The sequence below is a fragment of the Sciurus carolinensis genome, chromosome 1 (genome assembly GCF_902686445.1).
Source record: "Sciurus carolinensis chromosome 1, mSciCar1.2, whole genome shotgun sequence".
Lineage (NCBI taxonomy): Eukaryota > Metazoa > Chordata > Mammalia > Rodentia > Sciuridae > Sciurus > Sciurus carolinensis.
The window spans coordinates 161,088,380-161,190,887 of NC_062213.1; the positions used below are offsets into that span (position 1 = coordinate 161,088,380).

At 39.8% G+C, this 102,508-nt stretch overlaps 1 protein-coding gene, 1 long non-coding RNA gene and 1 pseudogene across 2 annotated transcripts; 2 read left to right on the top strand and 1 right to left on the bottom strand.

The window, feature by feature from the left end:
• The first annotated feature begins 2,887 nt into the window (after window positions 1-2,887).
• LOC124966859 (uncharacterized) lies at window positions 2,888-33,535 on the top strand. The gene is made up of 3 exons (XR_007105423.1): window positions 2,888-3,335; window positions 25,409-25,499; window positions 33,276-33,535. It is a non-coding gene; the product is annotated as an uncharacterized LOC124966859 (long non-coding RNA).
• A 16,062-nt stretch (window positions 33,536-49,597) lies between these two features.
• Window positions 49,598-92,595, top strand: LOC124966849 (cytochrome P450 2J2). The gene is made up of 9 exons (XM_047528609.1): window positions 49,598-49,883; window positions 57,869-58,031; window positions 61,046-61,195; window positions 61,601-61,761; window positions 66,178-66,354; window positions 68,153-68,294; window positions 71,260-71,447; window positions 75,142-75,280; window positions 91,957-92,595. The coding sequence occupies exons 1-9, from the start codon at window positions 49,674-49,676 to the stop codon at window positions 92,133-92,135; spliced, it is 1,509 nt and encodes a 502-aa protein (XP_047384565.1). The 5' UTR covers window positions 49,598-49,673; the 3' UTR covers window positions 92,136-92,595.
• On the bottom strand, window positions 72,448-74,661 carry LOC124966854 (ubiquitin-conjugating enzyme E2 C-like; annotated as a pseudogene).
• Window positions 92,596-102,508: the final 9,913 nt, after the last annotated feature.

A 102,508-nucleotide genomic window follows, 5' to 3' on the forward strand; every position in this document is an offset into this window, starting at 1 on the left:
TTAAAAGTCGACTGGAAAGTATAATCCTACCACAGGACCAGAGGACAGCCAGAACACTCATGAACAGAACACTGGGTTACAGCACTATAGGAATATGGCTCGTCCCAAGCCCTCCAGTGTCCACCTGTCACTCCTAAAAGAAAATCTGCATTCCTTACTGTGGCCTAAGATCTCTGCACCAGATGGCCTTGACTACTACTCAGGACCCACCCTGGCACTCTCTCCCTGGACTGCACTCTAGTCACAACCTCCTTGCTGTTTTTCTCACTTGCCAAATGTCGACTCCAAAGAGAACACTTTGCAGTGCTTTTTTGGAATGCTTCCTCCAAGTAAGTCCTTAGCGTGGCCTAATGCCTCTGTTTAAGACTCCATTCAGATACCACTTCCTCAAAGGGGCTGTCCCTGGGTAATGTGTCCCCTACACACACACACACACACACACACACACACACACCACTATCTACTTATTCTACATAATCATCTTTCATAGCAATTATCACTGCCCTGAAAACATTTTTCACATATTCATTTTTTACTTTTTCATTTGCTTTTTTCCTCCAGAACAAAGGTAATTTGTTATGGTGTCTTCTAATTCATCACTGCAGCCCCAGGGCTTAAAACAATGTCTTGCACAGAGGAGGGAGGCCTCAAAAAACATCTTTTGAGTGCATGATGGATGCTTCCCACACTTGTCTCCAGACCACAAGCCCCATCTGGACAGGTGTTAAGAGCTTGGTGAGCTTACACCTGAAGAACCAACCTGGACTCTGACAGTCACGAATGGTTTGACCTTCTTCACCTATGACCTGTTATCTCACCTGTACTCTCACACCAGGAAGGACAGCTGAGCAGGCTACAGGAGCGCTGTGCCTAGACCTTTTAGGTTTTCTATAAGTCTACACTCATTCCTCTCGACCCTCTGACTGCACAAACTTTGAGTTTCACTGTCCTCAAGGTGCTGAATATCTTTCCATGCTGTGTTCACTGTCTGCCTGAACCTCTCCCTAGGTGAACATTTGTTTGCTTATTCTACTGCATGAATGCACTTAATCATTTGTATGAAATGCCATGTTGTTTACATGTATCAAAATATCACCTACACCTAATAAAAGAATACAATTATGATTTGTCCATCAAAATAATGTTAATACAAATTTTAAATAAAATAAAATGTAAGTTAACACATAAATACTTTTTTAAAGCAGGAGGGACTGTGTCATGTTCACTATTATATTCCAAGTGCCTCTGTGCATTGGATACATCCTGATATACTGTCATGGCTCAGCAAATTTACTGGGTGAATGAATATACGAGGGAAGGGTAGGTCCCAGTTTATATTTGGTATATATATATATACATATATATATAGAGAGAGAGAATCTATATTCCTAATACATCTTGCAAGATACTGAGGACTCAGAAAATGACCTGTCTCCAGTCTAGAAGTGCACTTGATTCCCACTATCATTGCCTTCTCTGGTTCTGCCTGAGTCGCAGAGCAGCAGTCTCCCCGCTTCAAGAAGGATCTTCCTAATACCCCTCTCAGCTGTCCTCACTGCCTCCAACACCCGTTAGACTATGCCTGGTAACTTTACCTGGCATTCTGCATGTTGGCATCTGGATTCCCCACCCCTAACAAGTCCCATGCCTCCTCTTGAATCTGCCATTGCTAAGCACCAGCTGATGATTACCCAGACAGAAGCCATCTGCTGGTTATTAAGGAAAGTTAAATAAGCAAAGGAGCTCCAGGGAAGTTTAGGGGAAGAAAAAAAAAAAAAGCACCATATGCACAGAGAGTTGGCAATAGGTTTGTCCCTCTGACACAGGGTTCATTATGGTGATGGTAAGGCATGCTTCCTTCAGGATTACTCAGTTATTGGCTCATGAGAGGCCTTCTGAGAAAGCTTGTCTTCATGCTCCTGCCCCACAGAACTTCATTACACTCATTATTTCTGTCAGTACGTCACTACTATCAGCTGTCAGTACATCTGAGTCACAGATTCATTGGGGACCAGAGTGATCCTGGTTTAAAGTGTCAGTTCAATTCACACCATATACTATTTACTGAACATTGTGTTGGATAATCGATGGTGAGCAAAACAGTGTCCCTCTTTTTATGGTGATTATAATACAGTGGTCAAAGCCATAGTTTAGATGGCAGAAAAGGAAAGCAGAGAAGGAAATTCAATTCAGAGTGTTTCTCAGAGGGAAAGAAGGGTCAAAATCAAGAGTGTCAGAATCAACACTTAAAGGCTGAGCCAAAGCTTTGATAGTAAGCAAAAGGATCCAAGTTAGCTGGAAATGGAATGGGGAATAACAAGGTCAGGGGAAAAACCAGGAGGGTTCTTGATAACAAGATATGACTGAGACTCTGGGAACTTCCTTTTAATGAATTTACATTTCCTTGTGCTGAATAGTTTTTTTCAGGACCAAGGCAGGCTAGTTCATATGATTATTCATTAAGTATTTGTTAATTGACTACCATGCCCTAGATCTTACACTATGTGATCTGAGAGATAGAGACATAAAGATGACCAAAGCCCAGTAGGGTTCTTATAGTCAGATGTGAAAGATAAGGAGCAAAAGATACTTAGACACTCAAAGAAGGTTCTACTTTGTCTTGTTATGTTTGGGTTTGATTTGGTTTTCACGTTTTTGCTTTATTTTCATGTTAAGAGCCTTAAGAGAAATGCTTCAGAAGATTGAGTTGGAGGACTATTCATTTTGAGCTTACCTAATAGGAAAGATGGCACTTTCCTAGGCCTAGGAAGCCATGCAGAAGTTCGACACACAAACTTGTAGTCAGGGAAACATGAGCATAAACAAAGAAGAAGTGGCAAAGCAAGAGAGTGTAGTGGAAAGAACTCACCTGTGGCAACTGACTTGAACAGGGTCAGCTGTTGACCCTGCTACTTAGCAGCTGGACAAGCGACTTAGCCTCTCCACACCCTAGTTTTCTTGTTTGTGGTGATCATTTTCAAAAGCGGCCACCACAGTCGCTCCTGGACTCCTTACAAAGTGATGGTTCCATTCCCTCCTTCAAGAGAAGGAATCCAGCTTCCTCCTGCAGTTTGGGCTGGTCACTTACTTTGAGCAATAGAATGTGGCAGCGATGCTGTGCCAGTCCAGGCTCTTATGTTAGGAAGCCTCTCAGCTTTCACTTTTGCCCCCTAGGAAAACAGCTGCAGAGGGGAGACGCTCCAGCTGGACACCTCAGTGGTGGACAGCCCATGTGAACAGAGAGGCAGTTGGAGGAGAACTGAGGAGCGGCAGCAGCCAGCCAGCACCAAGGCTTCAGGAATCCAAGGAGACCTGCTTGGATCTCCCCACCTCAGGTGAGTCACAAGGTTGTACATCAAGTGAGATGAGCACTCTTGCTGAGCTCTACCCAAAGTCCCGGGAACAGTGAAATGACTGTTGTTTTAAACCACTATGTTTGGGGGGATATAGATACCAGCTACAGTTGGTGAATAGCCCAAGTATCAAGTTCATTCTATAAACTTCACTACCACAAGAGGTGGCAGAGTTGGTTAGTACAACAGAAAAACTCCATGTGTACTCCAGGTGTAAATGGCTTACATGTCCCTGGAAAGACTGGGGGAGCAAATGTCAGGGAAGCCAACACTGAACATAGTCTGGGAATGGACATGGGTTCTAAAGAGCTCACCGTGAGCTGACAAACCGAGAATATAGCAGCAGTATATAGCAGCAAAGCAAATGTTTTTGAGAGTTGCAGGGAAGCCTCTGAGAATTCTGCGTCTGCCCTTGCTTAGGGCTGCCGCTGACTGAGAACAGCGACCTCACCTGCTTTTCTTCCCAGATCTCCTCCTAATGCTGCTTATTGGCAAGTTGTAACTCAAAACCCTATGGAAAGGGGATCCTGAGAAATGGAATCCATGGCATCTTAGACTCCTTAGAGTTAGGGATACTGAGTTGGCAAGAGACCATTCGATCCAGGGTGCAATTTGTTAATTGTTAGAATCTTGATCTCTGACTTAAGTCTTTGAATGGCCCACACCCCTTCCCATCCCGGGGAAATCAAGTAAGATCAGATGTTAGAGAATAATAACAAAAATATTAAATATCCAAAACTGTCAGTGGAATATTTCCCTCCTTTCCACTTTAAAGTCATAGGGTAGACAAGAGCAGAGTGAACTGAGAGTCCTCAGTGACTGGGACCACTAAAAAGAAGGCTTCTGCAAAGGAAGAGCAAAACAGGTGTCCAGACACAGGACATCACAGCCTCAACTAGAACCTGCCCCTCTAGTGAGTGGGGGTGAGAGGGGCTTATTCCTGGTGGCACTGTGAGGGAGACTCAGTCGTGGCACATTGGCATTCACTTATTCACTCCACAAATATTGTTTTGCACTCCTACCATGAACTAGGAAGGTTGTCAAGGAGGTACAGTTTCTTTCCTCAAGACCAGTAGGAAATTGAGACAAATATACCAAAAATCCATAATACACTTAGAAAAATACAGTTGAAAGGAACATAAAGATGTCATCTAAGCCAGGGGTGGTGGCACACACCTGTAATCCCAGCAGTTCGGAAGGCTGAGGTAGGAGGAACGAGAGTTCAAAGCCAGTCTCAGCAAAAGTAAGGCACTAAGCAATTCAGTGAGACTCTGTCTCTAAATAAAATATGAAGTAGGGCTCAGTGATAGAGCACCCCTGGGTTCAATCCCCAGTTAAAAAAAAAAAAAAAAAAAAAAGATAAGATGATGTTATCTGAGCTATCTAAGCACCAAGTGAAGGCAGGTCCAGAGAGCCCAGCCCAGTGCAGAGCCACTGGACAAGACTTCTGCACCAGAGAGGCAGGAACAGAGATCCAGGCCCAGACCAGCCGGGCCCCAGCCCACTGTTTAGTGCCCCTGTGGTTGACCATCTGTCAACACGTGGAGGCACCTCTGCTCACTAGCAGGGAATATACCCTGGAGGCCACCATCCCTAGAGAGGCAGCATCCTTTTTGGGTCACTGCATTATGAAGTTCCTCCAAGACTTCAGGTTACTGAAGACCAGGAAGTGAGTTATTGGAAACCTGCAGGGGCACTAAAGTCTATAGGGTGGAAACTGCCATACCTCAGATTTGCACCCCTAGAGGGGTAGATACCTGAGTAATATGAGAAAACAAGGGAAGAAAGTATCCCAAACAAACCTAGATGCTATATCAATAAAATCCAATGACAGCATGGCAGAAGAAATGTCTGAAAGGGAATTCAGAATGTACATAATTAAAATGATCAGAGAAGCAAATGATGAGATGAGAGAGCAAATGCAGGCATTGAATGATCGCACCAATCAACAGTTAAAAAAGCAAATGAGGGAAGTAAAGGATCATTTCAATAAAGAGAGATTCTGAAAAAAAAACAAACAGAAATTTTTTAAATGAAGGAAACAATAAACCAAATTTAAAACTCCATAGAAAGCATAAGCAATAGGATAGAACACCTGGAAGACAGAACCTCAGACATTGAAGACAAAATATTTAATCTTGAAAACAAAATTGACCAAACAGAGAAGATGGTAAGAAATCATGAACAGAATCTCCAAGAATTATAGGATATCATGAAAAGAGCAAATTTAAGAATTATTGGGACTGAAGAAGGCACAGAGAAACAAACCAAAGGAATGAATAATCTATTCAATGAAAAAATCAGAAAATTTCCCAAATCTGAAGAATGACATGGAAAATCAAATACAAGAGGCTTATAGGATACCAAATGTACAAAATTACAACAGACTCACACCAAGTCACATTATAATGAAAATACCTAACATACAAAATAAAGATAGAATTTTAAAGACTGCGAGAGAAAATAATCAAATTATATTCAGGGGGAAACCAATACAGATATCAGCAGATTTCTCAACCCAGACCCTAAAAGCTAGAAGGAACTGGAACAGCATTTTTCAAGCTCTGAAAGAAAATGGATGTCAACCAAGAATCTTATATCCAGCAAAACTTACCTTCAGATTTGACGATGAAATAAAATCCTTCCATGATAAGCACCAACTGAGGAAACAATTGTTCTAGGGATCAGGGGTAAGATTTGGAAAACTTCAAGGACAAATAGCTTTTATAGTCATACTTTTGAAACGTGTCTAGAAATTCATAGCAGACACAGTTTGGAGACATCCATGCATCTTTCCATGTATCTGCTGAGGATAAAAATGGGGAAGAACATGGGGCTTCCAAGGACCCACAATTTATTCCATAGGCCCGAGATCAGTATGTCAGGAATAAAAACAATGGTGTTCAGAGACAGTGTGGAAGGTTGGTGGGGCCAGCCTTTGAAGACTTTTAAGAGTTTGGATTCTGTTCTTTAAGTAGTAGTTTCCAAAGTGGATTGGCATTTGCACCAAGAGTTGTACAAGACTCCCCAAAGGAATGCTAGAAAGTTTTTGATAATGATAGCATTGACACAACAGCCATTAAAATGAGTATGCAGATAAACTGAAAGTAGAACACAGTGCTGAACCACAAGCTTCAAAAATATGAAATACATCCAATCACTTTGCTTTCACCAAAAAAAAGAACCATTCATACATAAGGATTTTTAGACTATTAATAAAATTATTTAAATATTGTTCTATTTTTATCTTTTAATTGTTTTTGTATATGTGTAACATATATAATATATGGAAACACAGTTAACTAAATAAACCTATATTGTGAATGCATGCTGAAAAGTATCTTACCAATAGAAGTACACAATCAAAATATTTGAAGGTCATTCTGGCAAGTGATGAATAGCTGTCAGAGTTTTCATGTGAAGTAGTGGCCTATTGATACTGGTTTTTGAATACCCTATTCTATGATTGAATAATCAGAGAGAAAAGAACAGAAACAAGGAAGCCATTTCAGAGGAGGTTTCAGTAATCAATTTGGAAATATGTATGAGCAAACTGGTTGTTTTCAGTTGTTTAGAACTTTTGGGATAAAATGTAATTTTAGAATATTTGAAAGCAAGGGGTACCAGCTTCCTAGTACACATTTCTGTTGGCGTACACATTCCTGGGATTTTTAGTTTTCAAACCCTACACGTGCAAAGTCAAAGGAAGTATTGTATTTCTTTCCAAAATAACTCAGGCTCTTGGTAGTACAGACACAGGGTCACACAAAAGATTTTAATGGGTTTTCAAAGCTTATGGAGATTTCTTCAAAATATAAAAGGAGGCAAAAGGCATTCCAGACCATGAGATCATACATGCAGAAGCCCAAAGGATGAGCACACCTAGAGTGTACAGGAAGGAGTGATGCCCTTAGGACAGGAAGATAAGCAGCCCCAGATCACAAAGGACTAGGAATGCTGTGCTTTCTAAGGAATTTTTTACCTTATCCTGTATCCTTATCAGTTTAAACAATGAATGTTTTCCACAAACAAACAGCAGAACCAGGGTCTTGTCAGTGTTCATATGTCTGGGGACACAGTGGTTGGAAGGAAAAAAGCATACTTACTGTCTAGTTGGTTCTCCCAGCTGCTAAACAAGTTTTACCTCTGTAGTTGCAAATTATCACCACATGGGGGCGATCGCAACCCATCGCATCCCAGAAGCTCTTGGGCTCAAATCAGAACTTCAACTGATTTACACCTGAGCTGTCAATCACTGAACTGGATGCTGTTCTGTGTTTGTTGCCTATCTTTGGGAAAAAAATTTTTTTTCCCAGAGAATAATGGTGCTTTATGGTTTTCCACTAAATAGTCTTTGAGATTCCCCAGATCAACTTCTACTCTGTTCTTTTTTTTTTTTTTTTTTTTTAGTTTTTAAACTACACAGATGACATTATCCAAGAGTTGGCAGGGCAGCTACTGACAGACCTTGTAAACACCATTTCCTTTACAAAATTAAGCACACCATATAACTTAACCCCATGCCCTTCACTTTATAGATAAGAAAAATAAGCCCCAAGGAGGGGGCATGGCCAGAGAAAACCTAGTATAGTTGGGAAATAAAAGTATCTAGAGAGTTGGAACAGCATAGTGGCCAGGAAACTGACTGCTCAGTTAGAAACCTGTCTTCACCACTCAATTGATGAATAATTTGGGAGCAAGACCCTTCACACCTGTGCCTCAGTTTCCCATCTCACTTTTCCCAGGTTAAACTAGTTTCAAAAATGCATTCATAATGTGTCAAAGCTTGCCAGTAATCAATAAGAACCACAATCATTAGATATTATCATTATAATTATGAAGATTACATTTATATATTTAGAAATTGTTCTGGTGCTGATGTAAATATAAAGGTTATTTTGTTATGTGTAAACTATTCCATTTTACCTTAAGAAATCTAATCCTTTAATTATCTTTTTAAATATTTGACATACTTACCTTAGTGTCTCTTTCAGATTGTTCTAATTGTCCCCCCCACCACCACCCCCATGCTTCTCGGAGTGCAAATTTTCTTTCTTTTTTTAAATCCACTGACTCAAGCAATAAATATTCCCTGGTTTTACTATATGCTAATTATTGACAATATAGCAGTGAACCAGAGCAGAAACCCTGCCCTCATGGAGCTTACTCACTCGGGAGGAGCAGAGAAAGAAAGAAGGATCAGAATAAGTGGTATACTGAGTGGGAATTCCTGCTCTACAGGAAAAATGAAGCAGGAAGGGGAGGAGTTGAGGTTTACACAGGAGGACTGTGGAAATCCACTCTGAGACATAACTTCTGAGCAAAGAGCCAAAGGAGAGCAGGCAGTAAGTCATACAGATGTCTTGGGGTGGTGCTTTATAGGCACAGCAGACAGCAGGTGCAAAGGCCCCGAGTCAGGTGTAAGCCTGGCACACTGGAAGAGGGCAGCATGACTACAGGAGACTTAAAACGGGTGAGAGCACGGACAGGATCAGAGAGATTGCAAAAGGCTATGGGGGCCCTTCAGGACTGTGACTTTTAGTAAAAGAAGACAGGCCAGTAGGCAGCCGTCTAAGCAATGTATGGCATTATCTGATTTCGTTTCTAAGAACTACTCTGGCAGAGATGTGCATGAATGTTCACAGGGCAACCACAGAAGCAGGAAGACCTGGATTTTGCAACAATCCAGATGAGAGGCCAGAGGTGAGTTGTGAAAGTATGTCAGCTGTGGAGACTGTGAGAAGTGGCTGAACTTGCGATACATTTTGAAGGTAGACTCAACTAGATTTGATGATGTACATTTGAAGTGTGAGAAATAAAGGAAACAAGGATGAGTCACAAGTTTTTAGCCTGGGAAGTCAGAAGGATAGTCTTCTCACCTCTGGGATGTGGAAGACTGCAAGGAACAAGTTTGATAGGATTTTTATCATAATTGGCTAGACTGGATGATTCCCACATTTACAATGAAAATCAAAAATAAAAGAATAGCCAGGAAAATGTGAAACAAAGAAAAGGCAGGGAGTAGGGAGACTCAGGCTGAAATTTATTGAAGGTAATAAATAAAGCTTCTGAAATTTCAAAAATGTAGATCAATAGAACCATGAAAGGGCCCAAATAATCTTAATTTGGTAGATAGATAGATGATAGATAGATAGATAGATAGATAGATAGATAGATAGATAGATAGATAGACAGACAATAGGCAACAGAGAATTTTACTTTCTAATAAAGACTGCATTTCAGTTCAGTAGGAAGGTAGATTAGTTAGCAAATGGGATAGCCACCACATGGGGGGAAAATGAATAGATCTCTGTCTACTTCTTTCTCATAGAAAAATAAGCATCATATGGTCAAAACTATGAAAATAAATATTCAAGCAGAAAAGAATTCCAAGAAAATGTAGAGAAATTATATTATATTATTGGAATAGGGATATTATTTCTAAGCATGACACAAAGCTATGAACCATTGGGGAAACAAATTGAGAATTCTGACTACATTTTAAAACCAAATATTTCTACATGATAAAAATGCTATACTCAAAATCAGAAGACAAGGGGAAAGGTGGGAGAAATCCTAGCAATGTAAACTGCTATACAGATGCCACCTTCCCTTAATGTGTTAGCATGTGTGAATTGACAAGAATCAACTACCCTATAGAAAAAAAATCTGCATGAGAGACATGATTGTAGAAAAAAAGAAAAGCATGCAGCTTTTTAAAAAAGTTACAACATCGCTGTTGTGCTCTAAAATAATGTGATTAAAAATAGATAACAAAAAAAACTGAGATCAAGGCATTCAATTTTTCACCTGTTCAACTGGCAAATGGTCACAAGCTCGGAATCAGCGAGCGAGGGAACAGATGTCCTGGTGCACAGGTAGCAGGGACTCTTGGCAGGGAAATTGGGTCATATTTATCAGTACATAAATGAACGTGCCCTTCCACCTAAATGTTCTACTTTTATGAACTTGTTTTAAAGGCATACAAGAATTTTTGAAAAATGTAAATAAAACACCTCCTCTGGAACATTGTTGACAATATTGGACAACTAAACACGACATCAGTGCCCACTGGACGAGGTATTACCCGTGGTCATTTTCAAAATCAGAGCCAGGCTACACCCATTTAAATGATTGCTGAGACGTTTTACTTGTAGAAAATGGCTCGGTTTAGAACCATGGCTTTAGCAGGAAACCCCGTGTATCTTAAAAGAAAAACAACATAAGTCTGAACACAGCTGCAGCTCCCTTCTGAAGGAGTTCTCCTCGGCTGACATCTCTACAGCCCCTGTTCCCCCAGTGCAGCATCTGGCCCCTGAGCGGGGACTTCCATGCTGACAACTCCAACTGTCCTTTCTCTGGTCTTACCTGACTCCACAAATTCGACTCACCAGTTCCTCCCTCCTTCACAGAAATCTGCTCTCTTACGTTCTTTGTGATGCCAGAGTCTCCTTTTTTTTTTTTTTTTTAATCTCCTAAACCTTAAGAAGGAAAAAGGTCTTAGAACCTTTGTTGTACCATGTTTGCAGGCTCCTGGACTTTTCTTGCCTGACCAGTCATAGTATGTACTGGCCTAGATTTGCTAAAAACTGTCTGCTTCCTTGCTATGTTTTCAACCTGAGAACATATTTTCCAGGACTTAACCTTTCAACTGTTGGCTTCTGGGAACTATTTCTAACCTCTGCACAGCCCCAACCACTAGTCCTGTCCCTCTGTCCCTAACTTCTCATACTCAATCCATGCACTATAAAGCATGTTAGTCACCAGGGGCGGGAATCTCCGTCCTGTCAATACCTAGGAAGATCTCCCTCCTTATTTTCCATTTGGCTGCTCTTCATTTCAGGACTCTGGTTGGCTTTTTCTCCTCTTTTTTGACTTTATGGCAAGCAGGTTGTACCATGCTCTGAGTTCTGCCATGATGAAGAGAAGGGCTAGTTTTCAGACTGTGCCTAACCTAAGTCCCTACATTTTACAAAGCAGTAGTTTGCCATGATTACTTCATTTTGAAGTGCTGAGGCAGATTGACTCTACCCCTTGTTTGTACAAGTAAACAACTACCATCCGCCTAGCACAACCATAAGGCACAAACTGATAAATAAATCAATTGTACTAATAATAATGACACCTGTGAATTACTGAATTGAATCAGAAGCACATGGATACAAGGGTGTGTCAACCCCATGTGAGAAAAACCAGGCCCATAAGCTTATTAAACATATCAGATCTCGGAATGAAGCAACCTCCTCACCTGAGACCCATGAAAAGAGGAGCACACCAAGATTGGACAGGGCAGTCCAACCAACCCAATCTGATATAGGTTCTGGGTGTGTCACCATAACCAGTCACAAGGTCAGCAGGCAATGAACTCCCAACTCTGTCCCAGGTTTTAGCTCAGCTCTATCTCCCTGCTTGATGTGGCCTACTTAGAAACTGCCTGCAGTCCAGATTCTGGTCTAAAAAAATTCCATACTCTGACAGTTCTAAACCTGAACAGGTTCTTCAACTGGCTTATAATCCTATCTGACACCTACAGTTACTCTTTCTCAGCCTTTCTGTAAAAAAATATATATATATATATATACACACACACACACGCACACACACACGCACACACATACATGCAAAGTGTGATTGTGTGACTTGAGTGTTATGCATAGCAGTGGTTAAGATTGGAATAAGAGAACTTGAGATTGCTTAGTTTGTGACTACCAGGTGACCCACAATACTCACTGAATAGCAACTGATGAAAGTGATGTCACTTGTGAATTTGTTGTTACTCAATAAATTATGATACTGTGGAAAGACAGAAATGCGTTTGGTCCATGTTAAAGTCATAACTTGCCCAGGACAGGCTTCCAGGCTTTGGTATATCCAAGACTCCTTGGAATGACTTTATTCCTGTATGCATCCTCTTCTTAGGTGATAACCATTTCCCCAAACACCAAACAATAATGTTCACTTATCTGCTCAACATGTCCCCTCGGATAGCTATTATATCTAACAAACACATCAAACTTAACACGTCCAAAGGAAAGTATTTATTTTCCACCCAAACCTATTCTTCCTTCATTTTTTTCCCATTTTGACAAATAGCAGAAGCCAAGATTGAAACATGATTCAATTTTAATTAGTTGTTAAAGTTAAGTTTACTGTTCAGTTTCTGCATTTGTAAAATGTGATTCTAGTAGTGCCTACCTCAGGGTGTGGTTATGCAGACCGAGTTACCATGTGCCCAGCACAGAGTCAACTCTCAAAATATATAATCATCATTGCGATCATTTTTTATTTCTCTTTTCTCATTAACCAGCTTATTTCAATGACTCTACTTTAAATCCATCTGCTCTCCTTGGTCTTTATCATCACTGATCTAAGCCACTGTCATCTACCAGCCTGTCCACTATGAGGACCTCCTAACCAGTCTCCCTTACTTCCTCTCTTCCACCTATAATCCACAGTCTTCAAAGAAGACAGGGAAGATTAATGGGGGAAAAAAAGGATTATGACACTCTTAGATTTTTTTTAAAAAACAAAACTTGAGTGTTTTCTAATCAAACAGAATAAAACTCAAATTCAGACAAATACTGCATGGTCTTATGTGGAGTCTAAAAAAGGTTGATCTCACAAGAAATCAAGAGCATAACGGGGTCTACTAGAAGCTGGCAGGGCAGGGGAGAGGGAGGGAGGGGGAGAGGTTGATCAAAGGGTAATTAAGTGACAAATCAATATGCTTACCCTGATTTGAAAAATCCTTTGCCATACTGATCTCTGCCCGCCAGCCCCTGAACTTTACCCTGGTCCTCCCACACCCTCACCCTCTCTGCCTTGTCATGTGACCATGCCAAGATTCCTCCTGTTTTAGGTCTTCACACTATCTAATTCTTCCATGAGGAATTCTTCCCTCTTCCCTCAACTGTGATTAGCCTTTCAGGCTCCTTCTTAGCATTCAGATACAAATTACTGTTCCTGTTCAAGGAGACCCTCCTAAGCCACCAAACCTCAAGGGGACCACCAGTCAGTATCTCTTACATTACTCTATTTTTTTCTCAATAGTACTTAGGACTCTCTGATAGTTTTTTGTTTGTTCGTTTGCTTTTGGTACCAGGCATTGAACCCAGGGGTGCATAAGCACTGAGCCATATCCCCAGCCCTTTTTATTTTTCATTTTGAGACAGGGTCTGGCTGAGTTGCTGAGGGCCTCCCTAAATTGCTGAGACTGGCTTTGAACTCACGATCCACCTGCCTCAGACTTCCAAACCTCTGGGATTACAGGTGTGAGCCACCATGCCTGACTGATCATTTTTTAATAGCTGCCTCCAACCAGAGAGAATGTGTCACAAAAGCTGGGGCTTTGTCTCCTTCTCTGCTGTATCTCCAGCACCTAGAAGAGAGTTTGAGTGTTGCTCAGTAGGTGCTGGTGGGGCAACGAATGAATAAATCTCTTCTTACCAGCTACAGCCACACTGGCCCCACCAAACCAGGGCAAAGTCAAAAGAGCCTCAGCGCTTAGTCACAGGAACTGTAAGGAGTTCCTGCTGCAGCCCTTTTTATCTGAACAATATGGCAAAACACACCAAACACTGATGCCAGTCCTCCAGTGGCACCCACCCACCAGCCTGCTTTTCTGTTTTATCCATTTCTATTCTTGTTTTGTTTCTAGTCACTTCCAAATATTTTTCACATGTCACATGATATAATGTGGACATGTATACAGTGATGTGCTTATGTACATATTATATGTGTGTATAGTATTATGTTATATATGTGTATATTCATTAATTGATTTTCAAATGTTGTGGTCTTGCTTATTTAGGAGAAATTCCACTTGGTCATGATAAATAACTTTTTGCATATATTGTTGCATTAGGCCTGTTAATAGTTTTTGCATCTATATCCATGAAGGATATTGGTCTTGTGTTTCCCTTTCTTATGTCTTCTTCTATTATTGGTATTAGTGTAATGTTAGCACCATAGAGTAAGTTAGAAAAAGTCCCCTCTGTTCCTATTTTTTGGAAGAGAGTGTAGAGAATGGGTATATTTTCTTTAAACATTTGGTAGAATTCACCAATGAAAACATCTCAGCTTGGTGCTTCCTGTTTTGGCAGTTAATAATTATTGATTCAATTTCTTCAAAAAAATGAACCAGTTCATATTATCTATTTTTCCTTGTAAGTTTAGACAAATGATATCATTGAAAGGTTGTTCTATTTCATCCAAGATATCAAATTTATGGACATTGACCTGTTCATAATATATCTTTATTATTCCTATGACCATGGAATCGATAGAGGTGATCCTTCGATTCATTTATGGTATTAGTAATTTGTGTCTTCTCTCTTTTTCTTGATTATTCCAGCTAGAGGTCTATCAAAATTATCGATCTTTTCAAAGAGCCAGCTACTGACTTTGTTGATTTTCTCCACCACTTTCTATTTTCAGTTGCACTGTTTGCTACTCTAATTTTTATTATTTCTTTCTTCTACTAGGTTTTTTCTTCTTCTAGGTTTTTTGTTGCTCTCTCTTATTGCTCTATTTTCTCCTGAGAACTTATCAAATTGTGCATTATTAACTCTGTCAGTTTGTTGACAATCAATTGTCCTTCAATAACACTATTTTCAATAAGACTGGTGTGTCATATATAAATAGGAAAAGGGGGAAAGATTGCTTCATGACTGGCCCCCTGACTCTAAGTAGTTTTAAAATCACGTAAGACATTTGGGTGAGGATTTTTTCACATAGATATCCACATCACCAGGGAAATACCCTCCTCCATCCCCAGAAAGTGACAGTGTAAAGATCAACATTATAGTATAATTGGGACTAGTAAGTAAAATGGACAATCTAGACTAGATTCTCAGCTGTGAGTATCTTGGAGACAACAGGTGCTCTCAGAGGAACTTTAGAAAAATGGACTAATCCTGAATCTCGGAACTCCTGTCCTTGAGGCTTATTCACGCACCCTCAAAGGAGAACAGGGAATTATCTATTTTTGCTCACAACCGTGTCTCATTTGCCAGTCTAGGATCTATCACATCGTAGAAATATCTGTTGATTGAACCTCGATTCTAGCAATCACTTAACCAGATATCCACTGCAGTAGGCAGGCAAACACGTACTCATGACCTTTAGATACCCGCCTGCGTAGAGATATCTAAATGAGTCTTCCAGGTGCCTCATTGCAAGAAGGCGAGGAGTGCTTCTCCCTTCATGACTTCCATTCAGACTCTTCAAGGTTCAGTTAGATTTAATACTTGCTGACTTTTTAAAGGTGAAGGCACACAGTTGTTAAGTAATCCATCACAAGTTCAAAGCCAGTCTCAGCAACCTAGTGAGACCCTGTCTCAAAAAACAGAAAGAGATGTTGAACATTTTTTCATATGTTTGTTGAAAGATTGTATTTCTTCTTCTGTAAAGTGCCTGTTCAGTTCCTTAGCCCATTGATTGGGCTTCTTGTATTTTTGGTGTGAAGTTTTTTGAGTTCTTTATATATCCTAGAGATTAATGTTTTATATGAGATGCATGCTGTAAAGATTTTCTCCCAATCTGTATGCTCTCTCTTCATATTATTGATTGTTTCTTTTGCTGAGAAGAAGCTTTATAGTTTGAATCCATCCCATTCATTGATTCTTGATTTTACTTCTTGTGTTTTAGGGGTCTTGTTCAGGAAGTCACACCCTAGGCCAAGATGGTGAATATTTGGGCCTACTTTTTCTTCTAGTTGGCACAGGGTTTCTGTTCTAGTGTATAAGTCTTGGATTGAGTTTCGTGCAGGGTGAGAGATAGAGATTTAATTTTATTTTGTTACATGTGACTTTCCATTTTTTCCAGCACCAATTGTTGAATAGGCTGTCTTTCCTCCAGGGAATGTTTTTGGCACCTTTGTCTATTATGAAATAACTGTATTTGTGTGGGTTTGTCTCTGTGTCTTCTATTCTGCACCATTGGTCTATGTGTCTGTTCTGGTGCCAACACCATACTGTTTTTGTTACTATAGCTCTGTAGTATAGTTTAAGGTCTGGTATTGTGATGCCTTCTGCTTCACTTTTCTTGCTAAGCATTGCTTTGGTTATTCTGGATCCAATATTTTTCCAAATCAACATCATGATTGCTTTTTCTAGTTCTATGAAGAATGTCATTGGAATTCTAATAGGAATTGCATTAAATCTGCATAATGCTTTTTCTTCATAATGGTCATTTTGGCTATATTATTCTGACTTTCCAGGAGCATGGGAGATCTTTCCATCTTCTAAGATCTTTTTCAAATTCTTTAAAGAGTTCTGTAGTTTTCATTGTAGAGATCTTTCACCTCTTTTGTTAGATTGATTCCCAAGTTGTTGTTGTTTTTTTTTTTTTTTTCCTTGAGGCTATTGTGAATGGGGTAGTTTTCCTAATTTCTCTTTCAGTGGATTCATCACTGATGTATAGGAATGTGTTTGATTTGTGGATTTTGATTTTATATCCTGCTACTTTGCTGAATTCATTTGTTAGTTCTAGAAGTTTTCTGGTGAAACTTTTTGGATCTTCTAAATATAGAATCATGTCATTGGCAAATAGTGAGAGTTTGAGTTTTTCTTTATCTATTTGTATTTCTTTTGTTTTTTTTGTTTTTTTTTTTTTGTGGTGCTGGGGATTGAACTCGGGGCCTTAGTGCTTGCGAGGTGAGCACTCCACCAACTGAGCAATCTCCCCAGCCCCTATTTGTATTTCTTTAATTTCTTTTTTTTAATATTTATTGTTTAGTTGTAGGTGAACACAATACCTTTATTTTATTTTTATGTGGTGCTGAGGATCAAACCCAGGGCTTCACGTGTACTAGCAGAGCACTCTACCTCTGAATCACACCCCGGCCCATGTATCCCTTTAATTTCTTTCTTCTGTCTAATTGCTCTATTGCTCTGGGTAGAGTTTCAAGGATGATGTTGAATAAAATTGGTGAAAAAGGGCATCCTTACCTTGTACCAGTTTTTTTTTATTATTGTATACAAATGGGATACATGTTGTTTCTCTATTTGTACATGGAGCCAAGGCATACCATCTGTGTAATCATAAATTTACATAGGGCAATGATGTTTGATTCACTATTTCTTTCCCTTCCCCCCCCACCCCTCCCACCCCTCTTTTCCCTCTATACAGTCCTTCTTTCCTCCATTCTTACCACCCTCCTTATCCCTAACCCTAAACCTAACCCTAACCCTAACGCTAACCCCTCCCACCCCCCATTATATGTCCTCATCCGCTTATCAGCAAGATCATTCGTCCTTTAGTTTTTTGAGATTGGCTTATCTCACTTAGCATGATATTCTCCAATTTCATCCATTTGCCTGCAAATGCCATAATTTTATCATTCTTCATTGCAGAGTAATATTCCATTGTATATATATATATATATGCCACAGTTTCTTTATCCATTCATCAACAGAAGTGCATCTAGGTTGGTTCCACAATCTAGCTGTGGTGAATTGAGCAGCAATGAACATTTATGTGGCTGTATCTCTGTAGTATGATTTTAAGTCCTTTGGGTATAGACCAAGGAGTGAGATAGCTGGGTCAAATGGTGGTTCCATTCCAAGCTTTCTGAGGAATCTCCATACTGCTTTTCAGAGTGGCTGCACTAATTTGCAACCCCACCAGCAATGTATGAGTGTACCTTTTTCCCCACATCCTTACCAACACCTATTGTTGCTTGTGTTCTTGATAATTGCCATTCTAATTGGGGTGAGATGAAATCTTAGGGTAGTTTTGATTTGCATTTCTCTTATTACTAGAGATGTTGAACATTTTTTCATATATCTGTTGATTGCTTGTACATCTTCTTCTGTGAAGTGTCTGTTCATTTCCTTAGCCCATGTGTTGATTGGATTATTTGTATTCTTGGTGTACAGTTTTTTGAGTTCTTTTCTTGTACCAGTTTTTAGAGGGAATACTTTCAAATTGAAAAGTATTTAGAATTATGCTGGCCTTGGGTTTAGAATATATAGCTTTTACAATGTTGAGGTATGTTCCTACTACCCCTAGTTTTTCTAGTGTTTTAAACATGAAGGGATGCTATATTTTATCAAATGCTTTCTCTGCATCTACCGAGATTATCATGATTCTTTTTTAAAAATCTATTGATATATTGATAAATTACATTTATTGATTTCCATAAGTTGAACCAACCCTGCATCCCTGGGATGAACCCCACTTGAACATGGTGCACTCTTCTTATTATGTTTTTGTATGATTTGTCAGAATTTTATCAAGAATTCCTGCACCTGTGTTCACCAAGGATATTGGTCCAAAGTTTTCTTTCCTTGATGTGTCTGTCTGGTTTTGGTATCAGAGTGATATTAGCCTCATAGAATGAGTTTGGAAGGGTTTCCTCCTTTTATATTTCATGGAATACTTTGAGGAGTATTGGTGTTAATTCTGCTTTGAAGATCTTGTAGAACTTGGCTGAGAATCTATCTGGTCCTGGGCTTTTCTTAATTGGTAGGCTTTTGATGGTGCTTTCTATATCATTACTTAAAATTGATCTATTTAAATCATATATGACTTCCTGATTCAGTTTGTTTAGGTCATATGTCTCTAGAAATTTCTCAATGTCTTCAATATTTTCTATTTTATTGGAGTATAAATCTTTAAAATAGTTCTAATTATCTTCTGTATTTTATTCCTATCCATTGTGATATTTCCTTTTTCATCATGTGTTTTAGTCATTTGAGTTTTCTCTCTTTTTCTCTTCATTAGCATAGCTAGGGCTTTATCTATTTTATTTACTTTTTCAAAGAACCAACTTTTTGTTTTACCAATTTTTTCAATTGTTTCTTTGCTTTCAATTTTATTGATTTCAATTATTACTCTTTTGGTGTTGATTTGTTCTTCTTTTTCTAGGACTTTAAGATGTAAGGTTAGGTCATTTATATGTTGACTTTTTTCTTTTAATAAATGAGCTCAATGCAATGAACTTTCCTCTTAGTACTACCTTCATAGTGTCCCAGAGATTTTGATATGTTGTATCAGTATACTCATTTACTTCTAAGTATTTTTTAACTTCATCCTTGATTTCTTCTTCTATCCATTCATCATTCAAAAGTGTACTATTTAGTCTCCAGGTGTTACAGTAGCTTTTATTTTTTATTTTATCATTGATTTCTAATTTCATTCCATTATGGTAAGATAGAATGCAGGATATCATCTCCGTTTTTTGTCTGTTTGGCTGAGTTTTTTCGGTATTTATTAAGAGTTGTTTTGTGGCATAAGATATGATTTGTTTTAGAGAAGGATCAGTATGCTGCTAAGAAGAAAGTGTGTTTGCTCACTCATGGATGAAATATTCTATATATGTCTGTTAAGTCTAAATTATTGATTATATTATTTAGTTCTATAGTTCCTTTCTTTAGTTTTTGTTTGGAAGATCTGTCCAGTAGTAAAAGAGGTGTGTTAAAGTCACCCAGTATTATTGTGTTGTGTTGTATTTGATTCTTGAAATTGATAAAGAGAAGTGCAAATCAAAACTACTCTAAGATTTCATCTCACTCCAGTCAGAATGGCAATCGTCAAGAACACAGGCAACAATAAAAGTTGGTGAGGATGTGGGGGAAAAGGTACACTCATACACTGCTGGTGGGAATGCAAATTGGTAAAACCACTATGGAAATCAGTATGGAGATTCTTCAGAAAACTTGGAATGGAACCACCACCCAGCTATCCCACTCCTCAGTTTATACCCAAAGGACTTAAAATCAGCATACTACAGTGACACAGTCACACCATTGTTTTTAGCAGCTCAACTCACAATAGCTAAACTATGGAACCAACTTGGGTGCCTTCAATAGATGAATGCATAGAGAAAATATATTCGATGGATAACTGCTCAGAATTAAGAATAAAATTATGGCATTTGCTGGTAAGTGGATGGAGTTGGAGAATATCATGCTAAGTGAAATAAGTCAATCCCCAAAAAACAAAGACCAAATGTTTTCTCTGATATGTGGAAGCTAATTCACAATAGGAGGGAAAAGGGAGGAACAGAGTTACTTTGTATTAGGTAGAGGGGAGTGAAGGGAGGGGAAGGGGTTCAGGGGTTGGAAGGGTAGTAGAGTGAAACAGACATTATTACCTCATGTACATATAAGACTGCATGACTGATGTGATTCTATAGTGTGTGCAATGAGAAAAATGAGAAATTATACCCTGTTTATATATGATATATCAAAGTGTATAAATGCACTCTACTGTCATGTATAACTAATTAGAACAAATTTTTAAAAATTTTTAAAAGGGAAGGGAGGTGGGGACTGGGGATGTGACCCAGTTGTTAAGTACCCTGGGTTTTAATCCCCAGTACTCCCCTGAAAGTAGAATCTGGATAAGGAAAATGTGATATATATACACAATGGGATTTTATAGAAGATATAGATAAATACCCACATAAATACAGTTATCTCATACTAGACAAAGGCATCATAAACATACATTGAAGAAAAGATAGACTCTTCAACAAGTGGTGCTGGAAAATCTGGAAATCCATATTGTTATAGTTTGAATGTGAGGTGTCCCCAAAAAGCTCATATGTGAGACAATGCAAGAAGGTTCACAGGAGAAATGATTGAGTTGTAAGTCTTAACTCAATCAGTGATTTAATCCTCTGATAGGGATTAACTGAATGGTAATTGAAGTGGTAGGGTGTGCCTGGAGGAGTTGGGAATTGGGCGTGGCTTTGGTTATACATTTATATCTGGCCAGTGGAGTCTCTCTCTCTCTCTCTCTCTGCTTCCTGATCACCACTTAAGCTGCTTCCCTTTGCCACAGTCTTCCACCATATGTTCCTGTCTCACCTGGAGCCCTGAGGAATGGAACCAGTTGTCTATGGATTGAGACATCTGAAAACTGTGAGCCCTCAATAACTCTTCCTCCTCTAAAATTGTGCTGGTCTGGTCCTTTTAGTCACAGCAGCAAAAGAGCTGACTAAAACACATATGTAGTAAATGAAATTGAAACTCTGTCTCTCACCCTGCATGAAACTTAACTCAAAGTGGCTCAAGGACATAGGTATGAGACCAGAGACCCTGTGCTTCCTAGAAGAAAAAGTAGGCCCAACTCTCCATCAGGTTGACTTAAACTGACTTACCCAATAAGACTCCTAAAACATAAGAAGTTAAATCAAGAATCAATAAAAGGAATGGTGTCAAACTAAAAATCTTCTTCACTGCAAAGGAAAAAAATCAAGAAAGAACAGAGAGCCCACAGAATGGGAGAAAATTTTACCACCAGCACCTCACCATAAAGCATTAATCTCCAGGATATACAAAGAACTCAAAAAACTTAACACCATAAAAACAAATACCCCAATCAATAAATGGGCAAAGAAACTGAACAGGAATTTCATGGAAGAAATACAAATGGTCAAAAACTATATGAAAAAATGTTCAATATCTCTGGCAATTACAGAAATGCAAATTAAAACTACACTGAGATTCCATTTCACTCCAGTCAGAATGACAATTATCAAATATACAAGTAACAATAAATGTTGCCAGGGAGGTAGGGAGAAAGTTACTCTCATACATTGCTGGTGGGACTGCAAATTGGTGCAACCACTAGGGAAAGCAGTATGGAGATTACTCAAAAAACTTGAAATGAAACCACCATTTAACCCAGTTATCCCACTCCTTAGTCTATATGCAAAGGACTTAAAATCAGCATACTACAGTGATGAAGTCACATCAATGTTTATAGCAGCTCAATTCACAATTGCCAAGCTATGAAACCAACATAAGTATCCTTCAACAGATGAATGGATTAAAAAATGTGGTATATACGCAGTGGAATATTACTCAGTCATAAAGAAGAATGATAAATGGGTGATAAATGGATAAAACTGGAGAATATCATGCTAAGTGAAATAAGTCAGTCCCCAAAAACCCAAAGACCCAATATTTTCCTTGATATGTGGATGTTAACCCACAACAAGGAAGGGTGGGGAGGGGAAGAATGGAAGTCCATTGGATTAGACAAAAGATAATTAAAGGAACGGTGGGGAAGGGGAATAAGAAGGACAGCAGAATTAATCAGACATAACTCTCCTATCCTTGTATTTGAATACAGGACCCGGGTAACACCACATCATGTACAACCACAAGAATAGGATCTTAATTAGAATAAGCTATACTCCATGTATTTATAATATGCCAAAATACACTCTACTGTTATATATACCTAAAAGAACAAATAAAAATTTAAAATGAAATTTAAAAATGAAATTATGCCATTTTCTGGAAAAGGGATGGAACTTGAGAGCATCATATTAAGTTGAAATAAGCCAAATTCAGAAAGTCAAGCATTGTATGTTTCCTCTCATATGTGAAGCTAGAACGAATGAAGGGGGAAAGGTGGAGTCTCATGAAAATAGACGGGAAACCAGTAGAATAGAGGAAGGCAACCAGGGGGAGGTAGAGAGGGAAAGAGGAAATACTGGAAAACAAAAATGACCAAAATATATGGTTATATTATGTGCATGTACAAATATATAGCAATGAATCCCACTATTATGTACAAAAATAATGCACCAATAGAAAGGCACAAATAACAGAAAAAAAGAAAAAGAAAAGAAATAGAATCCAAGGGTGATTCTATGAGCAAGGTCAGAGGTTTAATGCCTGTTTATAAACCCCTGACCAGGAGATAAGAGACCAAGAAGGAACATAATAAACTGGGTGGTGTTCAAAGGCCAGCTAGTGCCCAAGTAATCCTGCCCTTCACCCTCCTGAGAGTAAGTCACACTCTACCCTGTCCTAATGTACTTGAGTTTATTGATGTATTAAACTAAAAGCGTGAAAGGTTCATGGAATTTAATAGGAAAAAAAGAACATGAAGGTAACTTTTGTTAAAGTATCCCCTGGACATAGCAGGCAGAGGGTCAAAGGTAAGGGGTCTTGCTGTGGAGTATGGCATCGGGATGAGGAGACTGGCAGACAGATGAGCGCTCTGTGCAGAAACTAACGCATGTCAGTCACACTGACACTTACCTTCAGTCACTGGCGTTGAAGTCAGTCTTCATGACTGAGACAGAGCAAATGATACAGGTGGGACAAGAGACGGGGACTCCTGGCTGACCCTGATTCCTGGGACTAGGTCACAGGAAACACACATGAAAACTTGACCCCGGGGAACCTACTTGGTTTCTAACTCTGTGCTATCAGATGCCTGTGTTTTCAGTTGGTTTCCACAAGCTTGGCCTATAGCCTCTGACTACCCCTCATTACCCCCGCCTCACTTTTTTCCTTTTAGAACTGGAACATTTTTAGATGGCCATATGGCTGCCAGCAAGAAGATACTATCTACTAGTTGTGGCCAGACCCTAGGCAATGGGATATAAATGGAAGTGATGGTGACAATTTCCAGGCCATCTTCATCTTCTTTCATCTTCACTGGCTGAGGTCCAGGAGTGACCTCCAGGACAAAGACAGCAGGAAGCAACCTGGAGCCCTGATGGCTTCATGTAGTACTGCCACCTGTCCCAGTGGCTGGAACCTCTGTCTGGCTGGCAAACTTCAATTTTGTTTGAATCTCATGTGTTTGATATCTTGCTAAAGCAGTTTACCCTATGCCTGAAATGATATTTATTGCTTTTTATTACTTTTGAAAAATCAGTAAATAATCAGAACAGAGGTCAGCTTGTAGTTAATTTTATAGTGTATAATGAATCTTGATAACTGAACACTTATTCCTAAAGTTAGTATTTAATGTGCTTGGCATCTCTGACCAGCTGTTCATGCCTTTGAGATCACTCTACCAGGGAAAATCTGATCCTGAAACCAAGATCACTACAGAGACAAAGGGGAAATGGCCTGACAACCTTTAAAAGTTAGTATAAATACTCAAATACTGCAGCCTTTTATATAAGAGACCTGGGCATTTATTGGGTTTTGGTGTCTGAGGGAGTCCAATTCCCCAAGAATTGACTATATCGAGAATACATCAAAACTTGAAGCTAGTTGCACAATTAGAATTGTTTTTTTAATTGTAGATGGACCCAATACCTTTATTTTATTTATTTATTTTTATGTGGTGCTGAGGATCAAACCCAGAGCCTCACACATGCTAGGCAAGCACTCTACCACTGAGCTACACCCCCTAGTTCCACAATCAGAATTTCTACTTCAAATGCCCTATGCTTAAACTGTCACTGTACAAGATCTGTGCAGCCCCTTGGTGTATACATACCACCTCCTGCCTGCCCTCGTCTCTGTCCTCTGTCCCTTCCAATGCTGGGGCTGACTGCCTCAGGGAGGCTGTTCTTGCAATCTCCCCTGCCTGGAGTGTCTTCCACTGTGCTGGCACGCAGCTCACTCCTTGCCTCCATCGGGTTTCCTGTTCAAGTGTGTCCTTCTCCGCCAGGCCTCTTCTTGGGGGTATACTATTTAAAATGGCAATCCAACACCCAACTCTGACTGTCTCTCTCCCTGTTTCCTTCTTTTCTTCTCTATGAAGTATTGGGTGATGAACTCGAGGGCACTCTACCGCTGAGCCACCTCCCCAGCCCTTTTTATTTTGAGACAGGATCTCGCTGCATTGCCCAGGCTGGCCTCAAACTTGCCTTCCTCCTACCTCAGCCTCCTGAGTGGCTGGGATTACAGGTGTGTGCCACCACGCCGGCCATCTTCATTCTCCATAGCACTTTTTGCCTTTCAACAAACTCAGTATCTTACTAATTTGTTCCTTGCTTATCTCACTCCCACCACACTCCATAAAAGCAGAGATATTTGTCTCTTTTGTTGTTGTTGGCACGTAATGAATAATTACAGTACAGAAAAATTAATAAGCTTTAGTAGAATGAAAAAAAGTATAAGGTTTTTGGGTTTTGTTCAGCCTTCCTCATCCCCCTCAAACAACCTTACCACCTTCAAAGACCAGGGCCATCATTAGGGCCAGGGTGCTCTTGCCATGTCTGAGGACAAACAACATAAAGGATAAAACTACTGAGCTGCCGTCAAAACAGCCTATTCTCAGGACCCTTAACTTGTTACTTGCCATTACGCCTTTGTTTCCATCTCACCTATGTGTTCTCTTGACAGCTACAGCAACTCCTCCTTGTTACAAGGCAGACATGCTTATACAGGGGTGGCATTGACATGAAAAAGGAACATCTGGCATCATAACATTCAGGTATGAATGAAAGTAATAAGGACAATTTCCAGATCACCTGCTTCCACCTTCACCTCTAAGGTGGCTGTGGTGCTGTGGTCCAGGAGTGACCTTGAGGATGCTGGACTGACTGTGCCTTCCTCAGAGTTAAAGGGTCCTGTAGGAAAAGAAAAATGTCCCTTTGAAATGTACCCAGACAGTGAACATTCCTAAACCTTGTCCCCAACCCTCCTCTGCAAACAGCCCTTTCACTTGAATAAAACTAGCTCTCTTCTTCTGTTCAGAAAGCCAGAGTGAGACTCTCCTAAGGGTGCCATGTCTCCCTTCCTAAGGAAAAGCCCTACTGAAAGCCCCACCCGTGGTCCACTCACCTGACTTGCTTCCCTTTCCACCATCACCAGGTCAAACCTCCTGGGTCCAGCGTCAATCCTGTGTCTTGGAACAATTGCAATTAAAATAAAATGAGCATTTATTTATGCTGAGGGAAGTGTGGTGACAGGTCTGCATCCTTCAAAATAATTATATATCCAATCAAACCAGTTGGGCAGGGAGGAAGAGGGAGGTATGATTTCAGAAGCACATGTGTTTTGCGTGTGGTTTAGAGAATAAATTCACTGTTGATTTTATGGTTCAGGAAAACAGTGTTAATTTTACTCTCAAGAAGAGCTGGTTTGGTTTTTACTTTGCCACTCGCTGACATTTTGAAGAAGTGATTTCAGATGCATAAACTTCAGTTTCCTAGTCTGAAAAAGTAGGACTGGTACTGTGTAAGAGTGTTCTGAGGGTGTTGTGTTCATGGTCTCTGTTCAGCAAATAATTGAAGAACAGAACTCAGAAATAGCAAGCAAGCAGCTTGTTTATTGCAAAAGTGACAGTGACAGACTTCTCCAAAGAGAAGGGCCCTGGAGCTGGGAGTCACTGGGGGAGTTTTGGCTAGTTCTTTTTATGGTCTCTGGAATTTCCTCCTTTCCTTACCTCGTACCCTGTCCATCTCCTCCTCACTATTATCCATTTGTGCCCCCGTATCCACACAAGCTCCTGCGTAAGAAAACAAGAACAGAAGTATCTGACTGTTTGGTCCCCTGTTTGTGTCCAGGGGACACCACTGAAAAGTTAACCCCATTGGAAGACCTTCTCCATGCTTCTTTGGTCTGCCCCTGCCCTTGACCTCCTCACTGGCCATCTTGCCTTGGCTGTCTACACTCATCTACGTCTCCCTTTGGACAACAGCACCTACATCTTATGTCTGTTGTAAGAATTCAATGAAATTACGTAGAAAACCCCAATATGCTGTCTGACCCGCAACCAGAGGATTAAATTCTCATCTTGGGTAAAAGAGAGAAGAAGTAGACCTTTCTCCGGTCTATAGAGTTAAACAACCCAGGACTTTTTTTTTTTTTTTTTTATTCTGTTTTTGCATGGGGTGTCCAATTGTACCAATGGCTTTTGTGGATACAGCTATCGATTGTATTTGCTACTTTGTCAAAAGTGAATTAATTCTATTTATGCAGATCTATTTCTGAGCCATTTGTTCTGTTCCATTGATTTATTTATTCTTTCACCAATGCCACATAGTCTTGATTTTTGTAGTTTTATAGTAAATCTTGAAATTCAGTAGCATCAATTCAAATTTGTTCTTCAATATCATATTTGTTGTTCTTGATATTTTGTCCTTCCATATAAACTCCAGAATTACTGATTTTTTTGAGGTTTACAGAAAAAAAATGAGTGGAAAGTATAGATATTTCCCATATACCCTTTTAATACTCTCCCCCACCCCCACTCACAGTTTTGTTAATCTATTGTATTTATATGCATTTATTACAATTGATGCCTCAATATTACCATATAATTATTTAACTAAATGGTTAACTCCTTTGTTGGGTATTTTATGCATCTTTTGAAATTCTAGTCTTTTCCTTATGAATCTTTTAGAATAAGTTAATTTTTACAAAATAACTTGTTGGTATTTTTATTGGGATTTCGTAAATATATAAAATATATATCATATATATGTATATATACTGAGGAAAAATTGACATAGTTCTCCATTTATTTATACCTTTTTGGTTTTCTTCTTCAGAGTTTTACACTTTTTTCCTCACATACATTTTTACATATTTTGTTAGGTATAGACATTTTTCCCTTTAGTTGGTGGGGTTTTTTCAACTTCACTGAGAATAATTAGTAAATAAAATTTGTATACCTTGAAAGTGTACAATGTGATGCATTGGGAAGTGATTGCTGCAATCAAGCATCACCTCACATGGTTACCTGTATGTATGCGTGAACATTTGTGAGTGAGCATGTGGTATGAATACTCAAGATCTACTCCTTTAATAAATTTCAAGTATATTATTAACTATAATCACCAAACTGAATATTAGTTCTCCAAACTCATTCATCTTGCAACTACAAGTTTGTACCCTATACCAAATTTCTTCCCATTTCACCCACCCACAACCCCTGGTAGACCACACTTCCAGCCTGTTTCTAAGATTTTGACATTTTTAGTGAGACCAGATAGCATTTGCCTTTCGGTGTCCAACTTACTACATTTAGGATAATGTCCTCCAATTTCACCTTGGTTGTCACAAACTTGGAATTTAGAATTTTCTTCTAAGACTGAATAATATTCCATTGCACATATATGCACATTTCCTTAATCCATTCATCTGTCCATGACCACTTGTGTCATTTCCATATCTTGGCTCCTGTAAGTAATGGGACAGTGAACTGGTAGTACAGACATCTCTTCAAGACAATGATTCATTTTTATTGTGTATATTGATAGAAGTTTAATCATATGGTAGTCTATTTTTAATTTCTTTTTTTTTTTTTTTTTTTTTTTTTGTGGTGCTGGGGATCGAACCCAGGGCCTTGTGCCTGCAAGGCAAGCACTCTACCAACTGAGCTATCTCCCCAGCCCTATTTTTAATTTCTTGATAAGTGTATTTACCACTTTCCACAATGGTTGTGCCAGTATACATCCCTATCGATTAGTGTATAAAAATTTCCTTTTATCCAATTAGTGTATAAAAATTTCCTTTTATCTAACTTTTTGTTAAAAAACAGGGATTGAATCCAGGGACAGCACTTTACCACAGAGCCACATCCCCAGCCCCTTTTATTTTTTATTTTGAGACAGGATCTCCTTAAGTTGTTCAGGTTCTTGCTAAGTTTCTCAGGCTGGCTTTGAACTTGCAATCCTCCTGCCTCAGCCTCCCAACTTGCTGGGATGACAGGTATGTATCTCTGGGCCCAGCACTACACTTCTTCTTTAACACTTACATCTTTTGACTTTTTGATAGTAGCTGTGATAACAGATGTGAGTTGATCTCTCATTTTTCCTCTCTTAAAATATTGATCATATTTCTTTTTCAAAACCTGCTTCATGATTGTCCCAGAGATTGCATTATACTTTTCCAACAGAATGGAATCCACTTTCAAGTAGTTACATTGCCTTATGGGTAGTTCAAGTACCTTATTAACAGAGTTTTCCTAATTCCTACTTTTTCCTTCCTTTTTTAACATCATATCACTATTCACTTATTTATATGCTATAATCACTGAAAACATTATTCCTATGTTTAATTTATTGTATCCATAGAAAGAATAAAATATTTATTTTACCATCACTTATTCCTTCTCTAGAGTTCTTCTTGTCTATATAGATCTGAGTTTCTAACCTAAATCTTTTTCCTTCTTTCCAAAGAACTTCTTTTAATATTACTTGCAAGGTATGTCTACTAGCAATAAATTTGCTCAAACTTTGTATAAGGAGGTATTTCTCTTTCACTTTTTTTAATGCTTAGAAATTTAGAATTTACTCTTATAAAAGCACAGTAACATATTAAAAAAAGGTTATACTTGCAATTCAAACATAGTAATATAAACAAAACACAAAGTATCCAGTGTTTAACATCAATTTCCTATGCCTGACTCAATCTAGATATTGAGTATTTTATATTTTATGGAAAGCAATTTTCAGAGTTTTGTCAATGTGAACAGTATGTACTCCTCACCAAAATTTTCACAAAATCTAAAAGTTTGGTCCTAAAAGTAGTTTTTTTTTTTTTTTCCTGACTAAACATTCTAAAATATGCAATTTAGATTAGCCTTCAGGTTTTCAGTACTTTAAGAATATACAGAGTACCCAGGAATTTTTTTAACACATTTAGATTAAGTTTGCTCATAGTTATGGCAGAAATACTTCTAACTTTCAAAAACTGAAAGTCTTAAGCAAGCATAAAAGTTATGATGGGAGAATAACTGCCTTAGACAAGAGTACCCTGTGTTTCTTCTTTGCTAGCAAAGCAATAAACTTTCTTTACCTTTTTCTCAAAACCGTGTCCTCATTATTGATTTGGCATTGGGGACAAGGACTGAGCTTTCAGCAACAAATTTGGCACCCAAGATGGGACCCAACAGCAATCCCTGCTCCAGCTTTCTTAGGCAGGCTTGGCTCTCCAAGGAACCGTACTTCCATGCTGAGGATGCAAGATATCTGGCAAACTTGCTGGAGAGTTAGGAGATGGAATGAGTTTGCCTCAGGTCAAACTGAGGTGTTATTTCTATGAGTAAAGGGAGGGACCAAGAGATCATCCCAGCAGCTGCCAAAGTTCCTTTTGCTTCAGGGAACTTCTGACTTCTCTCCCTGAATGGTACAGGTTGCTCCATCATGGTCCTTTGAGAAAAAGGAAACTGAACTCAGTAAATTTAAAATACTCCTGGCTATCTGGTAGAGTACCCCAGTGTGTACACCAAGACCCTTGATTGTACACCTCTGGTTCCTCTTCATGGGAATATCAGGTCCTTCTTTACAGAGACATCAATGTTGACACTGGTGTGGGAGTCGCAGTTAAGTGGGACTCAAGAATCTAGGGATTCTTGTCTGTTCTATGTTCTCATCTGTTTCTTGGCCTTGGGTTTGAAAATTTCCTCTGGTTGTCTATCTGTGTTTTTGTTTTGTTTGTATCTACTACCGCCCCTTTTAAGATATGGCCAATACTGTATTGATCTATAGGTAGTCTCTTGGGAAAGATCTTAGCTGGTTAATTTAAAGGTTCCTGTTGGTCCGCCATGGTTTGGGGGCTCCTTTCAGGTTGTCTCTCTCGGTGTTTCTTTTTTGTACAGGAGCTCTGTTTCCTGTTTGTTTTATGTATGTGTGCACACCTGTGTATTGTGTTGTTGCATCAACATATGTGCTTGTGTCCATAGGTCATGTACATGGTATCAAAATTGGCATATAGATAGAGACCACTCATAAATTAAAATTTAAAAGGAAAAGGGATCCAAATACCTTTTATTTCACATAACTAAATAAGTTCAGTTTAAATTAGGTAAACAGATGAGAATAAAGATGTCTTTAAAATTACTAACTCACAAGTTTTTCTAGGTGGCCAGACAATTAACAGAGTGTTGGTTTTCAAAAAATGTCTAGAATGTAATATCCATTGTTTCTAGGATTTTTTCTTCAACAGGGAAGAGATAGCTAATGTTGGTAAAAACACTTATCTGATATCTTGGTTTTTACACTTAAAAGTGAGTAAATTAGATTTAACATCAACAATGGAATTAATCATAAATATGTTTGTTACAGGAGATATCTGTTTAATTTACAAAGTTAAAGTGCTTAAAAAATCAACTACTAAATATAAAATTGAGTACTTTTGACTTCTTAAATTCCATAAGGTAATTTATTTAAACATTAAATGTGTTTTTATAAGTTGGTAAACAAAAACATTTAAAAATTGCTTTGTGTCTGGGTCTTCACTAAAGCAAATTTACTAAGAGTTAAAGTTCTAGCAGGTATATGCAAAGAGTGCAAAAAGTTTCAGCTGTGTTTCAATTAAAGTACTATAAATAGGATAAAGTTTTTCATCTTATTAAAGTATTAATTGAAAATAATTTAGAAATTTCATAAGAAAGATTTTTCCTAAGGTCAAATATTAATGTACTGATATAAGTTAAAGTTTAATCCTCTATAGGTTGAAGTGAAAAGGATTTCTTAAAACATTAATCTGCTCTTATCTATTCCAAATTTTCCTAAATGTATTCATCTCTTCCAAGTATACAGATCTTTAAAGGATAAGGTTTAGAAGAATATTTTACCAAGTTGGTGCTCTTCAAACTAAAGTTCAAAGAAAGGTTTGGGATTATAAAAATTATATATTTTTTAGTTCATAGCTATTTTATAGACTAAATATGTTTTTATTTTTATTAATTTCACTTGTATATTCCTTGTAAACTTTAACTATTATCTGTTAGTGCCTCATAAAAGTACAATTTCTAATATAGCAGCCTGAATTAATTTGAGATTAGTAGGCCATCATCTACATTAAAGGTAAGACCCAATCCTCTTACTTTATAACTAATAAAGCTGGTTTGCTGGATGTTTAAGACCAAAACTTGGAGTCTTAAACTTAAAGTCGAGGAATAAAAGGGCCAAGAAAGAAAATAGCCAATATTTGCCTCTTGCCCTCTGAGGTTAACTTGAACCCAGGGAACAAGGGAACTTCTCTAAGGACTTTGCAACTCTGGGCCATATGACCTCCTAATTAGGGAGATTAATGAGACCTTAGAGAATGAAAAGTTGACCAATGCACATGCTGCAAAGAGGAGGGTCATTGGAGAAGGAGATTTCCCTGATGCTTCCAAGGGAAGCCACATAATCAAGGAGACACTGACCCATCCTGGCAGATGGCACTAAAAGAGCTTAGAGACTGCTCTCAGGCTCCTAAGAGTGAACCCCTGAGGGAACTCAAGTGACTCTTAACAATAGAAAGTAACAAGGTCAATTTGTCCAGCTTGGTCTTAAAAATTTAGCAAAACTAGTTATAACCAAAACACAGCCATACCTGGGCATTTAAAAGAAAAGACAATAGTTCTTTTAATGAAACTTAAGATATACACTTGTGTCAGCCCCACAGCCCTGGTGCTTAACAAATTCTGAGATACTTTTCCTTTTGCGAGATTCATATTTACCCCTGCCTACCAAAAATTGAACTGTCCTCTATGCCGGCCTTACTCCTCAAGTTGACATTTACTTAACAACTAAAGCCTACCCATTCTAATAACAACACACACCAGACATAGGACAGCCCTCCAAATTATTCTCTTACTCATAGGACTAAAAATGTTCACTGGGATTGGCACAGGAGCCCCAGGATTTGGAACCTCAATTCGTAACTATAAAACGTTACCAGAACAGGCATTGAAAACATCCAACAGGTTGCTGACTTAGTACTGACTTTACAAAATCAGTCAGACTCCCTGGCATCTGTCATCCTGCAAAAATGGTCAGGGAAGAATGCTGTTTCTGTGTAAACCAATCAGGAGTGGTTAGAGGCAAGGTTAAACAGTTCCAGGACTTCCTAGAACAGTGGAGATGAGAACTAACTGATTCCTCGTAGTCCTCACTAGAGAATCGAAAATGATGGACCTTTTGGTTACTCCTCCTTATGTTCCCCTTAATATTCATCTTTCTCATAATAAACTTTCTTCCCTGCATTCTTAATTTTATACAGAAACAGCTTCTTAGTAAGGAGTCCCAGGAACATGTCAAAGCCATTTTCCTCCTGCATTCACAATCTGATTCTTTGAAACAACAACAAGGGTCATTTGCCTTTGGTGACCTTGATGCTCCTTCTGTATACATTCCTCTTCAGCCTCGATGGCTGGAATCTCCATATTCTCTTCCAGAACTCTGAATGGGAGGGTCCCCCTACTTTGCCTCTTCTCAGCAGGAAGCAGTCAGATGTGATATTGATGCCCCTATTCATTATTCCCTTTCAGAGTCTGGAATGAAGAAAAGGGAAAACAACAACCTCTAGGGAAAAAAGGAGGACATTGGGTCCCAGGGAGAGAAGGAAAACAATGGGCTCTGGACTTTCACCATTTCCTGTTCTACAACTGTTTCCCTGACTGCCCAACTGACACAATCTGCTGTGATTCAGTCTAACTGAACCCTATAAAATTCAGACCCCTATTGTAACCAGTTGCCATTTTCTGTCTTGAAAATGTGTCGCTCCTCTGCTTAATAAAACATGCTGATCCATTGAAGTCTATCTTGGTTTCTTCTACTTTCTTTTTCATGTGCTTTTAATAACAATATCCTGTCAAACTAAATGCATGGGGAGACTAGCAAAATAAACAACTGTACCCATAAAAGAAAAAGACAAACTAAGGCCAACCCATATTTTGTAAGCAGCCTCTGCAAAGGAATCTTCAAGGAAGCCTAAAGGAAAGAATGAAAAGGGCCTCCTCCACTGCATATCAATATGCCTAGTATAAGAAAAAAGCCCAAAAGGAGCCTCTAGGCACAATTGACAGTGGGAGACTCACTTAAGGGTGATGGCATTGTGATAATGATGACAGAGACAGGTCAGAATCAAAATATCCTGTGCTCCAACCCCTTGAATGCCACCTGAGAGAGAAAAAATTAAGACACAGTTTTTGTATAGGCTGGATTGTCCAACCCTCTCCTGTGATAAAATTCAATGTGTAAATTAAATTTACAGATAACATTCATAAGGACTGTTTCAGAATATGAATTTAAGAAAGTGTCCAAAACTAGAAAAGATAAAAGAAAGTTACAGGTATGGAAATGTATTTTAGTATGGAAAATTATAAGGTAAAAGAAATATTTCTTGATGAGAAAGTATTTTTGCTTGTAATGTAATATTCTTGGGCTAAAGGCCAAGATGAAAGAGGACAAAACTAAGGATGTAAGCAAGTTGTGAATGTCTAAGTAAGTCACAGAAGATTTGTGGAACATAAATCTCAGTTTGTGTTTGTGATTAAATTAGCTATAATTAGCACAAAGTTATTTAAACTTTAATGTACAGATATGAAGCAAAGTCTGAAACATTGGTCTCCTCTTATCTATAAAGATAGTTTTCTTGTGTCTGTTAGGTTTTATTACTCAGGGAAGATAAGTCTTAAAGGAATTAGGGTTCATACCTGTTTCAAAGTCTTTCAAATGATTACTTTGTAACTGGTTAAATAAACAAATTATTTTAGGTTATAACAATATAGGTGACACCCTAAACATCTGTGACTTGGTATATGTATGCATCTGAGAACTATATCTGTCTGTAAGCCTTGTCTAAGTGTTATGTAAAAGTTCATAAAATGAAAGTTTATGGGGCTGGGGAGATAGCTCAGTTGGTAGAGTGCTTGCCTTGCAAGCACAAGTCCCTGAGTTCGATCCCCAGTACTGTAAAAAAAAAAAAAAAAGTTTATGTAAGTTTACTGGCAAGATATCTAATAAGTGCTCTCTTTTATACATGGTATCTGACATGGAAGCACCACATTGTCACTTGAAGACCTACCTTATATCTGTTTGCTTTCACTAAGTCCCTTTCTGATCACTAGCACTGTTTCCTAAATGATAAGAAATTTAAGACTATCCTTTGATTTTTGCTAGTACTGCTAACCCATGCAGAATTGTGACTATTATTACCATACTATGCGTTCTAATTGTACTTTAAAAGTTAAACTTAATTAAATGTAAAGCTTAGGGGAGAGCACCTTACCAATTTGGTGTTCTCCAAATTAAAATTATTTGTACCAATAGTATTGGATTTGTATAGAAATAACAAATTTGGTTGATATTTATTCATGTCATTTGATATTTTGTAGCTGGATAAAGTAACCTGTTGTCAATATGTTACATATACAATTTTGTTACTTTTCACACTGGAATAGGAATTTAAATGTATATTTGGAAGGTAATAAGGAGAGCCTGATCTGTTTAAAGATGACTTTGCAAAATATGAAAGCATTTTGCCACTTTTTCCACAAAAAGAAAGTTAAAAGCTCTCTTGGCCTTTGATTCATGTTTTAGATGTGACATATTGTGTTATTTGTCAAGAGCCCCTATCTGAGATAAGGCTCTGCCTTCCACCTTACTGCATGTTAGAATGGTTCCAAAATAGGTTAGACTTGAGTTCATTTAGAGTTGTGTTCAAAAGATCAAATTTTGTTGTAAAGATTATTATGATCTCAAAATAAACAGGGGTTATAATAGATAACTAAGTAAAGGTTTAAGATTATAAAATTCAGTTTACTTGGCTCATAGATATTACACAAACTGAATATGTTTTGCACTGTTAATTTTATTTTGTGTTTTCCTTGTAAACTTTGTAACTTGCCTTTTAGTGTTTTGCAGAGGTACTGCTTCTAATAAAACAATGTGAGTTAATCTGAGATAACAAGCCACCACCTATAGGACAGATAGGATATACTACTGACTTATAGTACTAATACTGATTACCAATTAAATGAAAGGGGTAATTGTAAAATTACAGATATTGAAATTATAACCTTTTACTCCCACTTTTAGACCAGCAAAACTGTCCTGTCAGATGTTTAAAACCAAAAACTTGGAGACCAAAGTCAAGGAAGTAAAAGGGCCATGGAAAAAGCAGCCACCATTTTGGCCTGTGCCCCTAAGGTCAGCCAGGACTCAGAGAATGATAGGACTCCTCTCTGGGACCTGCAACTCTGGGCCCTGATTCACCCAATCTGCTGATCAAAGAGAGCGAGAGGAACCTAAAGAATAAGAAGTCAACCAGTGTACATTCTGCAAAGAGGGGAGTCACTGGAGTTGGAAATGTCCCTGATGTTTTAGGAGAAGTCATGTATAGTCAGCCAGACTCTGACCCATCCTGGCAGATGGCACCATTGGTAGAGGAAAGCTAAAGGAGCTTTACACATGTTCTTAAGGATGCTTTCTGAGGGATCTGATCTAACACTTAAGAGTAGATAGGAACAAGGTCGGTTTTGACCAACTTGTTCTTAAACACCTGGCAGGAGAGGAGAGCCTAATCACAATCCTACATGAACATTTAAAAGGAAAATTAGGATCCAAGATGGAGGACTAGAGGGTGACTGCATCTCCCATTGCTTCAGAACTCAGGATTCAAAAAGGGGAGGTATTGAGAGACTCTGACCAACACAGAGTTGCTGGGTGAGTCTCTCCCACTGGGTGAAGCTCCACCTGGGTGGTAGACCATGACAGTGGGCAGCTTCTTGGAGCAGGGCAGGACAGGGAGTGACTTCCCCGAGCAGCCCGGCCCCCTCTGGCGGTAGACCCGGTCCACAACCAGCTTCTCGGAGCAGGCCCACCCAGTGAGAGGTTGTCCCCTCCCAGAGGTAGCCCCCAGGCCTGGACCCAGCAGTGGGCTAGGGGCAGTTTTCTTCGGAAGCACTGCATTATCAAGTTCCTCCAAGACTTCAGGCTACTGAAGACTGGGAGGTGATATACTGGAAATCTACAGGACACTATAAACCAATAGAGGAAATCTGCAATATCTCAGAGTCCCACTGATATCTAGCCAATATGAGAAAACAAGGGAAGAAAATGTCCCAAACAAACCTAGATGCTATATCAATAAAACCCAATGATAGCATGGCAGAAGAAATGTCAGAAAGGGAGTTCAGAATGTACATAATTAAAAAGAACAGGGAAGCAAACAAGGAGACGAAGAGCAGATGCAGGCATTGAAGGAGGAGATGAAAGAGCAAATGCAGGCATTAAATGATCGCACCAATCGACAGTTAAAAGAGCAAATATGGGAAGCAAAAGATCATTTCAGTAAAGAATTAGAGATACTGAAAAAAAAACAAACAAACAGAAATCCTTGAAATGAAGGAAACAATAAACCAAATTAAAAACTCCATAGAAAGCATAACCAATAGGATAGAACACCTGGAAGACAAAACCTCAGATATTGAAGAAAAAATATTTAATCTTGAAAACAAAGTTGACCAAACAAAGAAGATGGTAAGAAATCATGAGCAGAATCTACAAGAATTATGAGATATCATGAAAAGGCCAAATTTAAGAATTATTGGCATTGAGGAAGGCTTAGAGAAACAAACCAAAGGAACGAATAATCTATTCAATGAAATAATATCAGAAAATTTCCCAAATCTGAAGAATGAAATGGAAAACTAGGTACAAGAGGCTTATAGGACTCCAAATACACAAAATTACAACAGACCCACACAAAGGCACATTATTATGAAAATACCTAACATACAAAATAAAGACAGAATTTTAAAGGCTACAAGAGAAAAGAATCAAATTGCATTCAGGGGGAAACCAATAAGGGTATCAGCAGATTTTTCAATCCAGACCCTAAAAGCTAGAAGGGCCTGGAACAACATTTACAAAGCCCTGAAGGAAAATGGATGCCAACCAAGAATCTTATACCCAGCAAAACTTACTTTCAGATTTGATGACGAAATAAAATCCTTCCATGATAAACAAAGCTGAAAGAATTTACAAAAAGAGAGCTGACGTTACACAACATTCTCAGCAAAATATTCCATGAGGAAGAGATGAAAAACAATGATGCAAATCAGCAATGGGAGGAATTAGCCTAAAGAAATAGCCAAATAAAGGAGAAACCAAGTCATGTCAAAAAAACAAAAATGAATCAAATGACTGGGAATACAAATCATATCACAATCATAACCCTGAATGTTAATGGCCTGAACTCATCAATCAAAAGACATAGACTGGCAGATTGGATTAAAAAGAAAAATCCAACAATATGCTGCCTGCAAGAGACTCATCTCATAGAAAGAAATACCCATAGACTAAAGGTGAAAGGATGGGAAAAAACATACCATGCAAATGGACACAGCAAAAAAGCTGGAGTATCCATCCTCATTTCAGATAATGTGGACTTCAAGTCAAAACTAGCCAGAAGGGATAAAGAAGGACATTTCATACTGCTTAAGGGAAGCATAAATCAGCAAGACATAACAATCATAAATATCTATGCCCCAAACAGTGGCTCATCCATGTACGTCAAACAAATCCTTCTCAATTCCAGAAATCAAATAGACCACAACACAATAATACTGGGTGATTTTAACACACCTCTCTCACCACTGGATAGATCTTCCAAACAAAAATTGAATAAAGAAATCATAGATTTCAATAACAAATAAATAATTTTGACTTAACAGACATATATAGAATATACCATCCAACAAAGAGTGAATACACTTTCTTCTCAGCAGCACATGGATCCTTCTCTAAAATAGACCATATTTTATGCCACAAAGCTAATGTTAGCAAATACAAGAAGATAGAGATACTACCTTGTATTCTATCAGATCATAATGGATTGAAATTATAAATAAATGAAAGAAAAAAAAAACTTCTCCAACACCTGGAGATTAAATAGTACACTATTATATGATGAATGGATAACAGAAGACATCAGGAGGGAAATAAAAAAATTCTTAGAAGTAAATGACACATTATGTCAAAATCTCTGGAACACTATGAAAGCAGTACTTAGAGGAAGATTTATTTCATGGAGTGCATTCAACAAAAGAAGAAAAAATCAAAAAATAAATGACTTAACACTACAACTCAAAGCCCTAGAAAAAGAAGAAGAGACCAACACCAAAAGTAGTAGAAGGCAGGAAATAGTTAAAATCAGAGCTGAAATCAATGAAATTGAAACAAAATAAACAATAGAAAAAATTAACAAAATAAATAGTTGGTTCTTTGATAAAATAAGCAAAATTGATAAACTCTTAGCCACACTAACAAAGAGAGAAAACTCAAATTACTAAAATTTGGAATGAACAAGGAAATATCACAACAGACACGAGTGAAATACAAAACATAATTAGAAGCTATTTTAAAAATCTATACTCCAATAAAACAGAAAATCTCAAAGACATCAACAAATTTCTAGAGACATATGAATTACCTAAACTGAACGAGGAGGACATACACAATTTAAATAGACCAATTTCAAGTAATGAAATAGAAGAAGTCATCAAAAGCCTACCAATAAAGAAAAGTCCAGGACCAGATGGGTTCTCAGCCGAGTTTTACAAAACCTTTAAAGAAGAGCTCATTCCAATACTCCTCAAAGTATTCCATGAAATAGAAGAGGAGGGAACCCTCTCAAAATCATTCTATGAAGCCAATATCACCCTGATACCTAAACCAGACAGAGACACATCTAGGAAAGAAAATTTCAGACCAATATCCTTAATGAACATCGATGCAAAAATGCTCATCAAAATTTTAGAAAATTGCATACAAAAATATATTAAAAAGATAGTGCACCACGATCAAGTGGGTTTTATCCCAGGGATGCAAGGTTGGTTCAACATTCGGAAATCAATAAATGTCATTCACCATATCAACAGACTTAAAGTCAAGATCACATGATTATTTCGATAGATGCAGAAAAAGCTTTTGATAAAATACAGCATCCCTTCATGCTCAAAACACTGGAAAAAATAGGGATAGTGGGAACATTCCTTAACATTGTAAAGGCCATCTACACTAAGCCCATGGCTAATATCATTCTAAATGGTGAAAAACTGAAAGCATTTCCCCTAAAAACTGGAACAAGGCAGGGATGCCCTCTTTCACCACTTGTATTCAACATTGTCCTTGAAACTCTAGCCAGAGCAATTAGACAAAAGAGATTAAAGGGATACGAATAGGAAAAGAAGAACTCAAACTATTCCTAGTTGCTGATGACATGATTATATATTTAGAGGAACCAGGAAATTCCACCAGAAAAATTTTAGAACTCATATGTGAATTCAGTAAAGTAGCAGATTACAAGATCAATGCTCATAAATCTAATGCATTTTTATACATAAGTGATGAATCTTCAGAAAGAGAAGTTTGGAAAACTACCCCATTCACAATAGCCTCGAAAAAAATAAAATACATGGGAATCAATCTAACAAAAGAGGTGAAAGACCTCTACAATGAGAACTACAGAACACTAAAGAAAGAAATTAAAGAAAACCTTAGCAGTTGGAAAGATCTCCCATATTCTTAGATAGGCAGAATTAATATTGTAAAAATGGCCATACTACCAAAAGTGCTATACAGATTCAATGCAATTCCAATTAAAATCCCAATGATGTACCTTACAGAAATAGAGCAAGCAATCATGAAATTCATCTGGAAGAATAAGAAACCCAGAATATCTAAAGCAATCCTCAGTAGAAATAGTGAAGCAGGTGGTATTGCAATACCAGAACTTCAACTGTACTACAAAGCAATAGTAACAAAAACAGCATGGTATTGGTACCAAAATAGACAGGTTGATCCACAGAATAGAGGACATGGACACAAATCCAAATAAATACAATTTTCTCATACTAGACAAAGGTGCCAAAAATATGCAATGGAGAAAAGATAGCCTCTTCAACAAATGGTGCTGGGAAAATTGGAAATCCATATGCAACAGAATGAAACTAAACCCCTATTTCTTACCCTGCACAAAACTCAACTCGAAATGGATCAAGGACCTCGGAATCAGACCAAAGACCCTTCATCTTATAGAAGAAAAAGTAGGTCCTAAACTTCAACATGTCAGCCTAGGATCAGACTTCCTTAACAGGACTCCCATAGCACAAGAAATAAAAGCAAGAATCAACAACTGGGATAGATTCAAACTAAAAAGTTTTTTCTCAGCAAAGGGAACTATTAGCAATGTGAAGAGAGAGCCTACAGAGTGGGAGAAAATCTTTGCCATTCATACTTCAGATAGAGCACTGATTTCCAGAATATATAAAGAACTCAAAATCTCTACACCTAGAATACAAATAACCCAATCAACAAATGGGCTAAGGAAATGAACAGACACTTCACAGAAGAAGATCTACAAGCAATCAACAGATATATGAAAAAATGTTCAACATCTCTAGTAATAAGAGAAATGCAAATCAAAACTACCCTAAGATTCCATCTCACCCTAATTAGAATGGCAATTATCAAGAACACAAGCAACAATAGGTGTTGGCGAGGATGTGGAGAAAAAGGTACACTCATACATTGCTGGTGGGATTGCAAATTACTCCAGTCACTCTGGAAAGCAGTGTGGAGATTCCTCAGAAAGCTTGGAATGGAGCCTCCATTTGACCCAGCTATCCCACTCCTTGGCCTATACCCAAAGGACTTAAAATCAGCATACAACAGAGATGCAGCCACATCAATGTTCATAGCTGCTCAATTCACAATAGCCAGATTGTGGAACCAACCTAGATGTCCTTCAATTGATGAATGGATAAAGAAACTCTGGTATATATATATACAATGGAATATTACTCAGCCATAAAAAAGAATAAAATTATGGCATTTGCAGCCAAATGGATGAAATTGGAGAATATCATGCTAAGTGAGATAAGCCAATCTCAAAAAACCAAAGGAGGAATGATCTCGCTGATAAGTGGATGATGACACATAATGGGGATGGGAAGTGGGCAAGAATGGAGGAAGGAAGGACTATATAGAGGGAATAGAGGTGTGGGAGGGGTGGGGGAAGGGAAAAAATAACAGAATGAATCAAACAACATTACTCTATGTAAATTTATGATTACACAAATGGTATGCCTTTACTCCATGTACAGAGAAACAACATGTATCCCATTTGTTTACAATAAAAAAATAAATAAATAAAAGGAAAAATAATATTTTTAATGTAACTTAAATTGTACACTTGTACAATTTAAGCCCTATCAAAAGTAAATAAAGCTGGAGATTATAAAGGAACGGTTCTTGTGTGGGAGTGCCTAATAATAAGGATCACAAAGTACTCTAGAATTGCAAGTTTATCCTGAGGTAATTTGAACCTGTTCTCCCAGACCTACCTACATTGACGAACTATCTACATGGTAACCTCAATGTAGGTACATTAAACTCCATCTGTTTTTCACTGATATGAGTTACTGTTTTTGTGGTTATCAGAGAATGACTGAAATACTAATTGTTTTTGTGCTAATTGATCATAGAAAAGTAATGCTTTGTCTTGTTTATTGTTGTCTTAGCATGATCCCTGCCCTATGTGTATCTTGTCCAGTTATCTTCCATCTGCCACTGTAGAACTCTGGGCTGTTCTAATGCTGAATACCCTTAACTGTCCACAGCCCACCTGATAGAGAACAAGGACTTGGGGTTACTTCCCCCAACTTTGCCCTCCAGCAGGAAACAGCTTGGTGATATCATCTTCCATATTTCCATAGAAATGGAATATAGAAATTGACAGTGGGGAAATGTAATAGTGGTCCACTTTATGCTTTGAATATAGCCCTTGCTGCTATGCCACTGCAACTTATTTTTTAAATGGACATGTTTTTTCTCTTCCTCTCTATCCCTGTTCCTCCCTAATTTCTCCCCCTCCCTAATCTGAGGCAAAACAGGATTACCTATCTTCCCAATATTAGGCAGATTTATCTGTCCTTGAGTACACAACCACCAGAGGAATGAAGTAATCCAGACTTTGGGGATGGTACCAGAAGACCTCAGAATGACTGGCTTCCAAATTAACAAGTGAGTTATATCTCCAGCAGAAAACATGTGGAATGTAGCCTTTGAATCACCTCTTTAAAGGCCCCCTGTTCCTGCTGTTGGGCAGAAATCACAGCCTCTGGAACAGGCGTTCCCTGTGTTTGTCCTTTGCAAGCAAAGCAATAAACCTTCTTTTTTCCCTTCTCTCAAAACAAACGAAAAGTTATGATAAGCCAAATTTATTTCCATTAAAAATAATAAAACAATTTCTTTTTAGACTAAATCCTTAAAAGCATTCAAATAATAACAGTTATGTCTTCTTACTGTCTTTGCTATTTATGAAAATCCTCTTGGTCTGTAGGGTTCAAAATAACTATTTTAACAACTGTGTTTGTAGAGTTAGTGTCCCAGAAGACTGCTGGTCATCTTAGCTACCAATGCCCCACATTAGGAATCATGTGTTATTAACCACTGGTGCTTCCACATTACTTCCTGCTGAAGGAGGTATGTGTGCCCTTCACTTATAGAAAATGGGTAAAGGATGCTAGTTGTTCCTGCATTATTTATTCCAGAATATTTTTAATTGAACAGTCTCTCTCTCTCCTGGTGATGACAGGGGCAGCTGACACCCCTGCAGCCACACAGACTGCCTGGCCTTTCCCAAACTATGCTGAGAGGAAGGTGAGAGTCAAACCAGAGCCCACACCGTTACCCTCTTACTAGGAACTGAAGGAGGGCAGAAGACCCGGCTCTCCAGTCACACACAAGGCCCAGCACTCACCTGGCTTGTACATAGTGCTACTGCATTACAATGAGCCTTGTAGGACACTATTGTCCCTAAGCTCCCCTGGGGCCAGCCCACTGTGGAAGGATAATTTCACTGGAAGCAGAATTCTAGATTGATGAGGTTTTTCTTCCAACAAATTAAAAGTTCCACTCAACTCTCTTCTTTTTTGCATGGTTTCTGAAGAGAATTCCAATGTAGCTCTTATCCTTTTTCCTCTAAAGATAAGATTTTTCTCTCAGACATCTTTCAGTATTTTTTCTTTGTCTTTTATTTTATGCTATTTGAATAAAATATTCCTAAGTATAGGTTTTTATCATTTACCCTGCTTGGTGTTCCATGAGCTTCCTGAACTATGATTTGGTGTCTGTAATTAATTTTAAAAATATCAATAATTACTCAAATATTCCTTCATTTCTTCTCCTAAGATTTCCATTATGTGTGTTATAATTTGCACAATTATTCCACAACTCTTAAATACCTTTTTTAAATTATTTTTTTTTCCTATTTCTACTTCAGTTTTGAGAGTTTCTTTTGACATTTCTTCTTGTTCATTGATTCTTTCCCTTACTCTGCCCAGTTCATTGATAAGCCCATCACAGGTATTCTTAATTTGTAGCATTTTCTTTTAATTCTTTCTTAGACATTCTATCTCTCTGTTTACATGAGTCAACCATTCTTTTTTGTTGTCCATTTTTTTCATTAGGGCCTTTAGCATATTAATTATGGTCATTTTAAATTCCAAGTCTAATTTCAAAATTTCTACCATATCTAAATTTGGTTCTGATACTTGTTCTCTTTCTTCAAACTATGTTTTTTGTTTTGTTTTGTTTTTGTCTTTAAGGATGCCTAGTGATTGTCTGTTGAAAGTCAAATGATATGCTCAGCAACAAGAACTGAGGCAAATATGCCTTTAGTGTGAAGTTTTATGTTGACCTGGCTAAAAACAAGGTTGTTCTTGCTGTTTGCTATAGGGCAGATGTCAGAGATTAAAGTTCCTCTGCTCTTGTTTTTGTTTCCCCTGTTGTGTTTGGGTTTTTCTAAAGACTCCTTAAGTTAGATATGCAGTAGTTTTAGTTCTATGTGCATATTATCATAGAGGAACTCCTCTGTTATGGTGGTAATACATGGCATATTAGCCAGGGTTCACAGAATGGACTAGATACATCATTAGGAAATGAGATTTATGAGATTATCAGAGTCATTCCACAAAGACTGTAAGCTGGAGAGCTGGGGAAACCAATAGCTGATCAGTCCCTCAGAACATGAGGGACCAATTTTGTCACCCCAGTGTAGTGTGAGTCCATGTTCAAAGGCTGTAGAAACTGGTGTCTTCAGTTCATGGATAATACAGCCCCCCAAAACACACTTGCTCAAGAAGAACTGAGTTTTCACATTCAGACAAACTTTCCCCATCCTCTACTCTTGTTCCAACTAGGTCCCCATCCTATCAAACTGTGCTTCCTACATTCAAGACCGGACTTCCCTCTCAATTCATTGATCCATGTGCCAATTATCCCTGGAAATACTCTCATGGACATACACAGAAGTGTACTTTACCAATTGTATAGGTGTCTCTCAATGTAGTCAATTTTTACAACCAAGGTTAACCATCACAAGTGGAAAAGGGGGAAGCATTCCATGGTCCCATAACTAGGTCTCTCTTTTCGTGACCCCATGTTCCTGAGAGTGACCTTCATAAGTGCGTCACAATGCTCCCCCACCTTAGGTAAAACAGGAAGGCTAGAGAGAGCTATGGTTATTGATTTCCTTTTCCCAGGGTCAATTTGATTCTGGTAAAATAGTTTCCCTTAAAGCTGGGCCTCATTAAAAGGAGAATGCCCCGAGAATTTTTAAAAGGGGCTACTTTCTTCTTCCCCTGCTAGAAACTCTATGATATTTACTATGGACTTGGTACAGTACTGGATGTAAAAATTTTAAAAAGTGTGAGGAACCCCTAAAACAAGACTTATCTAGAGATTTCAAACTCCAATGTTTATCCACACTGTAGTTCAGAAATTCATCAATTGTGGTTTAAATTTAAATTTACAACTTACATTTTTATTTAAATTGCTGTTTAAATTTTCCCTACCCTAGTACTTGTGACTTCCGCTCCCGGGCTTATGATTCATTAACCTGTAATTGTCTGTATTCACCTGTGTGCCAGTTTTGAGGGTAGCAGCTACCCTGAAATCTCAATTCCCTGATGGATCTAAAGAGTTGTTGATTTTCATGCTTTTTGGCTTTTTTCTTTTTATGAGGAAAGGATTGGTGGCTACCAAGTCCCTTATATGCTGTACTATGATATTCACTGTGGGACTCTGCAAAGTCATCTTTACTGATGCTTTTTATATTAAGAGGAAAATGGAGATGAAATATGTATTAGTGCTATCTTTTATACTTGCATCATTACCTTTGTAATTTGTGTTTCATGTGAATTCTAATCACCACATAGGATCAGTTGCTTTCAGCCTAAGGACTTTCTTGAATATTTCTTATAAACCATTTCTGCCAACCATAATTTTTTTCAATTTTTTATTTGTTCTAATTTTGTTTTTCAGTTGCTTTTTTTTTTATTCTGAGGATGTTCTTTTTTGCTTTATTTTTTTAAATAAAATTATGCTGGGTATAAGTTTCTTGGATGATGTGCATGCATGCATGTGTGTGTGTGTGTGTGCGTGTGCGTGTGTGTGTCTTTCAGTACTTTGATTATGTCATCCCACTTCCTTCTGGTCTCTATCTTTCTGATTACAAGCACGTTGTTAACCCTATTGAAATTACCTTGTGTTACCTGACCTATTTTTCTCACACTGCTTAAAATGGTTTTTCTCTTTTTGTTTTCCAGCAGTTTTAGTATGAAGTATTTATATGTGTATCTTCCAAAGTATTTATATGGACTTCCAAATAATTTATTTATCCTACTTGGAGCTTGTTGAGTTTCTTGGAGATATAGGTTAATGTTTTTCATTGAATTTAAGGAGTTTACTGCTATTATTACTTTTCACATGTTTCTGCTCCTTTTTCTCTGTCATCCTCTCTGACAGTCTGATGACAACATATATGGTGATGTGTCTAATAGCATCCCACATTTCTCTGAGGCTCTTTTCATAATTCTTCATTCTTTTTTTAAAACTTTATTTATTTTGATTCATGGTACACAAATGGGGTACAACTGTTGTTGCTGTGGTTGTACATTTTCTATATTTTTCAGGTTGCTTCTATTTGTCAGTCTTTCTCCAAGTTTATGGATTCTGTCCTTTTCCTTTTTTAATCTATTGCTGATCCCCTCTTGTGATTTTTGTTTAAATTTCAGTTATTGCATACTTTTCAACTGCAGAATTCCAGTTGGTTATTTTTTTTTTATGATTTCTAGCTCCTTATTGATATTCTGTATTTGATACTTTACTTATTAACCATGATTTCCTTTAATATTTGGACATATTCATAAGTAAGTTGCTTTATTTTCTTTGTCAGTCATATCTGGCATCTGTCAGTCATATCTGGCTCACTCACAGGCAGTTTCAGGTGCTTGCTTGCTTTCCTTTGTTTGGGTTACATTCTCTGGTTTCTTTATATGACTCATGATTTTTATTAAACTATATATTTTAAGTAAAGTAGCAATAATGGTCACAGGTTTTCCTCCAAGGCTTCTGTTGTGGTTTGCATTTCCATTTATTTAGTAACTTGGTTGGTCTAACTAATTTAGTGAAGCTTATTTCTCCTACAGTTGTAAAGCCTCTGATGCCACTCCTCTAGGGTACAGACTTGGATGTGCTCAGTCACAAAGACATGGCATTGATTTTAGCAGAGCCCTCTTTGAATTTTTCTCTTTTTCTATTAAGCATCTGCCTGTGCATTACACTCAGTTGCTAGTCTCATGGACTTCCAATTAATTGCTCTATTATTTTCAACAATGCCCTGGGGAACAAATTGTATTACAGCCTGACCCAGTTAAGATTGGGGTCCTTCTCAGGCCAGTCTTTGAGCTTTGTTCTGGCCTCAAGAAGGCTCTTCTTAGCTATCTTTTCCCCTGATTGACCCTGGAAGACTTCTAGCTAGTCAGAGGTTTAGCTGTTGTTTACATGGAGCTACCAGCCTCCTCTTAATTGCCTACCACTCCAATCTCTATTGTGTAGGGCATTCATGTCTGATCTTTGTGGCTAACCTCTCCCAGTGTCAGAACTAAGTTCTATAGACACACTGGGATGAAGCCAATCTGGCCCAGTATTCTCATCCTTCTGAGATAAAATTCCTGCCCTAAAAGTGGAGGCCAGAAGGAGGAGGATATTTCCAGACCTCTCGTTAGAGCTTTTGTAGCATGGAGTTTTGGGGAAGGGTATGAGAAAAACTGACAGCCTTTCCCTTTCAGGGAGATACTGCATCTTTTAACTGGGATTTAGGGAAAGTGTTCTTGGCTACACATGCCTAGAACAGAGCTTCCGGCACACTGAGATGGGGCCTTGGGAAAGAAAAGAGTGATGGCTTAGACTCTGGCTGCTTTTTACAAAAGCTTAGTAGATTTTTAAAAAGTAAGTTTCATTTGCTCTATGCCCTTAAATTAATGTTCAAAGACTCAAAGTGGTTGAGATTTTATAAGTAATTTTTACCTATCATGATTATTTCCACAGGAAGAGGGTCAGGAGAGTCTTCAGGGTGCCATTATGGAGTCATTGCCTTGCAGCATTGTTTTTAATGCAAAAAAAAAAAAAAAAAAAAATGAAAATGGAAGGCGTGAAAAACAAACAAGTGCCCACTGATATGGAAATGAGCAATGATTGCCTAGCTGTCAAATTGAATGAATTAATTTCATATGTAGCATGCAGGATAATAACACATAATACAGAGCTTAACATTTTAAAACAGTTGTAGAAAATTTCCTCTAACATATGTAAATTTTAGAAGCATCCTATGAATGCATAGCAACTGTATTTAAAATAGGAAATTTTGGACTGGAAGGATACAAAGTAAGCTCTAACTACTACCTCACCTTCCTCTCCACTTTGGAAAGTTAGGAAATTCTCCTTTTTTTTTTTGAGGAAAAAAAAAAAAAGGCAGAGTGTGTATTTTTACATTTAGTACATGAATAGTATTCCAGAACTATGCTTCAGATTTTAAATATCTCACAAATGGTGAGACACACAAGTAGGCACCACTGGATGACATGTAAGGTTGGCTCCTGGAATCCTAACACTCTGAGGGATCTTCACAGGACAGACCAAAAAGAAAAAAGACTAAGACATTCCTTAAACAAGTGTTATTTAAATTCCTACTGTGTACTATACTCAGTGCTAAGAGCTTTAATGTAATGCTTTTTAATCTTCAAAACACTTTCAAATACAGGACCTTGCTTAGATGTGTTTCAGACCTGTAGATTCTTTTATTCACCATGTATTTAGTACTTAGCCTTAGTACTTACTCCGTTTCCTCAACTGCAAGATAGAACAAGATAATTTCCTGCATGATTCTGTCCAAAGTGATTTATGTGAAGAGTGCTTTATGTGCTTTTTTTGACATATATTAAGAAGTCAACAAATGTTGGATGCTGCTGTCACTTCTGTTTACCAGACGTGGTTCTAGTCACAAGGTGAGAGGGTGTTTGAAAAACACCTCAAATGCTTGTGGCGCTGAGATGCATAACCCGAGAGAATCATAACCCAAGAACCTCAAAGGTGTCCCAGAAAGGAGGACTTTCCAAATAGAAAAGAAATCGGTCCTAGCCGTGTTTTCCGAGTGTGTTGCGGGTTCTCCCAAGAACCTCAGCTCCCAGGATTTTCTCGTCTGAGAACTGGGCAGGGAGGGGGCGGGCGAGCCGGGGGAGGGGTGTGGCGAAGGGTAGGGAGGGGCGTGGCTTGGCGTGGCAGCGGTCTGGAGAGAAGCGGGCTGGAGCGGGCGAGGGAAGGAGGGGCGAGGCAGAGGCCGGGCAAGGGCGTGGCGTGGCGGAGGGCCTGGATGGAGCGGGGGCGGGGAGAGTTAGGGGCGGGGCGGGGCGGGGCGGGGCTGAGGGCAGGGGCGGGGCAGAGGGCAGGGGCGGGGCGGGCTACACTGACAGCATCCGGCGGTTACAGGAGCAAAATAGTTTCTTTGGTTCGCAGAAAAGCCGGCAGCGATCCGAGCCATGCTCGCAGCGGTGGGCTCGCTGGCGACCGCCTTCTGGGCTGCGTTCCATGCCCGGACTCTGCTGCTGGGTGCTGTCGCCTTTCTGTTCTTTGCTGATTTCTTCAAAAGGCGGCGCCCAAAGAACTACCCGCCGGGACCCTGGCCCCTGCCCTTGTTTGGCAACTTCTTTCATGTGGACTTTGAGAATTCGCACGTGGCAGTTCAGCTGGTAGGAAGGGGCAAAGGTGTCTGACTATGGCTCAGTGCTAACCCTAACATGCAGGACAAGGGACATTCTGGGGACCCGGGGCGAGAGAGATGGGTGACTGGGCCGCTCATTCTGCTGACCTGCTAAATCCCACTTTGAGCTTCGTTTACCTTGCCAGTCAACTGGCATCATTCTTTCTACCTGCCCTTTATAGTGGTGGAGGAGATTTAAATATTTGCTATTTAAGTGTGCTACCTGTTACCTTTCTTAACATGCTTAGTTGTTTTCTTCTTAAACATTATTGAAATCCTTTTTTTCATGTAATGTCATTCTTAATCCCTGGTAATTTTCTTTGCCCTAACTTTATTTGATATAATACAGTCATGTCAGCTGTTTTTTGATTAGTGCATGAGTGATGTATGCTTCTCTATTGTCTTTAGCCAACTTATATCATCGTATTTGAAATGAATTCTTTTAGACATCATGTACTTGGTTCTTTTTTTTTTTTATTATTATGCCTATCTCTGTCCTTAAATAGGTGAAGGTAGGACATTTCTTTTAATGTATATATTGATATATTAGGATTTAAGTCTACCGTTTTATTATTTTTTTTCTGGGTTGTTCCTTGCTGTTTTTCATTCTCATTTCCCCTTTCCTGTCTTTCTGTGGGCTACTTGGACACTTCTCTTATAATTCAATTTTTATTCATCTGTAGAGTTTTGGAGCATATCTCTTTGTTTCTTATGTGATTGCTCTAAATATTATGAGCTGCATAAGTAGTTTATCAGACTTTACCAGTGCCAAAATTTTCCACTTCAAGTGAAAGATAGACATAGTATAACAATTTAGGACCCTTTACCTTCACACTTTCTAATTGTGTTCAATATTATATTTATATGCACTAAAAACCACATCAGACAATATTACACTTTTGCTTTTCAGTGTCAGAAGAAATTTTGAAAAAGCAAGAATAGTGTACTGTATTTATCCATTTATTTACACAATTTGTATCTTTTTCTTCATTTCTCTTGTTCCAAGTTTATAATTTCCTTTATGATGTGAATAACTTTCCTTAGCTATTCTTTTAGAGCTGGTTTGCTAGCAGATAATTCTCTTAACTTTCCTTCATCTCAAAATGTGTTTATTTCACCTTAATTTCTGAAGTCTGTTTTCACTGGACATAGAGTTCTAAGTCAACAGTTTCTTGGAGGAAGAGTTTTCTTGGAAAATGGAGACAGAAGGGAGGTACCCCTCAGAGTAAGGTAACCTCTCCCTTTCTTCAGAAGTAGAAGTCAGGGATCTGAACACATCTGTACCACAGGAAAGAACAGCTCCTTATTGTAGGAGAAGGTGGAGATTACAATTATGTCCTTTAGGGAGTCTCTACTGCAGTTCAGGGGTGAAAGTCACAATTCTGCAGAGAAAGGGTACAAGGAGAGGGTGAAAGATGAAGTTACACTATGTCCTCCACTGCAGCTACACCCTTTAGATGTGAGGAAAGCCACATCATCATGGTATTTGCTTCCGGGACACAGAATTAGAAAGACTCCAATGTTTCTGTCCTGTTATGCGCCTCTTTTCCTGGTGTTTTGGCTAAAAACAGTAGGATTTTCTTGGAGTTTTGTCTCTGTTAATTGGTATAAATTAAGAAGTTTGATCTGTCCTTCTTCTGCTATTAAGATAGATGTGACTAGAGAGGTTAAGTGCTTATGCTAATGTCACAAAACTGGCCTAGTTATGAGTTGCAATTCCGTCTACTCAGGAGTCTGAGGCAGGAGGACTGAAAGTTTGAGGCCAACCTGGGCAATTTAGTGAAACTCTGTCTCAAAATTAAAAATGAAAAATGGATGGAGATATGACACAGTGGTAGAGCACCCCTGGCTTTAATTCCCAGTACCACAAAACAAAACCAAGCCTGGCTAATGATGAAACTGAGACTAGGATCTTAATTCCAACCCAATGATTGTTTTTGTCACAATTTAGGTTTTATTTTATTTAGGTTTGCATTCTTATATTTCTGATGTAAAGCACATGAAATTAAATGGCATAATTTAGTAATAATATTATTAAATTTATCTTCATGCAATTGGGGAACATTAAGTATTAACAACCTGATAAGTCTTTTTTCACATTTTTTTATTGTGCATTATATAGTTGTATATAATAGAACCTGATAGGTCTTGGATCAGAATATTTTTGTTCCTTTTCACTTAACCTTCATGATAGTATAAATGTTAGGTCTCATCTGGTGGCTTTTCCATTTTACCACTGAGTCAACTGAGAACAAACAGTATTGTGATTTTCCCAGGTTATTTAGGGGATAATGGCAAAACAAAGGCTTGAACCCAAGAGTATTTCACTTGACTTAAAACTTATTCTCACTGGGCACAGTGGCTCCTGCCTGTAATCCCAGTGGCTTGGGAAGTTGAGACAGGAGGATTGCAAGTTCAAAGCTAGCCTCAGAAAAAAACGAGGTGCTAAGCAACTCAGTGAGACCAAGTCTCTAAATAAAATACAGAATAGGGCTGGGGGGTGTGGCTTAGTGGTTGTGTGCCCCTGAGTTCAATACCCAGTACCAAAAAAAAAAAAAAACTTATTCTCTCCTATGCTACTTACCATGCCAGGCACAGCCCAAGACAGTGTCTGATGAAGAGAGTTGTATGAATTCTGGTAACCCAAATGGATACTAGAAAATGGTATCACTGTGGATCGGAAATCCTGGAGATAATTTTTGTAGAATTTTGGATAAATTGGACTGAATTTTAAAGGAATTTTTGGCAAGTGACTGAGTGGATTAAAATGATAGGATATTTTAAATGGGGAAGTGGCATGAACCAAAACACAGTGGGGGCCTGTGAAGAAATTGGCCTGTTTGTGTGGCATGTGGGGGACCTTTGCTTTCCCTCCCCCTTATACTTTGAAAACTCTCCACCATTGCTAGATGGCTTATTATAGGAACCTATATGTAAATGAAAGAAAATCTCATTGGGCTAAAGTGGAAGAACTGTACATAAGATGGGTAAATTTATTAGTTAGCATGCATAGCAAGCTGCTTATAACAAAGAGATCCAAAATACAATGGTGTAAACAGGACTGAAATTTCTTTCTTTCCTACAAAAGAGTTCAGATGTAGGCAGGAAGTCCAGGATAGAGAGGTTGCTTTGTACCACAATGTCATCCAAAATCTCCAATTCCTTCTATGCTGTTGCTCTGGTCCTTCACCAACACCATCATGTATGAGTTCCGGCCCATGAGAAGCAGGAAATGAAGGTGGTGAGCAAGCAGCTTTCATTTAAGGCTTTGACCCAGAAGATGCACTCATAACCACTACTCACATCCCACTGGTCACACCTAGAGAGGCTGGGAGATATATTTTTTAAATTTTTTTATTCTAATTAGTTGTACATGACAACAGAATGCATTTATACATTTTGATAGATCATACATAAATAAAGTATAATCTCTCATTTTTCTGATTATGTAAAATTTTGATGCCAGCTAAAACCTAGGCAGCTCTATCACTCAGAAAAACAGAAAGAAAATATCTTCTTCCCTTCACTGAAGGATGAGACCTCCAGAGGGTACTCTAAAGAGCCCAAACTTTATGCCTGCTGGCTATGTGCTAAATCTCTCTGCCTCTTTTTCTGAAAACTAGGGATACTTTATGGGTTATTATAAGTTTATGAATATCATGTTATTGCCAGGATGCCTAGCTTGTAGATGGGCTTATTTCTGTATTTCTATATTTTTTCTTTTTCCCTCTTCTTTCAAAGCTTATAGAAAAGCCAGTTGTTGGTTGCAGGCAGGGCATCATTTATTTGTCTTGATTGTTGGATGAACCCCATCAGCCCCTTCTCTGGTCTCTGTCCCTCCATTCCTTAGTTGCTATTACCAGAGCCCTCTTCCTAAAATATACTCCATGAAATATTATTAATAATAGTTTCATTATTAATTTCATTATTATGGGTACTTATTACAATAAAAAGGGAACTAGTAATATTCCCTGTTTTATAGAAGTAGAAACCAAGATACATAAAAGTTAAATAATTTATCTCTAAATTCACAGGAAGTAAGAAGCAGACATGGATGCAAACAGGTTGTGTGATTCCGAAATTCAGACTATTAGCACACTTCACCTCTCCTATTAAGATATCTCCAGGCTCCTATTACCAAACAAGATCCCAATAGTTCACTCCTGTGTCTAGAGACTACCATGGCAACCATCTTCCTTGGCAACTGGGAAAAAACTCTTTTCTCTGTGTGCTTCTGAACTTTTCCCCATCAAATAACTTATGGACAGAATGGTAACAATAAGAACTTATTTTTTATCTGAATGCTCCATAGGATTGTGAACTTCTTGAAGTTCAGGACTTATTGAACCCCCCAGCACAGGGCCTAGACCTCCAATAGAGGTCATGGTCTTAAAGGAACCTCTTAGTCCAGTCAGACAGGGTGACTCCTTTTTCTCCAAACACCCACATTTTCTGCCTTTGCATTTGTATGTGCAGTTCCCATAACACAGTGTCTCTTCCTTCATACTGCATGCCCTTTTGCTGGTATCCTTACCTTCACTTAAGATCTGACTCAAATACCATTTTCAATATCTGGCTCAGGTATTCTTCCATATCTGAAGTGGAAATTCATCTCTTCCTGCAATACTTCACACTTCTCTGCCAGAATCACAGCATATATCACCTGCTAGGCAGTACACATTTTTCTGTACAGTCGCCCTTTCCCAAAAAACCATTATGCTTAGCAAGAGTAGACAATCATGCACAACTATATTCATGTGTACAGTGTTTTACTAGAGAGCAGATTCATGACATACACTAGACTTCCAGACTTTACACTCAAAAAGTTAAAAACCACTTTTATAAAACTTCATTTCTTTAGGTTTCTCTTTTTTTTTCTTTATGGGATAAAAATGTTTTTTAACTATAAAACCAACACATAAACATTGAGGGAACATTTTTAAAACACAATTTGGCAAGAGAGAGACTTTTACCCCTCCTGTGCCCACCCTCCCATCACAACACACACTCACACACACCACATTCACATACATACACTCATACACTCAGCAATACTTCTATAGGACTTTGGTATATATATTTCCATATTTGCACATAATAAAAATAAAATTATATACGTAACTTTTTACTAGAGTTTCTGTGTATCAATAGGAAAAATGTTGAATATCCCATACAAAGATGTTTGAAAGACAGGTGATTAAAAAATACAACATGTAGACAGAAGTTTAAATGTTAAGCCTGAGAGAAATAAAAAAGCTGCATGCACTTTTGTTCTCATTGGAATGATACACACAAATACACACACACATGCACACATGTGTGGTTTGGTGCAAGTGAGAACTCAGAAAGACACTCTCTCACCTGCTGTTGGAAGTGTGAACTGACACACAGGTCCTTTTACTTTTCCTCTTTTTGTGACTTTGTTCTTCTGTTTCTTAAGTTTAAGGACTTAGATGAAGTAGAACTTTGGTCATAGTAGTTCTACTTCATAGTAGTACTACTTTGGTCATAGTAGTTCAATCTCTTGTCTCACTAACCCTTCACTTTAATTTTCTTTATTTGAAACATTCATTTTGCTACACCGTATTTTTTAAATGCCTGATTCTATACTTGGAGTTTTTATTCCTGCTATTGAATTTCCTGTCCCCATTGCTTTTATTTGTCTTTTATAGTTTCCATTTCAAAACTTTTTCTTTTTTTTCATTTTCATTTCTCATCTTAAGCCTATTTTTGCCTTCCTAATCATCTTATTAATTTTAACCTCTTTTGTTCCTTTACTCTCTGTTTTTAAAATTTCTCAAATGACTTGTTTGATGCTATCCATGGAAAAGTTAGCTCTGTCTATGAATATCTCAGATGCCCTCTGGATCATTCAATCCATGCATTGAATTGGCAGAGAGACTGAGTGCATTTAAGAATTGCTGAAATCAGTACTAGAGCTCTAGGAGGTCAAATGTGACCTATCCATGTTTACATTGTCGATATGTGACCTATCCATGTTGTTAAATTGTCGATAATGCCATAAAAGTTTTTGGTCCAGCTCTGTTGAACAAAAATATACATGGGCAGAGAACTAGTAAAGATGGAATGCTGTAGTTCAAATAGTATTATTGGAGGGCTGAATTGCTCCCAATACAAGTTAGATTCTAGATTATATACATTGCCAGTTAGGAGTCTTTTAACTTAACTTGAGATTTTCAGCTAAACCTTAAAAAAAAAGCTCTTCATTTAAATTCTAAATTAGTCAAGGAATCCTTGTAAGGCTTCAAAACTTCATCAAGATGAAATAAAAAGTTCGCTTGTGTGGACCATTATTACCATTTCTTAGGAGAAATGATTTGTAAATTCTTGACTTTTCCTTACTAGCAAGACAGGATAGACTGCTAGAAATGAATGGAGATTAACAGAGGATTCTGGATCAAAAGAAAAATGGAAGGACTAAGTTCAGGCTGTTTGTCCCTAAGGTGAACACAAGATAGTGGAATGATACTGAATCCATTGAGTCTGCTCTGATAGAATCAATATAGATCCATGGCTTTAAGAGCATCATAGTGGAATGTAAGTGTGGGGGTGGAGATGAGGAGGAAGGCCACAGATAATTACAGGAATTGAGCCTTTCTGTCTGGTACTGCTGCTGCTGCTGGATAGGATCCAGGCAGACAAAAGGCAGAGGGAGGGTCTACTTAGCATTCATTCTTGAATAGACAGGTTGAAAGGAACTTTGATTAATCATCATACTCTATTGTCTAACCATGTTTGCACAAACTTGCACACTTGTGCATATTCATTCCAATCAAATATTCTCTCTCCCTCTTACCTCTTACCCCACATCTCTCATCCTCCCTTTCCTTCTCACTTTCATTCTCTTACTCCCTCCAAACTTTTCCTAGAGTCATCCCAAGTTCACATCTCTATCCTCAAATCTTACAAAATGTTTGGCAAGTTCCCTCTACCACTAAATAGCTTTGTTACCTTGCTACATCACTTGGGCTACAACTCATTTTTCTCTGCTGAAAGATGAAGAAAGTCCTTACTACCATAGAGTGACCATTAGATGAGTGAAATAAAACATGAGAGATGCCACCCCCAGGGAACACAGCTGTTTCTGACCTTGAGCGCCTTCCTCCTGCACCTCAGTGTGCTCCTGTCCTCACTATCACCCTGAGGGTGCATCCACATTCCTCTACACACAGAGCTTGTTTATTCCTTGGAGACGTGTGGGTGGCTGTGTGCCTGGAACCAGAGAAACAAAGCGCCTTTCATATTGCTGCTCTCATTCTTCCTCACAGAACCTTGGGAGGGAAGGTTAATTTTCTCTTTTATAGCTTGGATGCTGAGGCTCAAAAAGTGAAGCAAATTTCCCAAGAGCCCACTGTTGGTGAACCATAGAGCCAAGATCCTCCCATAGCTCCAGAGCTAGAACATTTCTCCATACCCAGCCTGCCCCCTTTAATGCACTTTCTGTTACCAAGCACATGTTGAGGAAGAGGATTTCTCCCCTGGTTACTGATGTTTTGATTTATCTTAGTAAAAGTGAGGAAGATTTACCTTCCTAAATTCCATATTTGCAACACCAGCCTTACACTAAATATACCCAGTCACTTTTGGCAGGTCAGATATGTTGTATTTTCTACCTTCACTAGATTCTAGGATGCTTCAGGTTAGAGATCTTGTTTATTTTAGTTAGCCGTATCCTTATGCCTTCTTTTAGTGACACATGATAGATGCTCACTGTATTCATGTTGGTTGAATATATGAATCTGTGTTCATAAGGAAACTTCTAATCCTACAGTGAACTAAATTTAAGTTTAGCTGAGAAGAGGGGAAAAAAATTCAGAACCATTCCCAGCAGACTATGATGTGTGTGCACACACACACTCCCCTCCATATGAGCCCCTTTAGCTTCACACATGCCCTCTGTCCCTGGACACATAGACAAGTACATATTCAACTATGACTATAACTGTTTTTCAGTTGGTGAAAAAATATGGGAATATTCTTAGCCTGGATTTTGGCAACCTGTCTTCAGTGCTCATAACTGGACTGCCCTTAATCAAAGAAGTCCTTTCTAACACAGACCAATACTTTGTGAACCGCCCTCTAACCCCTCTCCGAGCACGTATCTTTGGGAAAAATGGTAAGTTTATCAACTCCTGTAAGGTGTGCATTTGAAATACTATGGTCTTTTCACAGTGTCTCTGTGCATGTAATTTTCCAACATTCCCTCATTACGAAATGCTTGCTATTAAAGGAAACTGGATGCCCACATTTCCTGCTTGTAAACACCCTCTCCAAAGATTTATCTGGATGGGTCCTGATACAGATTTGGGATAAACCACATGTCCTGCACAAACTGGATGCTTTGATAATGAAGTAACCCCATCACCCAATTATAGCAGAGGAAGAGGCAGGGTGCCCTTTCTGTTTTCCCATGCCAAACCCCTCCCCGTAGGAATATGGATGTGGATCTGCTTCTTTCTGCTGCTGCCTCTTTTTTCCTCTCATTTCTTATGCCCTATCTTGAGGATATCTTGAGCCTTCCACTTCCTGGTCAAACAGGTTGGCATAAATACTTAAAATTGTCATTAAATAAACACAAACATTTAAAAGTTGAAACCAAAACCTCAGATCTGTTAATGACCTTACCAGTTTTCAGATGCTTCCAAATTCCTCTTTGAAATATTCTATCAATTAATTCTACATCCATCCACTGTATTACTCGCCACCTGAGGAACAGTGTTAGGCATAAGTGGTATAACAGTGAGGAGAGCAGATAAAATCCCTATCCTTATGTGATTCATTCTGTTCAGAAAAACAGTATCGTTTACCCATAATGATTAAAAGCCTTTTGTGTTATGATGATAAGTGCAGAAAGCACTTATTTGAAGTGTAGTCCTGGGAATCAGGAAAAGCTGCTGTAAATAAATGACAATTCATTTAGTAACATAAAGAAACAATCAGTCAAAGGGAATAGAATGTGAAGGGTCCCCCAAAGTGAGAAGGACAGGGAACATGAGGAATTTAAAGGTGTCTAATGTGGCCAGCAGAGGGATTTAAGGGAGATAATTAAATGGAAATGAAGCTGCTGACCTTGACCAGGAATTCTTGTTGAGAATGTTGGTTTTTATCATGCAAGTTCTTGTTGAGAATGTTGGTTTTTATCCTAACAATGGAAATTATTGAATGGTTTTAAATAGAAAAGGATATTGTATACACTTAAGACTTATTTAGGATGCTGCCTAGTCATGAATGAAGAAAATAAACTTTTGTAGCATTTTAGGTTAGAGTAGATAGAACCTTAGATCAGAGAAGTAACAAGAAAATGACAGTAGGTTAGACCAGGGTAGGGACAGTGAGGCTACATCCAGTTATTCAGGAGGCAAGCCTAATAAGACATAGTGGCCCAGATGTAGGGAGAATGAGATATTGAGGTGACGCCCACACAGGTAGATGATGAACGGTAGGATGAGGTATTTGGCTGAGTATGGCATGGGTGGGAAGTTGTATAGATAAAGCCATGACTTCAACCATGGATATTCTAAGTCTGATAAGCCTTTAATTGGCAAAGTTAAGCAGTTGTCTATATGGCTCTGGAGTTCAGGGACTGAAATAAATGATAACTATCAGTAGATGTTATTTAATATCTTAGGAGTCCTTGAGATTTCCCAGCATGAGTTGAGATGTCCCAATAACGGGGTAAGAAGAGAAGAAGCTTCAGACTTAATCTTGAAGGACTCTGCCATTTCAAGAGTTGATAGAAGATGAACCAGAAAAGAATACAGGAAGTTGCTGGAAGGGTATTAAGAAGAAAATATGGAAGGGTATATCCTGAACTTCGATGTGCAAGAAAAATCATCTCGTGCTGCTTAAAGACCAAGTGAGATGAGGTTGAAAGTTAGCCCTGGACTGACAACAAGGAGGGACGTTTCATTGGGTCAGTGGAGCTGTGATGGCAAAACCAGACCTGGTTGTGAAATGAGTGATAAAAACGTTATGATAAGAAACCAAAGCCTGTGGAAGGATCTGTTCCCCTCCCCTCTCAACTTTTCCCCAGGAACCTAATTACCCCTGGGTCCCTATCTTTTAGATTGTAAATAAATGCCCTAGGAGTCTGACTACTCCCTCCTGAAATGTGACAGATGCCTGTGGAAAGAGCCCTTTCTTCTTATCTGTTTCTATGAGCATGCTTTATGTTCGAGACCCTGCACAAGGCCTTCAGCCCAGTAGATTAGGAATTCTTTTAAAAGAGGAAAAAAGTCCCAATGATAGGATGGGTATAAGATGACACCAAATAACTTATAAATGTTGTGAGGAACTGTGGACCAGGGTTCAGAATTTGGAGTTTTGTTTTCCTCTGGTCCCGCCAGCATGCAATGAAGCTTGGAGTTCTCATCCTCTCTGAGCACTGCTTGCTGCTTCTCGACCAGTCTGTTTCCTGTAATAGAGCCAAAGCCAGGTATCACAAGGAGTTGAGGAGTAGTCATGGAGAAACAGAAGGGCTCAGGGCATTGCCTGTATAATGAAATAGATGGTGGTCTATTGAACACACCAGAATACTCTTCCCTTTCACCTCTGCTATTCTTTCTGTGTGAAATACTCACTGCTCTTGCTTTGTTGAATCATTCCTTCATTTTTTAAAGGTCCCACTTAGGACCTCTCCTATAAAGCCTTTTTTTGCCTCCTAAAAATTATAGACTTTGACTTATCCATGAGTGCATTCTTGGCACTTAGCTTAGCATAACTACTCAACTATATTTATGTGACTACTGTTCAAAGCATGAGTTTTAGAATCAGGGAGACTTGAATTTGAATACCTGATTAAGTGATTACCATGTGACCTTTTAAAGTTTACTTTATCCTTTATTCCCAGTCAGTAAAATGCAGGGGAGGGGAGGGCAATAATTGTATATACCCCATAGAGCTTCTAAGAGTGTTAAATTGCATAATACATAAAAAACACTAAAGTACCTGATGTTGTAAGTAATCAATAAATGTTAGCCCTTGTGTTCATTGCTTTAGGTCTTATTTCTCTGAATAATAGTCAAGTGCCTTAATGTCCTTCCTTTTCTCCGTCTGATACACATATCCATAAAACTGGATATGAATCCAATTAGAATCAGAATACCATAATATTGGCTTTCTTTTCCCAAGGATTGATCATGTCCAATGGCCAAATATGGAAGGAACAAAGAAGATTTACCCTGACAACATTAAGGAATTTTGGTTTAGGACGGAAGAGCCTAGAGGAACGCATCCAGGAGGAGGCCTACCACCTTATAGAGGCAATCAAAGAGGAGAATGGTGAGCATTTCACAAGAGCATTTACAGGAGACTGGGGCCCATTCATTCATTGAATAGATGCTTTTTAAATGCCTAAGTGCATGCCCTGTGATCAGCACTGTGTTAGGCACTGAGGATAGAACAGTGAACAAGTACCAATATGCCTCCCCCAAGGAGTGCTAGCATTAAGTGCACAAAGACAAGCATTAAGCATATTATGGAATTTAAGCCCTGATTATCAATCTGAGCTCCCTGGCACTGATTGCATCCTTGCTGTATCACAGATCCTGTGTAGAGTGTTATGGCCAGCACCTCCTCTATGATTCTCTAGTAGGCATATCTATGTCAGCTAGAACAGATTCCTGTAGAAAATAGAAAGAATCCAATGATTTTGAAGAACTCATCTCTTCCTTTCTTTACCTCCAGGACAGCCTTTCAACCCTCACTTCAAGATCAACAACGCAGTTTCAAACATCATTTGTTCCATCACCTTTGGGGAGCGCTTTGAGTACCATAATGCCCAGTTCCAGGAGCTGCTGAAGTTACTGGATGAGGTCACATGTCTGGAGGCTTCAAAATGCTGCCAAGTAAGCAGTCATCTTCCGTATGTTGGTTAAGGCCATTAGGGCTGATCGCATACACACCTGGGTTCTTCCTTTTTTGTTTTTTTAAGTTGAAATGTAATGTTTTAAAATTAATTTAACAAAAACTTATTTGAAATCAAACTTTTGATTTTAGTGTTCTTCATAATGTTGAATATTTACTAAATGCAGGAAACATTTCTAAGATTCCTGTAGAGTACAAAGTTATATAAGACATACATTTGTGTTCGTCTTTTATAAAGAACAACCCTACTGCCATTGCCTTTGAATCTCTCCTCTCCATGTGCCTCCAAACATATCCATTTCCTTCCTGCCTCAAGCACCCTTCTGAGTGTGGTTTCTCTCTTGGTGGGTTGTTTTGAGATTCATCTGTTTTGGTTGGTCTTATTTTTTTTTTTTTTTAATGCAGACTAGCTTTGCCTTGTATGAATGTGCCCCTGTTTGTTCATCTGTTCTCTATTGTTTGGACAAATGTGAGCCTTTCCCAGCTTAGGGATGTTAAGAATAGAGTTGCCACCAAGATTCTTTTACTTGTGTTCATGGGGACGCACCCACTCATTTGTCTTGCATATGTATCTGGACATAAAAGATAAATAAAGATTTCAGAAATACTTGCACTATTTACATGACCATCAGCACTTGATACTATCAATCTTCTCACTTCATAAGTTATAGTCCTGTGGGTTTCAAACTTTACCCCTTTCTTGGTGGACCCTATACCACAACTTTTGTCCCTCAAGGCCTTTGAATCTGTCAAAAAACTCTCTTCAGCTTCTTGGTCTTTCAGCAACTTTTCTGAATTTGGAAAATACTTCTAGAGGAAAATCAACACTGTGTTGAAGTCACTGCTCCGGCTTCCCTATTCCCCTAAGCCTTGTCCCTGAGGTTACCTGACTATGGTGTATATGTGTGAATTTTTGTGTGTGCACATGTGTGTTATTGTTTTAATCTTGGTGTTCTCTCAGTAGAATAGTTGCCCTCAAATCTCTCAGTCTGCCATTCCTAAATTTTAAAAAAGTATTTGAGTTTAGAAAAAAAAGAACTTTAGTTTTGAAAATTAGACATGTATAAAAGTAGAGAAAATGAAATCATGCTCCCTGTGTACTTGCTAATCAACTCTAATAACTTTCAACACATGGCTGATCTTCCTTGATCTGTATCCATGTCCCCCTACTCCTCTGGCCCTTGAATTATTTTGGATCAAATTATAGACATCAATTGTATATTTTAGTAAATAACTATTATAAATATAATATAAATTTTTCAGTATATATTTCTAAAATGAACCATTTTAACAGAAATACACTATTGCACCTGAAAAATATGAATGAATACTTATTATCTTCAAATTCCTAGTCAGTGCTTGGATATTCCCAGATGCCTCACAATTGCTTTTCTGATTGTTTCCTTTGAACCAGCGTCTAAATGGGGTCCATATATTGCCTTTGGATGCTGTGTCACTGAAGTATCATTTAATCTATGACTTCCTGTCCATTTGCTTTTTTTCCCCTTACAATTTAATTCTTGATAAAATTGAGTTGTTTGTCCATAGAGAATTCCACATTTTGGATTTTGTAAATTGCATTCTTTTGGAATTGAATATGTTCTTCTATTCCTGTATTTTATATACATTAGTAATTATATCTAGAGAGTTGAACAGAATTGGATTTACTTTTTGAAATTATCTACTTTTTAGGTGCTACTTAATGTCTGGTTGTCTCATATGTTAAGATTGATTGGTGGTTTCATGTGTTATTAGCCTGATCCATCTATTCTATCTATTATGCCTTATCCACTTTTTTACATAATAAAAAAATGATTGATGATCATTGCCTATACCCATCTTTCTCTGAAAGATTCATGATTGGTAATATTCTAATTCTTTATTGCTTTATTGCTATTTATTTTGTACTGATCAACTTTGGTAAACTCTTATACATATTAAATTATAATATCTGAATGTCTTTATAGACAGTCATTGTATGCAAGTAATAATAGCATTGTGTCTTCATTTCTGATTCTTCTTTTGGGGGAGGGTACCAGGGAATGAATTCAGGGGCACTTGACCACTGAGCCACATTCCCAGCCCTATTTTGTATTTTATTTAGAGACAGGATCTCACTGAGGTGATTAGTGCCTCACTTTTGCTGAGGCTGGCTTAGAACTCACAATCCTCCTGCCTCTGCCTCCCGAGACTCTGGGATTACAGGTGTATGCCACCACAACTGGCCATTTCTGATTCTTATAACTTTTATATCTTCTTGTTTCATTGTGCTGGGAACAGTATCCAGTGTGCTAAAATTTTCTACTAAGATGGTGAATTTCTTTATTGCTCCATTTCTGTCAGTTTTTACTTATATGTTTTATAGCTATGTTGTTAGATGCAAATGAATTTAAATTAATTTTTTATAGTAAATTGAAACATTATAATTATTTATGAGTTTTCTTTATGTTTATTAATATTTCTTCCCTAAAATTGATTTTGACTGAGATGACAATAGTTTATAATTTTCTTTTGTTTTTCATCTGGTTCATTTTTTTTCTATACTTTCTACTTTTCTAAGTCCTTATATTTTCGATATTTTCTTTTTAAATAGTATAAAAGTAAATTTTGTACCCAATTTGACAATATTTTTCTTTTTATTGGAGCACTTAGTTCCTTCCTTTTATCAAATTTATTGACAAATGAAAACTACCTTATGATCACTTTGTGGCTTCTATTTTTCTCCTGTTTTGACTCATTATTATTATTAAGTTTTCTTTATATCCTATTTTTCCTTATATTCATTTAGAAGATTAGCATTTTTTCTATTTCTTTAGTATGTGCCTTAGAATTTTTATTATTATTATATTAGTCTTTACCCTAAAATTTTTGATGTGCACAATTAACTGCCAGCATCTGAGCTTAATGCCTTTGTGCTCTGCCAAAATAATGCATGATCTTCAGAACATACCTCTTGTCACTCCTTTAGGTCACTGTCATCATGTATTTCAGTTTGTTTGTTTGTTTAACTAGAAAACAAATAATTGTTATTGTTTTATGCAATGTCTGTTTGTCTGCTTAATATCAGTTTCTGTTTTTATCATCCTATCTTCAATGTTAAAGCCCCCTCATGAATTTCATTTAGTGGAGATATTTTGGATTCAAAAATATCTTTACACTGTGATTTCCTCTAATTTAGTCTTGAGATTTCTGCAAGGAAAATGACTATAAGCCAAGATAGCCCCTTCCTAGGAGAGCCCTGACAAGCAGGAGGGTTAGGTTTCGGGCTGACCAGGTGAGACACAATATAACAAGGTCGTGAAGTAACAGAAGCATGATACTACTCACAGATCCTGAGAGTGAGGGGGCTCCCCCGAGGACTGGTGGGAGGTCTCGGAATGGCAGGATCTCAGCCAGTGGGTGGAGAGAGAGAGAGAGAGGCAGAAAGACAGAGCTTATGAGACCAAGTCTTCAAGGGCCATGGTGGTCTCTCACGCTTTCCCTGGGGGTGGTGAATTGCTAGCTTTAAGAAAACACTCTCTGGGCTTGAAAGGGAAACATATTTAAATGACTCCAGTATTAGCCATTATTATTTTCATAGTTACCAGCTGTGGGATGGGTTGGGATAGGGCCAGTGAGATGGAGAATAAGCAAGCTATATTCTAATCACAAAGGAAGGAGAAGTTTAACTAGGTCAAAGGTGATGGATACAGTGGGGTTTCAAGTGACTCATGTCAAATTCAATGGATACCGAGGCAGCAACTGTATTAAACAAACTTATGATATTTCATTTTGCTTAAAACATATTAAAAAGAATTCGACCTTTTTTCTCTTTGCACACTGAAACTATTCCTTCACCATCCTCTAGGCTGGTGCCAGCAAAGTCAGCTAGACATGTATTGCTATTCCTTCAAAACTACTTTTTCCTTTTCTCTGGAAGCATTTTCTCTGGACACATGAACTGTCCAGTGGAAGGTGGCAGGGAGGGATAAAAAGGAGGCAGTGGGGCTGCAGGGGCCAACTCTGTAGGGCTTATAGGCCCGAGAAATGATGCCAGACTTTATCTGAGTGTAGCGGAAAGCCATTGGAGGAACGAAAGCCAAAGAGTCAAACTGTTATATGATACTCTGGCAGCTCTGTGGAAAATAGGCTTGGAACGGGGTTAAGAGTGGAACAAGGAAACTGCTAAAAGTTATGGCAGCCTTTGGGTAGGAGGTAGCATTCGGGTTTGTACTGGGGTGGTAAGCTCTTGGGCTGATGAGAAGTGCGTAGAGCGTTGAAATGCCTGCCAGAGGGACTAGAGAGAGAGGAGAAGTCCCCAGCTGAAGCAAATAAAAGAGATGGAAAGAGAAAACTTCTTATAAAGTGCAAAAGTGGCCCCATGTTGTCTCCATGATCATTTTGGTTTTTGCCATTAGCTCTACGGTATCTTTCCATGGATAATGAAATTCCTTCCTGGCCCTCATCAAACTGTCTTCAGCAACTGGGATAAGCTGAAACTGTTTGTTTCTCGTGAAGTTGAAAAGCACAAGAAAGATTGGAATCCTGACGAGTCAAGAGACTTTATTGATGCTTATCTCAAGGAAATTGAGAAGGTAAGGAAAACAAATTTGTATCCTTTGTTTTTTTCTTAAGGAACAAATAACTGTCTATTAGTTTTCAATAGTAGCTGTTAAAGGTTATCACAAATTTAATGGCTTACTATGGTACAGATGTGTTATTCTCTTACCTTTCTGAATGACAGAAGTCCAGTTCTGATGATAGAAGTCAAACTCAGTTTCACTGGGCTAGAAGTCCAGGTGTTGGTCTGGCTAGCTCCTGTGAAGTGTCTAAGGATTGGTTTCCATGACTTTCCCAGCTTCTGGAGGCTTTGACTTGTGGTTCCTTCCTCCATCTTCAGCACCAGGATAGCATCACCTCCCTTGTCTGATCTCCCTGCTTCCATCTTTACACCTTCTCTCTCTGACTCTCTGACTTTGACCTTCTTCCCTCCATTTTATAAGGATAATTCAGGATAATATTCTCAATTCAAAACCCTTAGATTAATCACATCTGTGAAATCCCTTTTGCTATATAACAACATGCACGGGTTTCAGGGTTTTGAACGTGGACATCTTTTTGGATCATGGTTCAATCACCATAGGCAAGTAAAAACAACTCAGGAGGCTGAGGTGCTTTGAAATAAAGACAAAGGTTTAATGGCATTTGGTTTGAGGCCCTGAGAATGCCCAAATACTTCCTTTTTATCCCCCATTGCTTACCCCTACCTGTACCTGAAGGAGCTATATACAAAGGGGAAAAGAGAAATTAAGCTTCAAAGCTCTATTTTAGTTGCTCTTGAGGCCAGTTACCTTGTCTCAGCTCTCACTGCACAGAACACATGTAAAGCTGAATTGGATCCCAGATTTTAACCTTAAAGTCTGAGTGAGGCTTCTGCCTCCACCCCTTCCTCACCTCACCCACTTTCCAACCTTACAGACAAGAATCAGGAAATAAACCCAAGTGGGTAGAGGCCTTGGACACAGTGGTTCTGTGACTAATGTACATCACTGAATCAGCATCATAATCTTTGACTCATCAGATTATGTGTTCCTGTATCTGGAGGACACATCTTATCTCTTAGTCCACCTTACTGGCAAAATATTAATAGAATTAATATTAATTTTCTCCTTAGAGGAGGAGGTCTCCTTAGAGGTGTGGGACCATTAACATTAAGAGCAATGCTGAAAACTGAAGCTTCAAGAGGAAGGTAGAAAAGATGATGGAGTGTTATAAGGAATTAATTAATGGAATCAAAGAGGTTAAAACTACAAAAGATGTGGGGGGAGATAGGAAAATTGTACATAGAGAAATTCAGTTTATACTTTGTAATATTAGCACAAACATTTGTTGAGTGTTTGCTATATCCCTTTTGCATCTCAGTAAATTATAATGCCATCTTAAGGGATGCTTCTTATTTCCATTCGATAAGGCAGGAAATGGAAGCATAGAGACATTAAATGACTTATCCTGGGTCATACAGCTAATAAGTGATCTAGTAAGTTATGTGGTCAGTATTGGAAGCCAAGTCTGTCTCATTCACATCCCATTCTCTTTCCACTACACTAACAGCTTCCCCTGAGTTACAGGCATAAAAAAAAAAAAAAAAAAAAAAAAAAGTGGCTGTTTTGATTTTTATCCACTACTATTTAAAAGTTTCCAGCACTTCCAGTTACCTACCCGTCCTCTCAGGCCCCACTGCAGACAATGTTAATGATATTGCTGTCCCCTGAGGAGGTCCAAGGGAAAGTCATTTCTCCTGGGGACTTTTCCTTCCATTTTCTTAGAATGAAGCCCCAGTCGTTTTTGGTGACCACGAGTCCTCTGAATTAAGTAACAAATACTGTTTTCTAGTACACAGGCAAGAATGCTTCAAGTTTCCATGAAGAGAACCTCATCTGCAGCACCCTGGACCTCTTCTTTGCTGGAACTGAGACAACTTCCACAACGCTGCGCTGGGGTCTGCTTTACTTGGCCCTCTACCCAGAAGTCCAAGGTGAGAGTGACAGTGCGTGTGCCTGGCCCAGGACACATGGTGCCTCCTGAACACAGGCTCAGGGTTGGGCAGAAGCTGCCTGGGTTAGCAGGGAAAGAGAGGAGAGTCAGGAGGCGGTGCACACTTGAGTGTGCACACATTCACCATATTTCCATCCAGGAATTTGAGGGGACTTGGTAGAATAAGTGTTAGAGTCCCTGCCTCCATGAAGCTCCAAGTCTAGGGGAAAACAGGGAACCCAACTGACATTATGATAGGGCCCAGCAAAGAATTACTGTCTCATATGAATATCCACTCATGGCCTTCTGTTCTTTAAAGCAACACCTTCCTGTTTCCCCCTGATAATGCCCAGACTCTTTTTTTGGTACTGTTTTATTTGTTTGTTATTATTGTCATTGTTGTTTTTCCATGCTAAGGTCCAAACCCAGGGCCTCATGCAAGCAAGGCAAGCTCTCGGCCACTCCACAGAGCCACATCCCCAGCCCTGGTATATAATGCTCTCTGATGCGCCATTTTCTGCCTGTCCTGCCTCAGCAGCACCCCTCCTACAAGGTGGCTTCACTCAATTCTGTGTCATTTTCTTGACACTGTCCTTCTTTATGCCTCTATGTCACAATATCTGCTCTTCCCTCTGCCAAGAACATACTTTCTGAGTTTCTTCACATGGTGAACCCCCAACTTTTCTAGAAGAATCTGCCCAATACTACTACCTGAGATGTTTCTTCATTCCTGCAGGAAATTGCTAGCTAAGAAATGACTGACAATTTCTTCCTCCAGAGCTGACCAGGGCACCTCTATTACTGTGCTTACAGCACATTATACATAGATTCCCCACAGACTGCGTCCCTTTGAGGACAATGGTTGTTCCCAACATTTTTGCTTCTCTAGGTTCTAGAACAGTTTGGACAGGTGGAGGTTGGAAACAGTCATGGAATGGTTTTTAGAATTGTGGGTAACAATTTATGAACGAGACATAAGATCAATTTAGTAGATCACAGTCAACTATCCCCCCCCAAGATAAAAATAGAGAAGATCGAAGTGCTTGCCATGTACCAAGGATATATTCATTCATGAAACTTTACTTTTCTCACACATTGATTTACAAATGCATGCTTTATATGTGTGTGTATTTACATATATGCATTTTGGGTCATGATAGAAAATGCATCTCTTCCTGAATATTACATTTTTAAAAAAGTTTAAAAGTCAGTGAGTTAGAATATGGATTTGGCTTCTGGACTGGATGCTCCAAAATAACATTAGAGAAGTTAAAATTGATAGAAGTACACAATCAAGTTCATAGCCGCATTCTTCATAAGAGACTAAAGGTGGAAGCAACCCAAAGGTTCATTGGCCATGAATGGATAAACACAATGAGGAATGTATGTGAGATGGACTATTATTTAGCTGTAAAGAGGAAACAAGTTCTGATATATGCCATGGCATTGCTGAACTTTGAGGACATCATGCTAAGTTAAATAAGCCAGTCACAGAACAAATTTTGTATGATTCCATTTAGGTGGATTATCTCGGGTAGTCAATTTCATAGAGACAGAAAGTAGAATAGTGGTGGCCACAGGCTCAGGGAGGAGGAAGTGAGTTATCTACTGTATATAGAATATCAGTGTTGCAAAATAAAAAAGTTCTGAAGGTTGGTGACTTCCTGACAGTAGGACTCTATTTAACATCTGAACTGTACACCTAAAAGGATTAAGATGGTGAATTTTATGTTATATGTCTTTTACCTCATGAAACTTATTTTAAAAAAAACTGGACAGTAACACAAATAATAGATGCTTTTTTCCCTCAGGTTAAAAGAAAAAAAAAAAAAAAAAACCTAAAGCTGGACTTTATAAAGCCCTTGGAGTTCCAAACTCCTTTCCACCTGTTGCTCTGTTGTGTCTAGAATGGAGTCTTTCTTGGTACCCTAGGATGGCTCAGCACAAAGACAGACCTTCCACCTCTAGGAAGGGAAAGAGGGAATGGAAGCAAATGTCCTTCCTTTAAAGACTTGTTCCAAGGAATAAACATCACTTCTACTTATGTCCTATTGGCCGGAACTTAGTCACATGGTCATACTTGGTCCCAGAAAAATCTAGGAAAGGTAATTTTCAACCGGACAATCAGGTAGCCAGCTCAAATCACTATGACTGCAGCAAGGAGACAAATATATTGGAGGACAGCTAGTAGTTTCTGTGAGCTGAGCCATGCCAATCTTGTTGAAAGCTCATCTAAATGAATTCCTGTAAATCTCAAAACATCCTTCAATGAAAGCAGACTTATCCTCATTAATCAGATGAAAAAATTGAGGCTCAAAGGATTTGAGTAGCTTGCAGAACAATGTTGCAGAGCAGGAGTCTGCTATTCACTCTCTGCTCTCATGCTCCCCTTGAGAAGTGGGAGTCTTCAGATCTGCTATGGTCTGGATGTTTGTGTCCACCTTATCAAATCCCTATGTGGAAACCTAATTATGGTGCGATGGTATTGGGAGGTGATAAACCCTTGTGAATGGCATTAGTGCCCCTGTGAAACAGTTCCCGGCAAGCTGCCTTGCTCCTTGCAACTTGTGCTGACACAGCAACAAGGTCCCACCTCTGAACCAGAAAGTGGGACCTCCCCAGGCACCAAATCTGCTGGTGCCTTGATCTTAGACAGCCCAGGCTCCAGATCTATGAGAATTAAATTTCTGTTATTTTTAAGTCATTCTGTATACAGAACTTTATCATAGAAGCGTGACCCTACTATGAATTTCGCCACACTGATCCTAGGTATTCCATTCCTTGGCCTAATCAGATTCAAGGAGAGTGACAGAGTTGACGATTTTCTAATTAAGGACCATTTTATTTCTTTGCAACCTGATCACTAGTTGAAATGCAACAGGTGAGATCTTGTAGATCACTTCTACATCTTTAGAAAAAAGTATAGAAGTTTAAAAACTTAATAGAATTTCCCTCTTCTCTTCCAGAAAAAGTACATGCTGAGATTGACAGAGTGCTGGGCCCATGGCAGCAGCCAAGCATGGCTGCCCGAGAGTCCATGCCCTACACCAATGCTGTCATCCACGAGGTGCAGAGAATGGGCAACATCATCCCCCTGAACGTCCCCAGAGAAGTGGTGGCTGATACCACTCTGGCTGGATACTACCTGCCAAAGGTAATGAAGCACATCCAGTGTCAACTTCAAGCCTGTCTTTGAGATCATCACAGAACCTGCACTTGCATTTGAAAAGTCATATATTCCTGTCCCAAAGAGTCACCTAAATGGGGAGAGAGATAGATTTTACCTGATCTAATACTAACTTTTTCTCCATGTATTTAACTAGATACTAATAAGTGTTATGGGGGATGGGGAAAGAAAGATTCCTAGCGCAAATGTGTTTAGGCCAAGACAGGCTTTGTTTGGTTTTGTTTTGTTTGTTCATTTTGTTTTGTTTGCTGTGGGACTTCTCAGTGTTCTCACTCTGCTAACATGCATTGTGGCTTGTGGTGGCACATAGCAGGCAGCAGCAGTTCTCTGTCAGACAGTGCCATAGAGCCCTTTTCTTTACCTTGGTAGAGCCTCTCTCAGAACTAGGGACCTGCCACACTTTGGAAAATGTGGAAGGACATTTGAGATTACCTGGGCCAAACCACATTAATACTGGTGTTCCTAATATCATGTCCCCACAGGTATTTTTCCAGCTTTTACTTACAGCCCCGTGATGGAGAACTTTCCATTTCATAAAAGAATCCAATCCAGTGTGTGCAATGTTCATGATTAGAATGGGAGAGGAAGGAAGGAATACTTACTAAGCAATGATTACCTGTCATGGACTAGCCTCTTTCAAAATGCCTTAGTTCTCAGGACAACCGTTATTCCCTTCTTAGAGATTAAGAAGTTGAGGCTCAGGGAAATAAGGCTTGCATGAGATCTCGACTACTAACTGACGATAGTTGGATCTAGAACCAGAGCTGTTCTGATTATTTGTATTATGCGATGCTCCCTCCACAGGATTTGTTTTGCTTTGACTTAAAAAAAAGAATCTCCATTTAATTTTTCCCGACTGGTCTCTGTTAAATCTCCTGCCTTCACTAACAGAATTCAGATCACACTCCATCCTCCACCCACTCCACCCCTTTTTTTTAAAAACAAAAACCAACCAAAATGGATTTATTTAATATTCATTTCAGGAGCTCAACAGACTTAGTTTAAAAGACAGAAACTAAACAAAAATAATACCACAGTTCAAGCTACAGAGTCCTATAGAGAAATCAAGTAAAGGACAGGCCATCTAAGGAAAAATAAACACAAAGAGAGACTGGACAGCCCTGGTCAGGGCTCTGGGCTGGAAACCTGCTTTAAGTAGGTTTCTTGCACGTACTTCTCAAAAATTGTGGAGTTTTTCCAGAGCTCAGCAGCATGTGTGTTCAAAGGGCTGTTGATGTTGGGTTCTCCTAGCAGGCTCTGGATGGAGAGCAGGATGGTCCTGATGTCATACAGGGCAGATCACTTGTCCTTGAGGATGTCCAGGCAGATGTTACCCTGGGTGTCCACGTTGGGGTGGTAGCAGGGTGTGAGGAACTTCACTGTGGGTGCATGGTAAGGATAGCCTCTGGGGAGCTCTAAGGACAGATTATACCTCATACCTCAGGTCTTCATATACGATGCCAGTTGCTCCATGGATGGTCCCTACCCATTTGAAAGGCAGAAATTCTTTTATCACCAGATATCATAAGGGTCATCTCCTGCTCTAGCCTCCTGCCCACAGGGTCCCAGGCGGCACGCCCGCAGGGCTCAGCTCCTTTACGCGCTGCAGTGATGCGGCTGGTTACAGTTTTGGGAGGCCATCCCAGTAGCACTGGCAGGGAGACCGGAACTTGGAGAAAAGGACTGCACCATGTCTAAGATCTCTGCAGAGGGCTCTCCTGGGTCCCCTGGGAGACCCACTTACAGTTCCTTCCCTGCTACCTGGTCACTTTGGTCAAACTAGTAGGTCTATTCTAGTTTGTCCAAGTCCTCCAAATGTGTTGTGCTTGGGAACAATCTCCAGAGTTGGAATCAGAAGAGAGACCCGATGACTGCTTGGTGACTGTCACTGCAGAGCCAGGAAATGCAGCTGCTCCATGAACTACTTTCTTCCTGATGAAGCTTCTCAGGGAGGAAGGCTGAGGTCTGAGTTCCCCACCAGGTGCTGTTTGCATTTTTCGAGTCATTCATTCAACTCCAGAGAACCAGCCCATCTCAATAGACTTCTTCTACCACTGATTCTTCACATCAACCTTACTAATCATCCTGGCCTCTGAGAAATATAATTGATTACATGAAGTGGAGGCGAGGACATCAGATACTGATGTGATGTCCTGGCTTTGACATCAGATAGACCTAGTTTACATGATTACTCTACCTCCCCAGCCTCTGCCCCACCCACCCACCCCCACCCCTGTGGCTCTGAGCCCATTATTTAACCTCTCGAAGTTACAATTTCTTCATCTGCAAAATGCATTTGAACCCCCCTCACAGGATCCAAGTGAAGTAAAATGGGATTCTACATGCTGAACCTTATAGTCAAAATAGTAGTTATTATTCTTTATTAATTCAGCAAATATCCATTAAGCATCTGAAGTGCTGAGATCTGGAAAACAACCCTAAGCGAAATAGTCACGCAAGTAGCTACTAACCAACCATGCTAACTCCCCCAGGGAAAATACTCACTGGCTATGTAAAGATGCTTCCAGCATCTCCCAGGGGGACTGAGGAGCAGGTGCTGGAGGGATTGGGGAAGGCTTCCTTCTGAAGGACGTAATGCTGGAGCTGAGGATTAAAGGATTGCTGGGAGTTAGTTAATGGCAAAGTGGGGGAAGAGAACATATCCTGGAAAGGTGAGCAGCATTTAAAAAGGCATTGAAATGAGTGGGAACTTGACTTGTTTGAAAACTATTAGAGGAAGGTCACTGTAGTGGGTGCTCAAAAAGAGAAGGAGAAGCTCTGAGAGGTTAGGCAATGTATCTGTGCACTGAGAGTGTTGGGAAGCTATTGAATATCAAGTTTGAGGTCTGAGTGGGTGGGGACTGTCATATACTTAAGCCACATTCAAAGCATCCTCTGCTTTCAGGGTGTGGAGCAAATTGAAAGGGACAAGAGAGGATGTGGGGTGTAGTTAGGAAGTGATCCCAGGAATCTGGATGAGCATGGTAGAAGCCTGGACTAAGGTGGTGGTGGACATTCCATAATGGAGGTGAGGGAATCAGGAGGCATTTAAAGAAGTGTCCAGCGTGACTGATGGGTTGGATGAGGCAGTGAGGGAAAGTCTCACTCTGGTGACAGGATTTCTTGCCATATACCTTGATGGACAGGGATTCTTTTCCCTGGATTCCTGCTTCTGTTACTCAAATAGCTTTTGGGACTGGAAGCAGCCTCCAAGACACTGGAGGGAAGAGAATGAAGAAGCAGAGGTGAAAGACACATTTTCTCCCCTTTGTAGAGCTGCCCTGGTTATCACTCCACTGAGTAGCTGGGTTGAATTAAGCACAGTGTGGACCAACCAGCTGTCACATTATTCTCTCATGGATGCTTACAGGTCCCCTCTCCAGACCTACACTGACTCGTCCCTGCAGAGTAACTCTCTTATGCAGTCAAGAGTAGCTAAAACTCCCTGGTAAAATTCTCAGAAGACAATTCCAATTCATCCTAAGTTGTCCCACACAAAAGGAAGGGTCCTGGAATGTTGAGCTCAGCAGGCAGTGGGTTGGGAGGGTAGGGAAGCTCAGAATGTGCTCAGACCCCAGCATGGGAATCTGAGGACAACCTACCTTTGCCTGGGTGTGTGCTGTGGGTCAAGTCCCGTCTGACTCTTCACTGCCTTCTTTAGGGGACGATGATCCTGACCAATTTGACTGCATTACACAAGGACCCCACCGAGTGGGCCACCCCTGATACATTCAATCCTGAGCATTTTTTGGAGAATGGACAGTTTAAGAAAAGAGAAGCCTTCTTGCCTTTCTCAATGGGTGAGTTCTGATGAGCAGAAGTGGGGGAGGGCAGAATTCCTCCCTCACCCCTTCCCCTCTCTCCTATCTGCAATCCTTTGCTTTAGTTGGGAAGTCCCCAGAGGGTCCTGCCCAGGGCGACTCTTATCTCACTGTTATTTGGAGCTCAGGATTCTCTGGTCCAGGCATTGCCTCAGACTACATCCACTTCCCAAGCCCTCCCTGGCCATCGATGGAGATTTCAGCCTCCCTTTGTTCTGTTTTCCAGAATACTGAGGACAGAGACTCAAACCTTGCCTCTGGCTCACAAAGTTGGATATCTGCCATCTTTATAGAGTTTTTAATTGTCACAAGTTCTTTTTAAGGACTTTCCACTCCCAAAGAAATAGATCTGGTTTATACTGAGATGGGGAGTCAGCAAGGGAGAGGGGCTACTGACTTACTGTCACAGACATTAGGCAGTGACTCTAAATGCTCCCAGCTTGGCTAGGTTGGGCTCTGCTCTGCACTATAAGCTCTTCCTGAAGATGTCCTTTTGCCTTTGCAATTTTAGTTACCTTTTAAAAATGTAGTCGATATGTGTGTATTATATGTATCTTAAAAAGTAGGAAAGGGGATACAATGAAACAATGAATCTCTCTCTCTCCCTCTCTGTTTTCTAGCCAGCCTGTTCCAAAAGAATATTTCAAAATCACAAAATTGTAAACAATCAATAACAAAATGTCTTAGTCCTGATGTTGAGTTAGATGTGTTACATAAATTATTTCAAATAATTTATCAATTCCTTTATTTCATGAATTTTACCAAGAATCAATTGTGTCAGACGTTCAGTCCATTTCATAATGATGAATGAAACAGAAGACAAAACACAGCTACCATCAGACAGCATGTGTCCTGCTGCAACCTTAGAAGGTTCAAATTTATCACCACTTTAGAGTTATGAAACTGAGACCTAAACAAATGTCGAAATGAAGTCATAAAACTTGTGTGGCAGAGCTGAGGCTAAATGTCAACCGGATTTATCAAAAACTAAAACTTGTGTTCCTCCTAATGCTAGCTCTGGAAATAACTAAATGCTATGGAGAAACCTCACTGTGGAATACATGATAATTTTCTTATCATTCACTTGAAATATGCATTGACTTTATGAGGCAGTATCACTTGACTATTGGTAACACTAAGGCTCAGAGAGGAAAGAACTCTCTTTCATGGCCCTGAGATTCCAAACCCTTTGCTTTCCCACTATGCTGCACTGCCCTGGGTGTGTCTGGGTTGATCTGATTAGAACTTCTTTGTCTTTGCTCATCTGGTTCTGCATCACCTTTGCTCACATTAGACAAGTCACTTCTAATGTGAAAAGGTGGTATAAGATGCAGGCGTGTCTGCTAGTCTTCCTGTCTGCAGTAGTTTCAAACTGTATTACAGTACAAAGTTTCAAGTGTATATTCCAATTATTATAACTATCCTTGCTTCTTGCATCTAGGATCCATAAAATGCTGCAATGATAGAAATACGACCCTTTAGCATTACACAAGTGCTTCACCTGCTGTTAACTACACTGTGATGAGAGGGATCATAATAGAAATGGCTTTAAAAGGAAGAAGGATTCTCTTGACCTTGTAATGCCCAGATAGATTCCTTTCCTTCATATTGCAAAAGCCTCTTGCTCACAGTTCCTTGTCTCCTTCTGTTTAAAAACATTCTTCCTTATGTGTTAGCTATAGTATAAAAAGAGCAGCACAGAGTGACTCACTGGTGCTTTGCTACCGAGAATTATATTACACCCTCTTAATTACAGGCTTCATTTGCAAGCAGATTATCTCAAGTAATCCTTACAGCAAACTAGTTATTAATACTTACACAGGAAATGGATTGGTATCTTCTTGTTTAACATAAGTAGACTAAAACTAAGAGAGTTGTTTCTTTCAAGATCATATGCCCCCCCCACACACACACACATTGGTAGACTAGGCCTAAGACTCAAGTTTTTATAATTCCAATTTAGTGCTCTCACCAGTACAACTAGAGTGTAACTTACTTTTTCATTTTAGGATTCACTGAGTTCATACCACATGTGTCAGCTAGTATATTGCTGCAAAACAAACTAAAACTCTGATTTTATAAGCATGTGTTATTGCTCATAGATCTACAGGTAAGGTATATGGCTTTGCTGTTCTTGACTGGGTTCTCTATATGTTTGGTAGGTCAGGTAGCTGCAGACTGATTTCAGTTGGGACAACGGTGTTCTTTTCCTCACATTTTCCCATTCTCTAGCAAGCTGGTCTGACTTTTTCACATGGTGGTGATTAGTCCTGAGAGAGAAAATAGAAGCACATTGTGGCCCATTAAGGTCCAGGCTGGAAACCATCAAGCCTGGACTCCCTCTGCATTCTGATGGTTAATGCAAGTCACAAGGTCAGCCCCATTTCAAGAGAAGGGGAAATTGCCAGAACTCTGGATTAACTATGAAGTCATGCTGCAAATAATGTAGAACTGAGACAAGGGGGAAATTGGAGGTGCTTTGTTCTCAGCATCTCTCTTTTTGACAAAAGAATAAAATTCAGAGAGGGCAGGCAATTTGCCTGGGGATTCCCACAGAAGATGTGGCAGAATGAGGATCAGTGCTCACCTTAGGGTGGCTGGGGAACCAAGAGAGGAAAGGACTTAGGATCCCAGTATCCCCTTCAAGGGCAGACCTCCAATGACCTCCCAGTAGATCCACCTCCTAAAGTTTCCACCACCTCCCAGTGACACCATAGGCTGACAAACAAGCCTTAGCCCATGGGCTTCAGGGGACGTTTAAGATTCAATGTTGGGGTCTTTAGCCCCCTTGCTCTTCTCAACCAGCGACAAGAGAAGGGGACACTTCCCAACAAGGCCAGACCGGGAAAGATAGGGCCAACTGACTGCCCACACCCAGCCCTCCAGGCGGAGGACAATCAGATGCGGCAGGGAGACCAGTCACAGCAGGAACTCGTGTATTGAGGAAGTCACACAACTTTTATGTAGGGTGAAGGCTAGGTGGGAACCAATCAGCTTAAAGGTCAGCAAGGCAGGGGCAGGGGGCAGGGTGTTCACGCAGGCGAGAGTCCCATAGGACTATATGGCAAGCACAAGCTGATCACTTTCACAGAACTGTTGTTAACCAATCCCTGACAGTGGTCCTATTTATTGTCATTAACTTTTGAAACCACCTTTGAGGCCTTGATCTTGTTCACCAGCCAGTAAGTAAGGAGTCAGCCTGAGTTAGTTAACATGTCATTAGTCCCAACATTTCCCCCTTTTTTGTTTTATATTAAGGGTGTGTCTGTCTTAGGTTGCCCCTGGGAGGGTCTTACCCATCATGGAACATCACCCTAGCAGTTTGGGGGTCCGCCTTACTCGAAGGTGTGCCTGTCTTAGGTTGTCCCCCTCAGAGGATCTTACCCGTCATTGACTACCACCTTAGCACTTCAGATGGGCCCTTCAGGAGGAGCAGGGCTTAAGGGAGAGACACTTAGATCCAGTGTCCTGATACGAGTGATCCATGATCCTATAGGGCTCCCAAGCATCATTATGAAGGGCAGTATAATGCTGTTGGACCACCATGAGCTGCACAGACTTAGCCTGGCTTTTCAGGAAATGGATAAGCTTATTGATTATGCAAGGCCCAAAGGTGAACACAAGGATAATGGTGATTAGCGGTCCCATAAGCGGGAGGAGGTAGGGGAGCCACCCATGTAACCCAGTCCAGAGGAAATTAGAGTGGAGCTCGCTCCTACGACATTCCAGATCTTCTTGTAGGTTTTTGATTTTATCTTGTACAATGCCAGGGCAGCTGGCATAGAAAGAGCACTCTTCACCAAGGAATAAGCAAAGCCCTCCTTCCTTCGCTGTTAGCAGACCCAAACCATGACGATTTTGCAGGACCACAGCGGCCAAGGAATCAAGTTGAGCCTGTAGATCTAAGATGGTACTGGTAACATATTGCATATTGTCAATTATCTGTTGAAAAAGCTTATTATAGAGAGTGAGAGACGTGCTTATGCCTGAAATTCCAGTCCCTACTCCTGTGGCCACTCCTATCCCTAGTAGGAGGGATATAGCTTTTATTGCCCTTTTTGCTCATGGGTTGGAGTACTCCACAGATGGTATGGGTAGGGACTGATTATCTGGGAGGATTGTGACCTCTGGGAATAAGAGGGCAAGAGCACATATTCCCGTCCAGTTACCAGGGAGCACATTGGATGCTGGTCCTCCACAATAAAAGACTGTACCATTTGGCGCACATAGGGGTGTATTTGCAGTGGGAATAGCGACGTTTTTCCTGCATATATTAGGGTTCAAAGACCCATGTCCTCAGTTTGATTAGAGGTTGAGCTAGGAAGAAAACAGGTCACATTGGGAAACAATGAGGCAGAAAGTCCAAAAGAAGGAATATTATACCTCAAGAGGGTATGCTTTTGGGTGAATTATATTGCTCTGGTTGATGGTATTTGAGGTTCCTGGCAGGCACCCAGATAGGGTTCGGTTCTCCAATTGGGAACACACATCCAAAACCTCTGCCAGCACTTATGAGTGGGTCAGGGCCATGCCAGCATCCAGTTAATGGATCTTTCCATTGGACTTCAATCTTAGGGTAAGGCACTTGATTAGCCCAGTGTCATTGGAAGGCAGTTAAGGGTTGATTTTTTGAAAAATTTAAAATATTTAATGTAAGCGTTGCTATTCTTAATTGATCATAGGGGTTATTTCCCCTTTTTTGTTTTATTAGTTGATCTTTTAAAGTTTTATTATGTCTTTCAATTATGGCTTGCCCTTTCGGGATTATATGGGATCCCTGCGGTGTGTTTAATATGCCAATTGTTGAAGAATTCTTGTAATGATTTGCTTGTAAAACAGGGCCCATTATCTGTTTTGATCCGTTGAGGCAAGCCTAAAATGGCAAAACATTGTAAGAAATGGCTTTCAGTGTGCTTGGCCTTTTCACCAGAGTGAGCAGTGGCCCAGCAGGCATGGGAGTAAGTATCAATAGACATAAGTATATATTTTAATTTTCCAAATGGTGCATAATGAGTCATATCAGTCTGCCAGATAATGTTAGGTTGTAAACCTCTGGGGTTTACCCCAGGGGATTGGAGAGGTGGAATCTGTAAGAAAGGTAGGCAAGATTTGCAGGATCTTACACTCTTTTTTAAATCCTTTATGGGGACCAAAGGAAACTTATGATGTAACCTTCTCCAATTTAAATGGGTCAGGTCATGAAGGCCTTGGGCTAGTTGTAAGTCCTGTTGAGGTTGGGCTGTAGCTATTGAGGTCCCTGATGTGGCTAACTGGTTGGTCACAGCAGTGCCTTGTGCAAGGGAGCTGGGTAGATTTTGATGTCCTCTTAGATGCTGTAAGAATATGGGTTCAGCATGCTCCTTTAACAAGGACCGTACCTGGATCATCAAGGGGTAATAGGATTTTTATCTAACTTGATATATGAAGAGACCGATGTAGGTAGCAGGTTTACCACATGTAGGTTGTCTGAGAAAAGATTTGTGGGTTCTTGTACTTGAGTTAGGGCCATAGCAATTGCATATAACTCCTTAAATTGTGCTGACCCAATAACTGGTTCAAAATGGGTAATCACTTCCTCTTTCACTAATCTGGGAGGGGGGAGTAAATTACAATAGCAGATCCCTTTTTTCCTCCATCTGTGAATACATTTACAGCTTTAGTATAGGGGGTGCCCATTTCAGTTTTGAAAATGAGGACACCCATTTGGTTGACCCATAATGGCAGTCCATCTTCCCTAAGAAGCCCTCCAATGCACAGGATACTCTATTGTTATTCCTTTGAACCCATTCAAAATCTGACAGGTGATAGGGAACTGTCAAAACATCAGGCTACTTTCCATAGTGCCTAAGGGCAGCATCCCTGCCTTTAATTATAAGGTCAGACAATTGGTCAAGGTGAGCATAGACCCTAGGAGCGCCCCCATGACCGTGTGTATCCATTGAAGGGGCTCTCCCCGCTGAGTTAGGGCTGCAGTGGACAGCTAAGAACCGGGGAGAATCCAGAGGCTAAGGGGGTCTTCAGGCCGGTATTGAGCCAACCGGGTAGAGTTAAGGGCTACTTGTATTTTTTGGAGTATATATTGATGGTCTTGAGTTAGGGTAACAATGTCTGTAGGATCTTCGTCCCGTAGCAGGTCAAAGAGAGGGAGGATATCCTCCATAGAGATAGGAAGCCATGGTCTCAACCAATTAAGCTCCCTAATAACTTCTGTAAATCAACCAAGGAATAGGAGGATTGGAGGAGTAATTGAGGCTTAAGGGGACAAACAGAATCCAATTTGAGCTCAGTTCCCAGTATCTTGAAGGGAGGGACAGTTTGGACCTTATCATTAGATATATGTAGTCCTCCTTTCTCCAAAAGGCCTTGGAGTTCCTTGTATGCGGAGCTTAGTTGTAGGGCATTAGTGGCTCCTATAATAATATCACCTATATAAATATACAAGGTAATTTGTGGCCTTTTTTGTAGGGGTTGAAGGAGCTCAGAAACAAAATGTTGACAAAAGGCAGGCTATTAGCCATGCCTTGGGGTAGAACCACCCATTCATAAAATTCATCTGGCCCTTGGTAATTGGTAGAGGGCACTGAGAAAGCAAACTTCTCACAATCATCTGGGTGGAGTGGTATTGAGAAGAAACAATCTTTGATAACAATAACAAGAAGCAAGAGATCTCTTGGGAGAGAGGGGATCCAGGGAAGACCCCTTAAAGGGGTTCCTACTGGAACCATACGACTATTAATTTTCCTGAGATCCAGAAGCATCCTCCATTTTCCTGATGTTTTTTGGATGACTAAAACTGGACTATTCCAGGGGCTTAGAGATGGTCTGATATGACCTGAGGTCAGTTGTTCTTGTACAATATCTCTTAAATGTTGGAGCTTATTTTGGAGTAATGGCCACTGTTCCACCCATACTGGCGGACCTGGGAGCCATTGGATGACTGGCATCATTGGAACAGTAGCCTTTAGGATTGGGGGTATGGCCTTACCCAGGGGGCTGGGACCTTTTGCCTAGATGCCTCAAAAAGAGGGTCCCCTCTATAATTATTAAAAGGGTCAGGCAGATTGAACTGTTGTTCATATTCCTCCTGCTCAAGGAGGTCGGTCATCATACACTGCCTTGTGATCAGTCGTTATATAGACCTCGGCTTCCCCAAAAATATCTTGTCCTAATAGATTTGCAGTAAGACCTGAGGCTATGAGGGGGCACATGTCTCCCTGGGCACCGTCCACATCCCGCCATTTGAGCCAATCTTTGGTCTCTTCTGATTTAGTATAACCTCCTATCCCAAGCAACTGGGGACCAGGAACCAACCTCCATTGAGGTGGAATTTCCTCCTTTCTTAACACAGTCCTATCTGCTCCAGTGTCAATGAGACAATGGAACTTCTTTCCTGCTATAAAAATGTCCATTTTTGGCCTGACCCCAGGGACAATGGGAACAGTCCTATGTGCCTCAGAGAGGCTATCAGGGGAGAAACCTCCTTTGTGTGACAGGGCTGGAGGGTGCCCCTTGATTAGTTTAAAGATTTCCCCTCAATGTCAAATTTAGATTTGCAATCCCTCTGCCAATGGAATCCCTTTCTGCATCTTGGGCAAGGCGTCTTGGGGGTGGCCGGCCTTTGAGCTGAACCTGTAGAGTGTCCAGGCAGAGCCTCAGAATGCACCCGACTAGTGGGGCAATCCCTCTTGAAGTGGTCTGGTTGCCCACATTCATACTCCTTTGCCCTTAGTTGCAATCGGAGACAAGGCTTCCGTGAGAGCCTCAGTAAGTGAGGCAGTTTGGGCCTGTAGGGCTGCGGCCAAGGATTGAGATTGATGTGCTTGCATGCCAATATGTTTGGTAGCCACAATCCACCTTCCCAAGGAGCGATCTTTCATCCCTGCACAGGCCAATTTGTGATCGGTAGTCATTCTTTCCCAAACTAACATTTTAACAAATTGATCTCTTAGGGGCCCCGGAGGAAATTTTCTCTGAAGGCTTCTTTCTACCCTTTCAATGAAAGTTGCTAGGTCCTCAGTTGCCTTCTGGGTAATCCCTGCTATGGGGGGTTCTGAGGGGCCTTCCTCTAGCTTTTTCCATGCCACTAACCCTAGGGCTCTTACTTGTTCTTGATATGGGGCCAGGATGGCAGCCTGTAAGAGGCCAGTACAGAACTGGTCACTGGACCCGAGAGCATCCCGTAAGTAACCGGGATGGGAGGGTTAGTGGCCTGGTTCCGTTCAGCCTGAGCATGACATTCTTCATTAAAAAAGGCACACCACTTTAGATATAAAGGACCAGGAAGGACAGCTTTAGTTAGGTTCTTCCAATCCTGAGTGGTGCACTGCTGGTGGGTGAGGCCCTGGAGGATGGTTTCAGCCCAAGGGGAATTGGGCCCATCTTCTGAAACAGCTTTCTTTAGTTCCTTTAAATCGTGTGCCTCCCATGGGTACCATACAGCAGGCCGGTTACCCCCTGTGTTAGCATGTATCGGGAAGGTCATACGGGGATGGGGGGTTAGACTCAGTGAGTTCTCTCCCAGTATCATAAAATGGCCACCGGGAAGATTTCCCACCATCCGGACAAGATGGTGGCAATGAGCCTCCCCGGGGTGGAAGTGGGCCCTTGCTATATGTAGAGGCTGGCTGCTCTCATGGTTCCTTTGGATGGGGGCAGTAGTAACCGTTCCCCAGGTGAGGATGGGCAATAAGGAGGAGGGCAAGGGCTTTCATTGGAGTCTACTGTGACCCCAGAATCAGATGCGGCCATGGGCATGTTAGAAGCACCAAAAGTGATATTAAAGGGGTTGAAGGACTCTCCTTTAAGATCCTCAACCTTGGGAGGAGTGAACGGAGATGGATTGGGCTCCTCATTAAAGGTCTCCCAATGTTGTTTACTATGTGGCAAGTTTCTGGAAGGAGATGCAACGGGAGGAGCCGGCAGTTCTTTAGGCGGCGGCTCTTTGGGGGAAACTTGGAGTCCCCTTTGGGAGGTCCTGGAGAGAAGCAGGCCTTAAGGGCAGATAATGTAGGGTAGACTCCCAATGGGGGACCCTCCCCTAAATTGATTTCCCTCTTCCTAACAAGTTGTTCTACACGATCCCATGTGGACCAGTCAAAAAGATTAGCAGCAGGAAGCCAAGGGGCCACCCGAGTAGAGGTGTCCCAGGCTTTTTCTGCCTGTGTATCAGACCACTCAAGGGCCCTACTTTTTAGCATAAGCTTAAGAGCCTTGAGTGCAGGGTCATCATATGTGGTGTGCGTTTGCCCCATCCTTTCAGGGATGCCTTACCTCAGAGCTCGCTTAGCCGGATCTGCCGGTACTTTCAGTTTTGTAGCCACTCCTTCGCTTTGGCCGTGACTTCTTTGAATCAACCTCGTTGGGCGCCAAATGTTGGGGTCTTTAGACCCCTTACTCTTCTCGACCAGCAACAAGGGAAGGGAGCACTCCCCAACAAGACCAGACCGGGAAAGATAGGGCCGACTGACTACCCGCACCCAGCCCTCTGGGCGGAGGACAATCAGACACGTCAGGGAGACCAGTCACAGCAGGAACTTGTTTATTGAGGAAGTCACACAGCTTTTATGTAGCGGGAACCAATCAGCTTAAAGGTCAGCAAGGCATGGAGGAAGGTGGTTCACGCAGGCGAGTGTCCCATAGGACTATATGGCAAGCAGGAACTGATCACGTTTGCAGAAGTGTTGTTAACCAATCCCTGACAGTGGTCCGATTTATCGTCATTAACTTTTGAAACTGCCTTTGAGGCCTTGATCTTACTCACCCACCAGGAAGTAAGGAGTCAGCCTGAGTTAGTTAACGTGTCATTAGTCCCAACAATCCAAACCTAACATTCTGTCCCTGGCCTCCAAAAGTTCATGTCCATCTCCAAGAGTCCCTCAAATATTAACTATTCTAGTATTGCTAGATAACTAGATAGTCGAAGTCCAACATCTTTTCAGAGACTCATAAACTCTTAGCTGTGAGTCACTAAAATAAGTTTAAAAAATTTCATACTTCCTAGATTCCTAGCTTTCTAGCATAGGTAAGCATTCCCATTGCTTTTAAGTTTCTCTTGAGTGACAAGGGCTTCCACTATGTCTGACATATGGAGAAGGGCAATGTGGAGCTCCTGAAAGATACTGGTGCTCCACTCACACTCCCAAATTTGTTTCTTAAAGTGCTGGTGAAGGCCACATCTTCTGGACCTCCCTGCCCAGTGTGGAGGAGAAGGTCTTACATGGCAACTTCACTTCAGCATTCAAGTCTCTCTCAGTCTCTGAATCCCTTCATCAACATTAAACCAAGTAATTTTAGGCATCTCCAACTCATTCACAATGAGCCATCTTTTGATCCAAATTTCAACCAACCAAACAAATACAGTTAGCTCCCCTTTTAACTCTGTGGCAATATCAAGTGTAGAAGCTCTGCTTAATGGATCCATATCAATAAATTCAACCTGAACAAACTTTATATTCCTTCCATTATTATCCCATGCCATTAAAATCCATTTCCATACATGTGCCCCAGACCTCTGCTTGTATGAATTAGAAAATTTGAGAAGTTCTTTTGCACTGTCGTCTACCTCCTCAGAAGTCACACAGTGCCCCTTGCCTCTAGGGCTCTGTTGAGACTGGAGTCTGATTACCAGTTTAGAGGCAAAAATGGGTTCTTGGAGTGGGTCCTAAAGAGCACGAGCATTGTCCACTTGGTAGCTGTGGCAGGGAAGGTCATTGCCATTTCCTTGGATAATGCAGGATTGGTCTTTTAGGCAGAGGTGGAGAGGACAATAGAAATGGGAAGAGTTGGGGTGCTGCCGCCACTGAGGGTGGGGAGGCCACTTCCTCTGGCAAAAGAAACTCATCATAACTGAGGAGTTCAATGTCCCCAGCCTTACCAGGGTCTGCCCACAGGTCCCCATTCCAATTTTTAGGATCCCATTATTTTCTATGCAGTGTTCATTTTAACTGCAGACACCCTTCCAGGTCAAGAGTTAAACATGTACTATAATCCAACCAATCCCACGATGAAGGGATGGGTTTTGGCAACTTCAGCCCTGTGGTCACAGGAGAGAAGATTCTCCTTCAGGGCACACATGGAAGAGTTCAGGTTACTTATGTATATATGGTATTAGGAAAATGAATCCCTGGACCCACTGTTTTCCTTTAACATTTTGTTCAGTGATGCTGAGAACAACCAGCCAACTTCGTTATATTCCTTGTTTTCCAAAAATGTTAAAAAGTGTGTATAGAATCACTGCATTCCCTGCCCCTCACAAGTGGTGAATTAGGAGCTTTGAATGTGTTTTGTTTTTATCTCATTAAACAATTTAGACCATAGACGATCAGCACTCTCTTCAAGAGAGTCTTTAGAAACTTTAGGTTTAGTTAAATCAGAAAGCCACCCCCAGATACCATAAAACAATTAAGGAAATTCATCATTACAATGCTGCCTCTCTAGAGTTACTTCTGATACTCAAATCTGTATTAGTCCGGGTTTCCCAGAAAGATAGAATCAATAGAATGTAATTAGAAAAGAAGACTTATTAGATTGACTTATATGATCAGAGGATAGTCCCACAGTGGCCATCTGCCAGTTGGAGAACTATGGAAACCAGTAACTAATCAGCCCAAGAAGCTGAAAACCTCACAATGGAAGGGATGGGTGACCCAGTCAGAGGCTGAAGGTCTGGAAGCCTTCTGGACAGTCTGTGGTTCAAGTCCATTTTCTCAGGCTATGGAAGCTGGTTTCTGGTGTCTGCAGGTGATGGTAGCAGCAAAAACCCCACCTGCTTGAGAAGAATTGAGTCTGCTTGTGCAGGCAAGCTTTCCCCATCTTCCACTGCCTGTTCCCTCTGGGCCCCCAGCTCTTGTATGGTGCCACCTACATTCAAGGCAGGTGTGCTCCCTCAGTTTACTGATCCATGTGCCAGCTGTCTCTGGAAACACTTTCACAGATACACCCAGAGTGTGGTTCACCAGCTTTCTAGGTGTCTCTCAGTCTGGTCAAGTTGACCACTGAAATTACCCATTATGTAGCCTACGCTGTGACATCAAATAGTCCTTGCTTTCATCTTTTTATACAGAAATTCATACCTGCTGTCCACCTGGGACCCTTGCCCTGCCATGTGACATAGGAGAGAGACTGTTTTACACATTTTGCAAGTGGAATAGGTTTAACTTTGTGAGAATGGATCCATTAGTCACAGACACTCAGTGGTCACTGATGGAACTTGTCCTTTAACCCTTGTTTTTGACTTGACTTGTCCCATTTTGTCATGATACATGGATTCTTCTAGGAGATTCTTGGCAATTTATAATATAACTGATTTGGTACCAAATCATAACTATTTCTGATAGATAATAAGATAAAGATAAGGGGCAGAGAGATGAATTAGACACAGCTGGTGGGAAACAGGCACAAAATAATATAATAATGACATAATTGGGGGCCATTTACATTTACTAAGCACTTCTGCACATGTGATCTAATTTTATTTCCTCAGTAACCTGCTATAAGTGAGGATGAAATGCAGGGACACATACCTTGACAAATTTCCAAGAAATTTAATTACAAACGAAAAAGCCACGTAGTAAAATCGGCTTATAGGATTAATAACAGTGAATAATTCCTGTTATATCTCCCAGCGGAATTGCCACTAAGATAGAGAGAAAATATCAAATGTTAACAGAGGTATTGCCTGGTTTATGGTATTTCAAACACCCTTTATTATCTTATTTGTGTTTTTCTTTTTTTCTGTTTTTCCCCCATTTTAGGGAATATGTATTACTTAGGAAGAAAGTGAGCTATTAAAAATGCACGTAAGAAAGGAGGTGGGAGCCAGGCATGGTGGCACACACCTGTAATCCCATCAGCTCCAGAGGCTGAGGCAGGAGGATCTCTAGTTCAAAGCCAGCCTCAGCAAGTTAGCAAGGCCCCAAACAACTCGGCGAGACCCTGTCTTTAAATAAAATGTGAAATGGGGCTGGGGATGTGGCTCAGTGGTTATGCACCCTGAGTTCAATCTTTGGCACTGAGAAAGAAAGAAAGAGAGAGAGAGAGAGAGAGAGAGAGAGAGAGAGAGAGAGAGAGAGAGAGAGAGAGAGAGAGAGAGAGAGAGAGAGAGAGAAGAAAGAAAGAAAGAAAGAAAGAAAGAAAGAAAGAAAGAAAGAAAGAAAGAAAGAAAGAAAGAGAAAGAAAGAAAGATGGTGGTAATGATTGGTGTAGGGTATTGCAGCCTAGGGGTGTAGAGAATGTTCACTCAGGGAAGTGAGCAGGAGAAATCAGAGCAGGTTGGAATTGGAATTGGAGGCTGCCTAGATGAGCTCAGATATTCAGTAGATAAATAGATACAGAAATGAATATGGACATAAATATGGGTGTGTATACACACAATTCAGTAAATACTCATGTTATATACACACATATATTCCCCTGAGCTGTCCACTGAGATGACTTAGAACAACATCCAGAGAGCAACAAGCATGCCTAATGCCCAGACCTTGATTCTTGACTTCTGCGTATCATTTATCCAATAAAAGCAACCAGGACTCCTGGGAAAATGGCTGATTCCAGGGTTGGGGAAAGGTAAATATTAAGTCAGTCTGGAACACGATGTTATCCTAAAAATTCAGGAAATGCCAACTTGCATGGGCATCAGATGACCAAATCAGGAATATTCTGAGCATCAAAACAAGTTACCAATTAGTAACAGATTATAATCTTTTGAATAAAAAGAGGAATCCATGAATACATACTGATATAAATAAATGAGTGGATAAGTGGGGAGGAGAGCAAGCATTTGATTGCTAGTAAGTGTGGAAGGAATGAGAGAATTTTAAAAGCATTATTTGGTATCCATCTGTAATAAATAATTTGGCCAAGAAATGACAATGGAAATTAGTGAATGAAAGGTTAATGAGGACTGGTATATTCATGTGGTCTCAAAATATTTTTAGCTACAAAGAAAAATAATTTTACTGGGGGAAACTTATTAGATACCACCTTAATCAAGCTATCACAAATAATGAGAGAAATCAAAATTGTGTACCACCTGATAGGATGAAATGAGAACACAGCATCATTTCAGTGATATTCCTACCAAAGATGCAGAACTTCACAACCTGAATCTGTTCATGAGAAAGCATGACAGACATTTACAAAATGGGTCTATAATCTTTAAAATGCCAAAGCCAATACAGTTATGTAAAGACTGAGGAAATATTCCAGACTTAAGGACCCTAAAGACAAAGGCGGGGGGCAGCAAAATACAATACCTGATGTTGAACTGGACTGTTTTATAATAAAGGACATTTTGGAACAACTGGAAAAAACTGAATGGGATCTGAGGTTAAGATGCTGGTCATGTTATCAGTGTTAATTTCCTGACATTGACTGTTATTTTGGAGGACGTCCTTGCTTGTAGGAATCACACACTAAATTTTTTCATGTGTGATATAGTGATTTACTTTCAAGAAACTCAGGAGAAATAAGTATTTCTTTTTTGTAAATTTATGTTTAAAAATATTTCAGAATAAAAAGCATATTATGGAAAGTGTCACAGTGAAGAATTATACAGAAAGGTACTCTAGTAACAATACCACTACAAAGATTTACTTAAAGGTTGACTTTTAAATTGCATTCTTTTGTTTTGAGAATTAAACAGATCCATTTAATGAAGAGCTATTGTACACTCATAGTGTTTATTATTATCCAGGAAACGTGTTAAAACACTGATTGCTATACAATTTGTCAACTTATTGGGCCTATTTGGATTCAGTGTGTAGCCCAATCAATATGTAAAATAAAGTTTTTATCTTAAATGCACATTCATATCTTCACTATTGCCTAGAGAGGTTACTTGTCCCCATCACGTGGCTACAGAGTGGGAGGAGTTGAACTGGATCTCTGTCCTTCTGCCTCCAGTTCTCCACACATAACAGGGAGTGGCACCTGGACAGGGCTGTGCCAAGTCAGTCACAGAAGGAGGTTCCAGCCCTGGGCTCCACAATGGAAGCAAAGGCCTTCATCCAGGCCCACTCTAGGGAGCAGAACCAGGCAGTGCCAATATAGAGGGTCATCCACCTCAGCGAGACATCGGGCACAAGAGAAAGGTGATTTAAATGCTCTGATGTTTACTTAATTATATTTTGGACTTTAAGAATTGAAAACAAATACACAGTTCTGTTGTCTGAATTTGCCACTGATGGTTTTGAAAGCCTTTTAGGCTGAACACCTACTTTCTAGACCAGCCCTGTCCTTCCACTTCTATTGCTTTGTTGTAACCAAAGGAAAGCCTGAATAAACCCTCCAGCTTCACCTATATTCAGTTGACTTTTAAAAATGCTCATTTTGGAGGTCATCCCCTGAGCCATGTATTTTTAGTCTCCCACCAGTTTTGTTGCAGACAGCACCTCTGACAGGTGGTCATGATGATTGTGGTTGCCTGGGTTGCTCTTCAAGGACTTTACAGCCACATTTGTGGAAAGTATTAACTCTTCCCTTGGACCTGAAGATATCTGATGGGTGACAAAACTCAGGATAAAAAGCTTGGCATTTCTACCTTCACATTGCATCTGCCTCCTTTGCTACCTTAACCATTCAGCCAGATTTAACACTGAGTCATATGTCTACTAGGGAGTGCTTTTCTGCAAAGTTGATTAGTCCTAACTTTACCTAATCTGTCTCCTCCCCTTTCAAGGCTGAAGACACCAAGATAAGAGTAAGATATTCTTGAGATTTACAGACATCAGGATCGCCTGATTACCAATCACCAGCTTTTACAGACCACCAGAGTGGCACCTGGAAGTCCTCAGTCATCAGTCCTTCCCTCTCCTTGGCCTTCTTTCTATCCCCATCCCCTGGGGATTAAAGTTGCTTGAAACCTAGGCTGGGTTGAGATGTTCTCGTTGCCATTGCCTCCATTTTCTTTGGCTTACTGGCTTTCCAAATCATTTCCTTGCCCCAACAACTCACCCTTGAGTCGTTGACCTTTTTGAGTGGCGACTCAATGAACCAGAGTACAGTTACACTATACCCTGCGTTACCCTGGGGCATAGCTTTACCATTTATCTTATTTCACAGAAACTCAGGAGACAGCGTGGCAAGGAGAATAGCTTTTTTCAAAGTCAGGTTTAAGGAAGATGGAGGAGACTTTTTGTTTGTTTGTTTGGTCTCAATTCTCCAGCTTCAGGGCGCTCAGGGGTGAAGAAAGCTTTCATTTGAGAGACCTTTGTAAGAGAAGTGGGAGACAAGAGAGGAAAAATACAAATGCAGATTTAGTGAGCCAGAGAACCTGTCAGTCTCAGCTCCTTGGAAATCTTTCCTCACCAGTTTTTATTCTCATTATGAGGAAATTCAGAAGGTAAAAGAATTTAGAGCTTTAATTTCAAAAGGGATTCTGTCTCAAATCCTGCAGAAAAACGTTATTGGGATGTTGCCCTTCATTTCAGGGGAAGTCAGTTTCACTTTACCTTCACCCCAGAACTGCCTGACCCCCAAAGGCAAATGTGGTCCTGGACTTGGCATTCTGTGCTTCAGTGAATTCAAGTTGTGGTCAGACTTAATTAAGGTGCTGGACATAAAGCCCAGGTCTGGTCAGGAGGGAGAGGGTAGCAGCCCCTGTTGGGAAGCAGGCCAGCTGAGAAGATAACTCCTCCTCTTCTGTGTTTGTCTTTCAGGAAAACGCGCATGCCTTGGAGAACAGTTGGCCAAGTCTGAGCTGTTTATTTTTTTCACTTCCCTTGCACAAAAATTTACCTTCAAGCCCCCAGACAATGAGAAATTGAGCCTGAAGTTCAGAATGGGCCTCACCGTCTCCCCAGTCAGCCACCGCATCTGTGCTATCCCTAGGGAATGATGCTATTGGAGAAGGGAGGGGAAAGAGCAAGAAAAAAAATGGCTTGTGCTCTGGAGCTGCTGATGCCTGCTCAGATGTGAGGAACCAGAATAAGGTGATGCTGAGGAAAGAAGAGAGAAATTGGACAAAGAGGAAGCTGGATCCCAGTTCTGCCATCTTCCCTGAAATAGCCCCGGAAAAATCGTTTGTGTGTTCATAGATTTATCTTTTCATCTAGGAGGTGAAAAACTGATTTCCCTCCAAAAAAAAAAAAAAAAAAAGTTCTTCTAAGAATGAAAGGATAATGGATTTTAAATGATTTGTAAATCATAAAGCACATCCTAAGAATAATGACTGCAGTGTGCCTCCTTCCCGCCTCCTTCCATGACCACGCATCCATTCTAGCCTGTTGACATAACTCAGGTTGAAGTGGTGCAGGACAGGCAATGAGATAAGAAGTGGAACCCTGGGGCAGCTGTGGAGATGGACTATAAAGTCTCTTTCATTTGTACGGTTGTGTGGGCTTTATCTTGTTTTGGCTTTAGAATGGTCCTCTGCCCAGTGAGCAAAAGGGATGAATCCCTATTCATAGGCAGGGAAACCGAGTGCTGTTGAAGCAGTTCCTGTGATTTGCACAAGGAAGCACCACCTTGGCATTGGACTGAGGCTGAGTAGGGTGTGACCACAATTAACCCAATCTGGAAATTAGGTTTGGGGAACAAAGGTGGAAACATTTTTTCTTATAGCACCTCTGTTTTGAGTCCTCCATCAGACATCCATTCCCATGTTGTTTCACATTGGATTTAACTGTCAGCTTTTGGTGGTTAAGATTACCACCTTATTGTCTGGTTGGGCCCTGGTAGAGCATTTTATAGCAGAATATCAGAAATGCCAGAATCATGCCAGGGGTCCCAGAGGGAGAGAGTGGTCATAAAACAGACGGCCAGGGACTGTCCCAGGGAGTTTTAGCCCCAAACCCAGAGCAGATCACCAACCAGTCTGGTAAACTGGACTTGATCTCATCCAAAGGTTTATTTAGTTCCTTTAGTTTTTCTTTCTTTCCTTTCTTTTTCTTTCCTTTTCTTTTTCTCTTTCTCTTCCCCTCTCTTCCTCCCTCCCTCCTTCCCATTCTTCCTTCTTTCCTTTCCCCAAAGGTCTATTTTCTTAAAGTAGCTAGATCTAGGTAGTTAACAAAACGGCCAGGAGGCCATGGGGTTTTCCTTGCTGATGCTTGAATTCAGAAAAAAGTCCATTCAACACAAAAAAGAAGCATAGAAAGGGACAGAAGGGGGCAGTATGTGACTGGGGCTAGCCTACGATGGCTGTGAGGGCCAAGGAAAGAGTACCTGGAAGGAATGATTGTGTTTTCAATGCGGGAAGGAGGCTTTAGTCCCTCTTGGCTGGTAAAGAAAGAATGGGAGAGGCCTTTTAAGGTCAATTGCACATTTAAGCCTTTTAAGGTCAATCTCTAGAAAACAGGGCAAGAGATAGTTCCAGACCAATCAAATAAGGCCTTGGATTTCCCCAGCGTTTGGGATCTATCTTCCATTTCTTTTCCCTTTTCGTCCCTCAGTTAGATCATTCAAGTAGGAGCTCCATGGGAAACTGGTAAAAATCTTTACATTTCTGTTTCCTGAGACTTTGTTGAAGTCATCTCTGTATTCCATTCCTGCTCTGCTGTACACTGTCCATGATTCCTGATGGGTAGGCACACACTACGTACTTGTGGAATAAATATAAAACTCCTGGGGACTCATCCTATCTGGTGGATGCAGAGGGACCCAGGGCCAGTAAAGTGTCACCACAATGAGTCCTGAGCTATCCCCAGCCCTGAATCAGAAATATTGGAGATGACTCTGTGTACTAACTGAATTTTACAGGTGCTAAGAAATGTGTCTTTTTTTCTCAAACATGGAGACACTACAAATTAGGAGTCCTCTTCCCATCCAAGCATCATGCAAGGATTTTGTTAAATGTACTTTTGTAAATCCCCTATTTCTCCTTTATTTGGGAAACTTCAGGAGTCCTTACTCCCTTCCTTTGTACCTGGAACCTAGTGGGCAAATAATCTGATATTATCTGCAGCGCTGTGGACAAGGTAACCAAAGGCAACCCAGGGTGTGAATCTTCTCTCCACGACTCTGCTACAAAGAGATGCGCACACAGGCACAGTGAAGGAGAGAAATCTAAGATCAGGCCAGAGGTCAGGGGACTTACAGCAGAGGAGAAGCAGGGCACACACAATCCAGGTCCTCTTCTGAAAGAGGGCCTGGGTCAGGCATAGCAGGACTGAAAGCACCAGGGGGAGGTCTAGTACAGGGACTGCCTTCACTGCTCTACATATTCAGACAGGAAGCAGGGGTGGGCCAGGTGACTAAGTAGCATGGTTGACTTCCTGTGTAAGCAAGGAACTTTGTTAGAACGGGGGACTCCAGAGCTCAAACTCTGGTGACTTGCTGCTCTCTTATTAAGCTCATTCAAGCCCACTGAGTCAGTTTGTGTGTATGTTTAGTTGTTTGCTAAGCTACCAAAAGGGAAAGGTGGGGAATACTAGGGAGCAGTGCCCAAGGACATCCAGGTTGGTCACTCCTCGATCCTCTACTGTAACTTTGGGCAAGGCATTTCAACCTGCAAGCTATTTTCCTCCTTTAAAACTGATAGGTTTCTGTTAGGCGCAATGGCACATGCCTGTAATCCCAGTGGCTCAGGAGGCTGAGGCAGGAGGATTGCAAATTCAAAGCCAGCCTCAGCAATGGAGAGGTGCTAAGCAGCTCAGTGAGACTGTCACTAAATAAAACACAAAATAGGGCGGGGGATGTGGTTCAGTGGTTGAGTGCCCCTGGGTTCCATACCATGTGCTCCCCACTTCATGTTTCCTCACCCATGCTTCACCCTCCTACCCACTGCAATCCAGGGCCCACCTTGTGTGCGGTGCCCTTGATGTGGAAGGTATAATATTGTCTTTACTTTGACATCCCTTTCCCATTTCTGGGAATTTACCAGTTCAGCTCCTCTTTGGGTTACATTATCCCTCCAAATCTCAAGTTGTCTGTATTCTCAGGTTCACATAAAGTCCCATGCCCTTGTCACACCATGAGCGGCCTTACTCAGCCTCTTGCCTACAGGAAGTTTCAAACCTCAATGTGGCACTGGTGTGTGGTACCTGGAGACTCTATAAAAATAAATAATCCTTGTAGGCTTAGAACCTCTAACCAGGGGAGGGGAAATAGCTTTTCCTCCATTTCATAGGAGATGCATGGAAAGTAAGGACCCCCCTCTTATCAAAGAAAACCAGACAAGTGTCAAAAACATTTTATTCAAGAAAAAATTAGAAAAAGACCTCAGAATAGAACTGGGCTCAATCCCAAATACAGCCTGGACAAGTGGGGATTTGTAGTGGGAACAGGGTTGGGGGTTCCTGGATGGAAAATTACTAAGAGGAAAATTCAATTTTGACTAAACTGACTGAACAGGATTATTTTTGAAGGCAGGCCACATGATCAGATGCCATGAATATGTGATCAGATCTCAAGGTAGATCATTAAATATCTGAAAGTAAAATTCTATATATTTGTAATGGGAGATGTTTTTTTTATTGTAATTAGGCAGCATTTTACAATATCGTTACTTTTAAATTTTTAATTTGGTAAAATTTTGTTGCTTTCCCCAATACCCATAATATGCTGACTGTGTCACCCTAAATGCATAAAGATCAAACCACAGCATACTTCTTCTTGAGAGTAGATGGAGCTGTGTTTGAAACAAAATCTCACATTAATAGTAGTCTCCAGTCAATTCAACAAATATTGATGATACACTACGAATCAAATAGCATGGGGCCATCCCATCTCAGGGCTCAGTCTATTGCTGGTGGAACGGGGAATGGGGGATCCCTAGTGGTCACCTGAGTTGTTCAATGTGGTTTCTCCACTTTGTTCAGTGTTTAATAATTCCAACCCAGTAAAAGCTATGGCAATCATTAAGCTTATAGATTTTTTGCAGTTATTTTGTTCCCAGTAGATGGTTTCTGTCCAGCCTCATGGAGTATTCACCTATACATGCAGAGTTTAGCTGATCTTGAAGATTTATGGACCTCCTTCTTGGCATAGTTTGCTTCTTTCTCTGCCTTACAAATTCCAATCATGTCAGTCACTCCAAACTCCAACCTACATTTTCTCATCTAATAAAGGCTATTGTGATCTGATTATTTCCCCTCCTTCGAGTAATGGGATCCAGTAAATGCCTCCAGGGAGAAAGAAAGTCAGAGATGGTGGAGTTCATTTGTCTTTTCTTTTGGAATCACAGTTCTGCGGTTCCACTTTTCTAGTATCTGAAAACTCATGTGTATTTATTTGTGTTGATTTTTCTGGTTGTTTATAGTAGGAAGGTTAGTCCACTAATAAACAGCATGAAAGAGAATACCAGGCACACAGTTGAACTTTTTATGAAACTTAAGACTGGATGAGAATAATTCAATTGCTTGTGTCTGTACTCCCTTCAATGTGATTTTACAATTCCTTCCTCAAGAGATAGAACCCATTCACAGTTTTTTTCACTCTGGGATGTCTCACTGATGGCTCACTGTTTTGACAATAGGATGTGATAAAATGACTTTTCTGAGCCTTACTTAGGCCCAGGAAAATTTATTTGCTCCTACTTGTACTTTTGAAACTCTTAAACAAACGCATGTAATTTTGTTGGATGCTGAGAAATTTGCAACCAAGTCATTGATATTGCATTGTCCTAATTGACAGCTGGCCAGAGCTCTACATAAGACTAGCTGATAAAAGCAGGTTCAAGCAAATCCAGAAGCTGAATGCATGTCCATGAGTGAACCCAGATGAACCAAGAACTTTCCAAATGAGCCAGTTTATTTCCAACCTGAGATTCATGAGTTAAATAAGTGGTTACTGTGTTTAGCCATTAGGTTTTGAGGTGCACGGTGGTACAGTAAGAATTAACTGATACGGTCCTTGAGGGTAGGAACAGTGTTTCATTCATTTGTGTGTCTGCAGTACTAGTAACAGTGCCTGGAACATGAGAGGGATCCAAAAATAGTTAATGAACAGAACAGACAGGATGATTGTGGGCTACTGCTATATTAGAACTATTGCCAGAAATCAAATCTCACCATTACTCCTCTGCCCTTGTCATCTCACCTGATGCCGACTTCTACTGTAATCTTTCAAGAACACAGTGGAAGAGCACCACAGGATTGTTCTGACCTCACTGATCCATGTCCTAGCTGGCTTTTGGAATGGGGTCACCTCTCCCATTTCCCCAGCTGTGTTTCTCAAGAACAGGTTGATGCCCTGGATGGATATTTTGTACTTTCTGGGTCACATTATATGTTTGTGTGTCACCATGAGCTATTTGTTCTGTCCTGGAAAACTAAGAACTTTTTCTTTTGAAATAGATTGGAAATTAAGCAAAAAGAAAGAACCAAGTGAAAAGGGTCTCTTTCAGGGTTTGGCACTAAACTGCTGATGATGCCTGTTATAAATACTAGGGTCAGAACAGAGGCTTCTCTTTGCCCTAATACATCAAAGGTCCAAAAATATCACTGGGCTCACAGACACATAAAACCATATTAAAAGATTTCAGGGAGTAGCATGGAGAGTTAGATGAACTAGAAGTCAGAGTTTTGTGGTTAAGCCAACTTGAATTCAAAACCCAGTTTTATCATTTATTACCTTTTTCTTGTGAATTAAACAGGTTACCTTACTTTCTTGAACTCACTGACAGTTTATAACTCCAGTTAAAGTAGATACTATAATTAGTCAAATCTCTTCTACCCCTCTCTGAGGTGGCTTTCCTTGTGGTATTTCTGTGAGATGATTATATATAACCACCATGATAAATGCAGGGATAGCCATGTGATTACCTTTGGTAAATAAAATGAGCAAATGTTTCATGAGTCACCTTGGAGTGCTTAAGAATAAGCTAGTAATTTAACACATTTCTTTTCTCTCTGTCATGAGACCAGCAATGTCACTCAAAAGGGTCTCTCAGTCTATGTCCAGTATGACAATGACATGCAGCAGAATCAGTTTAATATATGATGTGAGGAACAAGTGTTTTGTTGTTGGTCACTCAGATTTTGGGATTGTTCCTGCACTGCTGAGGTCTCTAATACATCTCTCTTGAACTGGTTGCGAAGAACAAAGACAGATGGATATCAAGGTGACACAGTGTGCCTGGCAAATAGTAAATTATAATAGTAATGCTGTTGTGGTTACTCTAGACAAAGGGTCCAGTTATATTGTTATGCCTCAGAGAACTTATTTTTTCCCTTAGGCAATTTGATCTTTCCTTCACTTGGTTCACAGAACAATATATTCTTCTCCCTATTGGCTAGAGGATAATTAAAAATTCTTTAGAAGGTTGCCAGACTATGAAACACCAGAGCACCATTCACTGGTAATCTAGGTAAGTGGGGCCCTCTGGAGGTGGGCCTCCCAGAGTCTGCATCACCATTAGTGTGAGCCTGCTCCTCAGGGAAGCAGAGGGTCATTTTTGTGATAGGAAACCTGCTCTCCTCTCTCACATCTCTTAGTCCTCCTGCTAGACTACTGCGCTATTAATTTCCTGAACAAGCCAGATCTTCTATCATCTTCAGGTCTTTATATGAGCTTTTCTTTTCCCTGCAAGACATGTCTAATTACACCTGTTAAAGACTCCTATTCATTCTACAAAAGCTGCTTAAATGTCAACTCTGATGCATTTTTCTTGTTAGTTGCTCCCTTCTCCACTCCCTGATAATTACAAAGCTTTAATTTTCTATTTCCATGTAATCTCCCAGTGATGTTGGGCTTTTCAGAGGCAACTGTTATCTTGTTCACAGAGGTCCAGTTCTTAGTGTTTCATGCATAGTAGATGCTCAGTAAATGTTTGTTGAACATGTGGTGAGGAGCAAGCAGTCTAGCGAGCTGAATGCTGCAGTGTGCCATAGATTTCCCTTCATTACGTAGCAAACTCTTTACCTCTAAGTATCTTTATTCCATATTCTGGAAATTTTATTTTACATATAAAATTTAAAAAGCTCACGTAAAGACCTGGAAAATAAGGACTTTAAAGATTATTAAGGTAATTTCTACTTTCAAGAATTGAACTTGCAGTGAGAACTTCTGAAATAGCAAAGACAGACCTTCAAATTTCACTCCTTTGAGAGTTCAGAGACCACTAGCAAAAATTGCCCAAATCAACATTTCCGGATTCTGAAAATTAATCAAAATCTTGCAACAACTTGAGTGTTTGTTATAAAAATAAAAACCAACTCTCAGTAAGAACAGTTAAGCCCTTTTAACTTGCCCTGCCCATCTCTTCTACCCTCAGAAATATCCATGAAAAGCAACCAGGTCACAACTATGGCAACTGAGAATATTGACTATAGAGTAGCCCCCAGAGGCAGCAAAAATGGGTCTGGAACACTGGTAAGGCCCCATCCCCAGAAAATTGTCACTATTTAACCTTTCTGGCAGTTCCTTGTAAAACCTCATTCTCAAGACTTATATTTGACCTGCTTCAAACCTCACCATGTGGGAACCATCGCATGTTGAAATGAATCAGTGACAACTGTACAAATTGCAGTAACCCAAGGTGACAATACCAGTGAGTGCTAATAAGAGGGGTGAAAGGTAAACGAGAAGCTCTTAACACATTCCTAGAAATCTAGAAGGCCCTGCACATGTACAGGCTGTTCCCATGCCCAGAGAAAGACCCAAGAAGGCTGTCTTTCACTCCTGGCTGACTTGAGGGCCTGGAGGAGTAGGAAGTCACGTCCAGAGTGCAGTTGTAAATCTTAAGGGTATAACCCAACTCACACAGAACACTCTGGAAAAGGCTCACTTAACAGCTCAAGGCATTAAAGAAAACCTCTGACCAAAGTCATCAGAACATTATGCTAACAGAGAATCAAGTTGGCTGCACATGATGAAGAATGGAATTTTTACATAATTAGTGCAAGTGAGTCTTTAAACCGAGAGCAACAAAAACAACAATCACAATAACAAATCTTGGGTGTGCGTTTGTGATGGAGTCTGATTTCCAGTTTCCAAATATCATTTAAGATGCCAAATTTCAACAACAAACAAATCCTTAACCATGTAATTAAACAGGAAGCTATGGCCCATGCATGGAATATGCAATGTCTAGAAACTTTCCCTGAGGAAGCCTAGATTTACTACACAGAATCTTTAAATATAATGTCCCAAAAACCTAAAGAATCATATCTAAAGAACTCCTGGTAAGCATAAGAATGATTTCTCACAGACTGGAAGATAATAATGAGATAGAACAATTTAAAAAGCAATTACTAGAAATTCTAGAACTGAAAATATAACTGAAATTTAAAATTTACTAGAGGGGCTTAGCAGGAAGATTTAGTAAACATGAAGATGGTCAATCAATGAAATTATTCTGTGGGGCAAATTGAAGACAGAGGATGAGAAATGAGCAGAGCTTTAGAGACCTGTGGAACACAGCTAAGTGTATCAACAGATGCATAAAGGGAGGACAGAAGGGAAAGAAGGTATATTTCAAGAATAATGGCCTATTCTCTTCCTTAGCCCATTTATAGATTGGGTTATTATTATTTTTGGTGTTAAATTTGAGTTCTTTATATATCCTAGAGACTAATGCTTTATCTGAGGTGCACGTGGTAAAGATTTTCTCCCAATCTGTAGGCTCTCTGTTTACATTGTTTCTTTTGCTGAGCTTCTTAGTTTGAATTCATCCCATTCATTATTGATTTTACTTCTAACCCAATCAATAAATGGGTTACAGAACTGAACAGACACTTCACAGAAGAAATACAATCAACCAACAAATATATGAAAAAAATGTTCATCTAGCAATTAGAGAAATGCAAATCAAAACTACTCGAAAATTTAATCTCACTCCAGTCAGAATAGCAATCATCAAAGAATACAGGCAACAATAAAAGTTGGTGAGGATGTGGGGGAAAAGGTACACTCATACACTGCTGGTGGGATTGCAAAATAGTGCAACCACTATGGAAAGCAATATGCAGATTCCTCAGAAAATTCAGAATGGAACCACTGTTGATCCAGCTATCCCAACTGCTCGGTTTATACCCAAAAGACTTAAAATCAGCATACTACAGTGACACGGTCACATTAATATTTGCAGCAGCTCAATTCACCATAGCTAAACTATGGAACCAACTTAGGTGCCCTTCAATAGATAAGTGGATAAAGAAAATATATTTTATGGAATATTACTCAGAATTAATGAAGAATGAAATGATGGCATTTGCTGATAAGTGGATGGAATTGGAGAATATCATGCAGAGTGAAAAAAAAAATCCCAAAAAACCAAAGGTCAAATGTTTTCTCTGATATGCAGATGCTAATTCACAATAAGTGGGGTGGGGGACACTAGGGAAAAACAGAGTTACTTTAGATGAGGCAAAGAGAAGTGAAGGAAGGGGAGGGGACATGGGGATAGGAAGGGCAGTAGAATGTAACAGACATTATTACCTTATCTACATATATCACTGCATGACTAATGCGATTCTACAACATCTACAATCAGAAAAAATGAGAAATTATACCATTTATGTATATTATCAAAGTGCATAAATGCATTCTACTGTCATGTATAACTAATTAGAACTAATTAAAAATTAAAAAGATTAAGCTTTAAAGAATGAAATCCTGGCATCTGCTGGTTAATGGATGGAGTTGGAGAATATCATGCTAAGTGAAATAAGCCAAACCCAAAAAACCAAAGGACAAATGTTTTTTCTGATATGCTGATGTCAATTCACAATAAGGGGTCAGTGGTGGGAGTGGGGGGAATAAAGAAGAGTTACTTTATATTATATAGAGGGCAGTGAAGGGTGGGGAAAGGGTATGGGGGAAGGAATGACAGTAGAGTGAAACAGACATTACCTCATATACATATATGACTGCATGACTGATGTGATGTGATCCCATAATATGTACAATCAGAAAAATGAGAGATTATACTTCATTTATGTATGATCTATTAAAATGCACAAATGCATTCAACTGTCATGTACAACTAACTGGAACAAAAAAATTTAAAAATTATTAAAAATGGTTAAAAAAAAGAATAATGGCTTAAATATACCAAGAATAGGGAATACCTGTGCTTTCCTAAAACTCAATTTCATAACTGGGTATATTTGTATAGATTGGGAAATGTTAGGATACTAGGAAAAAGAAAACCCCAAATCCTCAAATAAATCAGCTTGAAAAAAAAATGAAAAGATTAAGAGAAACCTAGGCTGGAAATTCACAGCTGGTATGGTTAAAAAGTGACTGCTGGCATCCAAGTTCCTTTTCCCCTGTTTTTCAACTGTACCTAAGATTGTTTCAGCTACATGGTATTCCAGATTGGGGACTAAG

Coding starts and splice junctions, on each gene's coding strand:
- LOC124966849 (XM_047528609.1), top strand. CDS start 49,674: ATGCTCGCAGCGGTGGGCTCGCTGGCGACCGCCTTCTGGGCTGCGTTC. Junction 68,295..71,259: donor CCTCTACCCAGAAGTCCAAG/GTGAGAGTGACA, acceptor CTTCTCTTCCAG/AAAAAGTACATGCTGAGATT. Junction 75,281..91,956: donor CTTCTTGCCTTTCTCAATGG/GTGAGTTCTGAT, acceptor TTTGTCTTTCAG/GAAAACGCGCATGCCTTGGA.